Source organism: Opisthocomus hoazin, chromosome 14, assembly GCF_030867145.1.
Source record: "Opisthocomus hoazin isolate bOpiHoa1 chromosome 14, bOpiHoa1.hap1, whole genome shotgun sequence".
Lineage (NCBI taxonomy): Eukaryota > Metazoa > Chordata > Aves > Opisthocomiformes > Opisthocomidae > Opisthocomus > Opisthocomus hoazin.
Window position 1 is genome coordinate 23,703,481 of NC_134427.1, and position 126,245 is coordinate 23,829,725.

General features: G+C 61.3%; 4 protein-coding genes across 12 annotated transcripts; 1 reads left to right on the forward strand and 3 right to left on the reverse strand.

The window, feature by feature from the left end:
• Positions 1-2,790: 2,790 nt before the first annotated feature.
• OCRL (OCRL inositol polyphosphate-5-phosphatase) lies at positions 2,791-24,159 on the reverse strand. Of its 4 annotated transcripts, XM_075435684.1 has the most exons (25): positions 24,085-24,159; positions 23,882-23,961; positions 23,210-23,289; positions 22,259-22,297; positions 21,465-21,575; positions 21,292-21,387; positions 20,758-20,875; positions 20,505-20,666; positions 19,887-19,988; positions 19,298-19,412; positions 17,311-17,427; positions 16,973-17,160; positions 15,324-15,435; positions 14,110-14,219; positions 13,004-13,139; positions 11,945-12,055; positions 11,474-11,639; positions 11,227-11,254; positions 11,019-11,118; positions 7,636-7,659; positions 4,891-5,010; positions 4,600-4,684; positions 3,944-4,071; positions 3,030-3,141; positions 2,791-2,917 (listed from the first exon to the last, which is right to left on the reverse strand). In XM_075435684.1, exons 1-25 carry the CDS (start codon positions 24,115-24,117, stop codon positions 2,793-2,795), a joined length of 2,598 nt encoding a protein of 865 aa, XP_075291799.1. In that variant the 5' UTR covers positions 24,118-24,159; the 3' UTR covers positions 2,791-2,792. The 4 variants fall into 4 exon arrangements, with proteins under 4 accessions (XP_075291799.1, XP_075291797.1, XP_075291796.1 ...); XM_075435682.1 differs by having other exon boundaries at positions 11,019-11,254; positions 21,465-21,572; XM_075435681.1 differs by having other exon boundaries at positions 11,019-11,254.
• Positions 24,160-24,862: 703 nt separating this feature from the next.
• Positions 24,863-28,908, forward strand: ERCC6L (ERCC excision repair 6 like, spindle assembly checkpoint helicase). The gene has a single exon (XM_009940743.2). It carries the CDS (start codon positions 24,953-24,955, stop codon positions 28,664-28,666), a length of 3,714 nt encoding a protein of 1,237 aa, XP_009939045.2. The 5' UTR covers positions 24,863-24,952; the 3' UTR covers positions 28,667-28,908.
• Positions 28,909-31,431: 2,523 nt separating this feature from the next.
• On the reverse strand, positions 31,432-33,043 carry PIN4 (peptidylprolyl cis/trans isomerase, NIMA-interacting 4). Its single transcript, XM_075435694.1, has 4 exons — positions 32,935-33,043; positions 32,804-32,865; positions 32,533-32,652; positions 31,432-31,607 (listed from the first exon to the last, which is right to left on the reverse strand). The coding sequence occupies exons 1-4, from the start codon at positions 32,972-32,974 to the stop codon at positions 31,449-31,451; spliced, it is 381 nt and encodes a 126-aa protein (XP_075291809.1). The 5' UTR covers positions 32,975-33,043; the 3' UTR covers positions 31,432-31,448.
• Positions 33,044-34,632: 1,589 nt separating this feature from the next.
• On the reverse strand, positions 34,633-60,555 carry NHSL2 (NHS like 2). 6 transcript variants are annotated; one of them, XM_075435663.1, is made up of 8 exons: positions 60,490-60,555; positions 42,019-42,171; positions 40,889-41,025; positions 40,554-40,758; positions 39,515-39,646; positions 35,974-38,151; positions 35,733-35,865; positions 34,633-35,311 (listed from the first exon to the last, which is right to left on the reverse strand). In XM_075435663.1, exons 1-8 carry the CDS (start codon positions 60,515-60,517, stop codon positions 34,999-35,001), a joined length of 3,279 nt encoding a protein of 1,092 aa, XP_075291778.1. In that variant the 5' UTR covers positions 60,518-60,555; the 3' UTR covers positions 34,633-34,998. The 6 variants fall into 6 exon arrangements, with proteins under 6 accessions (XP_075291778.1, XP_075291779.1, XP_075291775.1 ...); XM_075435664.1 differs by lacking the exon at positions 60,490-60,555 and adding an exon at positions 52,511-52,604 and having other exon boundaries at positions 39,515-39,595; XM_075435660.1 differs by lacking the exon at positions 60,490-60,555 and adding an exon at positions 52,511-52,604.
• Positions 60,556-126,245: the final 65,690 nt, after the last annotated feature.

Consider the following 126,245-nt stretch of genomic DNA (forward strand, 5'->3'; position numbering starts at 1 on the left):
CGATGGCAAGGGCGTGCAAGCAGCCCCCGGGCAGTGGGGCACGTGCCGGTCCCGGCACAGTGAGGACAGGGTGCTCTGCTGGGTCCTGGCTCGCTGATGGGGAAAGAAGGATGCTGGGTGTGCTGGGAGAGGGGATAGGAATGGGATGGTGGGAAATGGGATGGGAATGGGATGGTGGGTGCACTGGGAGAGGGGATGGGAGTGGGGTGCTACGAAATGGGATGGGAATGGGATGGTGGTTGCACTAGGGAATGGGATGGTGGACACACTGGGAGAGGGGATGGGAACAGGATGGTGGATGCACTGGGAGAGGGGATGGGAATGGGATGGTGGGTGTGCTGGGAGAGGGGATGGGAATGGGATGGTGGGTGTGCTGGGAGACAGGATGGGAACGGGGTGCTGGAAAATGGGATGGGAATGGGATGGTGGGTGCACTAGGGAATAGGATGGCGGGTGTGCTGGGAAATGGGATGTGAATGGGATGGCGGGTGTGCTGGGAAATGGGATGGTGGGTGCACTGGCAGAGGGGATGGGAAGTGGCTGGGCAGCTGCTGGAGACCCCCAGCCCTTGGGGACCTCTGGCCATGTCTGGGGGGGTGGGCAAGGCTCACTGCCCCACTCAGGGCCGGCGATGGATGCCCAGGGTGGACGTGGGACCCCAGCTGCGCCAACACCGCAGGCTGAGCCCGGCCGCTCGTGGCAGGAGCACGCTGCCAGGATGCCAGCAGCTACACCAGTCCCACCGCCTGGGCACCAGGGGCACCCGTCAGACAGGCGTGGGGCACAGAGCCGCGAGCCAACAGCCCCCCGCGTCCCCCGTGCCCCCTGCCGAGCCCGGAGGATGCACAGGCCCAGCCGCCAGCCCCGTCCCCGGGGAGCAGCAGGGCTTCACGCTCGCTCCGGCATTTCCGCTGGCGGTGGCAGGAATGCGGTGGCCGCGGGAACAATGCCGGCACCTTGCGCCGGGTCCCCTCGGTGCCGGGAGCAGCTGCCCGGGCACGGCCCAGCTCCCAAGGAGCCGGCAGGAAGCAGACGGAGATGACACCGGTGGCCGCTTCCTGCGGCAGGACGCGCTGGCTTTCTCCACCGCTGCTCCAGCTGCCGAGCCGGGGCCGCAGGGACGCGGGGCCCACGGCCGGCCGAAGCCCCGTGCCACACGCTGGCACCGGCACCCTGCTGCGCCCACTCTGTGCCCAGCGGCAACCGGCCCTGCGCTGCACGTCGCCCGTGGGCCAGGAGCCGGCAAGCTGCTGCCCAGGGGTGAAACCAGCAGGAACTGGGGGAACGGGACCTCTGCCGCTGTCCCCCAGCTCTGCCCGGCCGCTGGCGGTGGGAGAGCCTGAGGAAGGCTCCGGCAGAGCGGCCATCATCCTCATCCCTGGGCAGGAGGACGGCGGGGCGAGCCGCAGCACTGCGGCGCGGAGCTACGCGAGGGACGGCAGGCTCGGTGCGCCAGACCTTGCACCGCGGAGGTTTATTTGGAACAAACAGTTTCCCAATAAATTATGTAATTTAAAAATTTTAAAGAAAAGAAAACCACCAGGACGAGCCGTGCGGCAGGGCAGCCCCCGGCCGCTTGGCCAGTGCCCGGGGAGCAGCGAGCCGCAGGGGCAGCCCTGGGCTGAGCACTGGCCCCGGCTGGGGCCCTGCCACTGCAGCCCCCTCCCCACACCTCGCGCGGCGGCCATGCAGCCCCTGGCCCGAGCAGGCAGGACTCTGGTCAGTGTCTCGGCTGGCCGGGCCCCCTCCTCGCACCCATGGGTCACCGGCACCCAGGGGTGTCCCCTCCCCAGCTGCATAACCCCAGCACTGCAGCCCCCCCAGCACAATCCCCCGGCCTCTCCCCTGGGCCTTGAAGCCGATTTCTGGCTCCTCTCCCCCCACCTTCTCCCCCCAGCAGCAGCCCAGGGAGGAGGAGGAGGGCAGCACCCACTGCCACGCCGGTCACCCAGCGCCACGCGGCGCCCGTGGCTCTGCGGGCAGGGCCGGCAGGGACAAGAGCTGCGTCCTGCTCAGGGACAGCCCTGGGGAAGCCAAGTGCAGCTCCCGGCGCTGCCTGACCCAGGCCCCTCAAGTCAGCCCCCACCCTGTGTCCCAGAAGGCTGCTGGGGCACTGGGGCAGGGACAGAGGAGAGCAGGGCGTGGGTGACAGCGGCAGCAGGCTGGAGTGCCGCAGCCCTACCCCGCTGAGCGAGCGGAGAGGACGCGGCCCCGCGGAGGGGCCGACAACCCAACGTCCCAACAAGCTCCTGGGACGGCCACGGTCCAGCTTTCCTGGCAGAGTGATGGGGCAGGGGGCTGCCTCGGTCTCTGCGTGGCAGCGGCTGGCACAGCCCAACGCCAGCCTGGGGCAGAGCGCCAGGCTCCCACCAGCGCAGCCAGCAGACACGCCTGGCACCGCAGGCACGCAGCCAGCAGGCTGAGCACCAGGCAGCCGTGCCGCGAACCGCCAAGAGCACCGGCAGCCCCCACCCTTCCCCGCAACGGCTCCAGGGTGAAAAGGAGAGAGAAGCGTGACTCGGGGAACCGGTGACACCGCCGTGGGACGATGGGGCTGCTGGCACGGCGCTTGGGTGTCGACAGATCCACCCAGCTCCCAGGGAGCGAGCCGGAGGCTCCCGTGGTGGATGTCACTGCAATGAGCGTGCAGGTCCTCTGCAGCGCAGGGTACAGCGGCGGGAAGGCGAGGGGAACGCGTCCCTTCCACCTGTAAACACGGCACTTGGGGTAGCTCAGAGCCTTCCACCCTCCCAGAGCGGCCGGAGGCCTCGGCGTTGGCAGGCGGGCAGGAGTCACTCCTCATCCCCGGCGAGCAGGAAGCTGTAGAGGAAGTTGATGGCACGCTGGCGGTCCTGCTGAGTCTGCTTCGCCATCAGGTTGGGCGGAGGGCGCAGGAGGAGGCTGGAGAACAGGGCGGCTGCAGAGGCAAAACCAGTTACCGGCCAGGAACGGAGACGCTGCCCGGTGCCAGGAAGGGGTCCTGCCCCAGGGAGGGCGGCAGGAGCGGAGCGGAGCAACGACGCGCTTACCGATCATGGCGACGCTGACGTTGTTGTCTTCCGAGTACTTGAGCAGCTCTCGGAGGAACGACATCAGGTACCGAAACACGCTGCGGTGGCACCGAGGCAGCTGGAAAATCACCTGCGAAGCACACAGAGGCGGGAAGCTCTCCCAGCTCACACCGCTGCCGCCTGCGCACGCCGTGGCACACCGACCCCAGACGGGCAGCTTCCCCCCCCCCGCTGCGCCCACGAGCCCCAGGCCTGAAGCAAGCAGCAAGCCACCAGCTGCGGGCTGGTGCTGAGGGGGCTCAGGGGCTCTGGCTCCTGCTAACACTGCCCCTAGGATAACTGTCACCAGGCAAAGTCTCTCACTGCCCCGGGCTGCCTCCCGCTCGTTTCCAGTCGCGTCCCAGCTCTCACGCCCCTGGCTGCACAGCACGAGGACCAGGACAAGAGGTTTCCTGATGCCAGTGTGGAAAATGTGCCCCAAAACATCTTCCTCTGCACAAAGACGTGCTTGGCCCTGCTTGCTGCCCACCAGCTCGTTTTAGGAGCCACTCCCAGTCCTTACGGGGAGCACAGAACTGCAGCTCTGAGCAGGTGCTTAAGCCCTCAGACCAGTGGAGACTCTTCCACACCCCGCGGCTCCTGCTCCCCGGGGGCTTGGGGTGACACAGCCACGCTTGGGGTCTCTTTGGAAGACTCCAGCACTGCCGGGAGACCGTGCAGTGCCGACCTTGGGGCAGGAAAGCACTGCCAGAGCACCCAGGTCACCCTGCCCGCTGCCAAGAACCTCCAAGCACCTGCCCCCAAAGCCCCTCGCCAGCTCACGGGAAGGGAGTGGGACCCAGCAGGTGCCAGGAGCAAGGCAGAGCTCCCAGCAGCAGGGAGAGCTGCCCTGAGCCCGCAGCAAGCTGACGGAGACAGCGGCAGCACCCTACCTGTCGGCACAGCCGGCTGCTGTGCGACCAGTCGAGGCAGCGCTGATACAGCTCGTAGCAGATCACTGGCTCTGGCAGAGCCTCCAGGAAGATGAGGAGTGCTTCGGCCACAGAGTGGTTACTGCCCGCTGGAGCGGTGGGAATCAAGGGGCATGCTGAGCAGACGGACCACCTCCCTCCCCAGCCTGCTCCCCGCCTCTCCTCCTTCCCCGTTGCTCAGTCTCTGCTTCCTCCTCGCAGGTCTTGCACCTTCTCTGCCTGCCTAACTGCTCCCCGACACCAAAGCTGTTCTCCTCCTCCTTCTCTGTCGTCCCCCATCCATGGAAAATGCTGCTCCCTCCACCCTGCACTGTTTGCCCACCCTCTAGTCCCACAGAAGTCCCCTGCTCCACGAGCCCCTTCTCCAGATCACGCTCTCCAGTGTCCACCCTCACGCTCGGCACAGCCTTGCTGAAGCTTCCAGAGCTCTGGCCCTGCAGCTGCTTTAGCCAGCACACATCCAGCTTCAAGACGGGTTATCTCTGGGGGCGAGGGGGGAGCTGACCCCCAGGAGGGGCCTTGCCAGCTAAAGGTTGCAGCCAAGCCCTCCCGCGAAGCTCTCCCAGCAGAGCTGAGCTCCAGCAGGCTCCCGGGACAGCCAGGCGCAGCGAGGATACGGATTGTCTCAGGGATACTGGTGTCCAGGCAGTCAATGATGTGCTCCAACTCTTCCTGCATGCCTGGAGTCTGGAACAGGTCCTCCTGCCAAAAGCAGCACAGGGATGGACAAAGTCACCTGAGGCACACGGTGACAGTGAGGTGAAAGCTGGTAACCCCGGCCAGAGTCTCCAGCACAGGGGAAAAGCCCCTCCCTGCAAACACCAAGCCGGAGCTGATCTCCAGCTGCTGCTGAACCAGGTCACCAAGCTCTGCAGGGCTCCCCGGCACGGCAGAGGCCTCTCCCTCACCTGGCGGCAGGCATGCTTGAACAAGTGGTCCACCAAGAGCCAGATCTCCTTTGGCACCTGCAGCGGCATCCCGCTCGCCTCCTCGCTGTCCAGGGAGCCCATCGGCAGGACGGATTTCTCCTGGTGGCAAAGAGCACACGAGGTTTCAGAGAAACCTCAATCCCTCTGAAGGGGCCTTGTTAAAGAAAGCTGGGACAGAGGAACAAGCAGGATCCAGGACTCAAAAAACTTGCTTTCACAGCAGAGAGCCATCTCCCCGTGGGTCCCAGCCCCACTCCCTCCTGCCGCCCCACAGAAGACCCTGCCTGGCCCACCAGGAACTGCAGAAGAGACTCTCGGCCACCCCTCAGAGAAGCCCCCCCCAAGCCACACACCAGCTCCCCCGGGACGGGGCTCTCGCTGGCTGAGATGGCCTGGCCAAACCACAACGCCCACCCCGCACCCTGGGCCGGCACGCTGCGGGACTGGGGCCCAGCGAGTCCTCCCACTGCACCGGCTCCCGCGCTGGAGGCTCCCGCCAGCCCCCGCGGGCCGCTCCTCCAGCCCAGCTCCTCCGGACGCAGAGTCAGGGACGTGCCTCTGGGGACCGCTGCGTGCTCTGACCATCTCTGTCCTCTGCGCTCTAACCCAGCTTTCTGAAGCTTCTTTCCTCGTTTTCCTACGGAGCGGTCTCTGCCGAACGCCGGCTGCCTTGACGCCATTGTCATGTTTTCCCGCTTACTCATGCGGAGCAGCTGACAAACTCAGCTGCTCAGAAATCTCCATCCCACCGATCTTTAACGGGGTCGATGTTTTTTGCTTGACTTCCCTCTCACTTCACGATCGCTCGTGCTCCCGAGTGCTCCCAAGGAGGAAGCCACGCACGGCTCTCCTGAACCACGTTCAGCAGAAGCGCCCGGAGAGGCCGCACAAGCGGGGACACAACCCAAGGACTCCGGCAGCGAGGAGCACCACGAGCCAGACGCCAAGCGCTGCGTTCCAGCTGTCAGCTCACACGCCAGCTGCGGCCGCCGTCCCTCCGCAGCACACGCAGTCGCTCACAGCCGGCCGGGGCTGGGTCCGGCTTCCCCTGCTGCACCCGGACACCTCGGGTTGGCACGAGTCCGGCAGGCACGGGCAGCAGCCACGCTGGCCACACAGCACAGCACAGCTCTGCCCTGCACACCGCTAGATCTCACCCCGCCAGGTCACAGCTACGCCTCTGCCTCGCTCAGCCGGGAGGGTTCGGAAGCAGCGCGTTCGGCAAGCGCGTCACAGCTTCCCTCCGAGATGGAGAAGGCGAGGGCTGCGGACCCGCTGCGAGCTTGGGGCTCTTCGACAGCAATCCCTGCACCGGGGCATCGCAGCGCTGGAGCTGAGCACCAGAGCAGAACGCGACTCTGCCAGGCTGCCCTTGGCATGGCTGCGGGGACCCCCAGGCAGGGGACCCCCAGGCAGGAGACCCCGGCTGCTCAGTGCAGAGAAGGAGGCGGAGGCTGGGGGCTCCTCAGGGCAGAGAAGGAGGAGGAGAAGAGGAGGAGGAGGAGGAGGAGAGGAAGAGGAGAAGAGGAGAAGAGGAGGAGGAGAAGAGGAGGAGGAGGAGAAGAGGAGAGGAGGAGGAGGAGAAGAGGAGAGGAGGAGGAGGAGAAGAGGAGAGGAGGAGGAGGAGGAGAAGAGGAGGAGGAGGAGGAGGAGAAGAGGAGGAGGAGGAGGAGGAGAAGAGGAGGAGGAGGAGGAGGAGAAGAGGAGAGGAGGAGGAGGAGGAGAAGAGGAGGAGGAGGAGAAAAGGAGGTTTCCTGGGGCCTTGGCCGGGCCCCGAGCGCCCTCTCCCGCCGCCTGCGTGGAAGGCAAGGCCGGGGAGGAGGATGCTCTGCCAAGGGACGCTCCCGGGAGGCAGGCACCAACCTCCTCCCTTCCCGGCTGCTAGGAAGCGGTCTGGGAGCTTCATCTGGTTCCACACCCGGGTTCAGTCCCCTCTCGGACAGGGGACATCCATTCCCTCCCCTGTTTCACCCTGTCCCTGCACCGACAGCCTGGAGAGGGACAAGTCCCCCAGCCCAGGAAGCCTGCACAGAGCCAGCTCCAACAACCACCCGACGTCCGCGCCGGCGCAGGGAGAGCGGGAACAACGCTGCCACGCACCCCAGCATCTCCCCGTGCTCTTCCAACGACAGGCTGGACTCGCCTGGCCTCCAGCGCAGGGCGCAGTGCGAAGCAGAGCAAAGCAGCCACCCCGCTGCGGCAGCGGTGGCTCGGAGAGCCGGCAGCCCAAGCGCTGCCGCGGGGAAACGTCTGCCTCCCACGCGAGGCCATCCCTCGGCCTCCACAAGGACACACCGAGACGGGAAGGGAGAAAGACTTCGGTTTTCTAGCTCAGCCCTCTCCCCACGTGTCTGAAGGGGTGGGACCGTGAACCCCACCTTACGTGCATGGTTAGAGCCAATTCAGACACGTCAAAGGTTGCCAATCTTTTCTGGCAATATCTATCATCGCTGCTAGGATCAGGAGAGTATTTTCTTTTTCCCCAAAGCAAATTTTGTGAGGTTTAAGCAGCTCAGTTGGGCTGGCCCACCTTGGCTACAGGGTCACTTTGTGCTCCTGCACGTTCCCATCCAGCCCACAGCTGTGCTAAGAGGCTTTGCTGGAACCACTGCTCCCTCTGCACCCACCTCCCCTCCCCTCCTCAGCAGAGAACAGGAGGAGAACTCTCACTCTTTACAAACAAGCCACAGAGCAGCAGACTTCCCCAGCCATTGCTTGCGTTACCTTTTCTAAGAAGCTGTCTTCTCCCTGAGAGCGGTGGGAAAGAGAGAAGAGGAAAAAGTATCGTTAAGAGAGAGAATGCGCTCCGAGATTAAGCAGAAACCTCATTTGCATTACAAGAACCCACTGAATGCCAGGTCCTTCACACATTTTGCTGACATGGCCAAAGCTAAACCTGCAGCGAGAGATTTGCCTGCCAATTAGCAAAAATCCTGCTCACATGACGCACAACCTCATCAGGATTTCCACAAACTCCTCGCGGCGGCCTTGCAGCACCACCGTTCACCGCCTCGCACACAGTCAGCCCGCAGGCGGATGAGAGGTGTTCACCGGGTAGCAGCTCCCCTTCTTGAACCTTCCCGGTCAGAAATAAACATCCCTGTATTATTTCAGCCATCTTCCCTCGTGACCAGGCCGGAGATAAAACATCCACGAGGCTAAATCTGTGTTTCTGAGCGCGTGGCAGCTGTGGAGCCAACCGGCCCCCTAAGCAGCTTTGTGTATAGTCAGGGAAGCGAGTGTTTGTGCTCCAAACCCCAGGCTGCTCGTCTGTCTCGACCTAATAGCATTAGCACTGCACAGGGGAGCACGCCAAAGCCCCTCCAGCCCGCACGGCCAATCCCCCAGGCCGCCCTGAAACACAGCATCGGCTTCCCAGGCTGTGGCGTAGGACACTGCTCAGCGGAGTCCGCGGGAGGAAACAGCAGCAGGCTGCCCACGCTGGGCTTTGGCGCAGTGACCTTTCAGGGTGGGAGCGACCGGAACGCCCTCCAGGGCTGGGCTGGAGACACAGCTGCAGCCGCCGCGGTACCGGGCACACCGTGGAGCGAGCAGCACCTCGGGCTCCCCTGCGACTTCCGCAGCGCCCGCTTCCTTGGGGGCTCACTGGGTTTTAGCGCAGCCGCGACAGACCGGCCTCTCGCAGAGAACAGCTCGCTCCCAGCGCGGGTTGGCGCGGGTGCTTCTTCCAGGGCAGAGGGGACGGACCGCGGCCCAGGTTTGGGAGGCCAGAGAGCCACGCTGCACAGGAGAGAGGTTTCGTAACCGGGTGAGTCACCTCCAGCGTCACTCCACCTACCCGACCCTGCTGTTCACCTCTCTGCCTGCAGTGCTCAGCACCAGTAGTTCCATGAGAGTAACCTGCTCCCGACAAAGACTCTTCAAGAGGCTTTTTAAAGCCCACAGTAGGATCCCAAGAAAAAAACAGGATGAGACACTACTACAGAAATCCCAAAGGCGAGGTGCTGAAGCGTCAGCAGGAGAACCAGCAGTGCCATTTCCAAGCAAGCTCCCACCTACACTTTGCTGTCCTGCATGAAACTGCCTCGGAGACCCTTACCCACCTGCCTTCTCCAGACCTCCCTCTGCTGAAGACACCAGATACGGTCTAGCTGGGTGAGAACAATGCTTGATGCAGTGAACGACACAAGCCCTAACACGACACAAGTGCAGGAGGGAAAAAGGTTCTCTCTCTCTCTCTCTCTCTCTCTCTCTCACACACACCCACACACCCACCCTGTAACTGGACCAAAACGCTTCTGGGCCGCAGAGCGGTTCGCACGTGCACCGCTCTCCCCAGCAGAGAGTGCTCCGCTTGTCCTGTCTCCAGGAATTTCTCAGCTCACAGGTATGACCAAAACCAAAAGACCTAAAATAGCTCGAACGCGACAGCAGCTTTAGAATCAAAGCGACTACATTTTGCTTTGTGCTGTTACACATCGTCTTCCTTGAGCTTGCTCAACCTGTTCCGACTGCAGCACCGCACGCATGCCGACCTCACTGACACACGAGACCGCTCCTTTGCTGCAGACGCTGGGGCAGGGTGCTCTTTGCTTCCTGTACCTCTGTGTGTTTCACTGAGTAACAGAAGCAGGAAACCTACAGGCAAAGGAAGGAGAAGCCTCAAAGTGCTCTTAGAAAAGTAATAGTGTTTGTCTGTGAGGGCAGAAGCGTTCAGGCCCAAGTTCCTACCTATCAAGGAAGGAGTCAGTGCTGAGCACCCAGCCAGAAAAAGCAGGTGGAAAAGCCACCCAGACTGATGAAACGCTCCGGACCAAGTTCAACACCTTCCTAGAACAAGACCGACTTTCAGTCGAATCCTGGAAAGTACGAGGAGCCTGAGGCCTGGATTAGCCGCTTGAATTGAGGCGGCAAACATGGTATCTCGCCGCCTGGATTCTGCTTAGCCTGATCTTGCGATTACAAACTCAAAATTCTGGTACAAAAATGGCCCTTCTGTGTGTTGGGCCTGTCAGCAAAGCAGACACCTACAACAAAGGGCGGGAACCGGCAGAGGCAGCAAGAGGCGCGGTGCAGCTGCTGCAGGCAGAGAAAGCAGGGTGAGCAGACGGGAGTGGAGGCTGTCAAACGTACAGATGTGAAAAAGCAGCAGCTCACTGGTCAGAAACAATGCGTGTAAGGATGAGACTGCAAGATGCGAGGCGAGAGGAAAGGTACCACATGTCAGAGAGACCTAAGGAACGGGGCTGATCTTTCAGGTGACCAAGAAAGAAGTGGCTTTCCTGGCTAAACGAGAATGGGTAAATAGGCTACAGCTCAGGAACTGCTACACCTCACTGAGGCAAGGCGAGCAAAGGCCGTCAGAAGAGAGGAACGAATGCAGGCTGACAACAAAAACGAAGATTCCCCCAAATGGGGCTTAATCTCAGCAACAGCTGTGAGAAACCAAAAAGAGAAAAGGTGACTAGGGCACAACCGCACCCCCTCACACGCACACCAGTGGCTTCAGAAGGGTGAATATTGACCCTAGGGGCCAGTGAAGCTTGGGAAGAACAGTTATCTCCACACTGCAGAAGAGCTTGCTCGCTGCATCGGTGGGAGAGGAACTGGCCAGAGAGGCTGCGAGCCCGGCCACTTGCTGAGCTGTGCGCATCAGTACACCTAACAGCCTCGAGGTCCTGTCTTTGATGCTCCTGCTTCTGCTCGTTCCTTCCCCTGAGCAGTGCGAATGCCACAAGCGCCCAGAAGGAAAAGGATCCCGGAGCCGCGGTCACTGCAGAAGCAGCCTAGGCACCTCGGAGGAGAGCATTTCAGTCACACCTCTCAACACACCAGTGCCACCCAGCTGAGCCTGCCAGCACCAACATGACAGTCACACAAAACACAAGGCGCTGGGACACTTTTTTGTCCCACCAAACAATACTTAGAACCTACCCAGAAACAGGATAAAGCACAGGCTGTCAAAAGCCATTGGTTGTGGTGGAGGGAAATAATAAAAGAGCACCTCAAGCTCTGGGAAAAGTCAGTCAGCTCAGAGCCAGCACAGCTGACCCAAGCTGAAGGCATTACTCCTGCTTTTGGGAGTAAACAGCAGGGAATACGCTCTCTCGCTGTTAAGAGAGCTGCTCCAGAACACTGCTACTCACCAGGTCAATGAGTTTGGTGACGGGCACTTCTCGGATCGGTCGCCTCATTCGGCACAGGGCCTCCAGGGAGGTGCCAAAGCAGCTGGGCAGGTAGGTCCCACTGATGGTAAGGAAATAGTCCTTCCCTCGGTCCAAGTGAAGGACAAGAATATCCTCAATTTTATCCTCACCAGAGTTCAGAAGGGTTACCGAGTCCTTACTGACGTACACGTCCAGGGAGATGTCCGTGCTCTCATCTGCAACAGACAGGAGCTCTCAAGAACATGCAGACATTCTCCACAAGGGATGACAAGGACAAACATACAGCATCAGGAAAAAAGGCCACAAAACCGAGAAGACAAACAAACAGGGATGATGGCAAGGAAGGTGAGACACAGGAAAGACAGGAAGGACTGAACAGAGAGGGAGCAGCGGTCTACACCAGCACACACTGTAGAAACCGTGGTAAAACTCACCTGGCTCCAAGTAACCTTCACAGGGCTCAGCCCGAAGCCATGGCTTACAGTAGTGGCTATCGTTGAGCTTTGGGATGAAGGAGAAGTGACAGGTGACCTGCCCATTATTGGTGATCTGGAACTTCTGCTTCTGCAGCTGGCGGAACTTCACGTTCTCAAACTCAAACTGCAGAGGAAAGAGAAAACACAGATCCCATCAGTGGCCACGATGGGACGCACGGGCAGGCACCCTTACTCTGCAGCAGCAACCCACGACCAAGATGTGCCCACACAATGCAGAACTCCTAACAGAAGACCTGCCAGAAGCCGAGACAAGATGTCCCTTCTAATCCAATTCCTGATCGTAAGGTCACGCACAAAGTTCAATTTCCTATAATCCAGTCTACCGAACCAAAGTCTTTAAAAGCAGTACTAGCACTTCTAAGGCTGCTGTGTTTGGGAAGCGGACAGTGACTCGGGTTTCATCCTCACTTCTCTCCTGCTTAGCTCCAGTGAAGGAAGGAAGTCATTCTCCATCCTGTCCATCAGACGAACGATGTCTTCAAACAACTTCCGATACTTCTGCTCATCCACCACCTTTACCTGTGGAAGATCAGAAAACACTCAGCAAAGCTTCTGACCGGCTTCACAGGAACTCTTTAATCACGAGTAAACTGCAGAAGTGAAATGTTTCTCTACGCACTTGCTACGTGCAGCTGAAAGGCTAAGAGAATTTGCACGCACGGGTGCGCCTCCAAGCTGCATACGCAACTTTATGCATATCTTACCCCTACAGATGCTACTCGGGTCTTTCTGGCCACCAGTCACACTACTGGGAGGTTACTGGGGGTGATCTCCGTGGGGCAGCATTGGCATCCCGCAGCACTACTCACGATTCTCCAGAGGAACAGGAGAAAGGCTCTCCTTTCTGGAGACCTGAGCTACCTCGGGCGCGGGAGGTAGCAAAAACGGGCACGGGCTGTCTCTACTCAGCAAACTAGGAAACCGAAATCTGCTGCCAGCCATTCACCACCAAAGAAATTCAGATGTGAACGAGTGACACACTCTCTTTAACACACCAGAGGCAACATTGCAACAGCAAGCACAATCATTGACAGGTTTCTGCTGTGGCTCCTTGCAGAGAAGAGAGAACAGCGGCTTGCCCATTCTAGCACCAGGTATCGTGGGTTATACCCCAGCAGCTAAGCAGCATCATTAAAGCAGACCAGGGGAATGCGCTTCTGTTCACTATGTGACCACACCTGCTCGGGTAAACTCCAGAGACCACCCGTGTTACCGTGGCATAGCACTGTCCCAGAGCCACGCAGCGAAGCTGCGCCGCACACCACGACCACAGCCGCCCAGCTGCTTGCGGAGCCCAGGCTGGCGCGGCTGCCCACCGGCAGCACACCCACACATCGCACACGCCTGATTTCTATTTACTCTGTCCCCTTGCAACAGCATTAGCAGAGGTGCCTTGGCTGTACAACCACCTCCCGAAGGAACGCGTGACAACACTGTGATCCCACCCTAGCACATCAAAAAAGTTACCCCGATGCGGAAAAGTGCGCTGACTGGCTTGTGGTCACTGGTCTTCAGGTCCATATGACTGCAATACCGGAGCTGATTTATGTTGCCTCCTCTCCAAAGGATTCGATCACACCACGCTGGCACACGACACTTTCCACTACAAAGAAAAACAGGTTACCAGGGAAATCCAACAGTCTTACTAAGCCATCCAAGCTGCTCCTCTTCCCAGCCAGGCAGCTCCCTCCACCCCCACCGGCAACAACTGCATCAGCAGTGATGGGATGAACTCCTATCACTTCTCACAACTTGAATACTACATTATTTCTTCTGCTCTCTTCCCCTTTTCCTACACAGCAGCTAAAATTCCCACCCTTTCCAGTATCAGAAAACAAAATAACCTCAAGCCATGTGTACTGTGACCCAAGCTGCGCTAGTTTCTTTTGCTGCCAGACCGTTCTGCCCACTACAATCTGAGCCATCGCTTACTGTTTCCACTACAGAAAGCCTACTCAGCTACTACTACTGTGTTATGAAATCTTAATCCGGGGTTATCCTTCTCCAGATTAACTACTGTGCTGGTTCACAAACACAGGCAGAGTAAAACCCAGTCGCTGTATGGTTTCAAACTCCTTCTTGGGGGTCTCTCCATTTAGAGCACGCTTCTGCAGCAGATGCAAACATGTCTGTGGGAGGCACCAGGCAGAGAGTAGCAAGCAGGAACCACTGCTGCTATCGCAGCGCGGCCACCCCTGCGGGTGTGCAAGTCAGGGGACAGGATGACTCAGAGAGAGCATTTCCTTATCTCTTCAATTCCTTTTATACCGTTTGTCTGTCCCCGGTAGCAGAAACCCCCCCCACTGCGGGGCCACCTGTGAGTTCACGCTTTATCTGCCTGCGTCTATTGGAATGAGCCGCAGCCGAGCTTTAAGGCGCGTGCCTGGTCAACATACACAGGGTCTGCTTATTGCAGAACGTAGGGGAAACGCAGGAGTACAAACTTGTCTGTGCACTCCAGCCATTAGCATAACACTGAGAGGTATTTCCAGCTCTAGGAAGCAGGAAATCCAGTTTTGTGAGAAAATGCTTTTTATGTCATAGGTAAACAAGTCCACTGGCTGCCGATTTACCTGGAGTCCCAGCGATCTGTTTTAGAGTCATATTTATATGTGGGGATGAATTTAATCTCTCCCTCGATGAAATCTGCAAATGCTTTCTTATGAGTGCGCTGAATATTCAGCTAAAGCAGAAAAAGAACACTTAAAAAAAACCCCAGAAACAAAAAAAACCCCAAACCAGCAACACCCCCTCCCCTGCCGAGTGTCAGAGAGCAGATCTCTAGGCAGAGCAACTGCAACCTGTGGCCGTGGGACCCACCCGACACGCCCCACACTGCCTCGCAGACCCTACACCTCTAACAGAAGTAAAAATTCAACACATCAGTGAAACGTTTTCTAAACGGACTGAGCACAAATGGGCACAGTGCTGCTTACCAGACCATGCAGACAGCATAAAAAAATATTTAAGGGAAATATTCATTGCTCCACTTCTGCTAAATGCCTTCATTACTTTTCAGGCGTAAGCATCACCAACATTAACATTTCACTGCCAACCATTTTAGCAAAAGCCTCCAAGAGCATGCTGGGCTGACAACCTGACACTACTTTCCTTTTCTCATTTACTCTTCTGAAAAAATTCCTAGCTGTTTCCCTCGCAAAAATCTAAGCTAGAGTTGTTTTCTGCATGAAGCTCCACAGTCCAGCAGAAACGAGCTACAGAACAGAATCAATCAGATTTACTGTTAAATCGTGCGTCAGAGATGGCATTACACCACTTCTGTTCACGTTTCACCGGTACAATCCTTCATCTTAACGGCACATCTGGTGCTGTCTCGGCTTTCAGCGCGTTGCGAAGAAACGCTGCACGGGGAAGACTACAGCACAGGATTTAGGTCAGACCGGCTGAGCGGAGAGCCTTGGCTACCAGCGCTGGTCTCCAGATCAATACCCCTTCCAGAACACCGATTACAGCAGCTTCTGCTGCTGGTACAAAGGCCTGTGTTCCAGCTTGCAGTTTGTACGTTAAGAGAGAACTCTCCCAATGAGACGCAAAGACACGTCCGCAGTAACTGCCCGAGCCACCCCGTCAGCCCTGGTATAATGTACAACCTATTTTTTTTTAGGGGGTCGATGTCACCAGGACATCCAGAGCTCGGTCTAGGGCCTAGCATCTATGTCTGCAGACCCTTAGCGCAGCGTGTCTGCCAGCTGCTCCCACGCACAGGCACATCTTAAACCAAGATGACCTCACAAGTACGGAGCAAACGTAAGCGGAGTTCACTGACCTGGTCGTATGTCAGCAACTTCTGCAGCTCATTCTTACTGATCAGATTTTTCACTTCACTGGCATCAGGGAGACAAAGCCTGTAGTTCAAGTCCCCCAGCCAGATGACCACACTGGAAACAAAGACAAACATGGCAAAGAAGAGCCAGCAGTTAGTATCGCAGGCCACCCAGGGAAGCAGGGGTGTAGGGCAACAGATGGTTGGTCGCTGGCGATGAAGGTTCAGACAGATGGAAGACAAAAGGAGACCTGAGAAATGGAGTGTGACAGCAGAAATTTCTAGTGGGAGCAGATACTACAGTGCTAAGTCCACCTCCTTTGGAATCCCACATGGGACTGAAGACTTCATTTAGTGGGAGATACTTGCACTTGCCTCAGTCTGAGAAAAGCCTGAGAACACCACCAACTCTCTAACGACGTGAAACCAGTGCATCTCACCAAGCTTCACCACCTCTCAAGCCACACAAAATCCATCCAGCATTCAGGCTCTTCTCGTGTACAGAAGAGCCCAACGACAGAGCTCGTTAAGCAAAGTCTGCTTGTCAACCAGTTAGGCAGGCTGATGCACACGTATCTGTGCACTCCCACCTCGTGTGACACCAGGGATTTGCCAGTTCATTTTCCACTGCCTGCCTTTCACCCAGACTAGGCCACTACTGTACCACCCACCTAGCAAAGACCGACTGACGCAGAACTGGCAAAATCAGAATTAGGTCCCTGTTGAGTTTACGACCTCCAGAATGTCACGGTCCTCTCTTACCCATACCTCATCAGCACCTCCTCTTACTCTGCTCCTCTCCAGGCTTTCAAACAGACCTACAGCCTTCTCATCACGAGCATCTAAAGAAACCCTTGTGGTATTCACCCTTTACTCCATAAAGGTCTCATTTAAAGATTAAGATCTAACCCCCTCTCTAGTATCAAAACTCTTCTTGTTTCTAGTCAAACCTCAACATTTCCATTAGTGGATTATCAAGGATAATCGAATATTTGAAGTATTTTCTGCACTAATCCACTTTACATTTTATTTGCCATTTTTAAATGGTTTAAATATTAACTACAGAAGTATTAACCATTTGTATCAGGTTTAAGAAAACTTAATTTACATGCTTTGTTGTACAGATGTTTCAGCTTGACTTGGATTATTCAGCACCACTGTAACCTCATTAAAAATAATAATAAAAATATCAAGAATTGCCTGCGCATCATCCAATTCATTTAAAAAGAAACTGAAACAGCAATCGTAAGTGCTTGTTACTCAAAAAGGCCTAAACAGCACAGCCTCTGCCTATCCTGCTATCCCTCTTCTTCCCCTACTCCTGCTCCCATTTTCCATCACAAAAAACCCCCTCCGTTTCTTCCAGCCCTGTAGCGTTCAGCCATCGACGTGGGAACGGTGCCCGCTAAACGGAAGCATTACGCACACCACGCCAGGAAAGGGCCACTAGTGACTGGTGGCATGCGTCACCGCGGGGAGGTGACCGCATTGTCTGACTGCGGGAGCGCCAGCACACCAGGCGCCTGGGCATTTTCAGTTATATTATTAAGCCAGAAAACTTCTCTGCACAAAACCTCCCGTCGCTGTGATTCTGACTTGATTTGCATTGTTCAACATCACCTCAGATGGGGAGAAATGCAAAATCAACTTACTCGTGTTTCATGATGTTGAACTGAGGTAGACTCTCATCAGGGGTTACAAAACACATCCGAGCACAGATGTCCTTATAATCCTGGTTTCGCCGCTCGAAGTCCTCCACGTGAGCCGCGAGGTGGGAGTTGACGATGCAGAAGGTCGTGTTGTGGAACACGAACCTCACCGCCACGCCACCCTTGTTGCCCTGGGGAGAGCCGGGATCGGCGGTCGTTAGAGAAGACGGGGGGGAGGCACCAGGGAGGAGAGGGGGACGACACAGAGAGGTGAACAAAACCACACTGCACCATGTCTCGCATGGATACACAGCAGCAACAACCTGGCCTCGGTGACTCACCATCCTTCCCACGATTCCCGTGCCCACAGACTCCGTCATGATCTCTCTTATGTTGCTCAGCTGATCCTTCTTCGCAAATACGAGCAACATCATCCCAACTAGACGGACCATTTGCACCTGCAAAAGCAGAAGGGATCCCGAGTTCCCAGAAAGGCAGTGGAAACGCAGTTCTGATTCGCCTGCTCCGCCTGATATTCTGCTTCTCTGGCTCGCCCCCTTCCTCGCCATGTTTTGTACTCAATCCCTGCTTGCAACACCACCCAAAGTCCTCCTGTCCCAGAGCAAGGCTCTGTAGGACAATCTACCATCCCCCAGCAGCCATCAGCTGTGCTGAGCTCACTGCATTCCCCACTCTGCTGCTTCCCTACAAACAGGGCAGCCTTGCGAGGTAACAAACTTAATCAACACGGAGCAGATCTGCTTGTGAAGCCTCAGCCTTCTGTTCTAATCCGCTAAACAATCAGAGGAAGACACTGGGCGCTCTAGCTAGGCATCTCGCAGAGAGCTGCTGGCTACGGCTGCCGCTGAGGGCTGCAGGTCCCGCTGGGAGCCGGTGCTCGCCTCTGCTTACTCAGAGCTACAGCGGAGCCAGTGACACGAACTGGAGGGGCACGGACAGAAAAGTCCTCATTTCCCGAGGTAAACGTGCCTGAGGCATGGGGTATCAAAAGGGAGCCATCTCCAAGCAATACAAACTGTTTGCTTTTCAGAACACACTTGGTCTCTAAGGCAGAGAGTCTCTCTCTGGAGCTAAGAGGTTCTCCTCTACTGCAGAGCTCAACCCACAGGGGTTAACACGGCGCTGACGTGCGCTGTCCCAGCAGCGTCCTTGGGTCTGTGGCTGATCTTCTCACACACGCTACGCCGAGGCACTCCCCAGTCCAGCACCCCCCTGCACCTTTGAAGCAGCGGGGTCACGACTTTGCAAGCCAGCGACAAGGCCTCATCTTCCCGAGCACAGTCTACATGCTCACTTTAGAGGCACAACACTCAGATGTGCTGGGATCAGGTCTGCGCAGGGCAGGAAGAAGCTGAAACCAGAGAACTCAACTGGAAGAGCCCAAGTACTTGGTCCCCTCAGCAGGAGTGGAATTTGCACGCAATCGCAGGTCTTGTCGACAGCTTCAGTCACTTCCCCTGCCTGCAGCCATATCTTGTTCTCTCTCTTTCAGAAGGGTGGGAGAAATTCCCCTAAAACTCAAGCAAAGCAAAGGGACGGGAACACGGGCCTCTCTGCAGCTCAGGTCACGACCCCCGACTCCCTCTCGATGCATCTCAGTTCAGCAAGGTGTCCCGTTTTCCTGCTGCGATTACCTGCAACAGGTTCCACTGGGCGCAGCTCAGAGCAAGCAGGACCAGGGTGTGACCGTGAACACACGGGCTGAGGAGGAAGGGGACACTAGTTCCGGTGCTTGGGGTGGGTACCTACCGCAGAAAGGTTTGCTGCAGCAGCGGTACAGAACAACGGCTTGCTCTAAACCAGCCAGAATAAAGTCCTGCTGCCCCAGCTGAAGCAATTCTGTCCCAAGGCAGCAGCGTCTGGAAGATTTCACCTCACAAATTATCCCTTTCCCTCAAGGAAGAGCTATTCATCTAATTTACCGGTTCAAGACACGCCTTGCTGCTACAGCACAAGGCTGAGGGTGTAAGACAGATAAAGAATCTGAACCCGCTGCTATGACTGTATTGAGCACACTACTGCCCTGACACCTACCTCATATTTTATAAAGTTATTTTGATTCCCATCTTTGTAAATTTGTACCTCAAAGTACAATATCCCCCTATGACTGTGGGGCAGAAATCGACTCTCCAGATTGAATCTGGCATGCTTGACACATGCCCAGGTACACACACGTCAAGTGTGCATCCTTGGTTTCTCCAGTCTTCGCTCTTTGGGTCAGGGGAGTGAAGACGAAGCCCAATTTCTCTTCTCCTTCCAACCACGCCAACTCTACGACGAGACCCCACAGCGCGGAACAGAACTCACTTTCTTGTACTTCGCCTGAGGGTGCAGGGACTTCTCCACAGCAGCCAGCCATTCTTGCTCCTTTGCAGAATCAAAGTAGAAAAAAGCCTCCGTGCTGAGGTCCAGCTCCTGGAACCTAAGAAACCAAGCCAGCTTAGCAGATCCCACCTCTCCTACAGATCACTCCCTCTCTGCAGGAAGGTTCAATGTGAAACCTCTAGCAACAGCTCTTCTTGGAAGAGAAGCTCCTTATTCCCGCTTGCTAAATAAAGCGGCAGAATTTCACCACAGTGCCTCCGAGACCCTGCTGCAACACGCTCCTGCAACCACCTCGCTGAGAAGTATTGTTCTAGGCTCAGGACAACTAGAGAGCTCCGTGGATGCCTCAAGCAAAATCTACGTTGTTGTGCCACATCACCCTCGTTTAACCCGGTACGCTGCCTCACCCAAACGGCTCTTTCACCTCAGACAGCTCCTCTGAGACAAAGCTCAGCTTTGTGGAACCTCTGAGAACACGACAGGAACTTAAAATCAATACAGCCCACCAGTATCCAAGCAAGAGCCAACAAGACACCCAGCACTGTCAGTAAATACGGTCATCGCTACTCACCCGATGCAATAGAAGTCTGGCGGCTCTGCGTCGCACACCAGCCAGGGCTCCAAGCTGCTGTCTGGAGACTGCCCGTTCACATTCCACGTTCCCACAAAAAAACTGCAACACAAAAGCCGCTGAACCGTTAGAAAACGCAATAAACACCGCCACCAGTCCAGCCTTCCCAGTGCACGCACAGCAGCGTTCAGGCTGGGAGCGGACACTACACGCGAGCTGCCCATGCACAGGGCCAGGCCAGCTACGGGTAACCGAAAATCCTTCTAGGCTGGGCTCATTTTCAGTGACACTCATCTCGGGGATTTTACAGAATGCTACAAAACCAAAGACATTTCACCAGGGCTAGCGAACATCTGGCTCTTTTAACATCACATCATGTGGGGCAACACAAAGTCAGTGTGGTGGGACAGCTGCCTTTACCCTCTTTCTGCCCAAAAGATGCAAAAGGAGAAGCTGCACTGCAGGCACTTCTTGACTTTCAGTCTGCACCGACCCTCGCTCGGCCACCCACGCTGGCCACGCAGCTGTCAGATTTCAAACCTGGGCGAGGTTTGAGTTCCCAGCAGAGATTAAACAGCTTGGTCTCCATGCACACTGCTCCTCAGCCACGGCTCTAACCTGAAGTTGTGCAGGTTGACGTACGCCTTCTCTCTCTTGGCAAGCACGTGTTTGATGAGGCCTTCTCTCTGTCCCGACTGGGTGCTGGGCAGAAACATTTTGCGCATAGTGTTGGTCACTTTTGGCTGGTCTCTTGATGTACCTTCTCTCTCCCGGTGAAATCTAGGCAGGAAGCAAGAGCAGAATTAAAACTGGTTCTGCTGTCTAGGAAGAGAAGGAAAAAAGGGAACAGATTCACCGCGTTACTGCCTGCCTGTTTTGAGGCACAGGAGGAGGTGGGGGTTCCCGGCGAGATCCCGTTTGGTGGTTTTGCATGTTTCTTTTCTCTTCTAGGCTTAGAGCGTTGAAGTCATCCTCAAACCCCAGAGCTCCTATGATGAAAAAAAACAAGCATAATGCCCTGAGAAACTATTTAAAACAGCTCAGATTAAGAAGGAAAATATATAACTTCACAGAAAGTGAAAAAGCAAATGATAATAGCAACATATCAACTCTGGTGACTCAGGGAATGAGAGCAAGGGGTACCAACCACACGTCAAGGCAGGAGGGAGCTTAACATACACAGAGCAAGGCACTGGGGCGCAGGCAGCGCCCAAGGAGGAATGAATGGTCCAGGGCAACAGAATCCGAGGACCAAGATGTTTTATGCTGTGCAGGGCGATGTGAAGTGAGGAAAAGGGGCAGAGGCCTGACTGCAGAGTGCAGGGTCAGACACAGCTCCCTGTCCCCGCGTGCCCCGTTACTGTACAGACCACAGAGCATACAAAGGCGACCGTCAGTCCAGTACCCGAAGAAGAGGCCTGCGATAGACCTGGGAGGGTCTTCTCCACCTGATGCCAGCTGGCTGAGTCCTTAGGCTCAGGAAGAGAAGCTTTCAGATGGGCTGGAAAAAAAAATCAGCCCTGTCAGAAACTGCTGCCAGCCAGAGGATTTCACAGATGCAGCTACAGCTCTGCTTACCTTCCTGTATGCTCTGCACTTCTGAAAGGAACCCTAAGCAACGCTCCTCATCAGGGATTTCAAAGAGCCGCTCCGCTGTCTCGTCACCTTGTATCCGGACCTTACAGCCTGCTTCAGGCACAAGCACAGACTCACAGAGTCAGTCAAGGCTGGTTCACACGCATTTATGCCCTGAGAGTGACCAGGCTTTCTAGCTATCCTTCCAGCTCATCGATGAAAGCCAACTTCCAGCTATTGTTTCTGATGGAGACCTGCACCTAAGCTAGCTTCCCCGTGCTCCCGAGACCTCCCCCCGCCTCCCTCGGGGTATCAGCAGTCATGTTTTCCTGGTTTTAGGAATACTTCTCCCTAATGCAATCTCGCAGAGAAGAGCTCTAAAAGTAGTACAAAAAATGTGTTGAAAGGGAAAGCAGAACCAGTGACTAGACAGAGCGTTGTCAACACTGCAAAAGGCCAACAGTAACCTAGGTTCAAGTACAGGTCAAGGGAACGGACAGGAGCTGAGAACGGTTCAGAGTACAGTGCAGGGCCTTGAGAAGAGATTTAGGAAGTTAAAGTTCGACCAATTGCTGATACCTCAGTCTGGGCATCTCAGACCATGTCTGTCATGACAACTGACCATCTGGAAGAGCCAGACAACAACATTAGAAGAAATACCACCCCTGCTTGATCAAACAACAAGCATGAAGCATGGAGGAAGATTGTGAAGCAGCTGGTAAAACAAGCCAGTGCCCCACAGGCAGCCCGTCTCCTGAAAGGAGCTTTAGCCACGTGACTGCGGTTATAAAACTTACTGTTTGTAGCGATGTCAATTAGCAGAGTCTCTTCTGCCTCTGGAAAAGAGAAAAACGGGATCAAGAGAGTTCACACAATGCTGCAGTAACCGAGTACTCAAAAAAGCATGCTGCCTGCTGCTAGCCCAGAAGAGCCCCAGCAAAGGAGTAAACAGCTTTAATTTACATCTGTGCTCCTAACATGGCTCTGGCAGAAAGAATGGTCAGATCTGGACAGCTTGGACAGCCATTTCCCACAACCAAAGCGTCACAGGGGCGATTCCTGACACTCAGAGTTCCCGCACACCTGGATGGTTTGTTCCACAGCAGTGTAGCTCCTTTGGGAAAGGCCAACCTGACAATGAAGGTCAGAGCTTGTCTACACAGCCGTAACAACGGGCAGAACCCCACTGAGTTACACAGAGGGGTATAAGCTGACCCAGGAAAAGGTGCTTTTACTGCTGAACAAGCTTTTGCCCAGGGGCATACACTGCTGTTTCAGTTCTTCCCAGACAAGGCCTCAAGATCTTTCCCGTTCCATGGGTGGCTCTTTGGACCCAACAGCTTGCCAGACCTTGCACAAGTTTTGATCTGGACACGCAGGAATCAGACCAAAGCTCCCAGCTCCTGCCATTCTGAAGCAGACAGACAGACAGACAGACACCAGCAGACACCGAAGGTCAGCCGCTGCAGACCAGTGCTGAACGCGCTGGCTCTGTATGATGCCAAGCCCACCCCTCATCTGAACCAGCCAAGCGCCTCATGACTGTATGCTGGCACGGGAAGATGACCCACTCGGATGAGGAAGAAGCGGGATTCCATAAACTGCGAGTTTTAGTTTCACGGGGAAGCATTCAGTCTATCTGGGCGCTCAGGAGCCAGGCCACGAAATGCCACTAAATCTGGGTTTTGCTGGCGAGCAGCAGCGGATTCCCGCCACCGGAAGAGAGCCCACTCCAGGAGAGCCAGTACCTTGTACGCATTTGAAGCGGCTGTTGATGGGAATATAATCTGGATCAGCGTTCTCTTTCTCCTGCGAATGGATAACTATCCTGGAGGCAGAAGAAAGGCTTGTGAACACGCAGAAACAACTCCCTCCGCGCACACAGGCAAACGTCCAGTCGTAAGAGCCGTACGCACAGGGAAACGCAGCGTCTGGGTTTACTGCTGTGGGACAGGAGGCGAGAGAGGGGAAAACCCGCCCCGAGCCCTCCCGGCTGTCGGTGCAACCGGGCGAGCGTGCGGAGGGGAGGTGGGGGCCGCTCCCCCCGGTCCCGCCGCCCCGGGCAGAGCCGGCACCGGCCCCGCGCCCCGGAGGAGCCCCGGGCAGTGGCTCTCCCGTCTCCCGCCCCGGAGGGAGGGAGGGAGGACGCCGGGGGAGACGCGGCCGCCAGCACCAGCTCTGCCTCCCGGCGCCTCGGCAAGCCCGGCCGCTCCGCAGCCGTTAAGGTCCCCGCGGCAGTGCCGGCGGCCCGGGCCGCTCCAGGGCACGGCTCCCGCAGCAGCCCGGCTCCGGCGGCTCCGCCGGGCGGGCAACCGTGGCCGGGCCCTCGCGTCCCGCCGCCGGCACGGGCGACCCGGCCCCGCGCTGCCCCGGCCCCCCCCGTCAGCGGCCCCCAGCCCCCGCCGCGGCCCGGCACTCACCCGTAGCGCCCGCTCCGCCGGCCCAGGCTGAGCACGCACGGCTCCCGCCGCCCGGCCCGCACCTCCGTGCCGGCAACGCTCTGCGCCGCAGCTAAGGAAACCGCCGCCGACTGCCGTCCGCCCTCCCTGTCGGCCCCGGTCTCCGCCCCTCCCCGGCCCCCTCCCCTCCCCGGCCCCGGCCCCGGCCCCGGCCCGGCGGATACGAGCAGGCCCCAGGCCGCGGCGGGCGGCTCCATGGCGGCGGCGCCTCGGTCTCCCGGCGACTCCGCGCTGGTCACCGGCGCGGCGCAGAGAGGCGCTCGCCGCCCGCCGCGCTGCCCCCTGCCGGCAGGCGGACTGCCCCACCCGCGGCGGTGGCGGAGGAGGCGCGCCCGGGGCGGGGCTGCACTGGAGGGAGGGGCGGGGCTCTGGGGGGCACCGGGTGACACCGAGGGGCTGGCGGGGGTGCGCCCGGCTCCCAGCGGGCTCCCGCGGGGCGCAGCGGTCCCGGGGTGCCCGCACCGCACCTCCCGCCGCGGGGCCCGGGCGGCCCGGCGCTGGTCCCCGGTGTACCCCGGACAGAGCGGGGCGGCCACCAGCAGCCGCGTGGCCACGCCTCCACCGACGCTGATTGGCCGCGAGCCGCGATGAGCAAATGCAAATGATTGCATGACCCTAGAGACAGCGCGGGGCAGGACGGGAAGGGCCGGTGTTTGAAGTGTGGGGCGGCAGAGGGAGCGCGAGCGTCATGGCGGCCCCGGGGCTGGCGGCGGAGCCGGGGGAGGAGGAGGAGGAGCGGTACCGGAGGTGAGCGGCGGGGCGGGCGGGGGCTGGCTTGGGCCGGGCCGGGCTGGGCCGGGCGGGGGGCTGGCTTGGGCCGGGCTGGGCGGTTGGTGGGCCCTCGGCCGGGCTGGGGGGGTGGGCGGCGGCGGCCTGGGGCGGGCCCGTCGCGGCCTGTCCCCAGCCCATGGTGGCTCTTGCAGGCTGGTGAGCGGCGCGAAGGCAGCGGCGGGCGGCGGGGAGCTGGCGGAGGCCCTGCGGCTGTTCCGGCTGGCGGCTGCCATCCGCCCCAGCGAGAAGCTGCGGGGCCGCATGCAGCGGGTGGAGGAGGCGCTGGCCGCGGCGGCGGAGCAGGGCGAGGAGGAGGAGGAGGAGGAAGGCTTCGTGGACGTGTGTGGCAGCGGCCTGCTGATCTACGGGGAGATGCACGAGAAGCTCTTCCAGCACCAGCGGGAAGGCGTTGCCTTCCTGTACCGGCTGCACCGGGAGGGCAGGCCTGGCGGCATCCTGGCCGATGACATGGGCCTGGGCAAGACCATCCAGGTCATCGCCTTCCTCTCAGGCATGTTCGACGCCGAGCTGGTGCAGCACGCCCTGCTCATCATGCCCACCACACTGGTCAGCAGCTGGCTGGCGGAGTTCGCTCGCTGGACCCCTGGCCTGCGCGTCAAGGAGTTCCACGGCAGCAGCAAGGTGGAGCGCACCCGGAACCTGGAGAGGGTCCAGAGGAAGAACGGCATCGTCATCACGAGCTACCAGATGCTCATCAACAACTGGAAGCAGCTCGCCAGCCGCCACGAGCAGGAGTTTGTCTGGGACTACGTCATTCTCGACGAAGCGCATAAAATCAAGTGCCCGTCTAACAAAACGACCAAGTGTGTGTATGCGATCCCTGCAAAGCATCGCCTCCTGCTCACGGGCACCCCGGTGCAGAACAACCTGCGGGAAATGTGGTCCCTCTTTGACTTTGCATGCCAAGGCTCTCTCTTGGGAACAGCCAAAACCTTTAAAATGGAATACGAGAATCCTATTACTAGGGCAAGGGAGAAGGATGCAACTCTAGGCGAGAAAGCACTGGGGCTGAAGATATCTGAGAATCTAATGACAATTATAAAGCCGTATTTCCTCAGAAGAACCAAAGAAGATATCAAAAACAACCGCGCTGACAAACCAGATGCTCCTCTTCCTGAGGATCCAAGCGAGAACCGTGCTCCTATCATGCCATCTCTCACTAGGAAGAATGACTTTGTCGTGTGGGTGTATTTGGCACCAGTGCAGGAAGAAATCTACAGGAACTTTCTCTCTCTGGATCACGTGAAGGAAGTGCTGATGGCGACCCGATCACCGCTGGCTGAGCTGACTGTCTTGAAGAAGCTGTGTGACCACCCCAGGCTCCTGTCTGCACGAGCTTGCATCCAGCTGGGCTTGGAAGAACACGAGCACTCGGAGCAGGATCACAGGAGCGAAGCAGGTATGCTTTCGGGCGCTACCAAAATAGATCACCTCTCCGATGAGACTGTGATTCAGGAGTCTGGGAAAATGCTGTTCCTTGTGGGACTTCTAGAAAGGCTGCGAGAAGAGGGACACAGAATCCTGGTGTTCTCGCAGTCGAGGAAGATGCTGGATATCATAGAGCATGTCTTGTCTCGCAGACAATTCAAGATCATGCGTATTGACGGAACGGTGGCCCACCTGACAGAAAGGGAGAAGCGCATTAACGCCTTTCAGAGTAACAAGGACTACTCCGTCTTCCTGCTCACTACACAAGTTGGTGGTGTTGGTATAACCTTGACAGCAGCCAGCCGAGTGGTGATCTTTGATCCCAGCTGGAATCCAGCTACAGATGCTCAGGCTGTAGACAGAGCTTACAGGATCGGGCAAAAAGAGAACGTCGTAATTTACAGACTGATTACCTGCGGTACCGTGGAAGAGAAAATATACAGGCGACAGGTATTTAAGGATTCGTTAATAAGACAGAGTACCGGTGACAAGAAGAACCCATTTAGGTATTTCTCCAAACAGGAACTAAGGGAGCTTTTCACACTGGAAGATACCCGAACATCTGCAACTCAGATCCAGCTGCAGTCTCTGCATGCCACCCAGAGAAAGACTGACCTGCAGCTGGATGAACATATTGCTTATCTGCACTCTCTGGAAATGTTTGGCATTTCTGACCACGACCTGATATATACGAGGGAAATAGCTCACGAGGAGCAGGTTGAGAGCGAAGAAGCCCATCAGTACATTCAGCGGAGGGTACAGAAAGCTCACGAGCTAGTTCAGCTAGAGTCTCAGCTTAGAGACCAGAGGATGGAGGAGGTCAGAAACGCTTGTGAAGAGGTGTGGCAGAGACCACCAGAATGGGTTTCCAAGCTGAAGAAGTTGTCTCCGGAGCTGAACAACATAAATAACTCTGTTTCACCACCAGCAGCTGTTAAACATGAAAATGACAACGTTATTGATCTTACAGAGGACAAAGAGGTCCAGGTTCTCAATGTCAGCTCCAAAATGACAAGCCTGACTATTGATGACTTGGATGAAGAGAAACTGGCACAAGATGTGTCCGGTACGGACACAGAGCTGCTTAATACCAGCAAGATGGTGAAACAATCCAATATACAAGAATCCAAGGAAAATCTTGAATCGAGCATTATGCCATCATCACCTAGAATTCATCCACTTGACAGTCAGAGTCCCGAACAGAAACAGTATTCACATGTGACGTCAGATAGCTTGACTGAGGCAGGGAACAGCCTGTCTGGGCATCGTCGGCATTCCTCTAATAAGTCCGGTACGGCTGACGAACCCAAAGGGTTAAGAGATGCAGAAATGTCAGATCAGGCACTTGACCCACATGCGGCCTTGGGGACAGATAAGAATGACGTTTCTGAGCTAGCTTTGGCTGCTGCAGTGCCAAGTTTATCAAACGTTACGCCAGAAATCCATGCTGGGCTCCAGAAGTCTCATGTGTTGGAAGCCAGCTCGGAGGATATGTCTGTGCCTTCTCTCCAGGATCAAGTCGACTTCAATCTGGTCTTGGAAGAGTCTGAAGACGGATGGCAAGACGCCTCAAATAGGGAAAGATCACTGGAGCACCCAGAAAAGGAGAGCTTCCAATTAAAAGCAGAAAGTTTTTTAAAATCTCCGACAAAAACTTGGCTAAGTGAGAATGGTAACTGTGGAAAACCCTGTCACACAGCTGAAGAGGAGCCAAATAACTCCCTGCAAGGGAGTGAAGCATCGGAGGAAAGCTGCGGTGTCTTTGCTTTTCGTAGAAAGAAATGTTTAAAAAGAATTGTTTCAGACAGTGAGGATGAAGACCATTCCGTTATGATTTTGGAGGAGAACCAGTCTGAAGAAAGGCCCTCTCCCTTGACCAGCCCTCCGCGTCACCTTCTGGAAAGAATTAGTGCGTCCACTCCTAAACGGGACAGAAGCGCAGCAACAGCCATCTTTTCTCCCCAACTAACTAGCAGCGGTAACAAGTCTACTGCTTCCAGGCGATCTCTGATCAATAAGGTGGTAGATGAGGTTGAGGATATTGGAGAAATCATGGGAACCACCAACGAAGATGATGATGACGATGACAGTGACGAGGAGCAAGACGACCTCATGGAAGCTGAAGCCGAAGAGTGTAGCGGGGAATCTGCCGAGCCTGAAGAAGAACCTGCTGGAGAAACACTGGATGCAACTGAAGAATCCTTCCATCTTGACATCTCTGAGCAGTCCGAAGCAGACGAGACTGAGTCATCTCAGGAGGAATCCACTGGTGATGCCGAGCTGCAGTCGGGTGAGCAGATAGACTACTTCACCCAGGAAAGCATCTCTGAAAAAGAGGTTGGTCAGAGTTCCGTTCCTGCCGCAGGCGACTACGATACCTTGGTAGACAGTGGGAAGAAACTTCAGGATGATGGAAAACTGCAGGAGGCACTGAACTGTTTCCTGCAAGCTCTCGACATAAAAAGTGGAGATCCTGATGTTATGCTTATGACCTTAAACTTGTACAGACAGCTAGCTCAGAAGTGAAGTATGTCTGCCTTTAGTAAGTAGTCTCACTCTTTGTCATGAAGTGCTTGTCTGAACCACGTCACTGTGATTTCTGAACTAGCTTCAGGCTGATGGCTGCAATATACACTTCTTTCACGGTGACGGAACAAAGTCAGCATCTCTTCTGTGCGAGGGAACAGTTTAAGAATCGAGGTGTCGGGTCCTGGGTGCCGGGGAAGGGACTTCACGGGGGACTCAGTTCACAGAGATGAAACAGTTCCTGCTCCTGTCTGATTATTTAATAAAGAAAGCTTGTTTGGTTTGGTTTGGTTTTTTACCCTCTCTCCAAGCCTGCAGGCCTGGCTTCAGCGCTGTGGCCTGGGGATTCTGTCACTGCCTCTCTCCCAAGAGGATGCTGAGGGGGGGGTTCCACAGCAAACTCACCCCTCCAGCCCCAGGCTGCTGTAGTCCCTCCCTCCTTGGCATGAAATGAGCCCATTTGTCTGCCTGAGCGTCACCCCCGGTTTGGGTGAGCGGGGTGCTGGTGCAAAGGAGAGAACAGAACTACCGCAACCTGGTTTTAAGTTGGTCTGAGAACGTATTTGCTATGGAGGAGAATAAAAAAAACAAACAACCCGTTGGTTGCTGCTATAAATTCTGCAAGCGCTGGAGGCCGGTGCCCCGCCTGCTTGGGGCCGGGCCGGCACCGAGCGTGGCACTGCAGAAACCCTCTGCTCCAGTCCCGCCCGGCTGCAGTCGCTGCCGAAGGTGGGTGCGGGTGGGGGGCGCAGAGGGGCTGGAACAGCAGCTGGACCTTGACTGCTGCGAGCGCTGATCGCCTCACACCTTTGGTATCGCTGGAGCAGTCAAGGGCTTCAGAGGAGGCTCCAGTCTGACCCCGTACGGCCCCCCCCCGTTATTTCCCCCAACTTGTACACAGCCTGTTCTTGCACAAAGGCAGCAGGAGGGGGGCAGTTTGGAGCTGCTTTTGCTCTGGTAAGGAAGTCCTCTAACCTTCTTCCGACGTACAGTTTCGCTGTGGTGGATTAAATCTTTCTAACAGGTACCGCAGGCACACTGAAGCTCTGAATTGGGTTCATAGTTCAAACCATGCAAGCTTAACATCAGAAGAACCTTCTTCTGGCTTTTAGCAACGCTCTGCTTATCTGACTTCCCTCTCTGCCACTGCACTGAGATAGACTCGGCCTGGGCATGCTCAGCTCTCTGACTGTCTTCCACACGGGCTTTCCTTCTGACTATGCTGCAGTGAATTTTGATGCCTCTCACGCCACGTGCACATTTACTGCCGGGCCAAGTTTGCCTTCTGTATTACAGCGTGGTAGCAAGGGACACTTTCACACCCTGCTGAGCTTCGTGGTTTTTGGAGAGGAAACCGGTCTGCTGAATTTGAATCCTTTGTACCAAGGAGACATGACAGGCACAAACAGTGGTCCTGTTGGCACAGGAGATGTGCCAATGTGCTCACGCTGATAGGCAGAACAAAGCTCTGGTAGCCTGGAAACCAGTCGTTTATTAATAGAGCATCCCTTCAACGAGGCCACAGCTGCTCTCGCGCTGTAGAAAGGCCTGCCTGCCTTTCCTAACAAAGTGTTAACGAACTGGAGCTTTGCAGTCATTCGTTGGCCCCCCCGAGCTCTCTGTTCTCTTCACAAGACAAACACCCCCTGTAGAAAGGCCTGCCTGCCTTTCCTAACAAAGTGTTAACGAACTGGAGCTTTGCAGTCATTCGTTGGCCCCCCCGAGCTCTCTGTTCTCTTCACAAGACAAACACCCCAAAAAGGAGAAAGACCTGCCCGGGGTTCGGTCTCGCCTCCGCCTGTGTACGGCCTTGGGAAGGGCCTTTCGCTCCCTGCCGTTTCCTGAGCCCTTGGACGCTGCACAGCGCTCGGCTGCAAGCGAAGCCGGAGCCTGTCGGCAGAGCTGCCCGCCGTCCAGCAGGAAGGGGATCACTGCGCTGGGGTGTTTACTGCCCAGATCCAAGGGGCAGGAGACGTCCTGGGCTGCCTCACCCGCGTCACTGGTGCTGTCCCGTGGGCAGCGTCACCAGCAGGACGTGGCGCAGCCCGCGAGGCTCCAGCCGCGCGCCGCACGCCCGACAGCAGGGCAACGCAGGGCGCAACGAGCCAGCGGCGAGTGGCTTTTTTCTCGTTCAAGCCCAAGTCACCCAGCTTCTTCCCCCAGCTTCGAGGGGGTAAGACGTAGCTTTAGGTGCAGGTAACCTCGTCTTCAGGAGGACTCCCTCCCCGCTGACGCTCGGCCAGGCTGCTGCAGCCCTGCTGACCCGTGCCCGCCCAAGCCGCCCGCCCAGGGCAGGGACCACTAGCTCTGGCTGTGGCGTTACCCACCCTCTACCAAAGGGACTGTCCTCCCAGCCCAGGTCCGAGCTCTGGAGCAGAAGCTGTAGCATAGGAGCAGTCTGCAGCCTCACTGGCGAGGGTGGGGATAAAGACCAAGGCCCCGGGGAACCCCTCTTTCCCTTTCTGATCATTTACGTCTGCAGCTAAAAGCCTGAGCGCCTTATTCAGGAGGACAGAACACTGTCCCCGCAGCGGGAAAGGCGAGAGGCTGGGCTGCCAGGCAAAGCAGATTTCAACAACGTGGAAAGCTCTCCTGTCACCTTTCCCAGGGAACGCTTTACCTCTCTGGCAGGGCCCTGTTCTCTGCTAGCGGCAATCTGTGCGTCCTGCCACGCCGGCTGCCTGCAAGCGTGCTGCTGGTTACGCCCGACTTGCTCCAAGGTCAAGGTGCCTGGGAAGCTCTCGGGATTCAAGCAGTCCACAAGGTAATGGTCATTCATGTTTTATTTCCTGCCTTCCACCATGATGATGTGGTACCCGAACTTCGTTTTGACAGGAGGGTCCGTGTACACCGGCTTGTCCATACTGCTCACGGGCAAGGCGAACGCGGCGTCCTGGAAGGGTCCCACCATGGAGCCTCTGGTCATCCAGCCCAAGTCCCCCTGGGAAAAGGAACCGTCAGGGTTAAGCCTGGAGAATCTCACTGCAGCAGCGGGGAGGGTGGGTGACTGCGCAGGGACAAGCTCCTTGTGCAGCGCTGCCTCTTGGCAAGCACAGTGCTGGGCTCCCCAGTTCCAGAAAGATGAGGAGCTACTGGAGAGAGCCCAGCGGAGGGCTACGAGGATGAGGAGGGGACTGGAGAATCTCTCCTACGAGGAGAGGCTGAGGGAGCTGGGCTTGTTCAGCCTGGAGAAGAGAAGGCTGAGAGGGAACCTTAGAAATGCCTCTAAATATCTGCAGGGTGGGGGTCAGGAGGACGGGGCCAGACTCTTTCCAGTGGTGCCCAGCGACAGGACAAGGGGCAACGGGCACAAACTGAAGCAGAGGAAGCTCCAGCTGAACCCGAGGAAGAACTTCTTCCCTCTGAGGGTGACGGAGCCCTGGCCCAGGCTGCCCAGGGAGGCTGTGGAGTCTCCTTCTCTGGAGATATTCGAGACCCGCCTGGACGCGGTGCTGTGCAGCCTGCTCTGGGTGACCCTGCTTGGGCAGGGGGTTGGGCTGGGTGACCCACGGAGGTCCCTTCCAACCCCTAACCTTCTGTGATTCTGTGGACTCTGCCGTCCCTGGGCGCTGCCGTGTGCAGGGCAGAGCCCAGCTGTGGAGATGCTCACAGCTGAGCCACTGCACCCGCCTCTGCCTCTGCCACGCAGCTGGGGCTGGCCCGGCCCGCGTCGCCCACCGCACCGGGAGCGCGGGGCGTGCTGTGCTCGGAGGTGCTCCACGCGCTTGCCGGAGGCACCCGGGAGCCGTCCCCAGCCGCAGTCTCCCTCGGGCACGCCGCGATGGCCGGCAGCCCTGGTCCCCCTGATCCCGCAGACCCCCCCCCGACCCCTCAGACCCCCCCAGACCCCGCTCCCCCCCACGCACCCCTTGCCTGGCCTTGTCCTCGCTGTACTGCGAGGCCACCTCGCTGAAGCGCTGCCCGGCCTTCAGCTTCTCCATGGCCTCCATGGCTCTGCCGTGCTTCTCGCACAGGATGTGCCGCACCTGGGAGCGGGGCGGGGGGGGGGACACACGAAGCGAGGCCGTGGCAGCCGAGCCGGGCCCGATGGCTGCCTGCGGGCCGGGCCTGGCAGCGGGGAGACCCCCCCGGGACCCCCATCCCCGCCGGGACCCTCCCCGTCCCCCCCGGGCTCACCTTCACGGCGCTGCCGCCTCCCTTCGGGCCCTGCGCTTTGCCCTCGCCGCCGCCATCGCCGCCTGCCAACGCAGCGCCGTCAGCCGGGCTCGCCCCCTCCCCGGTCCTCCCCCCTCCCCGGCCCCGCTCACCCTTCCCGGCCTTGCCGCCGCTCTTCCCCTTGGGCGCCATCTTGCCGCCGCGCCGAGGCCCCCGGGGCTGCCCGCGCCGCGCCGGGCCCGGGACGCACCGGCCCCGGTCCCCGGTCCCCGGTCCCCGGTCCCGGCCGGGAGCCGCTCACCGAGCGCCGAGGTTAAAAGCCCGACGTGCAGAGGGACGGGACCGTGGCGGGCGGGACCGGCGGGGGTGGGCGCAGGCCCATGCTGCCGTGGCCCAGTGGCCGCAGCACCGGTTCTGCGTCCGTGCTTGTCCCTACACCGTGCTTGTCCCCACTCTGTCCTTGTCCCCACTCTGTCCTTGTCCCTATGCCGTGCCTGTCCCCACACCATCCATGTCCCCACTCCATGTCCCCACTCTGTCCTTGTCCCCGCACCATGCTTGTCCCCACACCATGGTTGTCCCTATACTGTGCTTGTCCCCACGCCATGCTTGTCCCCACTCTGTCCTTGTCCCTACACCGTGGTTGACCCCACACCATGCTTGTCACTATACCGTGCTTGTCCCCACATCGTGCTTGTCCCCACACCATGTATGTCCCCACTCCATCCCTGTCCCCACGCTGTGCTTGTCCCCACACCGTGCTTGTCCCTATGATGTGCTCGCCCCCACACCATGCTTGTCCCCACTCTGTCCTTGTCCTTATGCTGTGCTTGACCCCACACCATGGTTGTCCCTATACTGTGCTTGTCCCCACATCATACTTGTCCCCACACCATGTATGTCCCCGCGCCATGCTTGACCCCACACCATGCTTGTCCCTATACCGTGTTGTCTCCATGCTGTGCTTGTCCCTATGCCGTGCTTGTCCCCACACTGTCCTTGTCCCAACACCGTGCTTGTCCCTACGCCGTGCTTGTCCCCACACTGTCCTTGTCCCCACTCCGTCTTTGTCCCCACACTGTGCTTGTCCCCACACTGTCCTTGGCCCCACACCATGCTTGTCCCTACGCCGTGCTTGTCCCCACGCCGTGCATGTCCCTGCACCACGCTCGTCCCCAGCCCGCTCTGCCAGCTGTCGTCCCCCGGCCACCGTCTCGGCCACCAGCGGTTTCCTGAGCAGTCACGTGCAAAGCGTACCCATCCCAGAGCCACCCTCTCCCGTCCCCAGACCCCGGCAGCAGCGGGAGGGCTGGGTGCCGTGGCGTGGAGATGAAGCACGGAAATTTGTTACAGATTTCTCTTTTTTTTTTTTTTTTTTCCTGAGTTTCTCAGCCTGGGTCTGAGTAAATGGCTGAAACCTGCGGCCCCGAGAGAGGGGAGGGAGCGATGAGCACGGAGGCAGCGGAGGGGAGCAAACCGCAGAGCGCGCGGAGCCCCTGTTTGGGCCGAACCCAGCACGGGTGTGCGATGGGGAGGCGGCCGCCGCGGGCAGAGCTCCCGGGAGCTCTGAAATGCAGCATCTGGGGGGCTATCGAGGGGCTGGGTTTTGGCTCGAGGCCGTGGCGCTGGCTGCGGACGCGGGGTGCCCGTTCCCCGTGCGGCGGGGAGGACGCTCGGGACGACGAGGGGGAACCGCTTGCGGCTCTTCAAAAACCACCTCAGTTCCAGCCGGGCCCCTGACGTCTTCCCAAAGTCCACCTCGTGCATCCCGCCGAGCCTAAACCCGGGATCTTCGCCTGGGAAACTCATGGCACGGCGTCACGCGACAGAGAATGAAACAGCATCACCACTGCGCATTAGAAAAGCCATTTAAAGTACCACATGCCGAAGTGACCAAACAGTTTCAAGCGAGCTTCGCCACGGGCGCTGAGCGACGCCGGGGGACGCAGTCCGGCGCCGCTCCCCGGTGCCGGGAGCTGGCTCAGCCGCGGTGCCGCCTCTTCCCTCCTGGAAAGGGCCCTGCTCCGGCAGAGACGCGGGGGCTTGGGCTCCGAACGCTGCTCTCGGCCGGCGGCTCTCCGAGGAAGGAAGAAAAGCAGACGAACACCACCGGCGGGACACACGGACTCGCCCGGGCAGCCGGGACAGCCCTTCCGCAGCAACGCCCGCTCCGCAGCCCCCTCCAGCCCTTCGCGGCCAGCAGGGACCGCGCTCGGTTAGGGCTGGCTCTTGGGGCTGTTTGCACCTTCGAGCTCGGGGGCAAACTCCATTATCACCCTCCGAGCCAGCGGGTTCGTGGTCTTCAGCAGCTCAGCGGCAGAGGGCCGGGTACCGGGGCTGGTTTTGCTGCTCTTCTTCTGGAGCAGGGCTTTGAAGTCCTCGTTCCTGCTGGAGGAGCGCCCGGCGCTGCCTGCCGCTGCCGGGGACTCGCCGGTCGGGGAGCCCGACGTCTTCACGGGTGAGTGGGAGTTGGGCCGGCTGCCAAAGGTGTCCGCAGGCTCCTTCCGCCCCAAGACCTTCCTCTTCGACCTAGGCACCAGAGAGACGTGCGGTGAGATGGACGCGGCGAGGTCCTGCGGCAAGGGCACGATGCCTGCCCGGCTGCGGCCGCGCTGGCTCGCCGCGGCAAGACGACACCTGGCGCATGGCGGGTGACGGACCCAGCTACGGCAAACGCTCTCCTGGCAGCTAGGTCCGACCCGCCCCGCGGCTGACGGAGCAGCGAACCCCCCCCGCAAGCCGGTGACCCGGCCTGGCCGCAGACTCGGGGTGCTCAGCTCCGATCGCTTGAGGCAGCAGCAGCCGGGCTGTCCCCAGGCGTGAGCATCGGCCCCGGCGTGGAAAATTCCAGGTGTGGTGGCAGGGGGGACCCTACGGCCGGCCCCGCGCCCGTGGCAGGACGCCGGAGGCGCGGCGGCTGCGCCCACCCAGCGCCACGCACCAGCCCTACCTGTGGATCACGGTGAAGAGATCCTCCGTGGTGCGGGACGTCATGAACACCTCGTCGTCCTCCTCCGCAATGGACTCGGCCGTCTTCTCGCTGGCGAAGCTCTTCTCCTCCGTGCCAGCCTCCGCCGAGCTGCCTGCGGGCGGGGAGGAGGAGAAGGCAGCGGTGAGCAGCCCTGTGCCGGCACGGGGGGGACCCCCTGACCCTGGGGTGAAACCCACCATAGCAGTGGGGAGACCCTCACCTTGCTCCGAGGCAGGGTCGCCAGCTTCTGCTGCGCCTGGGGCCTCGGGGGACGGCGGGTCCTCTGTGTCGGGGCTGCTGCAGGCGGGGTCGGCGTCCAGCGTGATGATGGGGCTGGGGGTGGGCGCCTGGTCCCCCACGCCGGCTCCCAGCTGCGCCGGGGCCGGGGCGAGCGGCAGGTAGAGCACGCTGGGTTTTTTGGGCACCGGCGGCGGCACCTTGGCCTTCCTCCGCTCCCCCTCGCCGGCCCCGCTCCGCTCCGGCCGTGGCTCGTCCTCCAGGCTGCCCTGCGAGAGCCGCCGGGGCTCCCCCGGCCCCCTCCGCAGCTCCCCTTTCCGCAGCACCACGAAGCCGTCCTGCGGCAGCCCCTTCTCCTTGGCGGCAGCGCCCGGCGGGGACGTGGGGGACCGGGGACCCTCCTCCCGCAGAGCTGGGGGCTTGGGCAGGATGCTCGGGGGCCGCTTGGCCAACGGCGGCTTCTCCGCCACGGGCGGCTTCACCTTCCGCTCCGGCCCCGGGCAGGGACCCCGTGCCGGCTCCTCGGCGTGCTCCGGGCTGTCGGCGCTGTCCTCCGGCTCCGAGCGGCTGACGGAGCGGAGGCGGACGGAGCGCAGGTCGGACTGCGTGACCACCGGCATGATGGGCGCGATGGGGCTGGTCTTCTGGGCCAGCTTGGTGCCGAAGGTGGAGTCGGAGTGGTGCCGGCTGACCTTCGTCTTCCCCCGCAGGGAGATCTTCAGCCCCGAGAGGTCGAGGTGGGCGGGCGGCGTGAGCGGCAGGTCGAAGGACAGCCTGGACTTGGGGCTCCTCTCCATGGGGGATGTGGGGGGCAGCGAGGACTTTCTCTCGGGGACCAGAGGCCTCACCCGCACCTGGTGTGGGGAGTGCCCAAGGATGGCGGAGGTGGGGACGGTGGGGGTGGGGGTCTCCGACTGGCTGGAGTACCCACTGGATGGGGACATCAGCCCCGCCGGCCTGCCTGGGGAGGACGTCTTCAGGTCCGCCTCGGTGGAGAGCTGGGAGGGCGTCGTGGCCCTGGAGATGGAGGGGGACGTGAGGGACTCGGAGCTGCCCCGTGCCTTGGCGCACTCGATGGCCGTGGTCCCTGTGGCCGTGCTGGAGCCGGAGAGGGACCGGTAGGGATCGCCGGCCTTCCAGTCCGCGAGGTGCCAGGGGTGGGGGGCGGCCGTGCCGTCGGGCTCCCTCCCCGCGCTCCCCCGAGGGTCGGCGTGCACCAGCCGGTGGCCCGGGGGCTGCGGGGGGATGCACAGGCTCTTGGGCCGCTGATCCCTGGGCAGCGCCGAGCCGGGCACCGCGTCCGTGTCCTGCCCCTCTTTAATGAGCGAGACGCTGCGCGTGGGCGGCGAGGGCTTCTTCTTCGCCTTCTTGAGGGAGATGCTCTTGGAGCGCCGGCGCCGCTGGCCCTCCGGCTCCAGCCCCAGCGAGACGTTGTCGGTGCTGGTGCTGCCCTCGGAGCTGGCGCTGGGGTAGCCCAGGGCGTAGTTGGCGCTGCCGCGCCGCGTCTCGGCGTAGGCGATGTCCACGGAGCAGAGGGAGCCCGAGTCGGTGGGCACCGACAGCGACCGCTCGCGGAACCGGCACCCTGCCCGTTCCACCTCCAGCCGCGCCGGCTCTGCCGCCGGCTCCGGCTCCTCGTGGCTTCCCGGCAAGAAGTTCGCCTTGGCTTCTCGGCCCTCGCACCTCTGGCCACCCCCGGAGATGGGGGGGGACTCGGGCACCGTGCCGGAGAAGGAGCCGGGCCCGTTGCTGCCCACGTGCTCCTCCGCGGCGATGAAGAAGGAGGTGGCGGTGGGCGAGCCCGGGCTGGGCAATGGGCTGGAGCTGCCCGGCGAGGCGCAGCTGGGCCCCGTGCCCTGCCCGGCGGCGGGGCTGGGAGGGCTGCCGAAGCCCAGGGCCCCCCAGGGCGGGGGGACGGGGGTGCCCTGCGGCCCGTTGCAGGTGCCGGCGCAGGCGGTGGCCACGGTGTCCATGGCGGCGGGCGGCTGGCAGCGGCGGGCCCCGAGGTCGCTGAAGGTCTTCCTCAGCGGGGCAGAGAGGGGCTGGCGGGGGCCGATCTCCTGGGGCGCCTTCCCCCCGCTCGCCGCCTCGGGCACGAAGCTGCAGGAGAAGGACTCGGTGATGGGTGCGCGCGTGTTGAACGTGGGGCCGTTGGCGCTGCCTGCGAGGAGAGACACAGCCCGGTGAGCACTGTCCCGTGACGCTCTGCGCCGCGGGGCCGGTGCCACGGTCCTGCCCCAGTGCCGTGGGGCCACAGCCGCTCCCACCCCACGGCCGGTCCCTGGGGCTGCTTCTCTGCCCAGCCACGAATCATGCCGGGGTGGACGGGAGGGGACGGGTCGACACCCTCTCACCAGACCCCCTGCACTGGCGTGGCCATCACCCAGCTGGGGACCGTCCCTGGGCTGCGCCAACCCTCACACCGGGGATCTGCTGGCTGGGACGTGCCACGGACAGCTTAGCGGCCACGGCAGGAGTCTCCGTCTACGGGGACATTGGCCCCATGGCGACCCAAGCGCTGTCCCGTGGCGGGGAGGCAGACGGGGACCAGGAAGAGCAGGGCGAGGCATCGCTGCCCGGACACCACGGCTCACCGTGCCACCGCACCCCGGAACAGCCCGGGTGGGGAAGGACCTGGGGACGCCGCGCAGAGCACACCCAGCAGCCCGGGATGCTCCAGGCTGCCGCGGGTCGGGGGCTGACCTCCAGGGAAGGAGCCGTGATGACCTCTGGGAGGTCTGGCCACTGCCGTGGGGAGAAGCCTTCCTCCTGCCCAGCGCCAACTGCCCCCGGCGCGACTGGTGCCACGGCTTCTCCTCCCGCCGCTCCCCGCCGCCGCAACGGGGCCGGCTCTGCTTCCCTGCCCCTTCCACAGGGGATGGCACCCCAAGGCCTCCGAGCTGGGACAGCTGCTGTCCCCACGGGGTCCAACGCCGGCCTGCGGCTGTGCCAGGAGTGCGGCAGACACCCTCGGCTGCGGGAGCACCCTCGGCTGCGGGAGCACCCTCGGCTGCAGGACCACCCTCGGCTGCAGGACCATCCTCGGATGTGGGAGCACCCTCGGCTGCAGGAGCACCCTTGGCACGCTGACACAGGCCCCGGTGGGGAGCGTGCCCCACAGCCTCGGCACCCTGCGCATGAGGTCTGCCCATGGCCAGGGACGGTGGGCACGGGGCAGGAGCTGCTGGGGCTGCGGCTGAGCAACTAGGAGAAATTCTGGTGGCCTTCCCTTCCTGTAAGGACCCCGAGGTGGGGTGAAGGGGCAGTCCCCAATGCCGTGCCAGCCCCACGGCCAGCCTGGCATCACCAGCGTACCCAGCACCTCGGTGCCGTGGGAGGGAGCAGGTCCAGCACGGTGGCTGTCACCTCCCCAAGGCCAGGGCAACCCTGGGGAGCCTGTCCATGCCCAGGCCGCCTGCCAGCCCCGGGGCGGCTCTGCCGACCGTCGGGGCAGCTCCGGCGGGTGCCAGCCCTGCCCAGGTGCTGCCAGGGCACGGAAGTGGCTGCGCGGTTCTTGCCGTCACCTTGGTCTCGCAGGGACAGGTTAGGGAATCCGATAACGGTCCGTCTACGCCGCAGGGTGGACTTGGGGTTCATCGCGGTCTCTGTGTTAAACAGGGAGTGACGAGCACTTGCGTGCCTAGCAAAGTGCTGCCCTGTAGCCAAAACAAACAGGCGGTACGCGGCGGTGCCGGGAGGGGCTGCCGGGGCGGGGGCTCGGCCCCCTCCATCGCCGCGTGTCCCCGGGGTGTCCCCGGTCTGCGATGGCGACGGCGGGCAGGAGCGTGGGATGGCAGGAGGGCGGTGAGGCATGCGGGGCGAGCCGGCGGGGATGGAGGCATGGCGGGCGCTGCCGGCCGGCGCGCAGACGGAGACGCCGCGGATGGCGGTGGGATGCACGGAAAGCCGCGGGGACGGGCCCCGCGCTGCGCCACGGGCTGCGGTCTGCGCTGCGTCACTCATGGGGCCAGTGGTGCTGAGCCGCACCGGGGCCATGGACACGCGGAACAGCACGGCAGGGAGGGGAACTGGCGCGGCCCCGGCATGTCCCTCCGCCACGGAGGGCACGGGCAGGATGGCGTCTGTGGCCTTCCGAAGGCACACCCGGCTCGGCTGCCGGCACCGGCCCCGGCATGGGGCAGAGCGTGGCACCCGTGTCTACGAGGAGCAGGCAGGGCCGTGCTGCTGGGAGCCACAGCCCGAGAGAACGGACGGACAGACGGGTGAGACAGGCTGGCCGCAGGGACCGCGGCGAGAGCCCCGCTGGCAACAGAACCGGCTGGCCAGGCGGCACGGCCGAAACAAGAGACCGGATGGCGGCGTGGCCGTGGATATCAGACGCACAAAGCTGCGGATGGCGGGAGGGATGGCTGGGAATGACGGATGCCGGCGTGGCCCTGCTGTCCCCTGCTCCGCCCTGGTGCCCGCCTGGCCCTGGGGACACCAGCATGCAGCCCCGGCCCCCCCCAACCCTCACCCTGCCGCAGCCGGACGCCGGAGCGCGTCTTCGCCCGGCTGCCCTCGCACCTCTCCCCCTGCCGCGCTGCGGGGCCGCTGCCCTACCCGAGACATTGATGGGGACGACGCTGGTCTGGAGGGAGCGGGACTGGTGCCGCTGCTGCTCCTCCACGGTGGGCAGCGGGAAGGCCCTGGCCCAGCCTGGCTGCTTCTCCGGGCTGGTGGGGAGGCTCAGCGAGGCGTCGGGTGGCCGAGCGCCGAGTCCGGGCGTGCTGGGGGTCTCCTCTTCGGTCGCTCGCCGGCTTGGGGGCTGCAGGGAGAAAGGCATGTGAACCACCAAAGGGACCGGGGTGGAACGCAACGGCGCCCGCCGGGCACAGCCCCTCTCCTCCGGGCGATGCCGGGGCTGTGCCGCCCTGCCCCGCCGCCCCGGCACTCACCATAAGCACGAACTCGAGGCGCTTGGCCGGCGGGGGTCGGGGCGACGGCTCGGGGGGGGTGTCGGGGGGCGGGTGACCGGCGGCGCGGAAGGTCTGACCGGTGACCCTGCTCTCGGCGTACTGCTCCTCATACTCCTCTGCAAGAGAAACAGCGCCTGGGACCCTGCCCCAGCCGCCGGCCGGGGGTGCAAGCTTCGCTCCCGGGGTGGGAGCACACGAGGGCATGTGTGGCTGTCCCGGCTGGCTGTCCCCAGGCTGGCTGTCCTTGACCTGGCTGTCCCCGGCTGGCTGTCACGGCTGACTGTCCCCAAGCTGCCTGTCCATGGCTGGCTGTCCCCAAGCTGGCTGTCCCCAGGCTGGCTGTCCTTGACCTGGCTGTCCCCGGCTGGCTGACCCGGCTGACTGTCCCCAAGCTGCCTGTCCATGGCTGGCTGTCCCCAAGCTGGCTGTCCCCAGGCTGGCTTGCCATCCCTGCGCAGCACGGGCAGCTCAGGGGTGCGGAAGGGAGACCCCAATGAGGAATGCCAGGGCTGGAGGCAGTTGCAGCAGTGCCGGGGCCCCGGAAGCCCGTCCCGCTGCTGCCTTGGGACCCCTGCCTGGGGACGCCGGGGGTCCCGCGGGGGAGCAGAGCCCCGTGGGGACAGCCCGGAGGGAACTCAGTGTCTCCTCATCCTGTGATTGTTGAGCTAATTAATGCCGGTGGCTGTGGCCTGGCGGAAAGCAGGGCTGCTCGGGTTGAGTTAATGAGATTACAAGCCGGCGGCAGGCTGGGCTGCGGATCTCATCGACGCCCGTGAAGCAGCCGAGCCGAGGCCGCGTGACGGCTTGGTGACGAAACTGGGAGGAAACAAAACCAGGGGCCGACAGCTCATCACCGGGGCTGCAGGGCCCTCGCGGGCAGAGCCGTGCTGGGGCTGGCAGCTCCTCTGCCCCAGCTGCTTTGCTGCCCGGGAGCAGAGACGGAGAGGGGCTGCTGGAGGCGGGGACCCCCCGGGGACCCAACTTCCACGGCCTGGCGAGGTCCGAGCAGCCGCTCAGCGTGGGAGACGACCTCGCCGTTGGCATGGCGGGCGCGCGCCCAGGCAGCACCCACCCCAGTCCCCCGCCGCCGGCCCCTCTGGCCCCGCTACCTTGCAGCAAGCTCTGGAGGTTGAGCTGGGCCTCCTGGTGCAGCTGCTCCATGCCCGGCGGGCGCCCGGCTGCCAGGAAGACGTTCACCGGCTGCTGCCATGACAGCTTGGCGTGGGCGGCTTTCTTGCTCTCCAGGTCCAGGTTAGAGGTGGCTGTGAGCAGGAGGGAGCGCAGTGAGATGGCGGCGGGCGGGCGGCTTCCCGGCGAGCTGCCGGCCGACGCCGCGCCGGCACGGTGCGCTCATCCCGTCCCACGTCTCTCCAGGAACGCGGCGATGGGGACGTGGCTGTGTCCCACCCCGGCAAAGCCACCAGACACCCCCCACCGACCCTGCTGCTGCTGCGGGGCAGGACGCCGTCCCCACCGCCTGCCGGCACGGGCCAGGACGGGAGCAGGGTGGCTCTGGGGAAGGAAGCAGCCCCGTTGCCCCGGGTGACTGCCCCGGGCGCAGGAAACGCCCCGCGCTCGGTGAAGCAACCTCCAGGCTGCGGCAGAGCAGAAGTGGCAACCGAAAAAGAGGGAGCGAGGGGGACGCAGCGCCTTTCGCCACGTTGGCTTCAGCCCGCCCGGTTAACGACACCCCGCAGAGGTCTGCGGGGCAGGAAACCTCTGCGGGGATGGGCCAGACCCCCTAAAGCACCCACGCGGGCGGAAAAGCCCCCGGGAGGAGGATCTGGGCTGGCAGGGAGCTGAGCGGTGCCCTGGCCGTCAGGCTTTGCCACGGGAGCCCTGCAGCCCCCACGAGCAGCGCCGGCCCCGAGCGGATGCGGGTTTCCTCCCAAGCGCGGTGCTGCGCCGGAGCCAAGGGAGAGCCGCTGCCTGCCGGGTGCCACCCCGGGACGGGGGCCCGGCGTCCCCTTGCCCCGACCGCCAGCTGCGACGCTCCCGCTCGGCTCAGCTCCGCTCCGTCGCCGAGCCGGGGGGATGCACGTCCCCGGGTCGACCCACGCTTCGCAGGAAGAGTGGCGAGCACGTGGTGCCGGGGGCTGGGGCCTTCCGATGGCGCCGGGCTGCATGCCCCCATCCCCGTCCCCATCGGTCAACATCGTGACAAACGCTTCCCTCTGCGCCCATCGCAGGGACGCAGCCGCCTCTGCCTGCGGCACCCTGCTTCGTGCCAGCGATCCCGCTGGCCTGGGCGAAGAGCGAGCCCCACAGCGGGGTCGGGCTCCCCGGTACCCCAAGCCACGTCCCCCTGCTCCGCAGAGTCGGCTCAGCCGTGCCCCGGCGCAGCCCCCCAAGCATCGCCCGCCCCGGCTGCCCCTGGGGGCCGCGCTGCCCGCGCTCCCCCCGCCCCGGCGGCAGAGCCTGCGCGACGCCCAGCACCCCAAAGCAAGGTGCCACGTCCCTAGCCTAGTTACTTTTATAATTTGTGTTACCATAACGACGTGCCTTAACACCAGGCTTTTTTTTCCCCTTTTTTTTTCTTTTTTCTCCCCCTCCTTTAAATAATTTGACTCGTTTCCATACCAACCGAGAGGTGTCAGGGCGTGTGTGTGTGTGTGTGTGTGTGTGCAAACCCCACTGCGGCTTCGCCCGGCTGCAGAGCCCTGTCCCGGAGCGCGGTGCCATGCAGCCGGCAATGACGCTTGCTCCGCCACGGCTGGACGCAGCCCCCCGAGCCTGGTGCCTGCCGGAGGGGCCGGGGGTCCCGGCGGAAGGAGCCCCGCGCCCTGGCCCGCCCTGGCTGCCCAGCCGTCCCCAGGGATGGGAGCTGGGAGCGCGGCTGGGCACGGCGCAGGGTTGGGGCATCTCCCCCCAAACCTGACCCGCAGGGCTGCAGGAAGGGAGCCGGGGGCACGGGGGCCAGGGACCACCCGCTCACCTCTGCAGACCCCAGCCCCCAGCCCACTCTCTCTGGCGAGGTGGGGGTTCCACTGCCACCCCCCCATTTCTGAGTGCACCCCATGGGCGGACCCCACACCGCGGCTCGCACAGACCCAGCCTTCGGCCTCGGCGGGTGCCGACGCTCCTCGCCTTCTGCCAGCAGCCACCCCCACCCCCCTCCGCAGCAGCTCCGGGATGTCCCCCCGAGACTCGGGGACACCCCCGCTGCAGAGCCCCCCGCCGCCCTCCCCGGAGCCGCAGCACGCAGCTTACCTCCGCGGCCTCGGCCGCTGCCGGGGCACCCCCGGGCACCCCCCCGGGCCCCAACCACGTGGGCAAACCGCAGCGCCCAAGCCGGGGCCGCCCTGGGGAGAGGCGGAAGCGTGTCCAGGCAGCGGGGGTGGGGGGCCCAGCACCCCGCCCCACCACACCGCCCCACCACGCTACCCCATCACCCTGCCCCAGCATCCTGCCCCAGGGCTCTGCTTCATCACCCTGCTCCATCACACCACCTCAGGACCCCACCCCAGCACCCCACCCCATCACCTTGCCACAGCACCCTGCCCCAGCACCCTGCTCCATCATCCCACCCCAGCAACCCTGCCCCATCACCCCGCCGCAGCACCCCACCCCAGGACCCTGCTCCATCATCCTGCCCCATCACCCTGTCCCAGGTCCCTGCCCGCCCGTGCCAGCCACAGGCAGGGAAGCACGGGCAGCACGGCCGGCTGGCAGGGGACAAAGGGGGAAAGGGCAGCGCGGGGCGGCCGGGGGGATCCCTGCCTTCGCACCCTTGGCAGACCCGCGCTCATCTGGGGACGTGAGAGAGTCGGGGCCGTCCCGAGCCGGCAACGGCAACGGCGCGGGCACTGCCGAGGGGCCGGTGGGGCTGGCTTCATCTTCCCAGCAGAAGCAGCAGCGGAGGGGGAGAAGGGGTGGGAAAGGGTGGGCAAGCCCAGCAGCCCCCGGGCACCCCAAACGCCCGCCCGCGGGGCCGACGGCTCGGCTGGTGCAGGTGCTCAAGAGGGTTTTCTGAGCCCAGCCCCGGCAGCCGCTCACGGCCCGGGCCACGCGGCGGCTCTCAGTGTGGCACAGGGAGCAGCTTTGGGATGTCTGTGCGAGTGGCGGCTGCGACCCACAGCCGTGGGGCTGGGGGTGCCCCAGCTGAGCCGGGGCGCATGGCGGGACGACACGGGGCGGGTGGGAATGGCGCAGCCGGAGCACAGCCTGCTGCCCGTGGCAGTGACCCTCCCGCCAGGCTTATCGCGACAGGCTCAGAACCCGGGGTGCCTCCGAGGTGACCCCCACCCCGCAGCGAATGTCCCGGGAGAGCAGAGCCGGCTGGGGTCACGCAGCCCCGGCAGCCGTGACATGAGCTGGGCCAGCCTCGCTGCTGGGGGGAAACTGAGGCACGGCGGGCGGCAGGGGGTCCCCCGACACGCAGCCAGCCCTGGCTCCCCGCAGGCGACCGTCCCCTCACCCCTGCGGGAGGGGAGCAGGCAGTGGCCCCAGCTCTGCCCGCAGACGGGTGCAGGCACGGGCAGCGGTGTTAACGACCGGCTCCCCGCATGTCCCCATCTCCCAGGGCACCCATCCCCTCCCGGAGCCGCAGGCTGGCGGCAGCGGGCTCTGCCCCTCGCGCCAGAAGCAGGACCAGCAGCGGGGAGCAGGGCCGTGGCAGCATCCCGCTGGGTCGGTCCCCCCCGCCCACCCCAGGCAGGGGTGCGAGCCCGCAGCGGGTGCCGCTGCCCCCGAAACGGCTCGTGGAGTCTCGTGGAGCGCGAGCGAGTGTTCCGGCTCGGGACGCCGCGGCCACGGTGGGTGTGCAAGCACCGGGGCTGACACCCACGGGCGTTCGCTCCAAGGGGAGGTGGGCTTCCCTCTGCCCTGGAAGAAAAGCGTCCCTGCAGGACCCTCAGCCGCAGAGCGCGGGAGCACGCCCTCCGCGAGCACGGCCGCGTGTCACCCCCACCCCGCGCCAGCACCCCGCTTTACCTACTGCCCAGGCGCCCCGAATCCAGAGGGAGATATTGGAGAGAGCCATCGGGAGCCGGCGCGACGCGGGCCACAGCTCCCGCGGGACGCCGCCGCTCGCTCGCGCCCGCCACCAAACTTTTCCTCCGGCGGCTGGCCCCGAGCCGGAGGGCAGCGCTGGCACTGCGGCCGGTGCCGCTCAGCCCCTCGCCGCCGCCGCGGAGGTGCCACGGGAGTGATGTAACGGCAGCAGCAGGCGATGCACCAGCAGCGGAGCAGCCATGGCAACGGGTATCGGCACAGCGGCAAGCCAGCCGCCGCCACCGGTCCCTGTGCGCCGGAGGATGGGGACGGCGAACTTGGAGGCTGCGACTGATCCCGACAGCAACGCGAACCCCGTCGGCAGGAGCCGATGCGCCACAGTGCCGGTGACATATGCTGCCGGCTTCGAGCAAGCGCCGCGGCCTGCTGCCGGCACCGCGACTGCCGGCTGCCGGCGCGTGCGGCTCGATGACATCCCTGCGGTACGGAGCCAAGGCGCACGCTGCTCTGCGATGAGCGGGGAGGAAGAGCGAAGAGCAAACAGCGGGAGCTGGCAGCGGCCACGGAAAGGACCTCCTGTCCCAAGCTCACCCCCTGCCGGACCCTGGTCGCCGGGCCAGCGGCCCCGCCGGCACGCGGACCTGCCCGCTCTGCCGCAAGTGCGGACAGGAGATCGCGGCACTGCGGAAGCTGCTGGCAGGGGGGGCGGGTCTGGCAGCTGCGAGGGTCACTCAGCTCGTGGGGAGCAGGCTGGGTTACGTGCGAGGTTTCTGTTAAGACCACCAGCAGCAAAACAGTCAGTCACGTCCCTGCCCATCAGTAGGGCTCAGAGTTAACGGTGCACTAGGGCACTCTGCCTGCCTGGCCCTGTGACGGGATCCGGTAAAACAGACAAAAGCCCTCCTCCTCCAGCCGGATCCCAAGCGATCCGTCACCTTCACCTCACGCCTTGAGTTGGGCAGGCGCGGAGGAGACGCGTGTGCTCCCCACGGATGGCGTCAGCCGTGACCCCCCCCGACAGGCCGGGGAAGCCTCCTGCGGTGGGGTGCCCTGCCGTGGTGTTCGACGGGTGACAGGGGAACCGCTGACGCTGGCCAAAGTCCCCGGAGCTGCGGCACCACTGGCTCGGTGCCTGCCCTCAGGGCCGGCCGGGCCGGGCGGCACACGGGGACACCGGTGCGAAGCCACGTCAGGTACGGCTGGCTCCAGCAACGCGAGCCGGGACCCTGCCAGGGGGTTCTGGCAGGCCGGGGAGGTGTGTGAGCTGCAGGGAGGACTTGGCCGGCGACCGCGGCACAGGAGGAGCCCCACGCGCCATCCGCCCGTGCGGCAGGGACGGGAACCGCCCGCGGCCGCGCTCGCAGCGGGGCCTGGCCCCGCACCGCAGCCGGCCAGGATGAACTCACGCCGCTCGCTGCCAAGGGGCCGAGAGCCACTGCTCCCGAGCACGGAGCAGCGGCCCCGGAGCTGGCGGGGCTGCTCTGGGCTCGGCGCGGGTGCTCTCACCACCCTCCCTCCACCACCCCGCGCCGCCGGACCCCGCTCCCTGCGGCAGCCATCAGCGCCCTCGGACCCCTCTCCCACCCCACCGCGGCTCCCCAGCAGCCTGGCTTCCCCCCGTATCACAGCCCTCGCTCTCGGGCGCTTCCCAGCCACGAAACGGGCGCGAGCCTTCCCCGAGAGCCTCGGCAGAGCTGGCACGGCATCCCGCCAGCCCCCGGCACCCCGGGCACCGCGGCCGAGGGCACCCTGCACCGGGCAGCCAGGGCTGGCTCTCCCCGGGTGGGCAGCCCGTGGACGCCCGGGGCAGCGCTCGCAGCTCCCCGGGCGCGCGGGCTGCCCGTGCCGGGGGCCGCGGCCCCTCGCTGCGCAGGGATGCCGCCAGGAAAGTGGCCTTTCCCCTGTGCCCGGCTGGTTTTACACTCCGCGGGGCCCGGACAATGCGAGGAAGTGGCCTGCGAGGGGACCGCGGCCAGGCCCGGGACACAGGGGCCCGAGGGGCGGAATCGGCCGCAGCAGGAGCAGCAGCGAGGGGCGACGCGGGCTGAGCCACGCTCCCCCGCGCCCGCCGCCAGCAGCAAGCGAGAACGGCCCGTGCAGGATCCGTCCCAGTGGGGCTCAGCCCCCCAGCAGCGGCTGGCGGGATGCGCGGGAGGGGGTCTCTGTGCTTCACAGAATCCCCGAATGGTGGGGGTTGGCAGGGCCCTCTGTGGGTCACCCAGCCCAACCCCTGCCCAAGCAGGGTCACCCAGAGCAGGCAACAGCTTCTCCTGCTCCGTCAGAGCACATGGACACCCCGGCGGGCCAGGGAGCGGCAGCAAGGACCAGCAGGGACAGGGACACGGCACAGCCGAGGGCAGGCGGGGAAAGGCAGGGCGAGACCCGCAGCGCCGGGCAGCACCGCACCGACCCCGCGGCCACGGCCTCCAGAGACGAGAGCAGCAGCGTCCCCGCGCCCAGCAGGTCACACCGAGCTGGGGACCCCGCCACCGCCGCCGGCCTCGCCGCCCGCTCCGCTCGGAGGAGGCTGCCCGCCGCCCGCCGCCGCCCGCGCCGCCAGCCTCACCTGCCCGCTGCCAGGCTGCCAGCAGCCCCTCCGCCTTGGCCATGGCTGCCGGCGCGAGGCGGCTCGCTCCCGCCGCCCCGGAGCCCTCGCTTCCCAGCCAGGCGAGAGAAGCCGGCGTTCTCCTCCTTCGCCCCAGCCGGGGGGAGAGGAAGCGGCCAGGATCCGGCGGTTTGAGTCAGCGCCGCAGCCCATTGTCCCGGCCCCGGGCCCGCTTCCTTCCCCGCCACCGGCCCCGGGGAGCGATGGCGGAGGGGCCGCGGCTCCGCGCAGCCCCGTCCTCTGTCCACACACCCCGCCGGGGGTCCCGCACAGGCAGAGAGGCGGAGGGGCTCGTCCCTGCTGCGGTGCCCGGAGAAGGGACGGGGTCCCGGGGGCCGTGGCAAGGACCAGGCTGGGCTCTCCCCACCACGAGCAGAGTCCTGAAGCCAAAACACCCCCCAGCCATGGCTGGAGCGGCCGCCGGCACCGCCCGAAAGCCGTGGGTGACGCGGGCGGACGCCAGCGCGCGCCGGCTCACCCCCGCAGCAGGGCACGGCTGCTCTCGCGGGTCCCAGCCGGAGGGAACGCGGCACCCCGGAGCCGGCCGCTGCCGCCGGGCTGCGTCGAGCTGCCTCTGCCCCCCAGCCTCCCAACACCTCTGAGCTAAAAAAAAAGGGGGGGGCCTTTCTGAATTCACCCGACTTTGCCCTGGGAGCTGCAAGAGCCCCCAGAGCTTCCTCTTGCTTTGGCTCCTTCCAAACGCCACGAGCAGAGGCCCCTCGGGGACCGCTTTCCCGGCGCCCCGGGGGTTCGGAACGCCGAGCCCGGAGAGCGGAGGCCCCCAGGAGCCGGGACCGCAGCAGAGCCGGGAGCGCAGCCCCCAGCCCCGGCTCTGGGGCAGCGCGGGGAGCGCCCAGCCCCGTGCTGGGCACCCAGCGACGTCGCAGAGCCAAACGCTGGGGCGGGCAGCGGGCGGCAGATACCGGCAGAGCTCACCTTCCCCCGGCAACCCCGGCAGCGCTCGCCGGCGGCTCCGACAGACCAGGGGACACGGAGCCCTGCCCCAAGGGCCCGTGCTTCCTCTGGGACCCCGGCCCAGCTGCCCCCCAGCCCCCCCACACCACTGGGCACAGCGACCTGCGAACTCATCACACCGGTTCCAGCAGCCTACCGGCACACTGCCTTCTCCGACGAGCCCCTCCAACACCGCCGCGCTCGCAAGCGAGCAGCCCGGGCTCGGGAACAGCCTGCTCGGCTCTCCCGGCGCGCGAGGGAGGGGTGCAGGGGGACGCCAGCCCCACCAGCCTTGGAGGAGCATCAAGGACGCGTATCGGCCAAGCGGGCAGAGCCACGGCTCGCACGCCCCGCGTTCACGCAGCCTTGCCCAGGCCGTCTGGGCACGAGGAAGGCCAGATTCTAACGATGCCAGCGTGAAGACCCCTCCATGTGCTGCCCTGTGCACGGGGCAGAAGAACGATCCTGCCTGAGACGAGCCGAGGCTCCTCCCGGCACCGCGGGTCCCTGCCAGCGACCCAGACCCACCGCAGGGCTGCTTCTTGTCGAGCTCCAGCTCCCTCCCCTCGGCAGATGAGCTCCAGCCCGGACCCGATGCCGCCTCTCCGCAGGAAGCCTGCGTGTAGCTCCTCCAGAACGCCCAAGCCATGGAGGTCCCAGCAGCCGCAAGCCTTAACGGCCTGGGAACATCCAAGCAGTTGCCCCAGCCGCGCACCCAAGATGAGTTTCGAGCTGCCCGGTGCCACATCCCCCTCCTCCCCGCTCCCAGCAGCTGGGCACGGCTCTGCCGGCTCCGCGGCGAGGCCGGGCGCCGGGAGGAAGGTCTGCCGGAGACCTCCCGGCTGGCAGGGAGATGTGCCCCGCGCCCCAGGACAGACAGCAGCCAGCTCGGGCGCAGAGCTGGCCTCGCGCCGCGCCTTGGGCCCTCCCCGGCAGCGCGCAGGGCGATTTGCGGCTCCAGGAATCCCTTCGATGGTGCAGGAGTGCCATGAGCTCCCGTCCCGCTCCCACCCTCGCGACTGTCCGGCGCGGCTCGGAGAGGCCAGCACCCCGCAGCCCCCTGTGCCCAGCAGCCCGCCCGTGTCCTGTGAGACGGGCGCCGAGGGCGACGCGCCGGGTACCGACCGGCACGGCATCCTTCATCCCTCAGGACCTGCCAGACCAGAGTCCCTCCTCATCCCTCGCGCAACCTGAAGCTCTTTTGCCCCGTTTCAGTCCTTCGCAACGATCGCTACAACAGTGGCTGCCAAATTAGGCAGAGACAGGCTGTGCTCCCACCCCCTCTGCCCGCTAATTATTAAGCTGTGACAGTCACTTGGGCTGTGACAATCACCCCCCATTTTCTTGCAGCTTCTAAGCAATTTTCCCGAGGTCTCTCCTGGGGCTGGCAGCTCCCTGCCGCTGCCCACACTGCCGCGTCCCGGCTCTGGAGCCAGCGACCAGGCGAGCGGCAGCGGGCACGGGAGCGGGGCCAGCAGAGCCCGGCACGCTGCGCTCGGGGGCACGCGGGGAGACAGACCTGGGACGGGGCGCAGACCCCAGCACCCCGCGTCTTCCGGCATTTCCAGGAGCTGGGCCGGGACAGGGTGGAGAGCCGGCATCCCGGCTGTCTGGAAGGGTTTGCCGAACTGCCTGGGCCAGCCCGGAGGGGACAGCGGAGTGACCGGACAGGTCCTGCCTGCTTCTTCGACCCAGCTTTTCAGAGCCAGCCCTCCGCTCGCCCGGCTCCCCCCAGAATGCTCCCCGCACATTTGCAGAGCTCCGTGCCTGCCTTAGGCAGCCGGCGGGGCCCCCACAGACACCCACTCCCCTTGCCACCGCTGGGAGAAGGGGGCTGGGGGAGTGGGGGGCTGGGCAGGCACCGGTCCCCCGCCTGGGCAGGACCCAGCGCCAGGGCCAGCAAGCGCAAGGCCTCGCCACTGCTGGGGGGCTGGATCCCCATTGCTGGGGGGCTGGATCCCTGCTGCTGGGGGGCTCAAACCCTACTGCCAGGGCTGGATCCCTGCTGCCTGGGGGGCTGGATCCCCGCTGCCCGGGGGCTGGATCCCCACTGCTGGGGGGCTGGATCCCCACTGCTGGGGGGCTGGCTTCCTACTGCCCAGGGGGCTCGATCCCCACTGGCAGGGCTGGCTCCCTGCTGCCTGGGGGGCTGGATCCCCACTGCTGGGGGGCTGGGTCCCACTGCCTGGGGAGCTGAATCCCCACTACCCAGGACCTGGATCCCCACTGCTGGGGGGCTGGATCCCCATTGCTGGGGGGCTGGATCCCTGCTGCTGGGGGGCTCAAACCCTACTGCCAGGGCTGGATCCCTGCTGCCTGGGGGGCTGGATCCCCGCTGCCCGGGGGCTGGATCCCCACTGCTGGGGGGCTGGATCCCCACTGCTGGGGGGCTGGCTTCCTACTGCCCAGGGGGCTCGATCCCCACTGGCAGGGCTGGCTCCCTGCTGCCTGGGGGGCTGGATCCCCACTGCTGGGGGGCTGGGTCCCACTGCCTGGGGAGCTGAATCCCCACTACCCAGGACCTGGTTCCCCACTGCTGGGAGGCTGGATCCCCACTGCCCGGGGGCTGGGTCCCCACTGCCAGGGCTGGCTCCCACTGCTGGGGGGCTGGATCCCTGCTGCCCAGGGATGGCTCCCCACAGCAGGAGCAGGCTCCCCATGTTTGGAGCTGGCTCCCCACTGCCCGGGGCTGGCTCCCCGTTGCTGGGGGGCTGCATCCCCACTGCCTGGGGGCTGCATACCCACTGCCTGGGCTGGCTCCCCGTTGCTGGGGGGCCGGCTCCCCACTGCCCAGGGCTGGCTCCCCGCATTTGGACCCGGCTCCCCGCTGCCCGGGCCGTGCCTCCGCACCTGCCCGCACCCCGGCGGCCCCCCCGCAGCCCCATCCCCCGCCGCCCCTGCCAGCGCGGCCGAGCCCCAGCCGGAGGTGACCTCTCCGGTGTCCTCCAGCCGACCCGCGGGGCCGGGCAGCGGGGGGGTTACCGAGATCCAGCCACCCCCCCCCCCCGACCCCTCCCCGGTGCTGCGGCCGGCTCCGTGCGGGGGGCGGCGGGGAGGGGGCCCGGTGCCGCCCGTCCCGTCCCCGGTACCTGTTGCTGAGCGCATCCTGCCCCGGCGCTGCCCCTTCCGCTGCGCGTTGCCCATCCTCCGCCGCCGGCCCGGCCCCGCCGGTCACCGCGCCGCCGCCCCCGCGCCGCTCCCCGCCGGCCCCGCGCCCGCCCCGCCGCCGGGCCCGCCGCGCCGCGCCGGGGGGAGCCGCCGGGCCGGGCCGGGCCGCGCCGCGCCGGGCCGCATCGCCCCGCACCGCTCCGCACCGCGCCGGGCCGGGCCGGCGGCCCCCTCCTCTCCCCGCCCCGCACCGCCCCGCACGGGCCGCCGGCCCCGCCGCCCCCTCGGAGCCCGCCCGCCGCCGCGCCGGGGCCGCCGAGCGAGCGCCCAATGGCGGCTGCTGCGGGGGGCGGCGGGGGCGCGGGGCTGGGGGGGTGCGGGGCTGGGGGGTGCGGAGTGGGGGGGTGCGGGGCTGGGGGGGTGCGGGGCTGCGGGGGCACGGGCTGGGGGGGTGCGGGGCTGGGCAGATCCCGGGTGATGGGGCTGGGGAGGGGTGCGGGGCTGGTCACCCCCCAGGGCGGGAGGGTGATGGGGCTGGGGGGGGTGCGGGGTGACGGGGCTGGGTGGGGGTCCTGGGGCTGGGCAGCCCCCGGGTGACAGGGCTGGGTGGGGGGCGTGGGGTGACGGGGCTGGGGGGGGGGGTGATGAGGCTGGGCAGCCCCCAGGGGTGACGGGGCTGGAGGGGGGTGCAGGGCTGGACAGCCCCCTCAGAGGGTGAGGGGGCTGGGGGGAGGGGGCTGGGGGTGGGTCCTGGGGCTGGGCAGCCCCCGGGGGGTGATGGGGCTGGGGGGGGTGCAGAACTGGGCAGCCCCCCGCGGTAACAGGGCTGGGTGGGGGGTGCGGGGCTGGGCAGCCCCCCGGGGGGTGACGGGGCTGGATGAGGGTCCTGGGGCTGGACAACCCCCGGGGTGATGGGGCTGGGTGGGGGTCCTGGGGCTGGGCGTCTCCCCGGGGGGGTGCTGGGGCTGGGGCTGGGTGGGAGACCCGGGACAGCCCCCGCGGGGTGGGAGGCCGAGTGTGGGATGGGTGGTGGTAGAAGGGCAGGAAGACAGAGCTGAGAGCAGCTCGAGCGGTGCAGTGGGAGATGGGAGGGCGTGGGGTGGGCTCTTGGGGCCGGCGCCCCGCGGGGAAACCCTGTGTGAGAGCCATGGGACACTGCGAGGGCCAGGCCTGTGGGTGATGGGGTCTCTGGGGGGGGGACCCTGGCCACAGCACCTCCAGCAGCCCCATCTCTGGCACTGAGCATCCCGGGCAGTGCCACATCGGCACAAGGCCGAGCTGTGCCCGGGGACCCCCCGCGAGAGGGCTGCACGCCTGGGTCACCTCTTGCCCTTGGGCTCCTGCTCCCCCCAGCGCAAACCGCCTCATGTCCCTCTGAAGGGGAAAAAACCGCTCTCAGGCCGGGGGAAACGTGCCCCGGCCTCCAGCCCAGCCGCTCCGTCCCCGGCCGGAGCATCCCTGGCACCCGCAGCTCCGCATCCCTGCAGCGACAGAAAGGACCAGAAAGCGCTGGGAGGTTGTTATGGAAACAGCTTCAAATTGGATCAGTACTTGGCGCGAGGAGCGGTTCGTGTGACTGATGTGGGAGCAGGTGGGTGTGACAGCCGCAGCGGTGCGGGGCCCCCGCACCGGCACCCCCAGCCCCGCGCCGTGCCCCCACACCGGGGCCGGGCTGCGGCAGCGCCTCGGCTCGCGGGGACGGCCCACGGTGCGGCCGCGGCAGGAGCCCACCTCGCCCCGACCTCCGCATCTCCCCGGGAAGATGAAGGACGGAGGCGAGCTTGGGGTGGTTCGCACAAACGCCACCAAGAAAATCTTTTCTCTGCGTCCCCCAGCGCAGCGAAGGCACGCGGTGCCGAGCCAGGCTGCCGGCAGGCCCACGGCGGGCTGCGGGCTCCGCGACGCGGCAGCACGGCTGTCTCTCCGCGCCCTGTCACGGGGAGCCGAGCGAGCTCCTCACCACTCGGAGCTACGCGTCACCTCCCGCGGTGAAGCCCCAGACCCCGCGTCCTCCTCCGAGCACCGTGGGTGCGTGCAGCTCGCCTGCGCCTGCCCGACCACGCGCTCCCGGCTGGTCCCTTCCCACCCGCAGCACCGGGGTGCACCCCGATGGGGCCCGCAAGGGCTGGAGCGAGCAAGCAGCCAAGCGCAGCCCGGTGCTGCCGGTGAAGGCTGGGTGAACGCCCGTGCCGGCGGCTCCATCCGGCCCCGAGCTCGGGGAGCAGCTCAGCCCGCGTCGCCAAGGTCACCCCTCTCCTGGCAGAGCGAGCAGCCGCTCTCCAGAAGCTGAGAACGCTCGCTGAGTGGATGAGCCGATAGCTTTCTGGCTGAGAGACCGTGTTAGAATCAGAATCCCAGAATCCCAGCATGGTCGGGGTTGGAAGGGACCTCTGTGGTCACCCAGCCCAGCCCCCTGCCCAAGCAGGGTCACCCAGAGCAGGCTGCACAGCACCGCGGCCAGGCGGGGCTGGAATATCTCCAGAGAAGGAGACTCCACAGCCTCCCTGGGCAGCCTGGGCCAGGGCTCCGTCACCCTCAGAGGGAAGAAGTTCTTCCCCGTGTTCAGCTGGAGCTTCCTCTGCTTCAGTTTGTGCCCGTTGCCCCTTGTCCTGTCGCTGGGCACCACTGGAAAGAGTCTGGCCCCGTCCTCCTGACCCCCACCCTGCAGATATTTAGATGCATTTCTAAGGTCCCCTCTCAGCCTTCTCTTCTCCAGGCTGAACAAGCCCAGCTCCCTCAGCCTCTCCTCCTAGGAGAGATGCTCCAGTCCATAACCAGCAGATGAGCTCAGTGGAGAAGAGCGGCTGGGGGCCAGGATAGGGCCGGGGGAGTGGGATCCTGGCCGCTCCGCCCCGCACCTGGCAGCCCCTCGCTCGCCCCGCTGCCGGTGACCCCTGCCCCGCCGAGCTGCCCCGGCCCGGGGACCCCGGTGACGCTGCACCAGCGTGCCAGCCCCGCATGCCCAAGCCCCAGAGCTCAGCGGCACGGTGCCCATGCCACGGCCAGGCTCCTCTCCAGGCTCAGGACCACCACTCTGAGCCCCCGCTGCTGCTCGCGGGAAACGCACAGTGGGCTCAGCAGCAGGGGGGTCCTCTGATGGCCACCGGGCCACCAGCACGCGACAAGCTGCAAAGCCTCTGCTGCCCACGCAGAGATCGGGCCCGGGGACACGGGGACCCCAGCCCTGATCACCCCAACGACCCGCACCCCCCACCACCCAGCGCTTCCTCTGGCTCGCGAGACCCGAACGCACCCCAGCACGGCTGTGCCAGGGAGCCAGCACCGACCCGGCTGCCACCACGTGCCACGACGCCGTCACCGGTTTGTGTCACTCGTCAGCCCATGGCGGGAGACGCGGGGTGCGAGGCGCGGCACCGGCATCTCCCCCTGCAGCCACCACATCACCCAGCACCTCTGCCTGTGGGCAGCAGCGCAGGGGCACACTGGGCACCGTCCTCCCGACGGGGTCCCCGGGGGTGCTCCCGAGCCGGTGGGGAGGAAGAGGGGGGACATGTCCTGCACCCCCCCACGGGGCTCTGACCGCTGTCGCTGTTGGTGCATCCCCATCCCTCCAAGCCCTCGCATGGCAGGCGGCGAGGTGCCCCACCATCGCTGTCCCCAGCCCTGCGAGGTGCCCCGCCATCCCTGTCCCCATCCCTGCGAGGTACCCCACTGTCCTGGACCCCATCCCTGCGAGGTGCCCCACTGTCCTCGTCCCCATCCCTGCGAGGTACCCCACTGTCCTGGACCCCATCCCTGCGAGGTGCCCCACTGTCCTCGTCCCCATCCCTGCGAGGTGCCCGGCCGTCCCCGTCCCCATCCCTGCGAGGTGCCCTGCCGTCCCGGTCCCCATCCCTGCGAGGTGCCCGGCCGTCCCCGTCCCCATCCCTGCGAGGTGCCCCACTGTCCTGGTCCCCATCCCTGCGAGGTGCCCGGCCGTTCCGGTCCCCATCCCTGCGAGGTGCCCCGCCATCCCTGTCCCCATCCCTGCAAGGTGCCTGGCCGTCCTGGACCCCATCCCTGCGAGGTGCCCGGCCGTCCTGGTCCCCATCCCTGCGAGGTGCCCCGCCATCCCTGTCCCCATCCCTGCAAGGTTCCTGGCCGTCCTGGTCCCCATCCCTGCGAGGTGCCCGGCCGTCCTGGTCCCCATCCTTGTGAGGTGCCCGGCCATCCCTGTCCCCATCCCTGCGAGGTGCCCCACTGTCCTGGACCCCATCCCTGCGAGGTTCCCGGCCGTCCTGGTCCCCATCCCTGCGAGGTGCCCCGCCGTCGCTGTCCCCATCCCTGCGAGGTTCCTGGCCGTCCTGGTCCCCATCCCTGCGAGGTGCCCTGCCGTCCCCATCCCCGTGCGCGGGTGGGAGCCAGGAGGAGCCGAGCCGGCAGCTGGGGGCCCTGGGTCTGCCCGCTGTCAGCACCCACCTTCGGAGACCCCGTGCCGCACACCCACCATGCGCCATGCCCTCGTCCTGCGACGCTGCCAGCCCCCTCCCCAGAGCAGGGCAGCGAGGTTGGGGAGGAGGATAAAACTTCTACGTACCCAGCTCTGCCTCCTCCTCTTCCTCTCCTTGCAGGGACGGAGGCCAGCGGGGACGAAGGCTGCCCCAGGCCCCACCAGCGGCTCCGAGCCCCCATGGCCGCTCCCGGGGCGAGCTGGCGGCTGCCCGGGCCGGGAGCGGGGGAATGGCCACGGCGCCAACTCCGCTGCTCGCTCGCTTGCTCGCGCTAACTCGATCCAGGTTTGCTGGGAGAAAGGCTGGATGGAAACGCTTCTCCCACCCCAGCCCAGGCCCTTCTTAAAGATATAGCTACACGTCCCCGCGCGGACGCCGGAGCCATGGAGACGGAGACGGCCGGCATCCCTCCGGCAGGTCCCGGGAGCCGCAACGAGGGGCACCGCCGGCGGGGCTCTGGAGAGGAGATGGTACCCCGTCGCTGTGCCAGCCTCCCCTCGCCCGTAACTCACGGGGGTCAGGCAGCCGGGCGGAGGGCTGTGCTCCGGACCCCAGCCGTTGCCTGCCTGTGGGGAGCGGACGGCCCCACGGCGCTCCCCACGCCGGCGGCACGCTCCGGGGGGCTCGGGGAACGGCTTCAGGAGACCCTCGCCGAAGCACGGACGGGCAGCTCACCTTGGCGCAGGCTGATGGGCACCGCAGCCTGGCACAACCCACCAGCCGGCCCCTCGCCGCCTGCCCGCAGCTCCTGGGTCTGGCTGGGGGCTTCCCCGAACCACGGCCCTTCCCCGGGGCAGGAGGACTCCGGGGGAGCAGGGTGATGGCGCGGGGCAGGCTTGGCACCCTGCACCCTGCCCTCACCTCTCGCTGCGCCCGCGCTGCGGGTGAGCGGGGACCCGAGGCCAGCGGGCAGCTGTGGCCACCCCAGTTCCCCCCAGCCTCTTTGCCGCTCCCTCCAGCTGAGCCCCCCGCACCGGGAGCGCTCGGGCTCTGCACGCAGGCATCAAACGAGCCCTTCCCACGCACGCAGTGCAGGCGTCCGCAGCCTGTCCCGGCCAAACCGGGAGAATCACAGAATCCCAGCATGGCAGGGGTTGGCAGGGACCTCTGTGGGTCACCCAGCCCAACCCCCTGCCCAAGCAGGGTCACCCAGAGCAGGCTGCACAGCACCGTGGCCAGGCAGGGCTGGAATATCTCCAGAGAAGGAGACTCCACAGCCTCCCTGGGCAGCCTGGGCCAGGGCTCCGTCACCCTCAGAGGGAAGAAGTTCTTCCTTGGGTTCAGCTGGAGCTTCCTCTGCTTCAGTTTGTGCCCGTTGCCCCTTGTCCTGTTGCTGGGCACCACTGGAAAGAGTCTGGCCCCATCGTCCTGACCCGCACCCTGCAGATATTTAGAGGCATTTCTAAGGTCCCCTCGCAGCCTTCTCTTCTCCAGGCTGAACAAGCCCAGCTCCCTCAGCCTCTCCTCCTAGGACAGATGCTCCAGTCACCTCCTCATCCTTGCAGCCCTCCGCTGGGGTCTCTCCAGTAGCTCCTCATCTTTCTTGAACTGGGGAGCCCAGCACTGGACACAGCACTGCAGTTGGGGCCTCCCCAAGGCAGAGTAGAGGAGGAGGAGAACCTCCCTCGCCCTGCTGCCCACACTCCTCATGCACCCCAGGATCCCATTGGCCTTCTTGGCACCCAGGGCACGCTGCTGGCTCATGGTCACCCTGTCATCCACCAGGACACCCAGGTCCCTCTCTGCAGAGCTGCTCTCCAGCAGGTCCGCCGCAGCCTGTCCTGGTGCCTGGGGTTGTTCCTCCCCAGGTGCAGGACCCTGCCCTTGGCCTTGTTGAACCTCATCAGGTTCCTCTCTGCCCAGCTCTCCAGCCTGGCCAGGTCTCGCTGGATGGCAGCACAGCCTGCCGGTGTATCCACCACTCCTCCCAGTTTGGTGTCATCAGCAAAGAATGAGAAGAGGGACTGTGGAGCCACCGAGCCGCACGGCCACGCGGAGCCGGCACGCGCTGCGGCAGCGGAGGCACCGGTGCCAGCTGCCACCTCCGACGGCCCTCGTCCCGAGGCCTGCGCTGCCGGTTCAGCTGCGCATCAGCCCCGCTTCGCGCTCCTGCTGCCCGCTCCGCTCGCCGCAGCAGAGAATCCCCACCAGCCTTTTTCTGCCGCTTCAGGAAACGGTCTGGCAGCTCCCGCCTGCGCGCCAGCTCCCGCAAACAGTCCCCGGCGCACGGCCCCGCCGCTCCGGCAGCGATCTGCGCGCGTCGGGAAGGCTGTGCCTGCCCCCGCGAGCAGAGCTGCCGTGTCCGAGATGCTGCCCGGCTGCCCGCGAGGCGGCGGAGGGCGAGGATGCCGGGTGGCAAGCCTGGCGCGGCCACAACGCCCCGCACGCGCGGACGAGCTGCTTGGGCGCGGGCAAACCCGGCGAGCCGACGCGTGGGTCGCGCGTGCCGTACGAGACGGATCGGCCGCCCCCAGACCAGACGCTGCAGGCAGCTCCGGAGGATTTTCAGGAGCAAACGCGGCTCCTTCCCGCTGCCAGCACGCTTTCCTACGGCCAGACACCACCTCCAGCCCCGACCTGGGCAGCCCTTTGCCAACGCCATCGGCCCCAGGGTTCGCTGGGGGCTGCGGAGCTGCCTGAAGAAGCCAAGAGCCGGCCCCGCAGCCCCCCACGAGGCTGGCTGCACCCCACAGCCTTCGGGGAGGGGCTCCACCTTGGCGGGGCTCCCGGCGCGGGCAGGGGGTCGGTCCCACACAGGCAGCCCATCGCAGGCGGCCGCGGCAGCCCTGACGGCCGGGACCACCCGGGAGGCCGCCGGCCGTGGGGAGGGGGAACGCCGGCCAGAGCCAGGGAGCCTCTCCGTGTGCCGGACAAGGACGCAGCCACACGCTGGACTCGCAAAGAGAGCTCCGCTCCCGCTGCTGGGCAGGATGCGGCCGATGAGAGCCACGGGTGCAGCCAGCAAGCTGCGAGGGATGGCAAAGGGTGCTGGAGCGGGGACCCCGCAGACACGTGCGGTGTGCTCAGGGCAGACCCCCACACCCGGGGCAGGGGCGTCCGGCCGACCCACGAGCATCTCTCCGGGCACCGCCTTCCCGTCTCGGTGCCTGGGCAGCCAGGGGCTGATGGCTCTGCTGTCCCCATCCTCCTGCCCGGCTGCGGGGACACCGAGGCAGGCTCCGAGCTCATGCTGGGGCCGTGCTGCTGGGTACGGACGCGGCCGGTGACGCACGGTGCCGGGAAGGGAGGACAATTGCCACAAACAGCCACTGCCTGGTGAACTGGGGGAACTGGCTTGTTCCTGCCTCAATCCGCATCACCAGATTAACGCGAGGGGCTAACGACCCGCTCCCCATCCCTGTGCTGCCCACCACGCTCAGCCCCCTCCACTACGGCTCCTGGCGCTGCGACCGGCTGCCAGCCCTCACAGCGTGCCAGCCCGGCACCGTGCCGGGCTCAGGGCTCCGGCGGAAGGGGGTCCCTCGCCCGGCGTGCCGGCGGGTACTCACCCCGAGCCTGCTCGCCGGCCAGCGGCATCGCGGTGCCCGCGGCAGGCGGCTGTCCTCGCTGCCAGGCACGAGCGCGGGAGGCGGGCAGCGGAGCCCGCTGGCACGGGCGAGAAGAAGAGCCGATTCTCCCCGCCGGCGCGCTCGGCCCGTGCCAGCTCATGCTCAATCCAGGCTTTGTGCTGGCAGCGAACGGCCCCAGTGCGTGCGCAGCGGCGGCGTGCTGCCCGGCCCCGTGCCAGCGGCCGCGGGGGGCTGGCTATGGGCAGCGGGCAGCGGGCACCCGGGGAGCATGGACCATGCTGGGACTTGGGTACGAGTCCCCAGGGGACCGATGGGTTCCTAAGCTGCCAGGAGAGTCCCCGGTGGGTCCCTGTGTCCCCCCCCCCATGCCCACCAGGAGCGAAGCAGTGGGTGCCAGCACGCACAAGGTTGGCAAGCGAGAAACCTCGGTGGCACCTGGGCCACACTGAGCAGTGCCAGGCACAGCCGCAGCCCCCATGGGTGACAGCAAGGCCACAGGGCACGCCCTGGGTTGGGGGGGGGTGTCAGGGTGGGGGTCCCGTTGCCCTGCCTGCAGCTCTGGCACCCACAGTGGTGGGTGGGCAGGCTGGCAGCTGGGGTGGGGGACAGGGCGGCATGCTCTGCCCTCGGCCCCAGCACCGCGCAAGGGCCAGGGCAGCATCAGCTGGGCGGTGGGGACAGCGAGGGCTGGGTGAGGGGCACGGGCACGAGGGGCTGTGGGGAACGACGCTGGTTGCTGGGGTGCTGTGGGTCTTGAGGACAGGACGTGTTGCTGGCAGCTCGCATCAGCATCCCCTCCCCACGAGGTAGGCGAGGGCATGGGCATGTGGGCACAGAGCCCGCCGGCACCCATGGGTGCCAGGACATCGCCAGCCGGGCACCCCGCTCGCTGTGCCAGCCCTGCCGTGCCCCAGCCCTGACGCCCCAGCCCCCAGCGCTGCCAGCACCCCTGCAGTCCCCGCTCGCTGGGAGCCCGGGCCGGGGCTCGGGACGTGGGCAGGGCTGCGCGCTCGCCCCTCTGCCTCCCCCCAGCATCAGGGGGGTCTCTGCAGCTGCAGAGCGGCTGCCAAAGCGAGCTCCAGCTCCTGCTTCCGCACGGAGGTGGATGTGTCCCTCAGCCTGCTCTGAGATGACGCAAGCTGCTCTGGAGACACGTAGCTGAAGCCAAGCCATGTTCCCTTGCACCGCAACTGCTGCCACATTCGCAGCTGACGCGATGATGTTCGTGCGTCCTGAGAGGAGCCAGCCCACCGCGGGGACGCCGGTACGGAAGGAGCCTCTCTCCTAAGCCCCCGCCGCAGGGGTGGCCCAGGCAGGAGCAAACGTGAATGCGCAGGGCTGCGAGGGACAGAGGTGGCCATGTCCCCCATGCCTCCCTGCACTTCTTGCAGGGCGATGGGTGTCCCGAGGACCTGCTGTCCCCAGGGGCCCTGCTGCCCCGCGGGCCACAGCCCAGCTCCCGAGGGAAGCCCAGATCAGCGCTCCGTAAATCCTTCAAACGGGCGACAACGCTTCCAGCCAGCGGCGGGGTCTGGTTGCGTCTGAGCAGGGATCCCAGCCCCAGCAAAACCCCAGCAGGCAGGCGGGGAGGTCACGGCAACGCACCGGAGATGCCACCTTCAGCATCGGCTCCCAAGATGTCCCGAGCGTCCCGCAGGGACCATGCACCCCGGGGCAGGGTGCGTGGGGGGCACCGCAGCCACGGCGCGTGGCACAGCAACCTCAGCGACGCGGGGAAGCTGCTGGAAGGTGGCGGTGGGTTCCCCCCCCAGCGGCCCCGCTGCCTGCGGCTCGCGTTTTCGGAGGGCGGCCACCAGCCCACCGCTGAGGACGGCCACCAGCCGCGGCGGGTCCGGGCGGGAGACGTGCCTTACTCGTTCATCCGCCTTCTCGCCGAGCCGCTCCCGCAGACGGTTCCTGTTAAGGGCGAGGGTGCGGCTCCCTGCTCCCCCTCCTCTGGCAGCCGACGCCGTCCGTCCCAGCCTTGGTCAGCCTCCCGCCCGCTGCCCAGGCAGCCTTGGGGGGAGCTGAAATCACCGCCAGCTTGGAAAAAAGCAGGCAGAGAAAATATCTTGGAGGTTTCTGGGAGCTGGAGGCTGCGGTGGGCTGTGGCCAGGGCGGGCACCTCCGCAAACCGCTCCAGCACGGCCGTGGGGGCAAGCAGCCTTTGCCCCGCGCTTGCCACAGCCTGTCCTGGTGGCCTAGGGGATGCGGAGCTGCCCTGTGACAAGGGTCCCTTCCCGGCGGCTGCTGGCAGGCGGGGACCGAAGCCACATCTCACTCCAAAACAGCCCTGCTTATCCCCTGAGTCTGGGGCGTCTCCTTCCATGGCTCTGCGCTGCGGGAGCCCAGCACCGCTCCCGGGATCTTCGCTCCAACGTGAAGGGCTCCGACCCCATGGAGAGGAGCTGGCGAGGGTGGCGGCAGGGCCAGAGGGAGAGGGGCTCGGCCACCCAGCCCCCAGAACGGAGCCGAGGGTCTGTGGTAGGGTCCTGGGGCTGTGGTCACAGCCGTGAGATGAGGGGTGACTGCAGCCCCCTCCCCGGCAGCGGCTCTGCCCGGGGCCGAGGGACAGCCCGGACACTCCGGCCCGGCAGGACACCCGAGCAGGCCAGCAAGTGGGGTTTTTTCTTGCTTTCTTTCTGATGTTCTTTTTTTTAAAACCGGTGACAGAATGCAGGGGAAAACATCTGTGCCAGCCCTTACCCACACAGCGAGGAGCGAGCCGGGCGGAGGGTGCTGGGGGGGAGCAGCCCCGGGCTGGCTGACGGCTCTGGCCGATGGCTTGTCTCGGGACGAAGGCTGCGAGGTCAGCGAGAACGCTGCATATTTCGGCAAGAGCAGTAAACAGCTCCTCCTGCCAGCACAGCCCAGGGTTTCTTCCAGAGAACCATCCCTGCAGCTCTCCAGGGACCACGGCTTAAATAGCTCCCGGCGCCGGGCTCCCATCCTCTTCTTTGCTGAGATTTATTTCTAGAGCTGCTGGGTCCCGAGAGGAGAGGGCTGAGCCGGGAGCGCTGGCTCGTGTCACCCGGCTGGTGCCCACGGAGCAGGACGGCAGCCGGTCGGGGACCAGCACGAGAGCCACCAAGCTGGGGTGCTGGGGGCTCCCGGGGCTGCACAGCAGCCCCCACCTCAGCGCTGAGTGCCGGCAGGAGAGCCGGGTTCGGTGCTACCCCGCCGAGACGCGTCCATGCCGAGGGCAGCGGGACTGGGAGCCCGGTCCCCGCTCTGCCCCCGGCCACAGTGGGACCCCAGCCTCAGGGCCCCCGCGCCCAGCCCCGGCGTCCTCACGCCGAGGGGTCAGCGGCCGGTGGGCAGGATGTGCCCAGGTCCCTGGGGACGGGCGCGCACGCTCCCTGCTCCCACGCCGCTGCCGATGAACAAGAGCAGAGGAATCCGACAGCCCTCGGCTGCCCTGCACTGGGAACAACCACGCTGCCTCGTCGGGGCAAGCGCTGCCCCAGCCCTTCCCGGTGCCATCCCGTCGTCTGGCAGCAACGCGGCTACACCAGCATCTCCCCCTCCCGAGGAGGGAGCCAAGGGAGCTCCCACCAGCTCACAGCCTCCAGACAGATGGACGGACGGACGGACACGTCCTGCCACGCAGCAGTGACCCCCAGTGGGGCTTCCCTCGCCGGGGAGGAGACCCACGGCGTTCGGATCCCTTCAGCCTGCCTGGGAGGAACCGAAGCCAGGCAAAGGCTCCCGACCCAGCCGAGGTCCAGCTCCCAGGGCACATTTGGTCCTGGGTGATTCTCCCCTCCCAGGAACAAGATGGGGTTCTATTCCAGTTTAAGAGGAGAAATGTGATTTTAGCCAACGGATCCTCTTAAAGAAATGGAAACGAGGAGGAAAAAACCCCCCAAACCCCGAGTGGGGTGTTTTTAAGTGTTTGCTCCTCACTCTCGGGACCCTGCGTGGTGCCGCAGCTGGGTGCGAAGCGCTCCCGTGCAGCCTCGGGCTGTCTCTGCTCCCCCCGCAGCACCGGGGGCTCGCGAGGAGCTCCTGTCCTGCCGGGACGCGAGCCGCTCCCCTGCGACAGGCTGATGCCGGAGCTCTTAGAAAAACAAACAGCAACCGAAACAGCCATTGGAATTCTGTTCTTCCCCTAAGGAAAGAGTTCAGCAAAGCCGAGGCTCCCGCGTCCCGCGGGTCGCAGGAACAGAGGCGGCGGACGGGCGAGGAGCAGGCAGGAGGGTGGGTGGGCTATGCTCCCCTTGGGGTGCGGGGAGAAACGCAACCACCCCCCCCCCCCCCCCAGACCCCCCCCGACACCCTGAGTCTCTGCGCCACTGGAGCAGGGGTGAAGGGGACGCGCGGTGGGCTCGGCTCCGCTCGCTTCGCACCACCCCAGCTATTCCCACGGAGAACACCGCAGCGTTTTTATCACGACGCGGGTCCGCCCGCCTGCTCGGCAGCCAGGCCAGTGCTCCGTCCCGGCCCGTCTGCGCACACGCGGGGCTCTGACGGGGAGCGGAGCTGCGGCAGGGGACGTGCCCGCTGCCCTGCGCACGCCGCTTGCAGCCACCCGTGACGCTGCTCCACGCGAAGCTCCAGGCGCACGGCACTGACCCGCAGGTGAAAACGCAGCCCGGGGGCTGCAAACCCGCAGCAGCCGTCCCCGCCGTCCCCCCCACCGTCCCCCCCCGCCGTCCACGGCAGCACGCGAGGCTCCTGTGGCCACCGCGAGCGTTCCCAACCTGCCAGGCAGACGCGGGTGGCGAGGGGCCATCTGGTCACTGTCATGGCCAACTCCTCCTCCCCGAGACTCCGGTCCAGCACGGACGGCGACGATGCCGCAGGGTTTGGTGCTGTGCACGGGTCAGCTTGGGCGACTGTGGTACCTCCCTGTCCGCTCATCTCTCTACCGGAGTCTGCATGGGACAGCGGGAGCCTCTTCTTACCCCAAAAATTTATTTACTCCACCGGCCTTCGCAAGGGCAGCGCGTGTCCCAGGCCAAAGCCGAGCGCTCCGCTGGCTCCCTGCACCCGGGGAGCTCGCTGCCAGGCTCTGGCGGTCACTTCCCACGGCTCCACGCAGACGGAGCGGCACAGCCGCGCTTGCGAGGGGACTTTGCGGGGGGCACAGGAGGCACGAGCTTTGCCAAGGGCCTGGGAAACGCGCTGCGCTCCTGGGGGAAGCGTGCTCCAACAACGCTCCCCCTCCCCGCCCCGCAGAGCCTTTTGAAATAAACTTTTGTCAACAGTTCCAAAGCGAGCTGAAATTTTCAGCCGCTCCGAAGCAGCCCGCCCGCTTCCGACCCTGCCAAAGCCCGACGCGTGAAACGGGACACGCGGGCAGAGCCGAACCCTGCTCGCTGCCGGGAGGGCCACGAGCCGACGGGACCCCCGGGGGACAGCGGGACCCCGGTCCCGGCCACACAAAACTGCGGGGTCCGGCCACCTCGGACCCCCCCCCCCCCGCGCCCCGGGACGGCAGAGCGGCCAAGGCGACGGGCAGCGGTGCGAGGGCGAGCCCCGGCTTTCCCGGGGAGCCCTGGACGGAGCAGCCCCGGTAACCGGGGGATGCGGGAGCAGGACGGGCGGGGGGGAGGCTGCTGCAGTGGGGAAGGGGCTCTGCGGTGGCCCCGCCGCTCCCCAAAACCCCGACCCCCGCAGAGCGCCCCCCCCCCCCCCCCCGCACCCTCTCCCCGACGGGCAGCAGCCAGCCCGGCGCGGGGACGCGGGGACGCGGGGCACCCCCCCGCACTGCGGACGGGAGACGGGACCCCCCCCCCCCAGGGCCGGGGCACCCCGGGACCCCCCCGGGGCGGGGGTGGCCTTACCTGTGGCGGCGGGGCCCCCGCGCAGCGGCCGGCCCCGCAGCAGCGCCCGGAGGCGGGCAGCCCGGCGGTGCAGCCGCCCGGCGCGGAGCCCCAGGGCCAGGACGCGACCCTCGATGTCTCCCAGGAGGGCGAGCGAGCGGCCGCAGAGCTGGGCGAGCTGCCGGAGCAGGGCCGGGGCTGCCAGGCTGCAGGCGTCCCGCAGCTCGGCCAGCGGCCCCCCCGGCCCCCCCCCGCCGCCTGCAGAACGGCATGGCCCGGCCCGGCTCCCCCCGCCGCCCCTCGGCTGCCGCGGCTCTGCTCCGGCCGAGGAGGAGGAGGAGGAGGAGGAGGAGGAGGAAGAGGAGGGAGGGGCGGCCCCGCTCGGGGATGCTCCGGCCGGCGGCGGGGCCCGGGGGCTCATCCCCGCAGCCGGGAGGGAGAGACCGGTCCCTGAGCGGTGCGCTCCGGGCTGGCCCCCGGCGGGACCCCCCGGCGCTGGCACTGCTCGGGCTGGGGGTACGGGGACCCCCCCGGTGCCGACACTGCTCGGGCTGGGGGGCACGGGGACTGCCCGGTGCAGCTCTTCCCTCCCGGTGCCCGTTCCGCAGGGTACCAGCATCACACCGGGGTCACTTTCCCCTCCCGGTGCCCACTGGGGAGGACACGGGGACCCCCCGGTGCCGGCACTGGTCGGGCTGGGGGTACGGGGACCCCCCGGTGCTGGTTCTCCCCTCCCAGTGCCCATTGGGGAGGGCACGGGGACCCCCCGGTGCAGCTTTCCCCTCCCGGTGCCCGTTCCATGGGGTACCAGCATTGCCCTGGTGCCAGCTCCCCTCTCCCGGTGCCCATTTGGGAGGGCAGAGGGACCCCCCCGGTGCCGCTTTCCCCTCCCGGTGCCCGTTTGGGAGGGCACGAGGACCCCCCCGGTGCAGCTTTCCCCTCCCAGTGCCCGTTCCATGGGGTACCAGCATTGCCCTGGTGCCAGCTCCCCTCTCCCGGTGCCCATTTGGGAGGGCAGAGGGACCCCCCCGGTGCCGCTTTCCCCTCCCGGTGCCCGTTTGGGAGGGCACGAGGACCCCCCCGGTGCAGCTTTCCCCTCCCAGTGCCCGTTCCATGGGGTACCAGCATTGCCCTGGTGCCAGCTCCCCTCTCCCGGTGCCCATTTGGGAGGGCAGAGGGACCCCCCCGGTGCCGCTTTCCTCTCCCGGTGCCCGTTTGGGAGGGCACGAGGACCCCCCCGGTGCAGCTTTCCCCTCACAGTGCCCATTCCATGGGGTACCAGCATTGCCCTGGTGCCAGCTCCCCTCTCCCGGTGCCCATTTGGGAGGGCATAGGGACCCCCCCGGTGCTGCTTTCCCCTCCCGGTGCCCGTTTGGGAGGGCACGAGGACCCCCCCGGTGCAGCTTTCCCCTCCCAGTGCCCGTTCCATGGGGTACCAGCATTGCCCTGGTGCCAGCTCCCATCTCCCGGTGCCCATCCGCAGGGCACGGCCATCACCCCCCGCACCGGCTCTCCCCACCATCCGCGGTTCCCCCTGCCCGGGGGCTGCAGCCGCCCCCGGAGCCCTGCCTCACCTTCCCCGGGGTCTTGGGACGGGGCCGTGGGGTTGCTGCTCTGTGAGAGGGGGGCAGAAGCCCGACAGATGCAGCGGGGCAGCACATCAAGCCTGCATTTTTCTGGCATTCCTCTCCCGTGGACGTTCTCGGCCCCCAGCAGCTGCTCTCCTCTGCCCGTCCCCCCCTCTCCCCAGCGCGCACCAAAGCAAATATTTGTCCTGGCCCAGCAGCAGAAATTCCCCGGTTTGAAGCCATCTGGAAGCGGCCATCGCGCCGGGGTGGCACGGGACGCTGCGGCGATGGGCTGGCTGCTGGGCTCCCAGCTCGCCGCGGGCCTCATGAGTGGGTGCTCCCCAGCCCCCGCGCAGCCCGCTTTGGGCAAGGCACAGAATTGCAGAACGGTGGGGGTTGGCAGGGCCCTCTGTGGGTCACCCAGCCCAGCCCTCTGCCCAAGCAGGGTCACCCAGAGCAGGCTGCACAGCACCGTGTCCAGGCAGGGCTTGAATATCTCCAGAGAAGGAGACTCCACAGCCTCCCTGGGCAGCCTGGGCCAGGCAGAGCGGCTGAGCAGAGGTGTGGGGCTGCCTTCCCTCACCAGGCTAAATTTAATATCTTCTTATTTGATCTGTTCTTCACGCCAGTATTTTTTCCGCTTCTGTAAGAAAAACCTGCCTTGGCAGCATATTCTTGTGGCTGTATGGGCGTCCCCGGAGGGACAGTGCTGGGGGGGGGGGGGGGGGGCCGGGGGAACCCTTCCTCGGCTCCTCAGGGCCCGCAGGGAGGCCAGGTTTAATCTGAAAAGGCATTCGCTGGTTCCTCGCCTGCATCTGCCCCTGTGTGGGCTCGTGACCTGGGCAGTGCGTGGCTGCAAAGCCGAGAGAAGAGCGGCCGTGGTGGCTGCACCCCCAGATCCAGCTAGCCTGGCTCCCCATCCCCAGCAGCCCCAGTTGGCTGGGGAAGCACAAGAATGGAATTTCTACCAGGAATTTCCCAAGCTGGATGCCATTTCTCCCTATGGTGAACCTTGCTCGACGCCTGAGCTGTTCATGCTCCACTTGGGCTTGTGTAAAGGTTTGTGCAGCCAACCCCAGCTCCACCGTGCTGCTACCACCATGTGAAGAACACCCTTCCCTTCCCTTCCCTTCCCTTCCCTTCCCTTCCCTTCCCTTCCCTTCCCTTCCCTTCCCTTCCCTTCCCTTCCCTTCCCTTCCCTTCCCTTCCCTTCCCTTCCCTTCCCTTCCCTTCCCTTCCCTTCCCTTCCCTTCCCTTCCCTTCCCTTCCCGGGGGCTGACGCCTCGAGTTGGAGCTCCTCCAGCGCGAGGGGCTCAGCTGCAGAGGGTGAATTCGACCGTCACCGCAGTCACGGGTCTGGACCGATCCACCCCAGACCGCCGCATCTGCCCACCCACCCCTCCGCGGGAGCAGCCAGCTCTTGCTCACTGCCCACGCAGCAGCTTTGTGAAGGCACCTTCCCCGCCAGCACCCCGCAGGTCTCTGCGTGTGGCAGCTGGGGAAACTGAGGCACGGGGTCACATCCTGCCGGGAGGTAAAGAGGGTGGAATCAGCCCGATTGTCCTGGGCTGGTCAGTCCCCGATCATGAATCATCGTCTGGGCAAGGAGAGCATCTGGAGCCCATCAGGGTCAACCGGGGAAGAGCAGGCTGTGCCAAGTGCGGGGGGCTCGCTCCGCTCTGCCCCGCTCGCCTCCCGCCCCCGCCCAGCCGACCCTCCCGGCCCCTCTCCCGCAGCCGAACGCGAAGGAACACACACGGACCACGTCCCTGGTCTCGTGGCGGTTCCAGCAGAGATCTGCTTATGCCAAGATGTCCTTCCAGAGCAAAACTGCAGAGCCGGGTTTGAGCTGCCCCTCCCGCAGCCGTGATGCGCACCGGGACGCGACCCTGCCACCATCGGGCCTGAGGGCAGCGAGCCCGGCTGAAACACCAGTTTATCCGATTTTCTTCTGGTTTCGAGGTGGTTCCTCTTGCCCTGCCTCGAGGTGCGGGTTTGCTGTGGCAGCAGCGCTGGGGAGCGCGGTGTTTGCCTCGGCTCGTTCCCAGGTCTCAGGGCTGGCGTAGCGAGCCGGAGGATTTTAAGCCCGGTGAGTGGCAAGGGCTTTTTCTTTTCCTTTCTGTGTGGCTTTTGCTTTGTTTTCAAGCCTTTCTCTGCAGCTGGAGAGGTCGGAACACCTCGCCATGGGGTGCAAGGGGAGATCCTTGGGTAATCACCTGACTCCGGGAGCCAAGAGATTCACAAAACCATCACACTGGGCAAGAGCCTTAATAAATCACAAAATCTGGCTGCTTAGTGCCTTAAACTGGCTTTTTTCTAAATGGAGTACCTTTTCCTTAAGCCTGCTGTCAAATACGTAGTGTGAGAAAAGTGAAGCGACCCTTTAAATGTGAAGTAGGCTGAGTAATGAAGTCACCGCTTTATTATGCCCCGTGAAGAGCGGGGCTGGCCATGGCGGGAGGCCTGGAACCGAGCGGCCGCAGCCCTGCGATAGCCCCGGAGCTGCCGGACATCCCGGGGCAGCAGTCCCGTGGGGAGGCAGAGCCGGAGCAGCGTGGCCCCGTGCCTGCGCTGGGTGGTTTCCCCTCCGGGGCAGGGTCTCTGCCGGGGCCGGACCCCTCGGCGTGGGCAGAGCTCCAGCGATGGGACTCGCCGTAACGGACGTGCGAAACCCCGGCGCGGGGAGCGATGGGCTGGGGATCCTGTGGGAAACGGCTCGCTTGGCTACTGGCCGGGAGGGAGCTTAGCCAGTTCTGCAGGCGCTGATTGCAACCAGATGCTGCCGGGATGCTTCTCCCGCCCCGGTTCCCTCCGCCGCGCAGCGGAGCGTCTCCCCGGAGGAAGGGACCCAGCAAGCCCCGGAGATGGTGTCTCCGGTGGGCGTTTTTGGGTGGCAGGGCTTCAGACAGGTCTCACTCGCTGGGGATGGGCAGGGGATGGGGATGCCAGGATCCCGGGGAGTGGTTAGCAGGGGAACCTGACCTGTCTTCTTCTCCCCGGCTTGTCCTGGGGCCCCCCACTGCAGCGAGCAACAGGCAGCAGCTCTTAAGCCATGAAACGCTTGCCAAGGCACACCGGCCCGGACAGCTGCTGGCTTGGCCTCCGCTCTGCGTCCGGCCGAGGGGAGCAGCGGGGAGGGAGCAGGGGGGCATGGCGAGGGAGCAGGGGGCACGGGGAGGGAGCAGGGGGCACGGGGAGGGAGCAGGGGGCATGGCGAGGGAGCGGGGGGCATGGCGAGGGAGCGGGAGGCACGGGGAGGGAGCAGGGGGGCATGGCGAGGGAGTGGGGGGCATGGCGAGGGAGCGGGGGGCATGGCGAGGGAGCAGGGGGCACGGGGAGGGAGCAGGGGGAATGGCGAGGGAGCAGGGGGCACGGGGAGGGAGCAGGGGGCACGGGGAGGGAGCAGGGGGCACGGGGAGGGAGCAGGGGGGCATGGCGAGGGAGCAGGGGGCACGGGGAGGGAGCAGGGGGCACGGGGAGGGAGCAGGGGGGCATGGCGAGGGAGCAGGGGGCACGGGGAGGGAGCAGGGGGCACGGGGAGGGAGCAGGGGGGCATGGCGAGGGAGCAGGGGGCATGGCGAGGGAGCGGGGGGAATGGCGAGGGAGCGGGGGGGCATGGCGAGGGAGCGGGGGGCACGGGGAGGGAGCAGGAGGCACGGCGAGGGAGCAGGGGGCACGGCGAGGGAGCAGGGGGCATGGTGAGGGAGCAGGGGGAATGGCGAGGGAGCAGGGGGCACGGGGAGGGAGCAGGGGGCACGGCGAGGGAGCGGGGGGCACGGCGAGGGAGCAGGGGGCATGGCGAGGGAGCAGGGGGCACGGGGAGGGAGCGGGGGGCATGGCGAGGGAGCAGGGGGCACGGGGAGGGAGCGGGGGGCACGGGGAGGGAGCGGGGGGCACGGCCTTGCCAACCCCGCGGGGAGCCGGCGAGGCTGACGGCCAGCAGCACACGCTGCGAGGGCAAGAGCAGAGCTGCCTTTGCCTTGTGTCTGCTCACCCAGCACCTGGTGACGGGCGTAGGGACCATCCTCTCTCTGCAGGACAGTCCCCCCAGGTGCCCTCCGTGCAGGCTGTAGAGCCAGAGCGGTGGCACCAGCTGGCACCCAACAGCCAAACCTGCATTTTTTGCAGAACTGCTTCTCGCTGCGCTGAGACCTCGACCCCGAGGGCAACGCCTGGCCGGAGCGCAGGGCCGTGGGGGTGGATGGAGCTCGCCCTCCCCGCGGGCAGCATCTGGCCACGCCAAGAGGCGACGGGTGCGGGCTCTGGGCTGGAGCCGCTCTGCTCCAGCTGCCCCCGGGACCCCTGATCCCGGGTCCCCGCCGTGCTGCCCGGGTCCCACCACGCCCAAGGGTGCAGCCAGCAGCGGGCCAGGGGTCCCACTGCCCTCCCGGTGCCCACTGGAGGGTGCTCTCTGCCAAGGCTTACGCTGCAGATGATGCTGAGCAGCCTTCGGTGCAGCAGCTGGTGGGGAAAAAAACAGGTTTTGCTGGGGGCTGCAAGTTAAGTCCCTTCCCCAGAGCCAGACCCCTCTGGGCACAGCGCAGGACCCCCACTGGGCACAGCACAGGACCCCCGCTGGGCACAGAGCTGGACCATCGGTGGGCACAGAGCTGGACCCCCGCCCTGCACAGAGCTGGACCCCGCTGGACCCTCACTCCCCAGAGACAGCTCCTGCCTCTCTCTTGCCCTCTCCCCACCCTGCGGTGATTTGCCCTCCTGCGCCTTTGCCGTGGGGCCACGGCTGCTCTGTGTGCCCGAGCTGTGGGTGAACCCCTCCAGCCCACGCTGCGTGGCCGTGCCGCTCACCGTGGCCTTGGGGCACGCTGCCTTGAGCCTGCGGGGCTGCGGCTCCCGAGCCGTCTCTTCTGGTCCCTCTGGAAGGTCCCTTCCCTGCTCCGAAACCCAGCAGTTTCTGCAGCCTCCCTGCTGAGCCTGAGCCTCCTCCCAGGACTCTCCCACCAGCCCGTATGGTTCCATCGAGTGGCTCTGGCACGGGCACACGGGCTGCAGGGGCCGTGGGTCCGGTTGGACACAGTCCCTCAGCCCAGGACGCTGAGGGCAGGACACGGATCAGCGCCTGGGGTCGGACTGCTCTCCCACGCAGTCCCCTGTTTTTACTGGGTTACTCCCCTGGTCTCCAGAACCTCGTCTGAGGAGCATGGAACATCCCCACCCAGGCAAACGGACCGCAGCTGCTGCCTCCTCCCTGCCCCTGCCCTCCCACTGAACGTCCATCGGCAGACCAGGCACTCCAAGACGTCTCCTACAGCCATGTCCTCCTGCTGCTGCCATTCACTACCAGAACTGGACGCAGCATCCCCTGTTCTTAGCTCACACACGGTCCTAATCCCTGCAGTAGCTCTTCTTCCCTTTAAATTAGCTCATCTCTAGCCTGGCAGGGACGGCCGCATGCCTTGGAGCTGGGCTTTGCACTCGCTGGAACTCTGGTGCTGCACAAGTTTGTTTGCTGAAGCGGGTATTCAGCTACAAACTCCTGACCCAGGTCCCTGGCTTCAGTTTCTCTGAGGTACTTATGGGCTTTTCTGGAGTCGATTAACTTCGCTCTGTGTCAGCTGCGAGCTGGGCTCTGCTTTCCAGCTCCTTCTCCTCTCCAGATCACAGCGGAAAACATTAACAGACGCAGTGACGAGATCCGTGGTGGTAATGTTCACGATGAATTGAAGATTAAGTCCCCTTAGTTTTCTGAGTCATTTTTTTTCCATCACGGTATTCTTCTCCTGGCCTCTCGCCTTGCTCAGCGCGCCGGCTGGCCCCAGCATGCCGTCCCTCCTGTTGGAAGCAGGAGCAGGGTCGGGGGGGTTTTGGAGACACTGACACATTTTCCTTTGCGGAATCCATGTCATCCCATCTGTGCTCCGTTAGACTATTTTTAATCACATTTTAAGCACATTTTCCAGGAACAAATACGAAGCTCACTGGCCTGCAGTTCCCCCAGCCCCTCGCAATGTTTTAGGTCCAGGTACACAACTTGCTGCCAGGCAGAGCAGGGGCTGCACTGAATGGCTGCGTGTTTCCGAAAGCAGATCAACAATTCAAGTCTCCCCCTCCTTTCTCACATTATTACCCCTTGCCGAGCCACCGTTGTGCACCTAACTGGCTTTCCTGAGCTAGAGGCTGGCAGCGTTCCCCGACTGACGCCAGCTCCCGGCAGCCTTACGCCGAATCCCGCGGATGCCCCGCACGAGCGTGCGTGCACACGGCTGGCACTGCGTCCTTCCCGCCTGGAAGGTGCACTGGGATGAAGGGCTGAGCTGGGACAAAGGGCTGAGCTGGGATGAAGGGCTGTGTGCAGCCAAGCAGCAGCGCGGATTTGCCAGGCTGTCCTGAGGGCAGCTCGTTGTACCCCCTCAAGATCTCCTCCGACACCAAGGCCAGCAGTGCTGGTGCGTGGCTGACAGCTACCCCACCGACCCTGGCTGGTGCAGGGGCCGACCGAGCGGCCGCCGTTTTTCACGGGGCTGTGTTCCTGTGGAGGAGCCCCTCGTGTCTTTCAGAGGCAGCGTCTGACCCGTCCTCCTCACAGGCAGCGTGGCATCACAAGGACCTGTCCTCTTCTGCAGATTACCGCAGGCCATTGGCGTGTGGGAGCCGAGGTGCCGATGCCTTGAAGCAATGCCAGGCGGGACTGGGGGTATGGGTGCTGAGATCCTCCCCGTCTTCCCCAAGGTCCAGCAGGGCTCCTCGCACCCCAGCCTGCCACAGCAGCTCCTTCCCCTCCGTCAGCGTGCGGTGGCAAGAAGAGTGTCGCTCAGGGTGATCAGTCACTGCCACTTCCCATTACGGTAATGAGCGTCTCCCGCTTCCTAATTTGCTCTCCCAGTTCTGCCAGCCGCGGCCACGCTCCTTACACGTATTAAATGCGTGATGAACATTGTCATTACTGTCCCTGTCATTCACTAAGTGACTCTCAGCAAGTTAAACAAATGTTGGTTGGAGCTTCTCCCCGTACCGATGCAGTGCTGCGTGCTCGGGAAAGGCGTCTGCCGCTCCCCTCGCTGCCCAGCTCCTCTCCCAGAGCCCCTCGCTGCCCAGCTCCTCTCCCAGAGCCCCTCGCTGCCCAGCTCCTCTCCCGGAGCCCCTCGCTGCCCAGCTCCTCTCCCGGAGCCCCTCGCTGCTCAGCTCCTCTCCCGGAGCCCCTCGCTGCCCAGCTCCTCTCCCAGAGCCCCTCGCTGCCCAGCTCCTCTCCCAGAGCCCCTCGCTGCCCAGCTCCTCTCCCGGAGCCCCTCGCTGCCCAGCTCCTCTCCCGGAGCCCCTCGCTGCCCAGCTCCTCTCCCGGAGCCCCTCGCTGCTCAGCTCCTCTCCCGGAGCCCCTTGCTGCCCGCCTCCCTCTTGAGGGACCGCTGCTGGGGGTGGTGGTCCAGCTGCATCCACCCGGGAGGGATGCGGAGGTGGGAAACTGAGGCACGTCGGGTGCCAAGCCTGTTACCAACAAAGAGACAGTGGGGTGTGCAGAAGGCCAGCAGCACGTGTCAGGACTGGGCAGCTGCGGCGTTGCGGTGCAGCACGCACCGTGCAGGATTTACGTGTCGCAGACCGCAGCCGGGGAGAGGGGGATGAGACGCAGTCGCAGTTCGACCAGTGCCTCCTGCAGGAAGATGAGGGTTTCACAAATCATCTGCTGATCAAGATTGGTGGTTCTTCTGTACTACTGGGTGGGTCTGAAAATGAGCTTTTTGTGGGTGCACTCTCTGGCTGGAGCAGCCAACGCGGTGTGTCATTAAAATATACATTACCATTCTTTTTTCCCCTTGGAGGGGGCAGAGTGAGAAAGGGACTCGGAGGGGGCTGCGAGTGTGATCCAAAGCCGCCAAGCTGTGGCCAGCAACCCCCAGGCAGCTTTCCTCCAGCTCCAGCTAAGGCCCCATCTGGCAGAGCTGGAGCCGTTCAAACCTCGACAGAAACGCAGGGAGCACAGCTCGAGACGCCCGGGACTGCCGTAAGCCCCGCTGCTGCGAGCAGGAATCCCGCGGGGTCCCGCGCGCGTCGCGGCGCCGGGCAATTTGCAGACGAGAGCCCAGCGGCCGCGGCCAGCGCAGGTGCTGCTCAGGTCCTCGCTCGCCCTGGCATTGAGGTGCTGCTCAGCACCAGCTTTTCACCCGCCCTTCGCCGCCGGGGCCTGGCCCGTCCCATCACCCCGCCGGCAGGACACCAGGACAGAGGATGCTACGCACCGCTGCGGTCCCAGCCCCGTCCCCGGTCTCGCGAGGTGCGCGTGCAGCCCTGGGGTCTGGCGTGCCTGGGGGCGTCAGGGGGACACAGGATCATAGAACCATCGAACCATCAAGGTGGGAAAAGACCTCTAAGATCACGCCATCAGGATGCCTCAAAAGTCCGTGTATCACAGCCGTGGCTTCCCCACAGCTCCTCCAAGCCCAGCTTTACTCAAGCCGGCTCCGAACGCAGCAGTCGCACGCGTGACCTTGCCTCTTCCAGGCCAAGGGCACTGGGGTTGCTGTTGCATCGATCTTGCCCTGATTGTCAGAGATTTAATTGCGGCCAGTCCCTGGTTTGCAAAGCTGTGAATTTTGCTGAACCTCCCATCCTAGAGGTACTCGAGACACATCCAGCGACCTGGATTCCTCCCTACAGTCCTGTGACACACACGGGGACACTTTCTCTCCCCTGTGGTGTCCTCTCACTTTATGAGCAGAAGGAAACGGTTCTGGGAGGCAGGAGCCCTGTGCTCCAGCCCGGCTGTCCCACCAGGTTCCACATACCCCTCACGTCCAGGACATGTGTGCAGCAGCCCAAAAGCACCAGCCCAGGGACGGCTGGGACAAGGGACATGGCCCAGAAACCAGGGTCTCAGCTGGGAACTGAGGTGGAACCCGGGATCAGGGCTCCTGGGACAGGACCTCACTCCAGTGCAGCTTCTTAAAGAGAAACACGGGACGACGGCCGACCTTCCCTGTGGTAGAGATGCCCCTCCTTGCGCCAGGCACCTTGGGCTTCCCGGAGAGGGGTGGGCACCTCCAGAGCCTGACCTGCTTGGCCTCCTTCGGATGGGAGAAGCAGCACCAAGTGTCGCTGACCCTACAGGGCGTCTGGGGGATGGAGCTGAGGACGCCTGCACGGGAGGGCACAGCGGGTCCTGCACCTCCAGACGCTGGTTTTGGCGAGTCAACGTGAAGTCATGGTTCTCCCACGGCCACGGGAGCGCTGCTCCGGGCTGGGCAGGCTCCGGCCGTGGCAGTGGGGTCTGAGCACCTTGCAGCAGTGCCCGGACAGGCAGAGCCGGTGTGGGGACCGTGCTGAGCTGCCTCTTGCAGGCAGCACCTCCTCCGAGTGGGAAAACATCCCCCAAGCCCTATGGAGCGCAGCCCAGCTGGAGCAGAAGCCCGGGCAGGTGGGCTCGACTGATGGCTCGTCCCAGGACAGGCGGGATCGGTGTCCATGGGCTCTCGGCCAGCTCTGCCCCAGCTGGACTCCGACCAGTGCTGGGAAAAGGTCACCTTATAGCGGTGGTGAGGGGTCCGGAGCAAAGCCCCTCTCTGCCAAAGCGTGACTTTACATTTATATTCACTTATATTCTCTTCTAATCTAAGCATTTAATGTATTGCTGTGACTGTAAATGGCTGAGCAGCAGCCCTATACAATGCAGCAATGTATTTAATTAAATATGGGCTAGTTTACATGCAACATAGATTTCAAAAGACATTCTAAATTACCAACATATTTTTTGCCTGGCTTTATATAAATATTTATAGGGCCTGGGGGAAGACTTCCTCCCCTGGAAATAAATCGTGTTACTTTTCGATATTGAAACACACATTTCTAGAACAGAAAAGAATGATTTATTCTCCTCGTGTGAGATGTGTCCAGCGTCAAAGCAGACTGAGGAAGGGGCGCGTCCGCCTCCGAGCTCGACCCTGGGCCGCCATGCAGAGCTCGGCTGGGTGGGCGTCCCCGAGCCCCCTGCCCCGAGGCGGTGGCTGGGGGGGTGGTGACAGCCCTCAGGGCCTGTCCTCTGGGTGTCACTGTGCCATCGCTCTAGGAGTGCTGAGCATCACTGCTCGGGAAGGGGTCTGGCCCGAAGAGGGGCGGGAAATATTCCTCACCGCCTGCCACGACCCCAGGCTCTGGCTGGGTCTCCGGGATACCCCTTGCCGGCACCCTTGGGGGAGCTGGGGGGGACGCTGCCCGCGGTTGGAGACCCCTGCTGATGCTGAAGAGGGGCAATGCAGCAGGCTGGGGGTAGGGCAAGGGGGTGTGCTGGTGGGTCTGCTGTCGCTGGTGGTGCCCGTGGCCTGGCAGCTGGCACCTCCAGCTCGGCGGGAGGAGGGAGGCTGGTGGCCACGGCTCTCTGCTGGCCATGCACCCTCCCGTGGGGCGCGGGGCTGCTGCTCTCAGCACTGTGCCCTGCCGTGCCAGCTCCGCGTGCTCTGTGCACGTCCCCTTGCTCGGGACCCCTTCATCTCTGCTCTTCCTTCGTGTTCCTTCGCGCAGGAGAACGATGGCCACGCCCTGGCCAGGGCGCGCCTGGAGTCAGGGTCCCGGTGACTCACTGGGGACGGAGGGGACAGCAGGGTGGCAACGCCCGCAGGACATCTCCTGGTCCCAGAGCTTTCTGCGTAGCAGAGAGGTAAAGAAGTCCAGTGCCAGAGCCCAGGGCTTCCCTGCCTGCGGAAGGAGCCTGCACTGGGCTGTTGGCTGAAGGCGGGAGCCGGCGGTTGGGTGCTCTCAGGGGGTCCTGGTGCCGGGGCTGCAGATGCCTCCTCATCCTCCTCAGGGCTGAGGCCGAGTCGTGTGGGATGCTTGCGACGGGCTGGGAGGGGAGCACAGGCTCTGTCCCGACGCCTTCACCCGCCTCTCCCCTCACACACACATCTTCTGCTGAAGAAAAGGAGCAGCTGGGAAAATCAGCACCCACGGGGTTCTGGAGGGTTTGCATTTCACTCCAGGACAGAGAGTCCCGGTCCCTCCAGGCACAGCGGGAGCAACATTAGGGGCAGCTCTGCCAAGCTCCCAGCCCCGTCCTCACCTCACCCACTCCCCGTCCAAAGCTTTGTCACCAGTACCGGCACAGAGGAGCGACGCCAGCTCGGGGGCTGCTCTGATGCGGCGTGCTCACAGCGTTGCCCCGTCAGCGCCGGGTGATGCCCCGGGTACCCCCGTCCCAGGGAAACGCGGTGCCTTGCCTGGCACCTTCCCTGGGACGTGTGGGGTGGGACGGGCAGCGGGGCTGCACGGGGCGAGGGGTCCCGGTGGCACGGCAGAGCTGGGGACAGTGGCACAGAGCAGCGGGGACACAAGGACAGGCCTTGGAGGGGCTGTGAAGGGCTGCTGCAGCTCCTGAAAGTCAGAGCCGGGCTGGAGAGCAGAGCCAGAGGGCAGGACCTGCCGGGAGGACGCGGGGCAGGGGCAGGGTGGTTGGGGTCACCTTTCATCTTCGTTCTGATGCACGCGGCTGCCGCTGAGTTTCCCCTACTTTCAAAAGAAACTTGTTCCAGTTTTGCTTCAGGTAAAACTTCACTTTTGAGTTTAAAAGGTCTTTTTGGAGGAGCTCATGATACAGAGAACATCCAGGCGAATCCACCTCCAGCCTCCCGCTGTCCGACGGGGGCTGGCGTGTGCCTGGGGCTGCAGAAACTGGGCACGGCCAGCGCCAGCCCTCGGCTTCCGCAGGGACGGAGCGCGTCGCGTTGCTCAGACCCCTCTGCTCCGGAGGGGTGGCAGACCCTCCCCAGCCCCCCCTCCGCGGTGGGGTGACAGCGGGCAGACGATGCTCGCGCCGAGCCCGGGGCTGTTGGCAGCAGCTCCTGTGGGAACGGAGCAGCAGAGGCCAGCGAGGAGAGAAAGCAAAGGCGGGGAACGGATGGAGCTGTGACTCCTTTTGTCAGGAAATCGATAAATCAGTGGGGCTCGCGCTCCCTTTGGCACCTCATCCCACCCAGAAATCCAGCCGGGAGGCGGGCGGTGCAGGGAGCTGGTGGCTCTGTGGCGAGACACCGACGCAGCTCAGCTTGCTGAAGTCAGAAGCCAGCAAACACTTAAAAATAGCAATCGGACGGCCTTCGCTGACCCCTGAGTCATCTTCCTCCCCAGCAGAGCAGACTGGTCTGCAGCCAAAGGTCTGCCCTTCCCCGGCGGGACCATCAGTGAGGAGGGGAGGGAGCAGGCATTCGGGCAGAGCCGTGGGCAGAGCCGCGCCTCGGGCAGATCCACCTGAGATGAAAGCTGATGTTTGTGATTTCTTCTCTTACCTCACAGCAGTCATGTGTCTTTCATGGCCCAGCGTTTCTGGCCATTTCAAACTCCAAATTCCTCATGAAAACAACCAGAAAATGCTTTTGATGGTGTACCTCTTGACAGTTTAATTCTTGGTCCCCAGTTAGCATTAGCTGGTTTCGGTTTCCAAATTAGCAGTTGTAATTAATACCTGAGCACGGGAGAACTGCTGCTGGATTGAGCTTCTGTCCGCCTTCGCGACAGTTCGTTCAGTCACCAGATGATTTATGCAAGCTCAGGGCTTCACAAGTACGATTTTCTGCTTCCCTGCCTGTGAGCCGCTTTTGTTTGATTCCCTTTGCCTCTTGCTTCAACTCACAAACTGATGCTCATCTTCCGTCATTTGTCTGTATTAGCTTGGGACCGAGTGAGCACAGCGTTCGTTAAGGAGAGGACCGCAGGCACGAGGCTTGCACGCCCGTAACTGGAGCCGTGGCAGGAGACAGAGAGAGTCTGCACCCCCCGGCTCCTGTGCACGCGAGTGGGCTCCTCATTCTTTAACTGGTTCTCCCTTCCACCCCACGGGTCAGGCAGAAGCCCCAGCTGGGTGGGATGCTGGTCGGCACCCGGCGCCCGCGCTGCCGAGGGGCTGCACCTGGAGCCAGGCAGACGCAGTGCAGAGGGGTGGATGTGCCGGCTCGCTAACGAGCTGTGCGCTGGCAGACCAAATGTGAGAGCGGCCAGGACGGTGCTGGGGAGGGGGACGATGGGGTGGAGGTGTGTGCCAGGCTGCTGGAGGGGGAGCAGAGGACCACCGGCGGGAGATGAGCCTGATTCCGCAGGGCTCTGCAGGGCTGCTGTTGCAGTGGCTGGGGGACAACGAAGGCAGCACCACGGCTGGGGTGGGACAAGCCACCTCAGGCGCGTGGGTGTTCGTTAGAAGCCACGAGCAGAGAGGTTTAGCTTCGCAGGTTGGTCACACTGTGAAAGCTGCTGCGTCCCCGCAGAGGGGTCAGCCACCGCAGCCGAGTGGCGGTCACCGCTCGGGAGCGAGACCTCCGTAGCCACAACCTTCCAGCTCAGTGTCCCAAGCAGCCACGGGGCAAATGTCGTGTTCTGAAGGGCGTACAGAACGAAACAGAGAACGGCATCTTGCCGTAGCACCAGTCCCCAGCTGGCACACCCCTGGGGTCCCGGGGACGTTGTCAGCCCCCCTGGTGACAGCAAAGCACCCATCAGAGGGAAGGTCGGCGGGACGAGTGGCAGCGCAGAGCAGGCTTCACCTGCCTCCGACACAAGTCAAAGCAACCAAGAGACACCACGCTCCTCTCACAGCCCGTAGTCAACCCGTTGAGCTCCTTGCCACAGTTTGTCCTGCCTGTCCTCCCCAGAGCTTTCCGCACACTTTGTCTTCCAGCTGCAAACCTCCACGGACAGCCATGTGGTGTGCCAGCCGTGGGGAAGGAGCACCAGCCAACCTCAGAGGTGGTCGGCCAGCATCTCGGAGAGCATCAGGGCTTGCCAGGCTCACCCTGGGCAGGTGCCCAGCTGGCAGGTCAGGGCAGGAGGGCGGTTAGTGGTGGTGAGGGTGTCCTGCTCCGGACGCCCTTGGCTAGATGGTATGTGATGACCTTGGCTAGATGGTACGTGATGTCCCTGGCTAGATGGTATGTGATGACCTTGGCTAGATGGTATGTGATGTCCCTGGCTAGATGGTGTGTGATGTCCTTGGCTAAATGGTACGTGATGTCCTTGGCTAGATGGCATGCGGACTAGTAAGTTGGGAGGTTGGCGAGCATCTCATCCCAGAGACTCTGCCCCATCCATCCTGGAGGACTAGAGCTGTGGTATGAAGCTTGGCTGGTGCGGCTGCAGGACTTCACACCAGCGTAGTCTGTGGTGCAGGCAGAAGAGCTCTGCCGCTGCCTTGGTTTGAGCTGTGATGAGATGTTGGGTAGGGTGGGGTGATGCGAGCTGCTGCCTGGACATGCTGGATGGGATAGGAGCAGGCTGCGCCCCAAGGGGCAAGGATCACACCCCAGATGCAGCCCCTGCTCTCGAAGCCCCCTTGCCGGCCCCAGGCCGGGCGCCCGTGGGCTGCAGCGTGTCCCAGCTCCAGCTCCAGCCAGGGCACAGGGACACAGACGCTGCCCTGCAAGGAGCCTGGCGTGGCTCAGCAAGCAGCAAAGAGGCACGGAGAAAGCACTCACCACCCTGAACACAAAGCCAAAAATCAAATAAAAGGCTCTTTATCCTTCTCCTCATTAGTCTGTGTCTCTCTCCAGTGCGGGGGAAGCAATTATCCTTTTTTTCATGCTGGTGTGGAGTCTCCTCTTTCCCCGCGTGCGTGCCCAAACACCTTGTCTGCGGAGTTAATTGACATGCACAATGGATTTCTTCTTGCTATCCCCATTCTCTGAAAGGGCTCTGTGTTGGAAGGTTTTTCTTTTCTTTCTTTTTTTTTTTCCCCTGGTGCCCACTCAATTAACCGAGTAGGGGCAATTTTGCCTTCAGGGAGGGGACTCTTGCCCAGGCGGCGAGCAGCCCTCAGACACGCGGGCAGAGGCAGCCTCCCCTCCCCGGGCTGTGCGGCCGCGAGCCGGCGGCTGGTGCTCTGTGTGGGGATGGCCACCAGCCAGAGCGGGACCCGCTGCCGGGGACTTGCACCTCTGGCTGCCCAGATCACAGAATCACAGAATCACAGAATCACAGAGTGGTAGGGGTTGGAAGGGACCTCTGTGGGTCATCTAGTCCAATGCCGAAGCAGGGTCACCTACAGTAGGCTGTAGAGGACCTTGTCCAGGCGGGTAGATCCACGTCCCCGGGCACTGGGAGAGCTCTGCCCACGGGCTCCTCTCCAGAGCAACCCCCAGACCGCCTGCGGGTCGCATCCTCTGCAGGAAAAGGAGATTCGGGGTCGCGAAAGCGGAATCTCCGGTCTCTTCCACCAGCCGTGCCTCTCAGCAGGTGGCCCCGGGCAGTCTGGATCCCTGCAGTTCGAAGTGCAGGAGGTGATGTCCCGGAGCAGCGTCGTCTTGCGGCGGCTGACGAAGGAGCTGCTCTGGCTGTGGGCAGCCTTGGTCGGGGTGGTGAATCGTGTGCCCAGTGCCGGGGCAGCGTGCATGGCCCTGGCAGTGCTCAGCAGAGGGGCTGAGCCCGGGGGGCACCGGATGCCTCCCCGCGCGTCCCAGGGATGGGGTCCCCAGGGGAGGTCTCGGGCTCGGGCTCGGCGTTGGACACCCAGTCCCGTGCTGCTGGAGCAGCTGGAGTTTGCTGGAGGCAGGACTGGGTGCCGACGTCTCCAGCCCAGAGTCTGGAGGGTGCAGACATGGCCGGGGGCTGCTCAGCCCGTGGCAAACCCAGCCCTTCCCCACAGCGAAGCCTCGTCAGTGCGATCTCGAGCAGCGTCGGCTCCGCAAACCGAGGCTGCGCAAACACTTGCACCTCTGTGTAAGAGCCGCTTTGACGGCCCTAACGGTCTCTCAGTTCAGCCCCGAGCTCTTAAAAAACACCTCCCACATAGTGATAGTAACTAATTTGGAAGATGTTATTGAATTAATACTGTTGATGTCCCCTCCTGAAGGTCGGGCTGCTAATAAAGTCATACGACAGTATTTATGCTAATATTAAAATTAATTACCTGCCATTTTTATGTGTGTTAATGATTTGATTGTGATGCTCTTTATGGCTGTAAAGGCAGGCCGGTGACTGATATACCTCTGTGCTTTATGAATGCAATTAAAAAGAAAGCGCTTTAAGGCATTTATTCACAAGTAACGCCCACCAGGATCTGAACCTCAGGTGGCATATATGATCCACGCCGTTTATTAAACGTCGTATTCACAATTATGGGCTCCTGCGTGATTTACATCAGGTTGCCAGAGTGGGATGTGATCTCTAGGCACATTGCCGGGTGAGCAACAAGCAGGAGCTGCAACGGGAGACGCACAGCGACGCAGAGTCGAGCGCGCCGTGGGCGAGGAGCGCAGCGTCTTGCCTCCCTTCCCCTGGGCATCGCGGTCAGCCTCAAAGGGCTCCCGGGCGCGAGTGTCCCTCGGCCGAGTGCCGCACACGGCTGCGCCGGGTCCTCATCGCCCAGAACCACTCTGAGCATCCTCCGTGGAGGCTCGCGGCTCTTCCCGGTGGTGCGTGGGAGAGAAAAACAAAGCTGGGGGGTGCCTGAGGTTTTGGGGTGGCACAGGCTGCTGTGGCAACAGTGACGCTGTCGGATCTGTGTGCTGACCCCGAATTTCTTACGCTCAGAAGCCTGCTTCAGATATCGCAGGGCAACCCCTCCCGACACTAGACTTGGAGCTTGTTTGACTTTCGGAAGCCCTTAGAGATACGAGCACAGTAAGAGCAGCCCTGCTAAGGGGACAAGGACGTCACCCCCCAGCTATTTCCTAAGCACACTGATACGCACATTCTTTTCAATCCTGCAGCTGCAAGATGTCTTGACCTCCGTGGTTCGGAGACTGCAGCCTCGGAGCAAGAAAATGCCGAGCTGGATTTCTGCTGATGCACTTCTCGACCAGCAGCCCCTCGTCTCTCTGGTGTCCACCAGCACATAGGGGTGTTTAAGGCATTGCACCGGCTCCATATCCAAGGGGGACGTTTAAATTCAGCAGGTCTGTCTGGGAGCACTTCCGCCAGCGCTGAGCAGGAAGGTCATCTCCTGCTTGCTGCGTGTCACCGGCCGTGTGGGGCTGAGCTCTCCGGAGGTCCCTGCAGGAGATGTGCCGCTTGACAGGCACTGCAGCGAAACAGCTGAGCCTCTTCCCTCTGGCTTCTCCTCCAGCCATCGGACCCCCCTCTCCTCAGAGATCGGAGATGTTGCTGCTGATTTCAACACCCCGTGTCTACGGGTCGCTGTCTTTCCGCTGGGGTTGGTCCCTGCTGTCCTGTCCTCACGGGGTGCCTGCGGAGGCGGGTGAGCGGTGCTCCACGACGGAGCCTGCAAAGGCGGCACTTCCAGGCGCTGTGCACCTGTGGGGTCTGTCTCCATCCACCCCCCACTCTTCTGCTCCTCTCCTGTGCAGCCCACGCTGTCTTCTGACAAATCTCTGCATTTTTTTTCTCATAGTCTCTTGGTTTCTTTCGTCCAAAGGGGCTGTTTTTAAGACTGATATTTTTCCAGCCTCCTGCAGCCGAGGCTTGGAGGTGGGGTTGCTCGAAGAACAGAGATGATGGCCGCCTTGTCGCAGGGCAGTTTCCATTTTAGGCTGGATATTGAGACCTGTGAGTATGCAGGGCTGCAGCCCGGTTTTGCTGGTTTAGGATCTCTGGAAGCTCAGGTCTGGAGCTGGTCCACCAAGCCACTGAGCCGAGATTAACCAGACCCCAGGTGAGGCAAGCAGCACCGACGTAGATGCGGCGTGGTGGGACCTGTTCCACGTGGGACGGGGTTGTCCGTCCTGCTCTGCCCAGTGCCGTCTGAGGACCGCGGGCAGGAGGAGGCCTGGAGCTGCTCTGTCCCCCCGGCTCCTGTGGAAGCATCTCCAGAGCTCCTCCTCATCATGCCTCTTGGCAGGCTGAAGATGTGTCATCTGCGGGAGCGAGAGCACGGTTTTCTCTATCTCGAAGGAAACAAAAGGCAGGAATGGGCTTCAGAAAAACTGCTTCTCCGCAGGCTGAGACTCTGAAAAAAGAAATAGTTTCTCACAGAACTGAAGTTTTTGACTTTGTTTTAACCACTTCTTAATGTTCCAAATATGTTTTAAGGCATTTTTTTGAGCTTACTCTGGGGAATTTCTTTGGGAGGGGCTCTGACATAAGCCATTTGGCGAGATCAGCAGGAATCTGTGATTTGTTCTGGAAGCACGCTTGCGTTTGTGACCTCAAAACCTGTTGGAAAGTCTCACCTATCTCTGACTCCCCTGGAAGATGCCACCTCTCCCCTCGCCATCCCCCTGTGCTGTGAAGATTTGGCAGCAGCAGCAATCGTCAGGCACTGCCTCCGTGGCACATATTTCTGTCACTGCTGTCAGTCCACCTGGGTTTTTCTGCTGCTGGGATCTGCAGTCTTTCCTGATTTGCATTAAGCAGTGCCCAGGCACCTCGAGCAAGCTCAGGGCAGTGAGGCTGGCGAGAGCCCCTGCCATGGACGATGACAGATGGACGGAGACGCAGGAGACAAGCCGTGGAGGATCGCTGGTGACCTTTCCTTTTGAGGCAATGGTGTACAGTTGCTTGTGCAGAAAGGGAACAATATTCTCTACGTCTGATGAGTATTAAATATTTCACAGCTCACGAAGTCCCGGCATGCATTAGCATATGGCAGAGTTGCCCCAGTTTTGGCTACTGCGAGAGGATGATTAATTAGTAAGACATTTTTATGTATGAAAGGAAAAACATTACAATCCTTGTGGTTGGCAGCATGCTGATGTTTTACATTTCTGTAAGGAATAGGAGGATATGCTCATTGGCACGCTTCCCTGAAATGTTTACTAGCAAACATTTATCCTTGTTTTCTTAAATAAAAAAAAATGCATATTATATGTTAGAGAAATAGCATGTTGGAAACAGGCCCTTTGGAAGGGAAACGGGATCGTATGATCTCCTGCTGCAGAAATGCCCTGCTCTGACTTTAAATGAAAATATACAAGTTGTTAGGAGGCAGGTTAAGCTTGGGAGAGGAACAGAAGGAGGAAGGAGCACTGCAGCAGAGCCCTTACGGGTGTTGTGAAGTGGGAATGGAAACGCAGGTGGATGAAAGGCCAGGAGCAGCACCAGACAAGGGCCTGGGGAGTGAGCCGCAGCGATAGCTGATGGCGAGAGCGGCGGCTGAGCCGAGAGGCACTGCAGAGCGTGTGGCTTCTACCAAGACCACACCACAGAGCGTTTGTTAGTGGGGAGCCTTCACTCCAGCAGCAGAAAGGTGGCACTAAGGGACAATCCATCCTACGTGCATTTCTGTTTCTGTGGCCTCAACAGCAGGGCAGATGGTGAGTGGAGATGCCCAAAAACCAAAGAACAAAACACAACGGGCAGCAACGGCTTCCCAGCACCTCAGATTTAGCAAGTGTGGTCCTGAAACGGAAAATCCCCCCACAACAAACTTTTGACTCCTGCAATATGTAAGAGGCCATCATCCTGGGCTGCGGAGGCTGTGGGAAGAACACGGCACAAATTCACCTTGAATGGGGACCCTGGAGTCACTGGTCCCGATGTCCTCCTGCAGTTCCCGTGCTTTTCCAGATGCCAGCTCCTTTTGCGACCCCACTCTGCCGGTACATGCACTGGCTGGTGAAGAAAGAAGACTTTCTGCGCAAACTGAGTGCAGGTTCTTCTTAACCAAGGCCCGTCTCCTCACCACCTCCTCACTGGCTTGGAGTCCATCAAAGAAAGCCTTTTTTGATCCCTTCCCAAATTACAAGAGTTGCTTTAAAGCACTGACGAGCTGTTATGAGGATGCTCAGAATGGGACGGGGAATCTCAGACACCATATGGCTTGTGGAGAGACAACAGTAAACATGAAGACTTACAGGACAACAGATCCCAGAGCCTGGGAGCACCACTGGCACCCAACTCAAGAGGTGAGGACTTCCAAATCTCTCCCAGAAACTTGTAAAGTGATGTGCTCAAGGAGATATCTTGTCTTCATGAGCTCCGTGTGATGGCAGGTCCATCTTCTCCATCAGTGATCAGACCTAGGGTCAGACAGCACCAACATCTGAAATGGAACCTTCTCTTGGGGTAAAGCATGTCTAAATTTAGTTTCCTGAGACGGAAACTGGTCAGACCTCCAAAATGCTCCGAGCTGCCAGGACTGTGCTCCAAGCATCAGCACCCCCATGCACCAAACATGATGCCTCTTACCCGTGCCTTGATGGGAACTCCTGGAGATCCCAGCATGTCCCCTCAGCTGCCCGTTGTCTGAACCTGACTGTACCATCCCAGAAACATTTGGCTGATTAAATCCGTTTCCCTGGGTTGTGACAAACCGCGAGGATCGCCCCAGAAGAGCAGCTGTCCACCCTGAACGCTGTCCCACTGAGCTCTGCCACTCGCAAACTGCCAGTGACGACTTCTACAGAATTTCTGCATCTCTGGAAGTGTGCTGGCCTGAGAACTACTTCTGGGGCACCCTTTCTGCAGGAGAGCTACCAGCAAGCTACTTGTGAATGTATCTAATGACTGCCCGACTAATTTTGCATGGTACAAAGATTTATAGCAAAATCTCGGCGTAGCATTGAGCCAAATTCCCTGAGAGACTGCGCGCATCTCTAGCAGTTCAGTCACTTTTACCCCTGAGGTCTTTTGCCCCTTCAGAAAGATGAGCATCTGTGGGGCCCCCAGGCAGGGAGGCAGGGACAGGGGTCTGAGCAAAAGGGGACGGAGCCGGGTGCACCCCGAGAGGGTGCAGTGCTGGTGGGGGGGGGGGCACGCGTGGAGGGACCGGGGCAGGCGGAAGCACAGACCACGTCACGGCTCAGAAATACTCGATTTACAGGTACTGTTCTTTTGGGTTAGAAGAAGTGGGCAATTCCCTGCCAGGTCAGGCCAGCGCAGGAACGCGTGCAGTAACGCACAAGGTGGGTCGGGCAGGTAAGCCCTCCAGGCTCCCCGCAGAAAGCAATCATAGCAGGCTCAAGAGAAAATGGACGTTAGCCGTGGCCTTGCTGGAAGACTCGAAGCGCTGGAGCTGAGCTTCGGAGGGGCCTGGCCCGGGAATCCATTGCAGCTGCCCGAGGGACTGGCGGTTCACGTCTCCAGCTCATCACCACCCAGCGACCCATCTCCCTGCTCAGATGCCACCGCAGACGCATCCCTTCCCCTAGTGCCCCCAGGAATTAGCAGCTGTCAAGGTCCATGAGCAAGGGTTTCTCTTCACTCGCTTCTTCCTTGTTGAATAAGCGGTGGCAAATTAGGTCATGTGGAGCTAAATTGAGCATTAACAGTTCTCCCTTCAGAACTACCGCTGCAGCCTCTCCAGCGAAATAAAATCTGTTTCAAAATGTGACTTGGATCAGACTGCTTCCCCTCCAGTGCTGGAAACCTCTGGGCTTCCCAGAGACGAGCGGCTGGGATAAAGCTCCTGGCAAAGGGCAGGGCTTTGGGGCGGCGTGAGGACGAGCAGGGGTGCAGGAGCGCCCAGCCTGCGCCGCTCTGCCGCAGTCCCCACCGCGCAGCTCTGCCGCTGCTCCTCAGGGCTCTGCTGCAGCCCCTGCTGCCGGCTCCCCGCAGCCCAGCCGTGCCTCCCCACGCAGACACGAACCACACACTGCTATTTCAGACCTTCAGAAGTACAACTCAGAGGCAAAAGGCCGAGCATGACTCAGAATCTCCTTCTGCCGTGACCTGCCTGGTCCAGGGAGGAGGTGCAGGGTCCACAGCATCATGGATCTGGCCCTTTCATCCTCGTCCCTGCCACCTCCCTGCTGCCCAGGCAAGATGCTGGGTGGGAGTCTGGGGTGCGAGTGGCACAGGCAGGGCTGGGACGCGGGGCAGGGTCTCCGCCTCACATCGTTTGCTGTGCAGGCGGCATCCTGTTCATTCAGACATGGGACCAGGCTGTCCAGGGAGGTGGTGGAGTCCCCATCCCTGGAGCCGTTCAAAAAATGTGTAAATGTGGCACTTTGGGATATGGTTTAGCAGGCGTGGGGGTGTTGGGTTGGTGGTTGGACTTCATGATCTTAGAGGTCTTTTCAACTTATGATTCTGTGATCCTACGATTCTATGATCCCTGTCTGAGCTGGCTCCCTGGGCTGTCCTACAGCTTGCTCCCTGGAGAAGAAGTCCTCTCTCAGGGCTTCATGTGCTGTCCTAGCTTGCTCTCCGAAACACGTTGCTGAATCGGTCCTTGACAGCAACCTAAGGGGCGCACAAGTGGGCAGCTCAGAGAAGTGGGATCCATCCCCTTCGTGATGCCTCACGGCTCTGCTCTCACGGCTGCTGCATGGGCCTGGAAAAAGCTTCTGAGATATTGCACTGACAGCAAGGTGAATGCTCCAGAGACTCCCCCACCCCTGTGACCCTTTGCATGGGTTTGACCTGTTTTCGAAGCTCCACCCGTGCTCACCACACTGCCGACAGCTCAGCGTTTCTTCACACGAGCCTGCTGCCTGCGCTGCCTGGCAGCAGGAGCACCATGGGGCTCCCGAGTCCTGCACTAACCCCCTGCCCAGGGAACGAGCTGCTCCCCGTCATGCTGCCTTCAGAGCAGTCATTTCTTCCAGATTAAGGAGAGTCTGTCTTCTGGCAGCAACCCAGCACTGGCAGACAGGAGAAGAAGCATCTGCTAAATCAGACACACGCCAAGCTCTCCATGTGTTGATGATTCAGTCCAAAGCTGAGTGCAAATGCACCGAGCTTTGAAGGCAGCGTCGTGGGACATACAGGTGGAACAGCGAGGAGCACGTCCTCCTTGCTCTGAAGGCACATGGGCTGGGGCTGGTGCAGCCTCCTGTCCCTCCTGGAGAAACCCAGCCTACTCAGCCAAGCTCAAGAGCTTTGGGACTGGTATTTCCCAGGCACAGCTCCGGCAGTGATGGGGATAAGGTGGCAGGGAACTTCTTCCTAGGACCTCAGGGGCTACTGTGAGATGAGGCGAGAAGTTTGATAGTGTACAAAACGGTGCCAGCGGGAGCGACGGGGTAAAACTCGGCGAAGGCTGAGTGCCAGGGAATGGCTCCAGACAGCGAGGTCAGGCTGGGTAGGATGGAGCCCTTGGATACACCTCCTTTGAGGCAAATTGAGCTAATTTTGGGGGGCAAAAAGGGCAAAGCTCAAGGCATGTGCAGAGCTGGGCACTTTCTCTGAAGAGGCTCTGCTGTCTGTCCAGGTAGCCAGAGACTCTGCAGCCCAGGAATATCACTTCTCGCTTTCGGATGCTGTGTCCCCCCTTTCCCACCGTGTGTGCCCCCTTTCTCACTGCACGATGGACCAAGACAACCTGCGTCATCGTGCTCCAGTTCATCCCCAGTTACGTACTGGGTTTCACCCAGTGCAGGGGGGCCCGAGGTCTCTACAGGGCTCCTAGAGATCCTGCAGAACAGCTTCCACCCCAGGCACCCGCCTGCGCTGATCACCGGGCAGAGGGTGGCTGTCAGCACATATTACACTGCTGAGCATCCCCCTGCTCCAAAACCCACCCTCCCTGCAGCTCAGCACCACTCCTGCCGCGCCAGACGGGCTGCAAGGCCCCCGATCGCACCAATGCCCCAGCTCCCACCCTCCCGCAGGCAGCAGAGCCTTCCCCTCCACTGCGCGGGTAGGCAACGGCGAGTTAATGACGTGTAATTTACTGCCCCGGCGTTTATTGCCAGGGGGAATTATCCAGATTAATCACAACTGCTACTGCAAAGTTCTGTAATAAAAACCTAAATGAAATAAAAGACGGTCAAGTGATTCCTTGGTGGAAATCCCTTCCCTGTTCCCAATGAAAGCGCCTGCTGTAAGCTCCGTGGCATTGTTTCTTTCAGTTCCCCAGCCTTAATCCATAAAACACTGCTGCGGCTCTCTCCTGCTGGTTGGGAGAGCTGGGAAAGGGATAATTCCTGCCAGGGACGTGGCGATGAACCATCAGCGAGGCTCAGGCAAAGCTGGACGGGAGCCGGTCTGTCCGTGCAGCATGGGGCATGCGAGAGACGCGACCTCGGGCTCTCCCACGCCGTGGGACCCATGGACGTGCCTGGCCGGGGCTCCCTCCGGAGCGCTCAGCCTAGACCGGAGCTGGGGGCTCCTCTCCGCGGCCGATGCTCCGGCGGCTGCTCTGCGGAAATCGGCTGAGGGAGCGGGGAACCAGCCAGCAGCTCTGCTCTGGCAGCATCCCGAGGACACCGGCACCAAGCCCGGCACCTCCTCACCCCGCTCCCGGCTTCTGCAGGGCCGTGTCGCTCCCACACCGTGCTGATCGCAGAAGCTAAGCCGTGCAACAAGACTGAAGCTGCGTGTCATCTTTTTCCTTCTAGTTCTTTGTTTTCCTCTCTTTTGTAGTAGGAAAAGGTGGGCGTTCCTCATCAAAAAGATGTGTTTTTTGACGGGGCACTTCAAACATTTCTTTCTCATCTTCCCGGTGCTTCCTCAGTGACAACCGGAGGCTGCTCAATCCCTGCCAGGGGGTCGCAGCAGGTTGGAAAGCTCATGCGTGTCTGCAAGGGGCAGCGGATAGTGCCTGCTCCAGCCAGCACGCTCCAAACCGCTGTGTTTTACCCCAAAGGAGCCCTGCCCGACGTCCCAGCAATGGTGGTCGCAGCGAGCCGTGTTGCCTGCCGCGTGTGTCCCCTCCCTCAGCCCCCCCGATGAGCAATGCTGAGAGCAGGACCCTGTCCCGCGCCTCCACCCTGTGCCAGCGCCAGCAAACGGGGAGCCGGCAGCGCGACCTGGGCCCCGCAGCTTTGAAGAACAGGGCGAAAGCTGCGGCTTGGGTCCTGCAGCGGTGGCTGGGCAGAAGGCTGGATCCCCAAGAGCTGTCGGCAGCTGCAGAACGGCCTGCAGCAGGACGGGCTTCCCCTTGGGAAGCGTCTGCTTAGTGCACGTTTTACTTATTGCTTGAGATGAGGAGCACATTCAAGCTGCGTATGGGGAAACTCCACGCACTTGGGGGACCGCAGGAGCCTGGCCCACCGGGGACCTCTGAGCGCTTCCTGGAAAACCCTCCTATTTCGCTCCTGCACTCATAAGCTGTTTTTCAGCAGCTAAAAAAGCCCCTCTGCCAGTCAAAACCAGAGGACTTCTGTACTGCACAGAGGAGGAGAAGACCCTGAGAAAGTGGCCTACCTATCTCAAGAAACAGCTGATGCCCTCTAAAAAAAGGTTGCATTTCTTCCTGATGCTCTTCACCTGGTGCTCTTCACCTGATTGCTCATCAGAGCAGCAGCACCTGTGTGCTCTCATGACTCATTTGGTGGGAATTTGGAAGGAGTTATAAGCACTGGCCGGGTAGTGAGGCTGGTTGCTTAGGCTGGTGAGTTGTCTGGATGGCTTATGGGAAGGTTAGAGGCAGGTTCTGAACCTCCAGGCTGGGCTGGGATGCCCTGGGCTCGCAGGTAAAAGTGTCTTGCAAGCCTGGGGGCTGAAGGGAATTCCTCTTCTGCTGCTTGATGTCTAGAGAGAGCAGCAACCTGCTGCCCCTTCCCCAGCGTGCTCCCTTTCTTGGGGAGGTCATGGTGAGGAGAAACCTGATGGCTGAACAGGAGGCCAATGAGGCTGCTGAGGATGGGTGAGCCTGGAGCCTGGGCAGCAGTGCAGGACCTCCGCTTGCCCCTGGAGCGTCTCCATGCTAGGATGGTGCTGGGTTTGTCCAGGATGCCCAGCCCAGCATCTCCAGTGGCTGAGCAGCAGGACATGACGTTGGAGAGAGACGTCCCTCCCTCCTCAGCCTGCAGGTAGGCGGTCATAAGTACCGGGGGACATCACTGAACACGTGTGGCCTTTTGGAAAAATGCCTGTGCTCCCTACAACACAGTCTGCTGGCCAAGGCTGAGAGGAACTTCAGTGAGACTGGAGTCGGAGTAAGGCTGGCTTGAACAGATTGGTGGTTTTACTTTGTTACACAGTGCTAAGAGTGAAGAAGATTCCAAGTTTCTGCCAGAAACCAATGTATGTTTGCGCAGATTGAAAAGGTTACCTGGTTTCACTCCATCTGAGATGGGTTATTTACCATAAATATGTTTGCACTGGAGCTGTGAAAATTAAGGCATGTTGATTGAAAACCTTACAGCAGATGTTGTCTTAGCATCCCCCAGGAAACTGTCACCATCGTCTTTTCTTAATGTGGCAGAGACAGAAACAGTTTGGGAGACGAATGTTTTGCTGAGGAGGGGTTTGTGTTGTATTGCCAGTGGAATGGCGGATTCCTGTTTGATGCATTAAGCAATGTGTAAAAAATTTAATCAAAACTGCATTTATTATACATGATAGTGGAGAAAAACAAACAGTGAGGGCTTCTGCTCCTCATTAACTACCTTAAAAATGACTGGAGAGAAGATGGAAAGTGCTTAGCAAAAAGACTTGAAAATAAGAGTGCAGCCATTAACATCCCTGACCCAAAAAAGGATTTTTGCACGGGACCACATGTGAGCTCCCGCTGACAAACCGTGGTGCTTCGGCGAGTGGCCACGGCTAGCCGAGGGGATCGTAATGCCCTTGGGGTCTGTACCTCCGGGGTCCCCTCTTCACGCGAGCAGCGCCCTGGCTGCGGGGAAGCCTGTGCTGGGGCAGGGGCTGCTCGCCCTGTCTCTGCGCTCGGTGGTGGGCGCGGAGTGGATGTGGCAAACGGGTGGCTCTGCCGGTAGCTCCTGCTCTGGAAAGGGCAGCGGGTGTCAGCACGCTGTGTTAGGCACAGGCATCTCTCCTTCCTGCATCCTGGGGTTCGTGGGGTCCCAGGACAATGTTCCTTTGCTGGGGACACAGAGGGCAGTGAGCGTCTCAGCCTGTGGGTGACCCCCCTCAGTCACCAGGGCTGGTGTGTCCTTGGATGGTTGTCCTTGTGGCTGCTGGGCCAGCGGCACGCGTTGGTGGGTTTGGCACTACAGCTGTGGTGCCACGATTCTGGGTGACCCTGCCTCTGGCTGCGGGGCTGCGATGCCGCAGGGTGGGGATGCCTGCAGCAAGGGTGCTGGCAGAGCCTTGCCGGGGAGGCATCCACCACTGTATGGTATCCTCCATGTCTGGTGGGCACAACCTGTCCCATCACAGCTGGGCAAGCTGTCACAAACCTGCATGAGGCTACCACTTTTTATTTCCCTTTTATTTTTCTGTGGCCCGTATTGGGTATGACTCCCTGGTCTGGGCATTCCCAGTCCCTCTGGGGAGGACAGGGTGGTTGGTGACAGGTGGTGCATAGGAAGTTTTGTCTAAACATGAGGAAGAACTTCTTCGCTCTGAGGGTGATGGAGCCCTGGCCCAGGCTGCCCAGGGAGGCTGTGGAGTCTCCTCTGGAGATATTCCAGCCCCGCCTGGACGCGGTGCTGTGCAGCCTGCTCTGGGTGACCCTGCTTGGGCAGGGGGTTGGACTGGGTGATGACCCACAGAGGTCCCTGCCAGCCCCCAACATTCTGTGATTCTGTCAGATGGATGAAGGTGGGCTGATGCTTACAGCCCCACTGGAGACCTCCCCAGCACTCGGCAACCCTCAGCCCACCTGGGCTGGGCAGTGGATGGGCTGGCTGCTCCTTCATCTCTTTTAAACAGTGGTTTGGTGAGGGTGTCTCAAACTGCAGTTAGTAACTGTGAAAACAGTATAAAACCAGGAAGGTAAATAACTGTTATTTGAGAGGTTGCAGCTGCATGGAGACATGACAGCATCCTTTATCGACAGAAAGAAAAAAAAATCCAGAGAGGATCTAGAATTCATTCAGAGCAAGAAGCGCTGAAGCAGAATGAAGCAAAGGAGCTGGGGGCCTGGTGGGAGGTGAAAAACTCTGTGAAGCTGGAGGGTGAAGTGGAATCTGATCAGATGCTCCGGGGCGGCCGCTCTGGCGAGAGGCGACTGTCCTGGCCGTGGGGAGCCGAGCATTGCCAGGGTGCTGGCAGGAGCCCCGGTGTAGCAGTGAGCGTGTCCGTGAGAGCTGCGGACCCCTGGAGTGGTGGGCAGCAATGCTCTGCGGAGCTGCGTCGGAGTTCAAGGCTGCAGCTGTAAAGCTGAAGATGCAGGACCAGAGGTGTAACTGAAGAGATCGTGCTGTGATTTGTTGTTTGTCCACTAGAAGCATGATCATGCTGCCTAAAGAGCCTCTTAAACCAGGAGGAGGGTGGGAGAAGAATAAGAAGTTGCCAGCAGTGGTACTTACAGGAAGGTCCAGGGCAAAGCAGTGCTGAAGGCCTGAAATGTCAGGATTTCAACCCTGGTGAAGGAGAGAAAAGTCCCCTTGGTTATCTGACCCCAAGTGAAATGCTGGGGAAGCTTTGAGTAGCCAGGGAGAGATGAACCCCTACCAGCACAAGCACCTCTCTGTCAGTCCTGGAGATACACCTGGGGCATTTTAAGGCTGGGTTTGGTGCAGAACTGTTATTTGGGTTTAAAATCCTGAATTTCGCATGGAGAAAATGGTGCCTAGGGCTCATGGAGTGGGCGGAAGCAGGCTGGAGGGGGGGAGTGAAGATGTGTGTGGCAGAGACAGGTCATTCTTCTGGGAGGATTTCCTTGGTGAATGTCCTCGTGCTAGAATTGCTGCGTTTCCTCCCCAAAGCCACATGGGCGGTGAGCATGGTGCTCTGTGCATGCAGGAGGCCCCAGGAGGAGTGGGCTTGTGTGGGCACAGCCCCCCTTCCAGCCCCAGCACAGCCGCTGCCTCACTGGGGATGAGGAGCAGGGATCCAAGGAAAGCCATTCCTGGGAAAAGCCTCCCTGGCTTTGCTGTCACTCGCTGGTTGAGCAAGGGTCTGTCTGCAACCTGCCCGAGCGAGGTGGGTTCCCGGGGGGACCTGAGCACGCTTGCCCCATCGAGGGGAGCGTGCCGAGGATGGGCACTTGCTGCCGGAATCGATTTGCTCTTCCAGTGCCCTGTTGTGAGGGGCTGAGCGGGCTGCAAAAAGAAGTGGGCAGGCTTTTATGGAAAGGGTGGAAGTCTCCAGCGCAGATGGGAGCTCTGCAGGGAGCCAGCAAAGGGACCGGACTCGCTCGTTGTGGTGTGATGAACACCCTTGCGGCTGAGCAGTTGGAGCCGTGCCTGATGGAGGGCAGCGGGAGGGACGCGGTGGGACGGGGCAGCTCTCCTGCTCTTACGCCGTGTCCCGATGTAAAGGCTGCGCTGAGCCTGGCCCACCCGGGGGGCTGCCGGAGCCCCCTTCGTGGGACGGTGCTCTGTCCCGCCATGGTGAATAAACCCACTGTGGGTTTGTTCCTCTGCCTCCTCCCCCCGGAACACGGCTTGGGCTGCAGCCCAGGGCCGGCAAGGAGAGCGGTGAGCGGGGGGGACAAGCCTGATGTCAACAGTGCTTGTAAATCGGCTAATATTTGGAAAAAGGCAAGGCAGTTAAAGAGATTTTTATTTTTCCCCAGCAGTAAAAATTACACAGTAAGAAAAAGGAAAGAAAGAAATGAAAGGGGAAAAAGCTGTGGGAGGAAAATGGATCTGGAAATCGGGTACCTTGGTGTCAGGGGGAAATCGTTTTCAGGGAGAAAATTATTGCAAAATACTGCATGAATAGGATTTTACCGTGTCAGAAAATAAAGCTAAGGGAAAGGCTGGACTGGTTGCAATTGTAATTGATTTTGACTGTAATTTCGTAAGGGCAGGAACCGTTGGAGCAGGGCCTAGCAGAGACTGAATTCTCTGCTTCTAAGGAGAGCTGGTGGCGTGCTGCTAGAAAACGACTTGTTCCTTGACAAATGGAGTCTCAGTTATTCAAATATCCAGGATAAATTGAAAAGTGTAACTGTTTAGGGGAAAGCTGAAACGTTTAACTCTGAGATTTTTAAAGCATATAATCGCATTTTTCTTTTCAAATTCATGTTCTGAGATGTGGTGTAGGTTTTTTTCAGACTAAAATGAAACAAAACCTCTCCAAATGAAATAAAACTTTTATAGTTCAGTAAGAAAATGGTAATGTTCTCATTCTGGAGAAATCCAGAATAGGTTTTGTTTATTTTCTTGGTTCAATGCCAGACTGAAAAATAAATACCTTGCAATGCTCTGGTGTGTGCATGCTGTCAAAGCAGGCAGCGGGGAGAGGGCCAGCTGGGGCTTACTGCAGAGTATGGGAGACCTTTTTGTACTGAAGGGGAGAAAATGTTGAAAACAGGGGTGCCAAGAAGCTGACAGGAGGTTATTTGTCACGGGCTGTTGTAGGTGCTGGCCGTATCATCAGGCTTTTCATTGGAAAATCAATAATAATTGTGTCCCCTCTGCATTAGCTGCAGCCAGATGGTCTCTCGCAGGCCAGTGGAGATGAGCTGGTCTTCTTCAGTCATTGTGATTTAAACACTTGGAAGGTTGGGGGAAAGGAAAAACTCATTTAAAGACAGCACAAATCATATTAAAATGTGGTTATTTCTGCAAAGCCTTTCCCGGAGAACAGCATTGCACGTGCTGTGGCCAGGCTGGATGTCCACCAGGGCGTGGGAACCGGTCCCTCCCGATGCGTGTCAGCCCGGCCAGCTTGAGAGGAGATGCTCACAGCGGGGTCATCTGTCCATCCCCAGCAGCTTGTGCTGGCCCGGGGTGGGTGGAAAGAGCACACAAGTGCCTGTCCTTGGCTACGCAGCCACATCCTGGAAAAATTTCTCACCCAGATAGGCTCTGACTGCTTAATCATCTGGAAAATCCCTGGGGAGGAAGCGGGGTCCAGATGAGATGCTTGCATGGACAGAGCAATCTGGGAACATGGGAGGTGGGGAAGCTTCCAGCCATCAAAGCACAGCAGAAAACGGCCTCGACAGGAGAGACGGGGCCAGGAGCAAGGCAAAACCTCTGCTCTTTCAGAGAAGGCATGGGATAACTCCGAGTCAGAAGGTGTTTGCGGTGGCATGACTCGAGTCAGTCTTGCTCAGGGTGCTGCTGATTCGCTTTGCTTTTTAGACCTCTGTTTTGGTTTTCCCACATTTTGCCTCGAACCTGCACTGACATCAAAACGAGCAGTGCTTTGTGACAGCTGCTGGCTCAGGTTGTTGTTGGGTTTGCTATTGTCTGTATCTGCATGGCAACGGGTACAATCGCACTGGCATCTAATTGCAAATGATTGCGCATCTCCATGCTTATCCCCCTTTCTTAAAATTAAAAAAAAATCACGCAGGTAGTTAGCTGGTCTCTAGGGGAAGGTCTTCCAATTTCATTTGCATCTCTGTGCACCCACTCACAGCTTCACAGGCGTCTTGGACATGATGTTTTAAAAGCTGGTGCTGGTGTGCAGTGAGGCAGAGCCATTCTGTGCCACAGTACATTGATTTTTGCATGCCTATGTGATGATATATTTCAAAGATTAGCAAAATATGCAGCCTAAACCATGACAAGGGAGTCGGAGAACATGCAAACCTTCACATGAAGCACCACGTGGCTAGCATTTTCCAGTGCATTGGAATTTGCCTTGACCTGCAACGATGCCTGCAAATGGGCGTCTTAGGGATGAGCTCTCCAGAACCAACTGCCCTCTGCTGACACCCAGGCTGAGAGCTGGGTACCAGAACACACAGGTTTGATATTGTTTGACATGATCTGGAGTGTCCCAGTCCACATCCACTGCCTTTCCAGGAGCCTTTGGGTCTCCCACAGAGCCCATGGAAATGGATAGGATGTCCTAGGGCCTTTGCAGTGGCACAGGACAATCAGTGCTTTCATGGAAGTGAGGTGGCCTCTGGGGACCCACAGAATTTTTCAGGATGCTGGCTCAGTTTAGACTTGCCACACAACAAGGTATTGGTGTCAAGTGGACATGTTTTGAGAGTGGATCTAACACATGCTGCTGAACAGTATTTTCCAATTGTTTTGTTTTTCATCCTGGAGATGCCCAACATGTTCAGGTTCAGCTTGGACTTTGCTCTGAAGTCAGGTTTAATGTCGATATTTGCTCCTTGTTTTTAAGGGGATGCAGTTCAAGCAGGAGTATTCTGCCCTGCAGGCTGGTTGTGCTTTCAGGTCAGACAGTGTCTGCTTTCTCGGCACAGCCTGTCTGCCAGCCTACAGAGGAATGAGGTCCTGAAACGAGGTGGTGGATTGCCCTGTCTGTCCAGGCTCTCGGGCTAGCCACTCAACACACACCGGTGTAAGTGAGCTGGAGTTAGTCTGTAATGAAGGTCGTTATTCTTGTTCAGAAGAGAAATAAGTGTCATTGATCCCTAAGCTGCTGCTTCTCAGCAAACCTCCTGGGAATATACACCTTCACGGTGAGCATTGGAGCTGTGAGAAGCCCATCTTGGCTCCAGCACACTCCTGGACACTGCTGTTGGTGGCATGGGGGCTGCAGAGGATGAGCAGCTCATGGCACTGGTGGAGTAGGGTGAGCCCAACTGCTGCTTTGTCTGACCCGAGGGCTTCAGCAGCCTCCTCTGAGCTGGGGACAGGTCCTGCCCCAGGTGACTCCTTTCTTGCCCACTGTTTTCAGTCCTTACCACTCCCTTCCATGGCTGGAGCAGCTCTCCATGTGCTGCTCTTTCATTAGCTGGATGCACATGGACAATGTGATGATTGGCCACGAACATGCAAACTCTTCTGCTTTTGCTGCTCAAACCTGGGGCTTGTGGTTAAATCCCAGCTCCTGGACTCTGCCTGAAGCTCTTGGCTGTGTCACAACACCGCTCTTCTGCCATGTGCCACAGTCTGGAGATCAGCAATCCCAGCAAGAGAACCATGCCTGCACTCGGGACCTTCTGCGGAGGCAAGGGAAGAAGTCTGAGCAACAGTAACAAAAAAGAGCAAGATATCTCAGGACATGTGCAGCACTCCACAGAGTTAGTCTGACAGCCTGATGACAGGATAAATACCACTTGTGAAGCAGGTCATGAAGCTCTTCAGCAGTGTTCTCAAGAGGCTTTGAACCCTGACTGCCTGCAGGCCCTGAGGACAGTACTTCATTGGTGTACAGAGCATGGCCAGTGGATTCCTTATGCTGACTTCTGTTACTGTGTAAGTGTAAAAGGCATCAATATATGCTGTTACCCAGCTGTGCTCAGCCAGTTACACCATCTGTCCCTTCCCTGGTAATCTTTTAACCAGGGCTCATGGCGTGGGAGAGGAGAGGTTTTGGAGAAGATGCTTGACTGTCTCCAAATGCACTTGGACGCTTTGAAATTCTGCCAGTGTGAATGCAAAGCATCACGATTCTCGTATGAACTCTGCGTAAAATATTTTGACTTTCCGTCCTTGCTGAGTTTCCCCCAGCCCCGTGAGGCTGTTGCATGGCGTAACAGTGACCGTCTTGCTGAGCACCAGCCTTGCTGTGCCTTTCGGACTGCACCGTTCCTCTTTCGCTGTTTTGGAGTTGGATCTGTTGAGTTTGCAGGGGAGCAGAAGATCTCTGTAGTTGCTGCTGCTGCACCTTTTTCCTGAGAGCTGTGAAACACATCAGGTTCTCCTCTGGGTCTGCGTTAAGACGCTTGTATGAATTTGACTGTGTGCACATAATTGGAGTGAGCGATGAGGCCGGGTTGATGCCTTAGCCAAAGACCTTTAATCTCTGTGTGGTTCACCTGATTCCAGCAGGAGCTGGGGGTTCTGCACCCTGAGCTGGACCTTCGGTCTTGCTGAAGGCATGCAGGCCAGAAAAGGCTTCACTCCCTGCCTTACGGGGGGCATCTGTATGGCTGGCTGTGATAAAAAGGGGGCACGGTCTCACTCGGTGAGGATACTCTTCTTGTTGTGCAGTCTCCACCCTCACAGACCTGTCCTTTAGGGGATGGTGTGCGCCCTGGCTCTTCACTGCCTGGGGTTACACACTGGAGAAGTAAACAGCTAAACTTCTTAATAACGGATGGTAACGGACACATTTCCCAGGGCTGGGCTGGCTTTGGGTGTCTTCACTGGATCTCGGCTTGCTGCTGGAACGAGGCTGTTTCTGTAGCGAAGCCTTACATAATGTGGGTATTTTTAGCATTTCTAATTCCACTCATCACCACTGGCTGCGAAGGATGCAGCGGAGGAGAATCAACGATGCCAACTGACATCACTGGATCCTATTGGAGGAGGTGGAGGACCAGGAGGAGCAAGAACCGCACTTTCTCCAGTATTTGAGTTACAGAATCACAGAATAGTAGGGGTTGGAAGGGACCACTGTGGGTCATCTAGTCCAACCCTCCTGCTGAAGCAGGGTCACCTACAGCAGTTCCTCAATGCTGCTGAGCTGCAAAGAGAGCATGCTGGGCACTGCCACTGTCTCTTTGAAAACTGCAGTTTTTCCACTTGGCAATCCCAACACAGGAGCTGGCTTAACAATGTTATTTTCATGAATTGCCCTATTAGTCTATCCATCACAGTATAATCTGCTAAACGTATTATTCTGGGTGATTTTTATAAGTTGATACCTTGCTACATATTGTGGATGTGGAGTGTTGTCAGTCACGGTGTAATTCTTCAAGATCTGGTGGGTTGAGAAAGATATTGCATTTGTGCTAGAAAATGTGTGAGAAGCCATTGCTATTGACCTAGAAGATGATGGTAACGCTTTACTCTTCTGGTAAATACAGTGCATGACATGCTCTGAAGCAGAAGGCGTTACGGCACTGGGGAGAGCTGGCTGTGCTTGTGGAAAGGTTTCACAGCTTCCACCAACGTGGTGATCCCGTCTGCGCACCACAATGACCAGGCATCATCACAGGAGCGTGGATATGGCCCTAACAGAATTGTACAATGAGCTGACATGCTGCAAAAATTAGCAAAAACAATTCAAGTTGCAGTAATTCTGGCCATGGAGGGGCATGGTCTGTTTGCAGAGTGCAGAGCAGAGGTGCCTGTGAGCCTCTGTGAAATGTCCCCAGTAACATGGTTGAAATGGGGTTATTGGGAACTGCAGCTTTCCCAGCTGGCAATCACTAGTGGTGTTTGTGCCTGACAAACTGGCAACATGTGAGTAATTACCTAATTAACCTGAATGTGACTGCGGCAGCACAGGGGAGGTGACGTGTCCCTCCTGCTTTATGAAGACTTGCTCTGTTTCCTAGTGGATTTTGGCAAATGAGAAGAGGAGAAACACCCTCCTGCCAAAGGCCTTGGTGACAGCTGGTGCTCCCTGATGCTGGGGATGCTGGCTGGTATGGCTCCCAGCCCTCTGCCAGGACCAAGCCTGAATCCATGCTGGGAGCCGGCCGTGTCGCCCGTGGTGCTGCACCCAGGGCCTGTGGGAAGGGGCTGGTGCAAAGGCTTGGGAGACTGTGTGATCTGAGGGGGTAAGAACGGCACCATACAGAGGGTGGGGATGGCGTTGCAGCCGGAGTGCTGGCTGGGCACTGGGAGCTCTTACCAGAGTGGAGTCACAGGCGGGAGAGGGGCTGGGAGGGGGGACTGCAGGCAGCGAGGTGGGTACGTGCTCAGGAGGCTCAGTGCAAGAAAGGTGGCTGTGGAAGAGGGCTGAGCCTGTGGGGGCTTTGAAAGGTGGTGAAGGTAGAGGTGACCCTGCTGTGAGTGAGGAGAAGCAAAGGCGGCAGTAAGTGGGTAAGGAACTGGAGTCTGGGTGGCCAAGGGTGGACCATGATGCAGGAGGTGGCCTTGCTTTGCTTTCAAGCTTGGGCGAGAACTAAGAGCTAATTTAGGAACAATACACTGAATGAAATTTTTGATTTTGATGTCTTCAGAAGTCTTTAGTTCACACACATGCACACAAAAAAGCACTTACGTGGAAGGCTTTGGGGTTTTCCTTTGCCTTCCTATTCTTTTCTCTCTGAAGCGAGAGGTGCATTTTTTTTCCTCCTTTTTATATCCCTGGAGAGAAGTGTTAGACATGGAAAGCAGAAGGAAAAAGGAGAGCCAGAAGCTTTTTAGGCATAAGGATGAAAGCAGACAGCATTGTTTTAGCAGAATCATGGAAAATGTCAGGTTGAAGCAGACCGTGTTTGTAAGAGCGCAGGAAGTGCTGGGAGGTCTCTGGGGGTTTCCAGTCCAAACCCCTGCTCAAAGCAAATCTTCAAGCCATGGCAGGTTGTTCAGGGCTTTGTCCAGATAAGTTTTGGAAATGTGTTTGAGTGTGACGTTGGAGACCGCACAGTGATGACTTAATAACCTTATGTTTAGCCTGTACACCGGCTTTCCTGGCCAATGGCTGCAGTTAATCTCTTTTTCTCCTAGACCTGAGGTTCTCCACTGCTTTTCAGTTCCTCTGGGACAAGTCAGAATCTGCTGGGCATAATGTAAACCTGTGACATAGGGTGAGAGCCTTGTTCAGGCGATGCCAGTTGATGTGCAGAGCCCAGCTTTGTGCTTGTGCAGCCAGTGACACGATGGACCTGAGGACCTCTCTGCCCAGCACTGTTTCACCATAGAGGCAAGTGATCCATGACCAGACCTGCCGTTGGGTTGGGGAAAGAAAAGCCAGTTTGGGAGTACCACCTGCAAATGTTGTGTTTGTTCTGCAGATTTGCATGCCAAAGGGGACTGAGGGAAATCTGTTCTGAACCCAGCATTGAGAGCTCTGAAGTGTGTGGCTAGGCTCTGAGGTCTTGTCTGCTCCGTCGTGCAGCAGCAATGCTGGTACGAGGCTGCAGAGGGGACAGAGCGTGTCAGCATGGAGCATCCTCACACCACTGTAGCAGCAGCAGGGCTGGTACCAGGGCAATTCCCAGTGAAAAAGCCTTTCTGTTGGCCTAGCCTGTCGAAGCGTTACGGACTGCACACAAAGCTGGTTCTCAGGAGATGATGTTCCCTGCCAGCCGCAGAGACCCCCCGAGCACCTCCGTGGGTCTGCATGCACCAAAGCCTCATGTCCAGAAATGAGGAGCCCCGTGTTAACCCTGGGCAAGCAGATCTCTGCGGAGCCACAACTGCTCTGAGCAGACCCATCAGTGGTGCAGGGTGTGCATGAACACGCCTGCAGGAGGGCTGTCAGAGACCGACCTTAACGAGAGTGCCAACACCAGCCCTGGTGATGCTCATTACTGCACAGTGCAGTGTCTTGCAGTAATTAAAGCATGTTGTGATTAATGTCTTTTGTAATTGAGTTACATAGTTACAGCTTGTCATTTGTGGGTAATTAGCAACTTTTCCTTCCTTTGTGTATTTGATACGTCTTATTCATGTTTGTGCTGTTTTGGGGGCACCATGGCCCCCACAGGCGCTCCTTTCTCCATGAACTACATGAAGGGTCCTGGGGGGAACATGGGGTCCCATCCTGCTGCTGAACTCCAGAGGGCTGGCAGAGCTGGAGCGGGGCAGGTTCACAGGGTGCTTCACTGCGCAGATAGACCAGTGCAGAACCTTTCCCAGTCCTCATCCCACCAGGTTTAAGGTCTGCTGTGGCTGTGAGAGGTGCCCTCTTCTCTTGTGTTACCTGTGCTCCCCAGGCAACCCACCACCCCTTTGGCTCTCTCCTGCCTTCCCCATGGACATGCACTGCTGTTCCCACCTGTCCCTGGGCAGCACCGCTGTGATCTGAAGCAGAGGACACTGCTGAAACATCAGAGTCCTGCTCTGAAGAAGTGTAGGTCCATTCACTTTCCTCAAGGCTGTCTGCACCTGGCCAGTGGCCCAGACAGGATGTTCACTGGAGATCCGTGGAGACAAGGGAACTCTATTGCTGGGTCCCTCCTGAACTGCCACTGTTTTGGGCTGAGCAGCCCTTGAGACCATGCCATGGGCATCTCAAACACAGCAGCAGCGCCAACAGCTGCAAAGTGTTCCTGCTCTGACAGTCTTTTTGTTCTTGTAGGTGAAACCCAGGTTCTCTCCTCGCTGTGGGCCCCTGGGACTGCATGCAGATGCCTGCACCCAGGCTATCCCCCCCCCAAGAACCACTCCACAACCCCATCCTTGCTGCTGCTCCCAGCTGCCCTGCTGCTGGCAGCCGTTTCCCTTTGGAAACGGTCCTTGGAATATGCTTGTGTCAGCCAAGTGCACACGGGCCGAAGAGATGTTTGTCGGAGCCTAAAGAACATCCAGTCACAGTCTGAGCAGACTGGAACAGCCCAGCGCTGGGCTGTGAAGCTGATGCTGGGTCTGATCTTGGTGGTTGCCTCTGTCCTCCCGTGCTGGTGGGGCTCAGGCACAAGCCGGGCAGGGAAATGTGCGTATGGACCTGGGCTTACTCCAGCACAAGCTCCTGGCCCAGGGGCAGGGAGGATGCTGTACCAGCCTGCGACTGCAGAGACTCAGGGCTGTCCTGCTGGCGCAAGACCCTTCGCCAAGTTGTCCTAAATCTACGGCTATAGATATGCAGGCAGTGTTGATACTAGCTCTCCCTTTTCCCAGCTCTGTGTCTTTTCTGTGTTTTCTCTCCCAGATACAGCTCAAAGGAGATGATGCAGCCTTTTCTTTTTTCAATAGCCAGCTCCAGATCAGCTATCTGACAGTTTCTACTGGTCTCTTGCCTGTTTATCTCCGAATGACCATGTGCATGTCTCTAGGGAGAGCAGCAATGGGCAGCAAGCTTCCAAGGGAGTGCCAAGGGGCTGGGGGTGACCATGCCCTGAGATGGGGTCTGTGGGGCAGGAGGGCTGGGGATAAACCCAGTGGTGGGAGGATCAGGCTTGGCTGGCTGCAAAGGCAGGAAGGGGATGGTGATGGAGCACCAGCTGCATGGCATGGGCAATGCTCCTGCCTGTCACTCTGAAGGTTTTTAGGGTTTTCTCGGTCTGGATTCAGTTGCAGATCTGCTGTGCCCTGCTGAGCTTTCTCTGCAAGGTGGCCCCTGCCTTGCTCCTGCTCAGCCTGCCTCTGCAGCCAGGTTTTCCCTTCCCACCTGTGAAACTTTGCCTCCTTCTCCATAGTCACACCTTGCTCTTTCCTGAGCTCTCCTGCAAGTTGCGTTCCTCCTGCCCTGCAGCATGCCTGCACCTCCCGGCAGCCCGTGCCCTCTGCCACGCTGATGTGTGCCCTGGTGAAACCACTGCCTCCTGCAGAAGAGCAGATCTCGATGAACCTGTGAGCCACGGCCAGAGACGTCGCAGTGCTGCCCTGTCATGACATCTTTACCTATGAGCTTGACCTTCTGCGATGCAAGATATTCACGCAGGGTTTGACGCACCCTTGCTGAGTATCTGCTGGCACTTCTCCGAGGAGCATCCCGAGGCTGCTGCTGTTGGCAGGAGGGCGGTGGCCTGGCTGTCCAGGGACAGAGGCAGGGTTGTGTTTTTTCCACAATGATGAAAAATCCCTTTCATTATCTCCTGATTTATTTAATTACAGACTGGTGCTGGGGGAAAAAAAAAATAAAAACTAAAGACAGACAAATGCAGCTCATTCAGCCTGAGGGGCCGAACACAAGCTATGTGTTTCATTAAGGAACAACACTGCTGTGCTGCAGTTAAACAACACCACACACACCAGCAAATGCTGAAGCTTCACCTTCTGGATGAAGAAACACTACAGCCAAGCGGCCTGTCCCAAGAGCAGGACATCCTCCAGGGAGGAGTCCTCAGCCTGGATCCGTCTTCCCCAGGCACACAGCAGCCACAGAGGGAGAGGACATGGGGAAGTCTCTGCTCCATCCCTTGCTGCGAGCAAGGCCAGTTCTGAAGTCCCTTTCAGCTTTGAAGTGGGATCCTGATGCGTGTTTAAAGCCTGGTCCCAAGATCCTTTAATGCAGTGAGACCCACCCATATTGGAGACAAGTCGGAGTCTGCGAGCTGGGGAAGATCACACAGCCAAAGCTTATGACAGCCCAGACTGAACTGGTTTAGCTGGGAGCATTGCCTGTGGAACTGCTGGCTGGGCAAGGCTGAGCAGCGATGGGCTCGGGCAGCAGCTAGAAAGCTGTCCCGGCGAGACGGCTCCCTCTCTGCTCGCTGCTTCTCCTCCACCTTCTCGCCCAAACCAGCAAGAAATCCACAGCCCCAGCTTGAGCCGCTCGGCTGCTTCCCTAGCAGCAGTCCCATCGCACCCCACCGTGCCCGGCAGGGCTCGTGGGCTTTCTGGGCAGAGTGACCATGTTGTCCCAGCAGTGGGGTCGTTTAGCCAGGGTGTGCTATGCCAATATACAAGCAGAGCAGAGGAATTGTCCTTATTGCATGTTTGTGCAGATGTGGGTGCTAGGCGATAATGCCACAGAGCTGGCACCCGGCTTAGCAGAGCTACAAGGACTGCATGCTCGTATGAAAACCAGGAAATTACTCATTATGTTCTGCTTGGTTCATCGTGCTATACATTCATCTGAAAGGTATATTCCTTCTTTTTTCAGCTACGCGTTCTCCCAAGCTGGGGGCGTGCAGCCTTCCCGATTCTGAATGGGGTCGGTGGTCGCCATCTCCTCCTGCCGCCTTTGCTTTTCTCCTAGGTACCCTGTTCATGCCGCCTCGGCAATCATCCAGCTTTTGGCACCTTCTGGGCTGGAGGTTCCCCTTCGACCAGTCTGTCAGCTCCCCTCCAAGGGCACGGTTGTTAGTAAGGTAAGTGCTGTCTGCTCAAAGTGGTCAGGCGTAAATTAACGGCATCTCTATCACCTACGGCTTTCTGCCGATGTCATTGCCCCCTTTGAGACTACGAGACTGGCTCTCACGTCGCCGGGTGGCCTTTGGTGTAGTAAGGATGTAGGACCCCCACCCTCATTTTGGCCACACGTGACTCAGCCCCGCCTCGACCACGGTGTCTGTGACGGCGTGGAAGGGGCGAGTTTCTGGCGTGACGGGGGCTGGGGACGCGGGCCCCGGCCCTGAGCATCCTCCCCTGCTCGGCACTGCTGCTGCGCCCGCTTGAGCGGGAGGGCAGGGGGCTGCTCCTCAGCACTCCAGGGCTTCGTGCAGCGAGTGGTGTTTGGTGCTGGTGTCCGAATATAACGGCGTCATCTTTCTTCGCCAGCCCTCTCTCCTCTGTCTCCAGGTGAAGGAAACAATCAGTCCTTTCAGACTCTCTTCGCAGCAGAATGTTTCTGGGCATTTATCTTCGTTGGTTTTTTTCTCAGAGCCACTTTTCACCGAGACATCCCCTCCGGGAAGGGGTCACCCGCACCACACACAGCATTTTTCCAAGGCTGCCTCCTTGGCTGGGGTAACGGCTTTTGCTTTCTCATGGATTCTGCTGTGAAACATCGCAGAAACGCTCTCACCTGCATTTATCCTCTCCGACTTCACCTGTTGGGGCCTCCAGAGTATTTATACCGGATAATTCTCAGCTGCTTTGCACCCTTCAGTGTCACAGTAGCTGCTCTTCCCGTGGTGTATGATTATTCCATTATTTTCAATAATAGATCAGTGATGGAGCCATTACTCACCGCAGCTGCCACCTCACTGCCGTGCCGCCGGGCTGGGCTCACCGGGCTGGGCTCCCCCGGCTGAGCCCCCCTCTCCTCGGCAGATGACGGCCGTTCTCCTCCGCTGCTCCGGCCGAGCACCCGGTGTGGTGGGCAGCCTTCTTCCTGGGGTTTGAGCACCCGGGCGATCGTGGGGTCGGCCGGGACGAGCAGAAACGCGAGCAGAGGATTGTCCCCCTGGGCTTTCACACGCGCAGCCTGCCGTGACGGGGTGCAGAGGGGGTTGGAAGTGTCCCTCTCCGAAAGAGAGGAAGGGCTCTGCTTCCTGGCCAATGTAAGGATGGGTGCAGCGCCTTGTTTAACGCCAACCAAGCCGTTCATGAGGGGTGGTGGGGATGCTGACTCTTTGTAGGTGGCTTTGGGGCACTGCTGGCTCCCTGATGAGGGACCCCCGGCCCCTCAGTGTGTTCCCTGCCACCCCATCCCTGTCCCCCCTCCGACCGGAGCTCCCAGCTGGGATCCAGCAGGCAAGAGGAGCTCAAGATGGACGTGCCCGAGTGCCAGCACCGTGACCAGAGCCCAGCCTTTGCTCTGGGCTGGGAGCATGTGAGCACTGTCCCCGTTTCAGGGCAGATTTAGCGTGTGGGCACAGTCGGCCCCGGGGGTGGGGGGAGGAAGGGAGCCTGAGGGCTGATCGGCTTTGCAGATCCGCAGAAGTGTCTACACCACGGCCATGGCTGCGCAGGGCAGCCGAGGCTGTCAGAAGCCTGGGAGAACAAGAAAGAAAATTAGTCTTAAACACAAAACCTTGCCATAAAAGATGAAAATATTAACAGAATGCTCCCAGAACTCTGAGAATATCTGCATATTTTAATGAGGAAAGTTACAGCTATGGCTCATACGGAAAAAATGTCTCCTAATTATTTCTGGGCAGAAACAGGACTTCCTGATCTGTGCTTTTTTGGTTTAAATACGATGCCCCAGTGCAATGTCATCAGAAGCAGCCAGAGTGGTTAAAATACATCCAAGTCATCCTTGCCAGCGCAATGAAATCACCCAATAACAGCTCCCTGGTTTCCTTTCTCTACCTGTGCCATTTTTATTCACTGTGTGTTTGGGGAGCTTACAGCAGAGGGAGAGCAGCTCCCGAGACAGGCTCGCACGCAGCGTCAGCCCCAGCACTGCCTCTCCTGCGAGTAAACCTCACCAGTTTTCTTTTTTGTTCCTTTTTTGGTAAGGACAGAATGAACATCAGAGTAGCAGCCTTCTGTTCTACCGAGCGTTTGCTGAGCTGGGGGCTCAGCTCGGGTGCCCTCCTTGGGGGGACCCGCTGACCGCGCTGCTGCGGAAGCGGGGTGCTGGGCTCAGGAGGCTGTCAGCGAGCCCAGCGGGCAGTCAGCAGGGAGTCGGTGGGAATTGGGGTGCTCCCTGGGGATCCCCAAGGGGCCTGTACAAAGCTCATCGCCAATTCCGCCAGCGAGCTGTGACGTAAAGTGGAATTGCTCTCTTTAAAGCAAGCGGCTGATGCAGACCTTCTTGGCAAGGCATAAAGAACAGCTCTGGGCAGGGAGAATGGGACAGTTCGGATTCAAAGAAACCTTCTTCAGAAGGCAATGCAGGCTCCTCACGCGGCCAGGGCTCACTGGAGAACAACAGGTCTGGAAAGGTCTTCGAGCCACGCTGAGCAAGCGAGGTCCTGGGGGTCCCTGGTGCGGTGGTGCAGAGAGCAGTGCGGTGCAGAGGGTCTGTAAAGCTGGGACCGAGGACGCGGTTTCTGTCCGAAGGGATTAAATCAGGATGGCCGGGCAGGGGTCAGAGCCTCAGCTCAGCCGTGCCGAAGGTGCCCGGGCTGATTCCCGGGAGGATGCAGGAGAAGAGGGGCTGCCCCAGAGCCCGGCCCCCCAGGCTGGCCCTTGCCGCCCGCAGCCCCCCGGGCAGCCCTGCGCTAAGCTTCCTCCCCTTTCAATTTAAAAATCCCGATACCTGCAGAGGCGTGTGCAGCGTCAGTGCATCCTCCGTCCGAAAAGCTGCTGAGTGGATAAGTGGTTTGAAACGGTTGATGCAAAAGCTGGGTCTTGGGATTTTCAGGAGGAGGAGTACCGAAGTCTTTTCATTTCAAAAAGCGCTTGAAAATGAGTTAAAAGATCAGCTGAAACTGAAGGAAAATTGTTTGAAGTTCTCTGAGTATGTGTGTGTATATACACACATACATACATATATACACACACACACTGAGGAAAATAAAAGGGAGAAAGAGTGAACTCTGATTTGAATTTTGTTCTTTTTGCCTTAGGTACGTTAATTTTATTTCAGTTTTTCATTTGGTTTTGTAAAAAGGCTTTTAAGTTCGGTGGTGGTTTTTTTTTTTTGAAGATGTTTCTGGGATCAGGATACAGCTTTGTCCACTTTTCAGCAGCCTGGGGAGCCCTAAAGCCTTGAAGTGCCCTAAAGTCGACAATGATACTGTGCTGATATTTATGTGTTATGGGAGAAAAGAAAACGCTTGTGCAACGTGAGTGTCTCCAAAATCCAGGGTGACACAGCACTGGTGTGCCTGTATGGCTCCTGTGCCGTTACCACTGTCGGAGGTGTGAGAGCACGGAGCTGCAATGTTATTTCCTTCCTGGCTAATTCTTCAAGTCGTTAATCTTAACAGACTTTTAGCATCACCCGATCTGACCTCCTGTGCAAGGCAGGATGATGAATCATTCATGGGCAGACTCGGGTTTGGTTGTGGTGTTATTTACTGCGCAGCTTCGGTTCCCAGGGCTCAGCTCTGGTTTCTGTGCTCTTCGCTGCGAGCGTCCGCCGGTCCCGATTTGTGCTGTCTGACCGAGCCTTGCCGGGCAGAAAATCGTTAGCGAGGGCTGTGTTTTGGGAACTGGAGCGGGGAGTTAATTTTTGGCCAGACAGCATTTTCTGCTTAATTTTCAAGACTCTGGCTCTCCGCAAGCATCTTCTGAAGTACGAGGCAGCTCCCTCGTAGCGATGGCAGACCTAGCACTAGAGGCACTAAGCTGGGGATTTGGCGTAAGGAAGCAGGCAGCTCCTCACACCCATCCTCTCTGTGGCTCTGACGCCGGGATTTCCCTCCCCATGCTGTGCAGCGCCCGGCTCGTGCCCCCCACGCTCGACGATGCCTCGGCGATGCCCCCCCTGCCCCGGGACCCGTCTCCCCAAGCCGCACCGTCATTACGCAGGCTGAGCAGCTTTGGTGGATGGGAGCGCTTTGAGTCCCATATTTTATCATGAGCTAAAAAGGGGAATATGGCTTTTTTTTTTCTTTTTTGTAACGAACAACCCTGTGATTGTTTGTATCTATTTAAAGCACGTTTCTTCCTAGGAAGCCAGCATGGCATGCTGCTAAAACCTCGTGTTGGGTCTTTAAATGGGGAAGGAGATAATAACGCACTGTGGATTTCGCCCTGGCTGCCTCCGTTTGTGCAGCCCTGCTCTGTTTACTCTCCTAACGCTGTGCGAAACTGTTTTATCGTCATCTGTTTTCCTCTGCATAATTTCATTTGAATTCTCAGCCGCTGCGTGTTGTAGGCACGCTGAACGTGCTCCAGGCTCCCTCTGCCTTGGGGAGCTCTTCGCTCACTCTCTCCAGCGAGCCCCCTCGCTGTCCCCGCTCCCGGGTCCAGCCAGGGCCGCGGCTCCGCAGTGCTGGAGGCAGGGTGGAGCGGGGAGAGAGGAGCTGGCGCCTGACGAGGTCACAGCGTTGGAAGGAGCCGTCTCTGGAGTGCTCTGCAGGACCTCTCCGTGCCAGCCCCGGGTGAGTCGGTGGGGCAAAGCGCAGCCCAGCACCCTCGCTCCCCCCGCCACGGAGAAGACGGCTGATCGCACGTTCCAAAGCCCGGTTCCCCTTCAGCGCTCATTTTCTTGCGCAGGAGCGTTTACTCTCCCGCAGATACGCTGCATACCAAACACGCCGCGCCTGCCGCCAACGTATCCAGCTCAAGGTCTTTTCTCTAACAGCCTCAGTGTTACCCTTTCAGAACAGCTCCGAAGAGAGCTGGCTGATGGCTCGGGAGGTGCCGCGGGATGGGGCACGGCGGTGTCATCGTGGAGATGAATCTTAACGGCAACCTGCAAACTGTCAGGTGGGTCGGAGCAGCGAGGAGACGCTGGCATCCCGGCGCACACCCCTCCGTGTTCCCCTCCCCTTGTCATTAGTCCGGTGCACACTTGGAGATTAAAGAGAGACCAGTCTAATTAAAGCCAGTATAAATTTGGATCTCCTAAAATATGACTGATTAATAATGTATGATTCTCTAGCAACAAAGAGCTGCAAATTACCCAGCAGTGGCACCGCCACCAGTTTGCTGCGTGCCACGCTAAGAGCTGCGGTAATGCCTGGCTTCTAAATCACGTCTGCTTGGGTTCATCTCCAACAGACTAGAAAGCCTTCATTCTCGGCGTTCGATAAATGATGCGTCTGTCTTAAACAGAGCAAGTAATTCACTGCCTCCCGTGTAACTCGTAGCTCAGAGATCTTCACTTAGAGCTCTTTATGGGAGAATGACTCTCTCATGCGTTAGGGATGGTTATAGAGTCTCTCATTTTCAAATTGCTGGGTAAAACCTAGCCTGGTTTAAATGTGGCCATTAATTAGAGGAAGTAATTGTCGCTCCATGTCTCTTCAGTCCCTCTAATGTGAAAGAAAAGAGTCATTTTGGTTCGGTTGCTGGCGGACAGATGCCCGCAGCGCTTAGCTCTGATCGAGTCCCAGCCCTGCAGAAGACGGGACTGAACAGGAACGGAGGCTCTCAGGCTGCTTTCACGTCCGTCACGTCCACGGACTCCCCCTCAGCCCACCCCACGGGCTGCGGGGGTCTGTCCCTGTGAAGGAGAGCTGTCTTTTTGGCTGGCGTAGATCAGCACTGGTGCGAGTGAGGAGCGGGCTGGGCGCGACGCCTGCCGCTGCCACGCCGCGAACCGGCCCCGAGGAGCCCCTTGTCCCCACGGCGGACCGGAAATCCGCACGCGCGTGCTGGGAAAGCGTCTGCCATGTCTCTGCGAGGGTCTCGGGGCTTAGCGAACCCCTCTGTGCCACCAGGCTCTGCACCGGGGATACGGCCCGCGAGGGACCAGAACACACCAACCGCTTCTGGCTCCCGCAGCCCTGAAAGCCACCGGGATGCTGTTAGCACACCTGGCTGCCGAGGAAGAGTGAGAGCAGCCCACTCACCAAGAGGGTTCACACCCTTCGCTGCGGTGCCCGGAGAGGCAAGGGACGCGTGCTGCTTCCCCCAGCACGTGCACAGCCAGGGCGGCTGGCTGCGGACCTGCTGCGCTGTTCGGGGAAGATGCGTGCTCCAGCTGCAGGCTGGCAGCTCGTGGCTTGCTGATATCCAGAGACCAAGCATGATAAATAACACAAGATGAGCAGCACTCTGTCAATGCTTCAGACTCCTCTGATGTGTTCGTTAATGCCTGCAAATGAGCTGTACTAGAGTGTTTAGCAACACCGAGTTGCAAGTGTCGCCAGCAGAGAAATCTACATCTTTAAACTGGTTTTAAAAGGCTTTGAAACTGCAGAGCTCCTGTTCGCACACGACTCAGCGCAGCGTAAAGAACGCGCAGCTCGTCGGTACACTTCACCCCTCATCTGGAGCACGGCAAAGGTCTGCACGGCTCGGCGCGGGAGCTGCGAGGGGGAGGAAGGCTTGCAGAGAGCTTCGGCGGCGGGAGGCAGCTCCGGGAACTGGTCGTCTGCGCTGCGGGGAGGAGGGAGAGCTGCCAGGAGCAGGGAGCGGAGCGAGGACGTGAGAGTGATGGAGAGGAGCCGATCCCGTAGAGCGAGAAGATCAGGGATGGTCTGAACACCTAAAGCATCATTTGCCTTTTCTTGTCCTATATCCTGGCGGTGATTTGTGACAGCAAGGCTCCCGTGCTCTCTTCCGAGTTTGGCAGTGAAAGGGAGGAGCAAAAAGACAGCATCCAAAATCCAGTGTCCAAATCCAGTTAAGCTTCTCCCAGAGAAGACACCCTAGACGGGGCAGACAAACTCTACACCAGATGTTCCCGTCTCCCTCCCCTGTTACGTCTTTTTCTGTGATTCTGGTGCTTCTCGTCCTGTGCTGGGAGGCTGCGGCGTGCTGAGGGAGAGGGGCTCAGCCAAAAGCCTCTGGGAAGGCTCCTGGCTGCCAGGCAGGCTCTGGAGGGACTTGCTAGGAGTCACGGGGGGGACACCCGCCACCCTCCACGGCACTGCTCCCCGCCGCAGGGAGCTTCCCACCAGACCTGGTGCCCTGCAGTCGGACGGCAGCGGGGCATCGCCCTGCCCCTTGGAGCCGTCCAGGAGCGGGGCTCCTCTCCTTGCCTCTGCTCTTCTGAACATCCAGAGGCCAGGACTGGAAAAGGCATGTCCAGGCGGTTTTTTGCGTGTGCTCCCTCCACCTCTGGCTGCAGCCACTTCTCCGTGGCCAGCTCCTTTCGACCTGTGTGTCTCCCCACGACCTGAACCGGGGGTTCCTCCGGGAGGACGCGGGGACAGCACATGCACCGGGTGCGGAGAGCTGCTGTGAAGCGCTCCCCTAAAATCTGGTTTAGGGTACAGTGCATTGCTCTGTTGAGTGCAATCGATCAAGCTGCCGGGGTTTACGTGCTTTTGGGGGGAAAGAGGGAAGGAGCTCCAAAAGACAGTCAGAAGAGGTAACTGCATTGCAGCCAAGGTTTCAGGTTCCTCCAGCAGCCGAGCTGTGGATTGCGGCACCCACATCCTCCCGGCGCGGGGGAACGGACGGGAAGGGTGCGGAGTGCGCGAAGCCCTGCCGCGTCCGTCTCTTTGGGAAATCAGAAGAGTCAAACTTCTCTGGCAGGCTGACGATTCATGGCGGGAGAGCACACGCAGCACCCAGCAGCGGGGCGACGAAGGAGGTCTTTGTTATGGGAAACGACCTTGTCAGCTGAAGTGGGGGAGATACTTACTGAATCAATTTTCACCTGTGGTTATAAAAATGTCTTTCATCATGATCAGGCCGCTGCCTTGTCTTCCCCTCCTGCCACCAGCACGCGCTGCTGCTGCCACTCACCCTGCGAATCGCCTTGCTGCTGATTCTCCTGGGAGCGGCTCTCGCAGCCTGTTCATCTCCCGCGGTCGCGCGGCCCCGGCAGCCCTCTGCAATGCCTGTGAAGGGCTGCCTCTGCCCAGAGGCACCGGCCGCAACCCAGGTCACGTCCCTGTGAGCCAGCAGCTGATGGCAGAGGAACAATTTCACAGGCAGACCGTGGCATCTTCGTAGATGACTACAGGCAGCCCCACGCCCTTCGTACCCAGCCTGGGTGTTGTGGATAAAATTATCTCTGGGCTGAGATGGAGCGTGGTGTCAGCCCAAACACACGACTGGCCCAGAAGAGCGCAGACAGGAGGCACAACTCCTCCTCACCCATCATGCAGCGGAGAGACTGTGCCATGCTGATGCACCTCAGCTGCAGAAACGCGAGCTCTGACGCTGAGCGGAGGCTGGAGTTAATGAATGGGAAGTAGGATTCAACGAGCTTTAGTGTCTGTTTGAAGAGTCAGAAAACGCTGGGACTATTTAATTGAAAGCAACTGTACAAAACCCAGAATTAATTCTTATTAAACATCCACAGTGACATTTTCCTAAGTGGAAATTAAACAGGCATTAAGGTGAAGCCTCCTAAGATTCTCCCTGCTGTGACCAAGAATATTTTAATGCACCAGACTATGGTGAATTTGACGAAATGAGCTGATCTGGATGCGCTCTTATGATTTTCCCTCTCTATTTTGCTGCTCAGGCAAGCAGAGGGAGCTGGAAGTACTGGGGTGCTAGACAGAAGATGCTCTTAAGTGGTGTGCCTCCTCCAGTCCCTGCTGTCCCACCCACGTTTGCAAGCACTGCCTGAAATGGCAGGGAACCAGAGCCGCTTTGTAAAGGAAAGCATTCCTGAAAGAAAGGCCATTTTCCCCCGTGGTTACCCCGTGCTCTTGCCCGTACCCAGGAGCCCACGCTGCCTGCCCACCCTCTGGGACACCAGCAAGCAGCGTTCACCCCAGAGCAGAGAGGGCTGGTGGAGACGGAGCGGTGAAACCCCTCACACCTGCGATGCCAAGGCAGAAAGGCGTCCATGGAGTGAGACCAGGCGTCCAGAACCAGAAGGTAAACTGGAAGTGAAACCTGCATTTCAGACCTGCAGCCCTGCCTTCCGCTTCCTCGGGGGCACGTCCACCCGCAGCAGCTCTGCTGGCGTAGCTGTACTGGCAGCCGGCTGGAGGTGCCGGGGTACCTCCGGGCTCCGTGGGCAGACAGCAGGCAGGTGACAGCCACCAGCTCCAGGAGCTGCGTGGCTACAGCGCGGGGTGGGAGCAGTCGGTACGTGCAGCCCCACCACGTGCCCGTGGGTGTGTGGAACGGTCTGCAGGGTTCCCCGCTGCTGGTGGTGAGCGGAGCAGGGCAGGAAAAACCGTCCCTGGGACGGGAACTGGGCTTGTTCAGTCTGAAGAAGAGAAGGCTGCGAGGGGACCTAATAAATGCTTACAAATATCTGCAGGGTGGGTGTCAGGAGCATGGGGCCAAGCTCTTTCCAGTGGTGCCCAGTGACAGGACAAGGGGCAATGGGCACAAACTGAGGCACAGGAACTTCCGTCTGAACATGAGGAAGAACTTCTTCCCTCTGAGGGTGACGGAGCCCTGGAGCAGGCTGCCCAGGGAGGTTGTGGAGTCTCCTTCTCTGGAGGTATTCAAGACCCGCCTGGACAAGGTCCTGTGCAGCTTGCTGTAGGTAGGAGGGTTGGACTGGATGACCCACAGAGGTCCCTTCCAACCCCTACTATTCTGTGATATGAGGCTGGGGCTCCGTTCACGCTTGCAGCGTCCGCAGCCGAATCCTCGTGGCAGCACGCAGACCTGCTCGCTGTCTGCTGCCGCTGCCCCGGGGCAATTCCTGCTGGCAGCAGTGATGAGGCGCAGCCAGCTCCTGTCTGGGTGTTGTCACCACACGCGTTCCAGCCACCGGCAAGATGACAGGCAGCTGAACCTGCTCCAGAAGCCTTCTGCTCCCTGCTTGGTGGTGGTCTGCGGGCAGGATCTGTCCACACAGGCCACGTCGGAGGGTTTCACTCCTCTGCCCGCCATTTCCACCCGAGGCGCTGGAGAAAACCTCCCAGCTCTGCAGAAGCACGCAGGGCCCAGCCAGTCCCGCAGGACCGACTGCTCCGGGGGGGTTTAGGGGCTCGTAGCCAGCCTGGTCTCTGCAGTGTGTCAGGAACCAGGGCCCGTGGGTGGGCTGCTCTGAGCCCCGCTCCGTCCAGCTGCTGGAATGAAAGGTGGGGTTCCTCCTTACACCTCTGCCGCTGCCTCCTGGGGAAGCAGCTTCCTGGCAAACTCTTCTGGACGTGATCGTTGCTATCACGATCCTCCAGCCAGTTGTTTCTACACAGTCCCAACACAGCTGTGAGGATGAGTTGACACCTTCCACGTGCGAACTCGCTGCTCCGTCAGCCAGGCGCTGGGGTCAGCACGGGCAGAGGTGTGAGGGCTGCCTGCCCTCCCACACGTGGCCCTGCCTCCCCCCGGAGCCCTGGAGCTCTGCAGACCCTGCACGGAGCCAGCGGCTTGGTGGCCGCTGTAAACCTGGTCAGCTGGTGACCGCAGCCTTTTCTTGGCCCGATGTCCTGGAGGGTCTGCGCTCCTTTGCCCGACTGCTCGGGCTGCGGTCGGCCTCGCCACCTCCCGCCTCAGACCCCCGGCTAGGTCTGGAGCTCAGCGTCGAACCTGAGGTCTGGATCTGCCTGCCCTGCGGTTCCCTCGAAGTCGAGTCAGTCTGAGGCTGCGGAGCTGAGCCCTACCCGACGCTGGCCATGAGGAGGCACAGCACAAGAGGGCTTTGAAGGACCACCAGCCCCTTGGCCACCTCAGCAGAGGCCGGACCCCGTCTGAGCTGTCAGCATGTTTGAGAAAGAAGAAGAGAGGGTGGCCGAGTGGCCGAGAGGGATGCAGCGTCACAGGAAAGGAGCTGAGCAGGGCACCCTGAAGCCTCCATCCTTCTCCAAGTGTGGGCCGGGTGAGCTCCGGTCACTGTCTGTCGACGCAACGGATGAAGAGCCAGCAGGGAGCAAAGGCTGTCTTCGAAACAGAAGCAAGACAGGGAGCACCATCCTATTGACAAAGAGCATAATCTGCTGGAAGATAAAAATCTGGATGGAGAACAGAAGTTTGTTCTTGCCCATCAGGGCAGGAGAGCTCCCGCGGGAGTAATATGGACAGAAACCCGACTTTTTTATGACGGTGCTTATTAACTTTCTGAGAAAGCTTGCATGACACGGTGCCCAGAGCTGGCAGAGGATGACTGCCACTCGCTAGCTCCTTTCGGTGCAAGGCTCCTCTGCTCCTCACTCAGCTTCCAGGTTTGTCCATCTCCTCTTCTCTTCCAGTGCGCTATCCAATTAATTAAATATTCTCTCCTGCAGATTGCTGGCTGAGGGTGACACACGTTTAATGATCAGCTGCAGGTCCCTAATCACATTGGCAATTAGGAATGTAATTAGAGCACTTGCAAATGGTTTTCATGCTGATAAAACATGACAGAATAGAGCGTTTTCACTCACTGTCAGCTGCCAGACAATCTGTTACCCATCTAAAGGCAATTTAATTACAAATTCCTTCACTACCTTTGTTTCCGATCGCTCAAGTCCGTGGCTTGGCTGGGCAGCTCCTGGCTGCGAGTGCAATGTGTCCCGACATCACCGGTCGAGAGCAGTGGATGGAGAAGCCCAGGTGAAGAGGAGGGGGGTCAGGAAAGGAGACCCAAGAACCTCATCGTCCCGCCTGGCTGCTACTGAGCTGGGCAAGAGCCTGTCCAGGGGGGCAGGGACTGGTCACAGTGATGTTTCTCAAAGGATTGAGCTAAGAAAGAACCTCACAGGAATGGCTTTTGGAGGAGGTCCCGGCTGGCACGGCAGCGAGCGAACCGAGGGCAGGGCTGGGGCACAGGGCAGTCCCCCTGCCCCCTGAGACCATGCTGATTGCCCCCGGGTGAGGACGTGAGCAGCACCGCGCCGGAAGCCTTTCGGAGAAGCAGCAACGGACCTGCTTGTGGAGACGCCAGACACAGGCGTGAGAGCTGGCTCTAAGTGCTTTTTATTTTGGTAAAGGCTCTCTTCATTTCTTCTTCATTTCAAAGGGTTTTCTGGTCTCTTTTGTGCAGTGCTGAGACCCGACCTGCGAACTCGTGAGCCCCCCCACCGAGCCCAGGTCCCAGACGAGGGCTGGCCAAGCCCTCCCTCCCGCCAGGCTCCAGCCATTCGTGCCGCCAGATCAAACGTGGCTTTTTTACCGCAACCCTGTTTTCAGCTCCTGAACGCCCTTTGCTCTCCCGGGCTTTGCTCTGCAGTGCAAAACCTGCTTGCTGCGAGCTGGCATAGCCACAGGACAGTCTTTTTCTTCCTGACAAGCCCCGTGCTGTGCTGAGATGGTGCTGGGCGGTCACAGAGCTCCTGAGCCAGCACGTGGCACTCCCGAACCGCCCGGCCGCGGCTCCCCGTGCCTCCGTGCGCCATGCGGCGCGACGTGACGGCCCCGCGGCCACAGCCGATAAATCTTGAAAAGCTGACTCTGCCCCAGTGGTGTCTTGACCTTGCCTTCAGAAAAAAAACCAAGTATATTTTGTTCCTGAAAGCCCTTCTCCAAGCAGCAGCTCCCATTTAACTTGCAGCGAGTGGTCATGAAAGGGAAAGCGAGGACAGTGTGGATGGAAAGGGCTCTCGTTTTAAGGGGATTAAGGTGAACCCCAGTCAAAGACAGTGCTGCAGCCTGTACGGAATGGGCTGGGGCTCTCCTGGGGAGGTGCGGCCATGCTGCGAGGCTGCGCAGAGGGCACGCGGGGAAGCAGATCCCGTCTCCCACCGAACTGCGCGCAGGGGAAGATTCGCTTACCTTGTCTTTGCCAAACCACAGCCCGGCGGGAGCGGCCCACCCGGATGAGGAGCCCTGGGGATGCAGGTGTTCCCATGAGGATGCTGGAGGCATCCCACCATCAGAGATACTTGGCAGAAAGGCTTCATCCCATTAGCCAACCCCAGGCTGCTCGGACGCTGCTCTCCTGGGTAGGTGGAGGGACGCGGCGAAGCAGCAGGCAGCATCCCCGCCGTGCCCCCCATCCCGGGCCAAGCAGTCATCGTGGCCACTTCCACCCCTGCTTTCTTGGACCTCTGTGGAGATGGCTTAACTGGGAAGCACGTGTGGCTGTGGGCAGCGATGCGGGGCTTGGCCATGCCATGGGGTCACCAGGCCAGCCCGGCTCGGGGGGAGAGCGGGGCCAGGGCTGCAGAGCACAGCCGCAGCGGCAGAGCTGGGGCAGAGCCGGTCAGGGTGATCAACACAGTGAAATCTGGAGAGGAACAGGCTTGCAGAGACTGGCGTTCCTCCAGCACTTGCTGCTGCGATCCCCGTTGTGTTCTCAGGGTGTGGAGGGGAGGGGGCTCAGGCTCCGTCGTGGTGCGAGGACGAAGGCGCGGGGGTGTCTCAGTCGTCTCAGAGGATGCTGCTGTGGATTTGTGCTGAATTAACACTGTAATTTTGTCATCAGCAGCACTTCCCCTGCGCTCTCAAGGTGCTGTGTAAATGTTAAGAGTGTGTTTAATTCATTATCAAGTAGAGCAGGATAAAGCAGCCCATTTTACAAATGAAGACACCGCTCGAGAGAAGTTATTCACATCAAGGTCACATACTGAGACAGCTGGAAACAGAACGGAGGGCTTTTAATGGCAACTGAAGGGCAAAGACCTGACAAATGACTGTACATAAAATATCAGTGCCGAAGTGTCATTGGAAATATCACAGAATCACAGAATGTTGGGGGCTGGCAGGGACCTCTGGGGGTCACCCAGCCCAACCCCCTGCCCAAGCAGGGTCACCCAGAGCAGGCTGCACAGCACCGCGGCCAGGCGGGTCTCGAATATCTCCAGAGAAGGAGATTCCACAGCCTCCCTGGGCAGCCTGGGCCAGGGCTCCGTCACCCTCAGAGGGAAGAAGTTCTTCCTTGTGTTCAGCTGGAGCTTCCTCTGCTTCAGTTTGTGCCCATTGCCCCTTGTCCTGTCACTGGGCACCACTGGAAAGAGTCTGGTCCCGTCCTCCTGATCCCCACCCTGCAGATATTTAGAGGCATTTCTAAGGTCCCCTCTCAGCCTTCTCTTCTCCAGGCTGAACAAGCCCAGCTCCCTCAACCTCTCCTCGTAGGAGAGATGCTCCAGTCCCCTCCTCATCCTCGTAGCCCTAAAAATCGGCTTGTCCGAAAGTGGTGATGCTGCCCTGTAAACGCAGCGGCTGAATTCACCGCTCCGGGGGGCCTGGCAGACACTCTGCAGGTCATTGTCTCCCTGCCCTCGAGACTTGCAGCTGACGTTCGATCTGGCTGCGTACAGGTTAGAATCGCTCCCGAGCTGCACAGCGCGCTGACCTCGGCTGCGCCAGCCCGGCCGGCGCTCCCAGCCCGCAGCGCGGCGTGGGCAGCTCGGGGCGACCCCTACTCTGCCCCGCCAGCCCGGCCAGCATCGCCTCGTCGGCCACCCCCGTCCCAGCCGCCCAGCGCTGGCCGCTCGGCAGTCACAGGTGGTCAGCAAGGGGTGGTCGCGGCAGGGGCACCCGTGTGTTAACAGCAGGAGAAGGATGGGTGCTCTGCCGCCAGGCTCCCGCTGCGCAGGCGAAGGCAGGGGCTGCATCGCTGGGCTCCAGGCGCGGCGCGGCTGCGTCCGGCGGACCAAAGGCAGGCGGCACGGTCCCTGTCAGCCAGCGAGACGTGATGAGGATTTCCACCCGGACGGCCTCTGCACAGAGCGTCTCTGGCAATGTCTGTCCGCCTGCTTACCCTGGTGAATGAAGACGAGCCGAACGCAAGCTGGGAGAGACAGGAAAGCAGGGGAGGTGCGAAGAGCAGGCACTCGGCCCGGGAAATGGAGGGAAGGAAGCGTTTCTGGGGCAGGGCTGCTGAGCAGCCAGGCAGCAGACCGTGGCCACGGAGGGATGGCTGTGCCCAGGGCCGAGCCTCGGCGGCTGCGCGTGCTGCCGCTCGCAGAAGCACCCAGAGGAGCTGGCACCGAAGGGCTTCCCGGCTTTCCCAGACTCCTCTCCCGGTGCCCACGGGCACTGCCATCCCCTGCGCGGGGCTGAGGGACCCTGCTGTGCTGCGTGACGCTTGGTGGGAGCCACGTTCGGCTCTGGGGGTCCCCTTGTTCCCCTGCCTGTCCCCTTTCCTTTCTGGCTGGGTGTTTACTTTCAAAACTCCTGGGAGCGCTTGCTTCCTCGCATCCTGCAGCTGACCCAGTTCTTGCTCGTTGCCATGGAGAACTGGACTCATCTCCATTTAACAGTTTTTGTGCTGCTCCTGCCTGGACCGCATGGACCAGCTCCGGAGCAGGGAGGATGCCATGAGGAGCCTTGACACGGTATTCCCTGGAGAAGGGGCCAGGTTAGCTCTGCAATTACCACCGAGTGGCTGGAAGACGAGTCCTGGCTGCCTCTCTCCGGGTGGGTCAGCACGTGTTCCCGCAGCTCTCCACCCCGCTGGGAATTGCTCCCAGCGCTCTCGTGACACAGCTCCTGCCACCCGCACGCCCCGCAGCGCGGCTACCACCGACCCGGCGCAGCCCACGTCTGCTGGCTCTCGGGTGGGTGCCTCTGGGCGATGCTCAAAGTCTTGTTTGCACCCCCCTGGGACCCCAAGAGGAAAATAAACATCCAGCGGCTCCTTATGCTGGATCAACCGACGTGCTGCTACGTGGCTCGGCTGCGGCTTGTGATCTTCTTCCCACGCAGAGGCCAGCTCCCGCAGCGCTGTCTGCACAGAGGCGTCACCACCAGCCCCGTGCCAGCCTCCCCCCCAGACACCGGTTCCCGCTGGCGGTGGCTGAGATGTGCTGGTCTGTAGAAACAGGAATGCAGAAACCCCCCCTCCGCGTCCCTCCCCACGGCAGCTTCCTGCCATTCTTGGTCTGAGACCCCCCGGGGGTGTCCCCCAGCTCCAGCTGCCCGGCTGGAGCATCCCTGCGGCTGTCACACCGTGCGGCGCTGGCTGGAGAGGACCTACGTCCCTGTCCCCACTCCGCCTCCAGTGCCAATAGGCTTTAGGTGACAATCTCTGCACATCCCCGTTTCAACACACCCGTTAAAATTCAGAAATACTTCAACACAGGCTTCCTGGTCTCATCACAGCTGTTGTCCATCATTCTGTAGCCAGGCCAAGAGAATATTTCTGCAACTTATTAAGTGATGCTTTGACGTGTCTAATGATCCAGAACAGCCAATTTTAGGGGCTGATACTTCAGATGAGTATTTAAAAATCTCAATTAGAGTTCTATTAAGGAGAATTAATATAGGGCCAGTTCAGACAATGTAGCACAGACGCTATAAATCTTGTGCCCCGTGCAGTCTATGAATGGCTCAGGATGTAATTTTCTGTTCCATCCATTTATTAAACTGATGGAGTTTGGTTTCTTTTTTTCAGCCTGGAGTGAATTCACCAGGAATTTTCATTCCTGGATGGAGGGACTGCAGCTCTGTATTCCTGGCTAGGATTATCACATCTCCGCGCGAGCCATTGTTGTCAGTAGACAGGAACAGATGAGGCAGTCTCTAGATGTCACTTGCTATATAAAAATAGTAATTTGTCCTGTCTCTTTGCTTTGTGGCTTCCTGGAGAAGGAGTGAAGCCCCACTGCTCCCATGAAGTCAGTGGAGTTTTGAGCTTTGGCAAGGGAGTTTTTCTGACTTTCCTGTTTCACATACTCCAGGGGAAATAAAAAAACCAAAAAGCCAACAACAACCTTCCCCTCAGTGCTCCCCAAAATGCGCCGCTAGCCCTCCCAAACCCACGCAACAGCCTTGAACCCATCCTTCTCCTGCTCCCCCAAGTCTCAGAGCTCAGGGTCTGAGACGGGAGCCCCCGGCCCCATCGCCCGGAGCACCAGTGCCACGGCAGCGCCCGTGCCGGAGCTCTGGCCTCCTGCCTGTCCCGTGGGAGAGGCAGCTCGCCGGGAGCCGTCCTCGCAGACCCTGGCTCCGGTGTCTCCCACCCCTCCACGCTCCTCGGCTGGGCAGCGTCCCGCAAAGATGTGGCCGCAGCGGCCCTCGTTACGCTAACGGTCTGCAAGCTGACTTCTCCCCTCCCGGCTGACTCGAGGAAGCAATTTCTGGTTTGATTTGTGGCGCTCGTGACATCGAAGCCTCGTGTGCTTAAAAGTACATTCCTGGAAAGCAGTGGCAAAGCTCATTTCATCTTCTCAGTGAAGTCTTTTTCTTTCTATGAAGCGACCTGCCACGTCAGTAATGGTTTTAAATTGAGTTTCACAGGTGCCCATCAGCAAGAGATATTGTTTCCCAGAAACCAGAGGTTAATGGAGAAAGGCAGAAGACAGAGGGAAAAGCTCCTGCTTGCTCTCTGGCTAGCACCAGCTGCTTGGTGAAAATAAAGCCGACCAGCAACAACATCCCTTCGACAGGGCAAAGCGTCCTTTGGCTTCCAGAAAACGCGGGCAGCGAGCCCTGGGCCGTAGCCAGCTTGCCAAGGGGCTGGAAGGAGAAGGGATGCCCTCATCCCGCAGCTGCCGGCCGAAGGGTGAAGCAGGAGACGGGACGTCCCACGATGGCGACTGCTCTCCAGAGGCTGCGGCCACAGCCAGCGGACACGCGAGGAGGCACGGCCACGTTGCTGCCGCGGGTGGCCGTCTCGGTACAGGCTGGGCCCTCACCACCCGCTCTCCCTTTGCCCCGCGTCCCCCCAGCCTTCCTCGTCACCGAGCCGGCCGTGCGCCAAGCCACGCAGCGCGGCCGCAGCAAGAAGGAGCCTCCTGCTCTGCTGTCCCGGCGCTCCCCGTCCCTCCGGGACCACGCTGCTCTTCTGGCTCGTCCTGGAGACGCAGGTTCAGGGTTGGGCTGACAAAGCTCGGCGATGACAAGCCTCAGAGGACAGCGTGTGCCCCCCTCCCAGCCCTCGGACACGTCTCATTTCCCTGATCAACGCAGTCATCACACGGACAATCCAGCAATCTCCAGAGCGATGGTCGCTCGCTTCTGGTGGGAGGATAGGGAGGGTGTGATCCATAGCCCCCCGGGACCAGGGCTTGCGTTTCCCAGCAGCTCCCAGCCCTGCCAGCTCTCCAGACATCTGGATTAACGTTCCCCCTCTGCCCCGCCGAGGCTCCCGCAGCTGAAGGGCAAGGGCCCTGTTTATTCACAGCAATGCCCAGTCCCGATCGGATCCACCAAGCTGTGATCCCCCCCCGGCAGCTCACCCACCCGCAGCATGGGTGGGCAGCGTGTCCTCGCTCGACAGGACCCCTGGCTCTGCTCCGCTGCAGGCTCCCTCCGGAAGCTCTTGGCCTCTGTGTTCCCTCGTGCGCTGAAGCCCACAGCTTGGTCACGGCTTGAAGAACAACTCCTTTCCAACGTTTTAAAGTTGTTATTGTGCCAAAATTTCCAACATTTTAAAGTTGTTATTGTGCCAAAATTTCCAACATTTTGAAGTTGTTATTGTCACAGGCGCCAGC

Coding starts and splice junctions, on each gene's coding strand:
- OCRL (XM_075435681.1), bottom strand. CDS start 24,117: ATGGAGCCGCCCGCCGCGGCCTGGGGCCTGCTC. Junction 20,667..20,757: donor CCTCCTGTGCCTCAAAACAG/GCAGGCAGTAAC, acceptor CTTCCTGCCTAG/ATTTCACCGGGAGAGAGAAG. Junction 11,640..11,944: donor TGGAGCTAAGCAGGAGAGAA/GTGAGGATGAAA, acceptor TTTCCTCTGCAG/TTTGAGTTTGAGAACGTGAA.
- ERCC6L (XM_009940743.2), top strand. CDS start 24,953: ATGCAGCGGGTGGAGGAGGCGCTGGCCGCGGCGGCGGAGCAGGGCGAG.
- PIN4 (XM_075435694.1), bottom strand. CDS start 32,974: ATGGCGCCCAAGGGGAAGAGCGGCGGCAAGGCCGGGAAGG. Junction 32,653..32,803: donor GAGGCGGCAGCGCCGTGAAG/GTGAGCCCGGGG, acceptor CCCCGCTCCCAG/GTGCGGCACATCCTGTGCGA. Junction 31,608..32,532: donor AGGACAAGGCCAGGCAAGGG/GTGCGTGGGGGG, acceptor TCCTTTTCCCAG/GGGGACTTGGGCTGGATGAC.
- NHSL2 (XM_075435660.1), bottom strand. CDS start 52,565: ATGGGCAACGCGCAGCGGAAGGGGCAGCGCCGGGGCAGGATGCGCTCA. Junction 41,026..42,018: donor CCTCCAGAGCTTGCTGCAAG/GTAGCGGGGCCA, acceptor TTTCTCTTGCAG/AGGAGTATGAGGAGCAGTAC. Junction 38,152..39,514: donor CCTGTCCCTGCGAGACCAAG/GTGACGGCAAGA, acceptor CTCTCCTCGCAG/GCAGCGCCAACGGCCCCACG.